The following is a 108,116-nucleotide window of genomic DNA, read 5'->3' on the forward strand; positions in this document are numbered from 1 at the left end:
GGAAATTAATGATATAGGATTGCAGCCTGTCTTAAATTCTCTGAACTCAAACAGCATAGCATCACAAGAGAGCCTTTGTGCACGCCCTTACTGTTTTGTGTGGCAAGCGTTGTTGGCAGCTCGCGGGGAGACTTGAAGAGGCATGTGACCGATGGTTGCTGGATCTGGTGCAGGGCGTCGCACACCGGGGCTCTTCCGTTGATGCAGCTTTGAAGTAGAGATGGGATTTATGGCTCTTTGAAGGGAGCCGGATCTTGAGGATCCGTTCCTTTCAAAGAGTCGTTCAAAAGACTGGCTCATTTTTATATTTATTTATTTTTAAGAAGCCAGCCTTGGGATGACCCATTTTATCTGGGAAATAATCACTGGGACGAATGATAGGGTAATATTTGGATCAGAATCATTCAAACTTAGACCTACAATATATATTCTATTGGTGGGATATTCTGAAATAATAATTAGGCTATAATTTCATTTGGTAATGGCTTGTGTGCATTCCACAGGGTGGCGCCACATGCCTCTGCTTTGACAGCAAGATCACTTTTTTGGATTTAACCTTTGTATAAAATGTGTTTGTGTGTAAATAAACCGGATTTATGTTATTCACGCAACACCTAAAAAAAATAAGCAGGCTACAATGAATTACTGTGCTCTCCTCCTGCCTGTTCGCCAGTGAAGTAGCCTAGTAGGGAGGAACTTGAGTGCAAAAATAACGGCTCCCACAACTGCGAATCGGTTCCCATCGTTCGTTTTAAAGAGCCGTTCAAAAGTATCGGATCGTTCGCGAACGTCACATCAATACTTTGAAGGTAGGCCGTTTGGCGAACGTTGGGAGTCGCAGAGGCTCAGAGTTCAGACTTGTTGCTCAGAATAAAGAGTAGCCTACAAGGTTCAATTTCAGCGCTGTTTGGTGTACAGCCAACTGAAATGGTTCGGGATTAAGTTGCAAAAGTCTCACTGTTCACCTCTCGCTCTTCGATCTCATTTACAACACATTGGAAAGACATAATGGATGGCATATTCATATTCAGTACGTTAGCCGGAGTAGATCAAGTCCGAACATCAACATGACATCTTTAATCACACCCGCATGTTGGATTCACACTTTTAATACTGCTCTGAGCCCGTTCCATCCCCGGATCCTGTTTATTCACACTGGTATGCTTCACATTATTGAATAAACAGTTGCACTTGGGGGATAACTCAGTTTCATGATTGAATTAGCAGTTTACCATTCATTTTGACCTCAGTACATTGGTGCTCTGGAATGTTTGCAGAGAGAGTGAGGAAGAACAGTGCTATCAAAAATGGTCACTCCAGTTCTTTCACCTAAGGGTGCGTGTACACCGGGGAGCTGTATTTTAGAGCTGTGAATTTGAATAGTTTAGAAATGATTGACTGCTTTGACTTTCAATGCAATATTTGATTAAATGAAAGGGACATTCACAGTCCCTTTGCAGTTGTTTTGTACTTCAAAGACAGTTACCAATAGTATTACTTTAAATATTGTAATGACAGACAAACCAAAATGTTTTAAGAAAATTACACAATTATGGTGAAAGATACAGTAGAATATCATTGGTTACAATCAAATACAGAACAAAAATTTGATGTGACATTAGCTGCATTTATTAAAGGCTTCACACACAAATAATGGTTACTACTGTGTTAGTCATATCAATGCAAATAAGATGCGGGATAATAAGTTTATCACATGAATCAGATTTATTTTAGACAGGTAGGTTTTCACACATACAAGGAATTTGTTCTGGACTGTTGGTGCACGGCACACAGTAAATAAACAAGGTGCAGAAACAAGAGAGGACAGTGCAAATGACAGGACAGTGCTGTGTTATGTGTACCAGGTGATACGCTTCACATACAGTTAGGTCCATAAAAATTTTGACCTTACAGTTTATCATTTCAGCTCTGTACATCACCACAATGGATTTGAAATGAAGCAAGATGTGCTTTAAGTCCAGACTTTAGTCATCTTTAATTTTAGGGTATTTACATGCAAATCAGGTGAACGGTGTAGGAATTACAAAAAAATTGTGACCCCCCACACACACTTTTTATGGGGCCAAAAGTAATTGGACAAATGGCTGCTTGACTATTCCATGGCCAAATGTGTGTTATTCCCTTGTTATGTCATTTACAAGGAGCAGATAAAAGGTCTTGAGTTCATTTCACGTGTGGTACTTGCATTTGGAATCTGTTGCTGTCAACTCTCAATATAAAATCCAAAGAGCTATCAATATCAGTGAAGCAGGCCATCATTAGGCTGAAAAATCTAAACAACCCCATCAGAGAGACAGAAAAAACATTAAGTGTGGCCAAATCAACTGTTTGGTACATTCTCAAAAAGAAGGAACGCATTGGTGGGCTCAGCAACACCAAACGACCCGGAAGACCACGGAAAACAACTGTGGTGGATGACAGAAGAATTATTTCTCTGGTGAAGAAAGACCCCTTCATAATAGTTGGCCAGATCAAGAACACTCCCCAGGAGGTAGGCGTATCTGTGTCAACAATCAGATGAAGACACCAGAGTAAATACAGAGGGTTCACCACAAGATGTAAACCCCTGGTGAGTCTCAAAAACAGGAAGACCAGACTAGAGTTTGCAAAACACATATAAAATGCGTGTACAGTTCTGGAAACCCTGTGTCTGGTGAGTCCATGGGTTCCAGGCTCCAGGCTGTCATTGACTGCAAAGGAGTTGCAACCAGATAGTAAAAATTATAATTTGATTTATGATTATGTTAGTTTGTCCATTTACTTTAGGTCCCTTAAAAAGTGGGGTACCACATATAAAATTTGTTGTAATTCCTACAGTATTCACCTGATTTGGATGATAAGTCTGCACTTAAAGCACATAAAATGCACACAAAGAATGTTTCATTTCAAATCCATTGTGGTGGCGTACAGAGCCAAAATTCTGACAATTGTCTCAATGTCCAAATATTTATGGACCGAACTGTAAGATTCATGAATATTAATAAGTTATAACACAAAAAAACATTAGCTTCACACATCTTATATGTAAACTGGGGTAGAATTTGAACTTGCTCTGTGATCGATATCATTTGTACCAACATGGCAGCAGACAAGATGCTGCAGGATGGTTGGGAAGTCGATTACTATCAATGACCATAGCAGACGCAGAGTTGTACTGTCTGATGATCACTACTTTTTGGGGGTAGATTTTTAACGTCCAAACTTGTAAAACTTCCTCCTCTACAGAGGTTGATTGAAACTTGTACATGCATCTGAGAATTAGGTTAGCTTGTTTCTTGTGAATAGTTTTTTTCCATGACAAAACACCTTAGTGTTAATGATCAGAAACAATGCAGTATCCTATGCTTTCATTCATAGTACTATTCTTTAATTAAGCTTTATTGATGTGGTTGACAATGTGCATCGTACCAGTCCTGTTTTTCCATGTGTTCATGTAAATACACATGTAATATTTTTATGAGAACTTATTTCCAGAAGAACTCTGACAACCATAATTTGGTAATAAGAAGACAATTGCTAACCAAAACATCCTTATTTACAACTAGAAATGGTGCTCAGAGAGCACAGATCTCCGCCCATTTTGCGTAATCCTGTTTACAAACGAAAAAACAAACGCACACACTCCACGTTCTCACCCTACGACACTGTCGCTGGGGCGGAGGGAATTAGTGGCTTTCAACACTTTGCATGTATCTGAAATTTAGATAGGACATCTTTAAAAATGATGAAATTAATATAGGAACATCGGTGAGCTTCTATGCCGTAATGCAAAAAGTTCCAGGTCAGTAGCAAACATTACAAACTAGTAGTACTGTACTCATAAATTCATTATTATAATTATTACCAAGGATATCATTGGTCCTTAAACAAGCAAATCAGCAATTGTAGTGGTAGTAGAACCAGCTCCCTTCAACTAGAGGGTTGGCCTGACAAACACATCTCTGTTCAGCTCACACAACCTAGGGGTACGAGAGCTTCGCAGCCACGAACGGGGATAAGCCGTGTCAATCATTTATTACTGCCCAATCAGTGGCGCAGATTCATGTGATCGATGGGAGATTCTCCCAGACTACGTGAAACAGCAACAACCTAGCAACCGCTCCGCTGAAGAGGATTGTGATTGGTTTAAAGAAATACAGTTTCTTTCCCCACTATCCCCGAATGGTAATGAGTCCAGCCAGAGCCTTTCCCCAGCAGGGCACAGACTAACACAACGCAAGATTTAATACAACCTGACCGTTTTCCTTGACCATCCATCTGTCAACGGTCAACGCTGAGACAAACTACTAAGGCAATTAATAATCTGTCACCACATCCCAACAGTAACAACAATACCGTAATTTGTGAAAAGCTCGCCACTTTAGGTTAAAAAGTCCCGAAATTCAGCGAATGTGAATTTCCACCACAAGTCCCACCTCTTGAGGAAGTGTGTGGGGGGTACATAGCACCGCTAGCTACTCCACAATCCTGCCGTGACGCACGGAGAAGGCGATGAGTCTGTGGTAGAGGCCCACCAGGAGCAGCAGGGCCCCCAGCACCATGGCGCAGATGATGCTGAAGGCCCAACGGGGCCCCAGGACCGTGTAGACCTGGGAGACGAATACAGGCCCCAGGGTCCGGGCCCCACTGCCAGACGCCGTCAGCCACCCCATGTACACACCCTGCAGACAGACACACACTGTCAGGCACATTCTCGTGTGACATTTAAGGGGAGAGTGGACCCGAGTGCCTGTCCTTACCTGTGGCTTGGGGCCGAGGATCTTGGAGTACAGGGTGTAGGACATGACGTTGCAGGCAGGGTAGCCCACCCCGATGAGAACATCCGAGGTGATGTACTGCGCCAGGTGGATGGCCGGGGTGTACTGGCACCAGGTCTGCTCGGCCGGGCAGCCTGTTGGCTCCAGGGAGCTGCTGTTGGAGGCCGTGTTGTTCCCCAGGTCTGTGTTTTCAGGAGATAAGTACCCACACGCAAGAGGCTGATGATAATGAACAGCTGTATAAGGCTGTGAGGTTGTCGAAGGTGGACATCGAGGAGTCCTTACCTGCCCACTGGATCTTGGGGTAGTGGTCCCCCCACGGGAGCAGGATGAAGAAGCCACAGAGTATGAAGGCCAAGCCTCCCAGCAGCACCAGCCTGTCTCCAACCCTGGAACCCCACAACAGATCATCTCATCATCAACCCTGGAACCCCACAACAGACCGTCTCATCATCAACCCTGGAACCCCACAACAGACCGTCTCATCATCAACCCTGGACCACCACAACAGGCCGTCTCATCATCAACCCTGGACCACCACAACAGGCCGTCTCATCATCAACCCTGGAACCCCACAACAGGCCGTCTCATCATCAACCCTGGACCACCACAACAGGCCGTCTCATCATCAACCCTGGACCACCACAACAGGCCGTCTCATCATCAACCCTGGACCACCACAACAGGCCGTCTCATCATCAACCCTGGACCACCACAACAGGCCGTCTCATCATCAACCCTGAACAAGATGACACCTCCAACCCTGGGCCACCACAACAGACCATCTCATCATCAACCCTGAACAAGATGACACCTCTAACCCTGGAACCCCACAACAGACCGTCTCATCATCAACCCTGAACAAGGTGACACTTCAGGTCATGTAAAAATGGCAAGGTGGTTTCAGAGCCATCATGGTCAACAGGAATTTGTTCCCAACTGACCAGCTTACCTCAGGGAGATCACCTTCACAGCCAGAAACACAAAGACGGACTCCAGCCCGATGCAGGAGAGAATGATCCCATTGTACAGAACCGCCTCCTTCCTGGTCCAGGCAAACATGTCCATAGACACAGGTGTGGAAATACTGTCAAACACAGAACATCAATACTGTCAGCAGAGACTACACAGATCAGTAATAAACAAGTAAACCAATTAAAGAAACCAAAGAGTGACTCAAAACATTCTTGAATAGTTGTGACATGTTTGTTCAAAGATACAAAGATTATTCTATAGGGTTTACAGTATGATAGGTAACACAAATACAAAGATAAAAAATGATTTGCACGTACGTCTCAAAGACTGCGAAGATGAACATGATGATAAAAAACAGGATGTTGGAGGTCACAATGGCTGTTTGGTCAATATCCCCCAATATGTCCTGGCTCACATCCAGTCTCTCTAAAGGAAAGGGGAGAGGGACATGAGGCAGAGTTAATAATAATAATAATAATAATTATTATTATTATTATTATAATTATTATTATTATTATTATAACAAAACTGTATTTGTATATACGAAATGCAGCCCAAAGTGCTTTACAACAGGAAAATTACATGCACAGAGTGCTTCACATAAAAATAAACATAAAATGAACATCAAAACAGGCAAAATAAGATGGAAGATAAATAAACCTGCAGTATCACAAAGCTTCAGCTTCTTATCAGTACAATAAAAAGTTTAAAAAGCAGACCACATACAGTACAGTACCTTCTGACACATAGTTGATGGCTCGGATTTGTCTCCCGTGATCGTCAACATGGTGTTCCCTAGGAAACAGAACAGTGAGTCAGCATGGTGTTCCCTAGGAAACAGAACAGTGATAGTCAGCATGGTGTTCCCTAGGAAACAGAACAGTGATAGTCAGCATGGTGTTCCCTAGGAAACAGAACAGTGATCGTCAGCATGGTGTTCCCTAGGAAACAGAACAGTGATAGTTAGCATGGTGTTCCCTAGGAAACAGAACAGTGATCGTCAGCATGGTGTTCCCTAGGAAACAGAACAGTGATCGTCAACATTGTGTTCCCTAGGAAACAGAACAGTGATCTTCAGCATGTTGTTCCATAGGAAACAGAACTGTGATCGTCAACATGGTGTTCCCTAGGAAACAGAACAGTGATCGTCACATGTTGTTCCCTAGGAAACAGAACAGTGAGGGTGCAGCTCTCAACAGGGCACACATATGAATTACATCGAATGACCCTGAATGATCACATACAACGACGTACAGTATCCATTCACAGACATACAGTGTTCATTCACATGCAGCGTCTCACCTCAACACCAATAGGACGAGTAGGATGTTGATGACACCGAAGCCTGCAGCCAGCAGAGCCGGGGCGGTGTACATGTTGAGCTGGAGGTCGAGGAACGTCAGCATGATTCCGTTCTCACCAATGAAAGACAAAACCGCCTGCAAAGCTGAAACACAGGAGAAAAACTGAGAGACATCCTTTTGGGAAAAAACAATATCAACAGTCTGTGTCGGTTTAAATTAGTACCTAATATTGACATCAAAAATCTCCAACCAACGTAACGGGCCGCTTTAAAAGTGCAGCATGCAGTTTCTGATTTCCTGTTAGACTTCTGAAAATTTGAAAATCTTTGAAAGATGTAAAAAAAAAAAAAAAAAAATGCAACCTACAAAATCCCCGCCCCTCCCTTCAGGACTCCCTCCAAAGCCACTCCTCCAACTGGGGGAGAACAAATGACACTTGGCAACTCAAAATGATTGGGCGCACTTATTACAGTCCTGCGACTTCCACAGATTACAGATTTATATATTTTTTTGTGTCAGAGCACTTTATTTACTGATTGCTGTTGGGATGTAAAGATAATTTAAAAATGTATAACAAAAAGTGCTGCTTAGCCAAACTGCATACTACTACTAGGTCGTCCTTGGAGTAGTCGTCCTTTCCTGCGACTTCCACAGATTACAGATTTATATATTTTTTTGTGTCAGAGCACTTTATTTACTGATTGCTGTTGGGATGTAAAGATAATTTAAAAATGTATAACAAAAAGTGCGGCTTAGCCAAACTGCATACTACTACTAGGTCGTCCTTGGACAAGCTCTCCATCGGTGCTTCCAGTCATCCCAATCCTCCATATGTCTGGCTAGCTCGCCGGAACTTTCCGCTCCTGCATCTTTCTTGAGTACGTCCACATATGTAAGTGTGGGACGCCCTCGTGATCGATGCCCATGTGTTGGCTCCTACAGCACAAGTTTGCTGGCTGGCAGCTGACCCCCCCATACAAATGCTGTTGGTAACATGCTCGCTCTTGTTGATGTTAAAGGGCCAAACCGGTCTAAATATTTGATCTCCTTAAACTAGTCACCCAACGTATATCACATTACCGCAATCAATTTTCCGAGGCAAAGCTCATGTTAAGAGATAATTGCATTTTCACGTTTTACTTACATTTCAAAAGTTGAACGTGATGGCTTTAAAACATATTTTTAAATTGTTCCATCGTTGCGCTGACAAACTCACCCCAGTTAGTTTCTAATAATTTTCAGTAGTTTTTATTTATTTTTGTTTGAATCCATTGAACTCCTGCGCTATATTCTCTAGTCCACCTACGATAGATTCTCTATCCAGCGTTCCTAGCAACGGCTGCCATGTAAAGAGGAAGAAGACAGACTGTTGGCGTAGGCTGTAGGAGAACAGACTTTACTGTTGCATAAAAGAAGCTGAGTTTGATTTGCCGGGGAAGGTTGGAGTTCCACACACTGGCCATGCTGTTCAAGGCCCTCCATGCAAGCGCCTTCCTCACTTTAAGGTCTTGCTTGGATGAGCTGACCCATGAGCCCAAGTATTTGAAGTCAGACTTCCCTTAGAGCAATGCATACTGCACATTTAACTGATTGATTGTACTGGGCGAGAAACAGACCAACTGTACCTGGGCCCAGGATGAAGCCCAGAGCCTGACAGGCACTCATATTAGCCATAGCACTGGTCCTCTCCTTCAGCGACGTGGCCCCAGCAACGTAGGACCTCACCACGGCCACGTTACCTATCAGGGAAAAGACAGATTAACTACACATGAACATTAACTACATCCACAAGGAGAGACCAACATGTAAAAGAGCAGTATATGTACATGAAAAATGTGACAAACCAATACTTTTTTTCATCTGTGTATATTTGTTTAGCTAATGACATCAAAAGGACAGATAAAGTTTCTTCAAATATACTACTTTTCTCAACTAAATGTCTACAATTTTGACTATTATACAGTAATGTACTGCTGATATGAGCACATCTGCTCGGAAGCCTACAAAGACTCGGGCCATGAGCATACCTGCTCCGAAACCTACGAAGGCTCGGGCCATGAGCATGTGGAACTTGTTGTCGGAGGAGGGCAGGTAGACGTAGCAGTAGTAGATGTTTGCGGAGACGTTGATGAATAAGGAGCAGGCCAGCGGTTCCTTCCTGGGCCTGTGATTGGACCAGAACCCGAAGAGGGGCGAGGCAAGCATCTGGCCAAGGCTGTAGGCCGCCACCACCCAGCCCAGGAACGTGGCGCTGGCACTGTCGTCGATCTGGACCAGGGAGCAGACACAATGTTATTTGGTAGTTCTAAAAACCTCACTGCCCACCTGTGATCCAACCTCTTTGTGTTGTACAGTGCAGGGTGGGTGGGGGCCAAGTTACAAGTAAAACCAGTCAGTAAAAGTCAGTTAAGTTAGGTAAAACCAACTCCTGGACTTAACTTACAGGTCCTGTCCTGATATTCCTAGACCTGTCAGCAGCATTTGATACAGTAGACCACCTGATCCTCCTCTCCACCCTTGAGGAGAAAGGCGTCACTGGCTATGCACGTTCCCTGTTTGCATCCTACCTGATGGGCCGCTCGTACCAGGTGACATGGAGAGGGTCGATGTCGGAACTACGTAGTCTGACTACGGGGGTTCCACAAGGGTCTGTTCTGAGTCCTCTCCTTTTTTTCCCTCTACACTACATCTCTGGGTTCTGTCATTCGCTTGCATGGCTTCTTCTATCACTGCCATACCGATGACACCCAACTGGTCCTGTCATTTCCCCCTTCTGACACAAGTGGAGGCACGCATAGCTGGGTGCTTAGCTGACATCTCGGAGTGGAAGGCGACACACCACCTCAAGCTACCTCGGGCGACTGGTAGCCCCATCATTCCAAGGGAGTGCCTTTGAAGACTTTGCCTTCAGTACTAGATTATGCTCTTAGTCACTTGTTTAGAAAAGAGATACACTTGTGAGTTCTGGCAAGTAGTAGTACATTGGCTTTTCCTACGTTAAATGCAACTATTGTAAGTCGCTTTGGATAAAAGCATCAGTTAAAATGACTGTAATGTAATGTAAAGCCAATTCCTGGACTTAACTTTTACAGGTAAAACCAACTCCTGGACTTTTAACTACAGGTAAAATCAACTCTTGATTTTTTAACTCTAGGCTAGAGAAACTGGTGGTGCATACTAAATGTTTGTGGTCTTAGAATTGAAACCATAAACAAAGCATTTAGTGGATGTGATCAGAAGTCCCTCTTTGCAAAGCATTTCACTTCTTCTTTCCTATTGAAATATTTCTACTGAAGACTCAAAATAAACCTGGCCTCAATATGCATGGTGACAGTCTACTCAAAATAGCTAGGTTTAATATAGCTTGGTAGAAGTGGACACTTACCTTTTGCAGGTAGGGCCATAATGATGTGATGACAATTGTGAAACCTACAGACAGACATGGACATAGTCAACACAAAAGATATGAAACAACTGAAGTACAAGAGCATCTGGCTTGCAGCCTACGTAACCGAGTGAAACGTGGAGTAGCTGGTGAAACTCACTCCTCAAAGGAGTACTGACAGTCCCTCCAAGTCCCTATTGGCGCAGCTGTCAGTATGTCCGTCTCCCAACTTGGAGACCCAGGCTCTAATCCTGCCCTGGACATACCGAAATGGATGGGTTACACCTACAAGAGTATCTGACAGGTGTCACTTATTTATTTCACATTCTACTGTTCTTCTAATTGAAATCTCTATGTCCAATATATTACAGTTTACTTCCATAGCGCCTAATATCCAACTCTCTGCTATAGGCGTTCAATCAACCTGTAGCTAGGCCTATGACGTCAATAATATAAAGAACTGCTTACCAACACTGCTGAGGAACATGGTGAAATACATGACTCTAATGGACCGCCAACGACTCCTGTAGTCAGCGTCCTGGGAGACATCGCTGTAGGAAGAGAGAAGAACAGTAGCCTACTGCTGAGAACCTGCGATGCTGCAGTAGATAGATAATAATCTCTGATAGTGGGTATGTTTAGAGGGAAAACAATGTTGACGCACCTGCTTGAATCACCTTTCAGCAATGGACTGTTTTCCTCTGAGTCCACAAGTTGAGACATAATATCGCTCAGATGAAGGCAACTAGGATCCCAATGAAGGACACCGATCCAATGAATGCTGTCGAATTAGCTACCGATATACGGATCTTTAAGTCTCCATACAGGATATTTAGTAGGCCTAAAATCTTCAAGTCAGTGTTGGCTGCATGTCTTCTTGCTAGCTAACAGTTAGATGCCTGACATAAGCAGCACCTTCCCAACTAACAGTTGGCTATATTCACATAGGTCTCTTTGTAGTCATATAATTAAAAAAGAGCCATGTTTAGTCTTCCAAAAACGTATTCTGGGGTCCAGTTAATCGATTTTCAACCCAGGCTTGACAGATAATTGACAGTGTAAACTCCATCTGCTCACGTGAAACTACATTAACTGCATATTTGTAAACACTTCCTACTTCTCTTCCTCGCTTCTCGACCAGATCCTCTGAACCGCCCTAGACCGCCCCCTAGAGGACAAAGGTATTTACTACGTTTTTCATTATAGGCTACTATCACTCCCTTCCGTTCCAAGTACAGAAATGCACTATATAACTTGTGATTATACTGGTCAAAATATACTACAACCCCGTAATACACCTATTTGAAACAGGTTGGACCCGTTTTGATGTGATTTTGCGCACTAGACTCTCTTCTTCGTCCCTGTATCGCGCCAGGACAAAGGCTCCGATTCTCTGGACCTAAACTAAAGTAAGCTCACCTTCAGCTATAATTCAAAGTTACTACTGTGAATTTGAGTGCATCCAAAATGGAAAAGAAATGGATAGCATCGCTTCCTCTCATTTCTAGACTTTCTAGAGTTTTTCTCTTGTTCACACTATGTCTAGCCTGTCGCCTTTAAAAACGAAAGTAAAAGCCTCTGTTCCATTTCGATTTTTCGGACAAAAATGTAGGCTAAATGCAGTCAAGTTTTAACTAGGCATGTTGGTCGTCCTTATGTTGCTCAGTAAATATTGCTTTACAATCCATTTGCAGTCTTCTGGAATGCTGTGCGCATTGACTGCTTTCTATGTGGCACTGTGGATTCCAGCTGCTGGTGAGTCATTAGCCTACAATAGATCGTTGAAATTAGTTAAATTACAATAGCATTATTATTATCTGCATAATTCATAGCTCACCCACTACTTGAGTAGTGTAGTAGTACTAGAGTTCTGCTGATCAATTGTGTATGCGCAATTATTTGTTCAGAGCGCAAATTTTTGCAATCACTTAGGCCTAGGCCTAGAAAACATTTGCGAGTAGGCCTACAGTATGCTGAACTGCAAATCAAATAAGAGCAATAACTAATGAAATTGAGAACCGATGTGCCCTTTGTTCACTGTTAGAAATGTTGTTGGTTTCGGTCCCCGGGGCTGCGGTCACGGTGAGGGTGGGACACGACGCCACCCTGCCATGCTGGATCACCCCCACCATGAGCGCAGAGGGCATGGAGGTACGCTGGCACCGGCCCCAACGCTTTGACACCCCGGTCCTGCTGTACCGGGGGGGGCAGATGCAGCAGGGGGGCCTGCAGGCTGAGTATGTGGGCCGCACCTCCCTGGGGCTCCGGGAGGGGAGGTCGGAGGGGCTGAAGGCAGGGGACGTCTCCCTGAAGCTGGCTAACGTCACGCTGGATGATGGAGGAGAATACGTTTGCTACGTCAGCAGCAACATGAGCTATGACAGCGCCAGCATCCAGCTCAATGTAACCAGTGAGTTCATAGTCCTGTAGGTAAAGTCTACTGCTGCCAGTTCTCTTTGACTCCAGCTGTGACCAGTCCCTTCGCCGTCTCTCTGTCAGTGATGGGGACCCCTCCTCTCCTCTCCGTGGTGCGGACCGTGCCTGACTCTGTCAACGTGAGCTGTGAGTCCCATGGTTGGCATCCCAGGCCCAGACTGCAGTGGTCGGATGGGAAGCAGGCTCTGGCCCCTGGGGGCCTGGCCTACAGCGGTGACGGCTTGGGTCTGGTGGCGGTGCGCAGCTGGCTGGTCTCCAGCTCCTCCTGGGTGTCCTGCTCTCTGTGTCTGTCTGCAGAGGATGAGCTGGAGGGGCGAGTGAACTTGGAGAAACTTGCAGCGTTACAAGGTGAATAGAATACAACAGGAATTGATTTTTGTTCATGTACAGTCTTAAGACTACTCACATGTTGCGTAATTGTGTGTGTGTGTGTGTGTGTGTGTGGTTTTGATCAAAACACTCTGCTTCTTCACTTTAGCTGACCTGTCTTGGTTGAAGCCAGCGTTCGGCATAGTGCTGCTACTCCTCATCATCGTTTCTGGAGCCGTGCTGTACATGTACTTCAAACAGAAAGGTGAGGTACTGGACATGGAGGGTTAGGGTTAGAGACATGTCTCTTTCTCATGGTAGGGTTAGGGATAGGGACATGTCTCTTTCTGAAGATAGGGTTAGGGGTAGGGACATGTCTCTTTGTGATGGTAGGGTTAGGGTTAGGGACATGTCTCTTTTTGGTGGTATTAAGATGGGAGGATACACAGACAGACTGTCAGACATTTTCACTCGTATTTCATCAAAGCGTCTTTTGTGTGTTTTATGTTTCAGGGTTAAAAGAAGGTAAGTAAAAACAATAAAATCGCTATCTCCGACACTCAAATAAATTCAATATAGTCTAACATAATCTAACCACGTTTTGCAGGTAATAATTTTAAAATATTGACATCTACATTTGTCTGATGGTTTATCATGTTTATATCTTGATAAGTAAAAACAATTAATGAAAAAATCTCTATCTCCAACACTTACTCTCAAATAAATGCAATATAATCTAATGTAATCTAATCATGTTTTGTCTTTTAGATCTGAATCAGATTCTGATTACTGATTCAAAAAGCTGTGTAGTTCTAGATGATATGAAAAAACATGCAGGTAATAATTTTTTCAATATTGACATCTACATTTGTCCGATGGTTTATCATGTTCAGATCTTGTTAACCTATTTTTTTGTGTTTTTACTCGACAGTGGATGTCACACTTGACAGCAGCAAAAATAATGGTTTTCTGAAAGTCGCAAATGGTAAAGTGGTAAGAGACTCATCCCAAAATGAACCAATGACTGAGGAGGAGTGGTTCGCTAAGCCCACATTCATACTGGGAACAACAGGCTTCACTTCTGGATTTGCGTACTGGGAGGTAGGGTTAGGTGACGAGAACTTAGGTGTCAAAGAATCTTGGTGGGTCGGACTGGCAAGTGAATCTGTGAAACAGCAAGGTGATGAACGACACACTCCTGCCAATGGCTTTTGGTACCTGTCCTCAGAGAAAGAGAAAGGATTCAGAATCAACACAACCCCCCCCATTTTATTTTCTGTCACACCTAGACCTCAGACACTGGGCGTGTATTTAGACTATAGCAAAGGACAGGTCTCATTTTACAATGTCAAAGATCAGATACATATTGTCACTTTGACTACTGAGTTCACAGGGGAAGTGTTTCCTCTTTTCAACCCAGGTTTGGGGGACAAAGCCCCTATGAAGATATTAGACATCAACCGCAAACTGACTGAGAATTATACAAACATTCAAACTGAGGAGGCGAATTGCTCCCTTTTAGACACTGTGGCTGTAGTGTCTAAAAGTGAGAGTGTCAGCAGTGCAATGCAAGTACTATAGCCTATCAATTATCCTCTAATATGTAGTATTACCAAGGGGAAACAATGAAGAAATTATACTGTACTGAATAGTCCAAAATTCAACATCTGTTCTTGCACAGGAGCTGGTGAAGGGCTCTGGATAAAATGGCAGGTTCTGCCGATCATGCCACATTTCTGAAAATGACGTGTTCATAATCTACCTCTGCATTTTTGTGCAGCGTCAAATTGATCAAATGATAGATAGACAAACAGACAGACAGACAGACAGACAGACAGACAGACAGACAGATGGATACATACAGTACTTTATTGATCCCCCAGGGGGAATTTGGCGTTTCAGCAGTTGAAATTACAGAAAGGTTGGAAAGGAATGAAACACTAGATACAGAGTAACGAAAGAGACACTAGATAAGGAGGTAGTAGTACAAAAAGAGGGATTGCAGGGACTATATACATCCATATGTACAATAACTGCAGTGTAGAATGGACTAGAATAAGATATATATGTACCTACATCCATTCAATCAGTATAAATATAATTATACAAGTATATTAGTCTAGGAGTATACATATATACATAAATACAAACATCCAGGCTGTCTGAGTATATCTAGTAATACGCATGTATACATACATACGTGTACACCTGGAACACATGAAACGCTCAGGCACTATTGTATAGTCTGATGGCTGCTGGCACAAAGGAATGTCTGAACCGCTCCATATTGCACCTGGGTGGGATGAGCTTGTGTCTGAAAGTGCTCCCTATCAGCCTCAGCTCGCCATAGAGGGGATGGGAGGGCTTGTCTAGGATAGACTTCAGTTTGTCCCTCATCCTCCTCTCTGCCACAGACTCCAGGCTGTCCAGTTGTTGCCCCATGACAGAGCCAGCCCTCCTCACCAGCTTGTTCAGCTTGTTTGACTCCACGTAATTGATGCTGCCTCCCCAGAAGGCAACGCAACGAACAGCATGCTGGCTACAACAGACTGGTAGAACATCCTCAGTAGCCTGCTACACACCTGAGCCTCCTGAGGAAGAACAGTCTACTCTGTATTTTCCTGTAGAGGGCCTCAGTATTGTCAGTCCAGTCCAGTTTGTTGTTCAGGTGCACTCCCAGGAAAAACAAACTGAGTCCACCATCTCAACTTCCTCCCCCTGGATGGTAATGGGGGTTGGAGGCCTCCTTCTCCTTCTGAAGGGAAACCCGGCCCTTATTATTCCATGGTTTGTTGTTAGGGAAGCAGCATACCGTTTTAGTGGGTATGATGCATTCCTTGCAGAACCAGATGTAGTGTGTCGTGCAGTAGCAGAGACCATCCACGTCCTCCTTGTATTCCTCTGCGATTCATATAAATGTCCAGAATCAGTTTCAAATAGCCCAAAGTCTAAAAATGTGTACAATTTAAGTATTTGTTTCCAGTTTACTGTAATATCCCTCAAAATATGTTTCAAAAAGTATTTTTCTATAAAATGCTTGAATCTATTAAGTTGCATCCTGAGCTCCCGGCAGTGTGCTGAAGGGTCCTTGAGCAAGACAATGAACCCCAAAATCACTCAGATGCAGCACGGTGGTGAAGGTCTCCCGGGCTTTTCTGTCCTTAGTGTGCATGTTCTCCCCGTGTTTGCAAGGGTTTCCTCCCAAAGAACCCAACACGAAAAACATGCAGAACAACAGATGCTCTTCAGTCAGGTCCCTGACCAGGATCTGGACTGAGTACTTGGACTTGGTCCCCGGGCACCACTGACGAGGCTGGCCACTGCTCTTGCTGCCTCTGGAAGAGGACAGTTTGGCTAGAATAAAAGCAGAGGACAAATTCCACTAGCAACCTGAAGTTGCATGTGTGTGTGTTGTGTCGCTGGTAACGTGTGTGTGTGTGTGTGTACACTTGTGTGCATGGGTGCAGATCTGATGACAAGTTTGGGGGACACACAATCAGTTGTGTTTTTTTTTTATTGCACACGTGCAAATCATGCCCACAGAGCGCTTCAGATTTCCAGCATATTTCACGATTTCATAGAGGCTCATCACCATCACCAAGTCATTCAAAAAGCAGAGAATCATATGCTTACCTTTACCGTTTATTTCTCTTAAACAGCCAATAGTACATGGAGCGAGCCATCACCTTCCTTTTCGCTGCTTCACTGTTAGATAATGCTACTTCTAGTTTCAGGGTCTCAGGCATGCTATGTCCACTCACGTTCTCATCTCTCGCCTCTCACAGATTCCCAATTCTCCTCATCATCTTCCCTTTCTCACAGTATATGGGACTACTGTATACATCAGTGGATATGGATGATTATCAGAATATGAGCCCCTAACTGAGCTTGGTTAAACTAACTGATCATGTTTCCTCTTGTCAGGTATTTAAGCTGCTCTCCACAGATTGTTCTGCTGTTGCTTAATGGCACAATCTTGAAATTGGAATGTTGCATTAACCCTTCTTTCTTTTATTCATTTTCCACGAGGACTCTATCAACCAACTTATTACTTGTAATATTACAGGGGTCACGGTCTTCTTACTTACACAATGGCGTTTTGCCCCAAGAAAAAAAATCCTGATGTCCTGTGGCTGTTTCCTTTTCTTTGCCATGCTTTCTCCATGCTCTGTCATACTCTTACCTGGCTCACACACAAACAGGACACCAGTAAATGAAACAATATACTTTAGCTAACCTAACTTCACAGTAATAAAGCTAATATAAACGAACACCTGATCAATTTAAGTTACATTATGTAACATTAACTAGCAGGCAACCTAGAGAAAGCTAAGCTAACATTAGCTAGCTACTCTAAATATGGATCTGGCTAGGGATAAGTTACTTCACTTGAGGCGGCAAACAGAATCTGATTACATTTTTAAATCTTTTATGGGCACACTTTCCTTTTCTTGAGGAATTTTTCAATCAAAATTACTCATAGAAAGGCACTACTGTGAGAGAACCAGCCGATGGCCACGTTCCAGTGGCTGAGAGAAAGTGGAGAGATCAGGTTTTTTGTTGTTTTTTTAAATAAAGTTACCCGCCCACAGTTGCATTGCAGCAGAGCAGGGAGGGAGGTCTAGTAGGCTAGAGATGGAATGTGGAGTTGGAAAAAATATTTATAAAAATATTTGTTCCACAATTTTCATTTTTTTTAGAATTGGGAATGTGGAGTCAGAAAATACATTTGTTCAATTTCAATCATTTAGGCTATTTAGAATTGGGAGGGATAATTTGTGTTTTTTAGAAATTGGGGGGGACATGTCCCCCCCGGGATCTGCACCCATGCTTGTGTGTCACTGCCGTGTGGTGGATTAAAGGCCCCTAGAGGTCCTGTAATTACATGTATACAGGGAAAGAGAACTATTAATTTGCTGTCACAATGAGCACACTCCATTACTCTTTTGCTGCTTAACAAAACTATTTGCGAATCATGGGGGTGGGCCCACAAGCCGCCCAAACATGGCCAGCCATTCACCTCCATTCATTTTTTGGACTTCATTAATTGTTAACGGGGGAATTGAAATGGCCATATCTCGAGATGTGAAGGTCAGAGACACAGGGTTTGGACTGGCATAAAGCTTTCAACCTAACAAATGCTGCAATACCAAACGTCCTGCTCGCACGCCTGCTCGTGCCCAGAGCCACGAAATTCATTCATGGGCGGAGGTCTGTGCTCTATGAGCATCATTTTATATAATTGTCAACCACCCAATAAAATTGGAGGGTAGACTATAGACCTCTGAAGTAGCCTATAATATCACACTGTAGTCCAAACTGGGGTCTGTAGACCTCAAGTCTGACCTCCAAACTGTGCCCAAATAAGGCTGTTTGTAATCCAAACCAAACACATTACGTATACTACTAGTTTAGCTGAGCTTCAATCATTTAAAAAAAAAAAACGGATCATAATGACTTATTCTTTCTGAAACATTTGAAATGTTTATACAACTTTTTACTTTTATTTAAAAAATAATTATTTTTAGTACTGTGTAAAATGTAGGCTGCACTTGGCATTCTTCTTCCTAATTATTGGCAAACGATACATGGGTCACAATGCCATTTTATCACGATACATTGCGATATCATACATATTTCATATCTCACGGGCGAGGTCGCTTACCTTAATTACACTGTGATCTAGCGCAACCATATCGAATGACAGTTACGGGTTAAAGCCAATAGATGCAGTCTTGAGGTACGTCAACTGTTCATGGGCTCGACGTGAGGTCTCACGGACGAGGTCGCTGACTTTACACCCTGCAACCGTATTTCTGTATCTTCCTAAGATACTCAACTATCAGGGCAGGTGTGTTATTTTTTTTTACTGTATTTCACTTGATTTCTTATCTATCATTGTTTATCTTCCATTTTTTGTCTATTTTTATGTTAAGTCCTCCATGCATGTACATTCTCTGTTGTATGGTATTTTGAGCTGCATTTTGTATCTGCATGTTTGTATGAAAGGTGCTATACAAATATTATTATATTGCGATAAAACTTTTACTATATATATATTACTATATATACTAAATTTTTAAAATACAGCTGAAAATACAACTCAATGTAAGGACAAGTAAATACATTTTAAACATGAATTATGTATCTATGACTGAATTCTCTCCTTCATTTTATATATCTATTCCACATCTTGTTCTGTATATATCTATTAAACAGAAGGGATTTTTTTTTCTTTTTTTTTTTTCCAACACATTGCATTGTGTTGCTGTATGGATTTTACTGGACAGCCCTACTCATTACTAGTTGATTTATTGACCTTTTTTTTTTTTTTTTCCATTACTGTATTACGGAATATATTACCACTAATGTGTAAAATCTCACTTTGCTGTTTAAGGAAACACTGTGCCGTCATGTTGCTTTTTTGTGGCAACGATTTTATATAATTTCACTTTTATTTGAAAGAAAAAGGAATCTAACAATGTTCCATAAAGTCCTGCTGGCTAGATCTGGTGTTTTGTTTCTTCTCATTACTTGAGTTGATTTTTTCTATAGATCATTAGCGTCACATTTGACTTTCCTGTTTTAAGAAAACACAAAAATTGTGTACACTTTAATAAGTAGTATTTACAATATGTACACCATAGCACAATAAGACCAACTTTATAACCACTACTATGTCTAAATGTCATCGATTAGTAAGTATGTACAATGTAACCAACCAATACGACCATGTTGTTTGTATAATAAAGGAATTAGAAAACAAACGGATATGATAAACAAGTTCAAGTATGCGTGCCTTATTTCCTACTCGTTAGACTACGACCGTGGTACAGAGGTAAGTGTGTGAACCAGCTCACAGGTGCATCATGGTCCAAATACTGATCAATACACTTGAATACAGTCAGCCATGATAGCCATGGTTGGGGTAACACGCCAGTCAGTTATCAATATCAAACACAGAAACTGTACAGCTCCCAGAGACACCCTGGCTAACACTACAGGGATGTTTTGGGGTCAGAACCTTTTGGTCTTCTTCCGTCTTTGTACACACAGCCATACAACATTCACGTTTGGTCTTCAGCCTTCACTGGAGGCGGGCGCTTAAAAACCGCCCGTCCTCCCAACTCTCACACGCTCCTCCATCACTCCTCTGTGCGTCACGTCCAGTCACTTTAAGATAAAAGTCTAAAATGAAGGATAGGGTGCTTTCACAAGGAGCACCAGTGTTTCACAATTCTCTACACAACTCCACTTTCCAAATCCATTCTGTTTTATTCCATTGCTCTCATGTAACCGAGCCAAGAGGGTGAGGTCTTATGCCAAGTGCTCAGGCCCAGATACTGCATTGTCTGATAAATTAAGTCAGTAGGTCCTTTCAGAGGAAACCCAGCAGGGAGGCGACGCCAGCGTTGGGTCTTCCCAGATGGTTTGTTCTCAAGGGCTCCAGTCCTCCGTGTCTCTAGCAGAGAGCAGCTCCCTGCCCGGCGTTCTCCCGCCTGCCCTGCTTCTTCAGCAGCTGGATGCGGTTGTGGCAGTAGAACTTGATGGCGCGCCAGTCGCGCTGGTTGCTGACCAGCAGGGGGCAGAGCTGCAGGCAGCGCTCGCAGTCCGCCTTGGCCGGCACGCGCAGCTCCACGATGTTCCTCTTCAGGTGCGTCTCCACGGCGACTCGCTCTGCCTCCGACCACGGGCGCTTCAGCACACCGCGCTTCCCTGAAGAAGCAGCGGTGATGGATGTATGAAATCAAAATGGGGTATATCGTACATTGACATATATTGTACATTAACATGTATTCGATACAGCATTGTATATTCTAATAATTATATGGACAGAGAATAACACAGTTTGGGTTAAATTGTTTTGAATATACAATCATACTAGTTCCTCTGGATAATACATACCTTAAATCAAAGCTTTAGTATCTAACAACTGATCGTCAAACGATGTGTTCAGATGAATAAATATTGGTTTAGGCTAAGAGCCTGCATGCCCCTTGCCGCCTGGGGTACCTGATTTGGGCTGGACGCCTCTCCTCTTGTGGGCCCCGGGGAGTGAGGGGTTGATGGAAGTGGGGGGGGGCCCTCGCCTCTTCCGGGGGGGGCGGCCCGGACCCTTCTTCTTCACCACCTCCACCTTCTCCTTCACCTCCTTCTCCGCCTCCCCGTCAGAGTCGTCCGAGAACGAGTCTGCGGAGTTGCCCGACATCACTGAGGAGGAGGGGTAAAAGAACACAAAAACATCACACTTATAATATGCTTTCATGTTCATTCATTTACTTTACAATGGAACTAGGAATTAAAGCGAGTTCCGGTATGTGTACAAACAAGTCATTTCCACTGGCGTTTTATAAAAGCGATACATTTTAAGCTTCCTTAAAGGAGTAGTTTGGTTTGGCATTTAGCGTCATAAGGTGTTATAAGGTTATTTACAATCATATACAACAGATTTTGTACTCTTGAAATATTAGTGCTCATTGCTCATGTCACAGCTAAGTATAGAATGGATCATTACATGCTCATTAGAGAACCATCGGCTAACCATATAATGGTTCTCTATGAGCATATATATGCCCATAGAGATCCACTGTGTGCTCTCACATGAGCAATGAGCAGTAATATCTCAAAGAGTGCACGGTCTGTCGAAATGTTGATATGGAGCATTGTATACGGGGGTGAAAATTAACTTTTTGGCAAAAGAGTCACCTGCCAAGGGGACTGTAGATAGACTGTAGAAAAAATCTACCGGCCAAGTATATATATTTTTCAGATAGCCTTCCGAAATCTAGTCGCCAATTGGAAATTTTACCTGCATTTGGCCAGTGGCAGGTGTTAATTTTCAGCCCTGATTGTATATGATCGTGAGTAGCCTTCGAACAGGGCTTATGAGGCTAATACCAAACTCGATACGATAGCGAGGAGACCGGCAGGATCCTAGCCGCCAGCGGTTGTACGCGTCCCCCTCACCGTCCAGCTCCAGGCAGATGTGCTGCAGACTCATGCCCCTGAAGAGCACGCCCTCCCTCTCGCCGTACAGCACCACGCGGCCCACGCGGCCCATCAGCGCCGGGTCGCGGCCAATCGTGGCGCAGCTCTGCGTCACGTGGTACTCCCCCTGCAGGAAGTCCTCCAGGCGCTTGGCGGCGGCGCCCCCCGGCGGGCCCTGCCCCTCCCCCTCCTCCAGGAGCAGCAGCTGGGTGAGGATGGCCACCTGGCGCCGGGCACGCGTCTGCGTCAGCGCCGCCGGGTTCTTGGCGCCGCTGGCCCGCGCCATGTTGCGCAGCATGTCGGTGCCGCGCAGCGGCGTGGCGGGCGAGTGGTAGGGGCGGGAGAAGACGTAGGGGCTGTGGGGGTCCACGCCCACGTCGGCGCTGGTCTGGAGGAGGAGCTCCAGGCAGGGCTCGCAGTGCGGGGGCAGGATGAGGGGCTGGACGCGCCCCCGCTTGCCCAGGACGCCGGCGCGCGGGAGGTGGCAGAGCACCTGGCGCTCAAAGGGCGAGAGGTGAGCCTCCAGGCCCGAGGGGGCGGCGGTGGAGGAGGCGGAGGAGTTGGCCTGGGCGGCGGCTGCGGCCGGGGGGGTGGTGCGCTTGCGGTAGTCCTGGATGGTGAGCTTGGCCACCTCGCACTCGCGATGGCGGTTGTAGAGGATGAGCAGCGCCAGGCTGGAGTGGCAGAGCAGGCGCCACGCCTCGGCCGAGCTGGGGGCGCGGGTCAGCGACAGGAAGGACGAGTGCTGCTGGCGGCGGAGGTAGAGCACCAGGCAGGACAGCGAGGAGAGCAGCGGGGGCATGTGGTGTCTGTGAGGGCTGAGAAGAGGACATGACGGTAGATGATCATTTACATTATAGTACAGTCGTTTAGCAGACGCGTTTATCCTAGTTGCATTTAACGTAGGTAGTCAGTGCACTACTACTCGCCAGAACTTAAAATTACACGTGCGTCTCCTTTCTAAACAAGTGACCAAGAGCATAATCTAGTGCTGAAGCCAAAGTGCAAGAGTAGATAAATATAATATAAATATCACTCACTGACCATTTATATGTAAACAAAAGAAAAGAGTTGATCTGAACATAATTCAACATTTAATATTTCATTAATGTAGTGATATTCCATACTTGGCGATCTCTCCGTTCTTGTCCTGCGGTCTCTCCTCCTCCTCCTCTTCCTCCTCCTCCACCTCCTCCTCTTCCTCTCCTCCGCTCAGCACCAGCTCCTGTTCCTCCTCCGCTTCTATTTCCGGGTCAGGGGTGGGCGGCGGCGCCATCTCCTCCTTCTCCTCCACCTTCTGCTGCTGTTCCTCCTTCTCCCTCTTCATCCTCCGGCCCCGTCGGGGCGGCGGCGGGGGTGCAGGCGGCGGGGAGGGGCTTTTCACCCGCGCCGCAGCCGCAGCCGCCGCCACCGCCACGGGTGCGGAGCTGCGCGGCTTGGGCGTCGGCGCCGAGAGGCTGGGGCCTCCCTTCTTGGGAGCGGCGGGCGCCTGAGCGGCAGGTGCCTGGGCGGCGGCGGCGGCGGGCGGGGAGAGCGAGAGCGAGAAGGAGACGGCGCCGGCGCGGGTCGCCGGCGAGTCCCTCTCCCGGGAGAAGAGGGGAGGGGGGGGCGGGGCGGGCGTGGCGGGCGCGGCGGGCACGGCAGACGAGGAGGAGGGCTGGGGCGTGGTGAAGGAGTGGGCGTGGTTGGTGGAGGCGGAGGAGGCAGAGGCGGGGTGCGCGTGGGCAGCGGAGGAGGAGGAGGAGGAGTGCGTGTGGAGGTGCGCCAGCTCCATGGCGGCCCGGACCTCGGGCTGGCCGGCGTGGTGCTTCTCCAGGTGGCGGGCCAGCGAGCGGTAGTGGCGGCCGCAGTACGGGCAGTGCTGCCGCCGGCTCGCCACGGTGGCGCTGGTGCTGCCGATGTTTATGTTGATGTTGTTGTTGATGTTGGTGGTGGGCGGGGCCAGGGTGGTGGCCGGGGGCTGGGATGGGGGGCGCGGGGCGGGGGCGGCGCCGCCACTGGCAGCGGGACGGGAGAACGAGGAGCACGGGCGTCCCCTGGGCGCGGCCGGGGTTTTCTTCTTAGCGGCGGTGACGGTGGCGGTCAGCTTGCGCTTCTTGCGGCGCCGGAGGTGCATGCGTCCCCTCATCTCCTCGATCTCCTCCTCTTCGTCGTCGTCATCGTCGTCGTCGTCTTCCTCCTCCTCGTCCTCCTCGCGGTCCGAGTCGCTGGGCTCGGAGTGGGTGAGCGGGGAGGAGGAGGGGGAGAGGGACCAGGAGGGGGTGAGGTAGTCGGAGACGGAGAGGGACAGGGGGTGGGGGCCGGCCTCGTCCTCCTGGTAGGTTCAAAAACGACACAAACAACGTAGCGGCCATGTAATTACTGCCCTCACCACTTTCTTCGACATAGAAAACAGACATGCTCCACGTCCAAACATGACAGTTAAAGAAGGACAAACAGGTGATATGATGGTGCTCTGAGTTGATAGTCACCATGGCGTTCTCCCCCCAGTCAGTCAGGCTGTAGTCCACCGTGATCTCCTCCCCCTTGGCGATGTCGCGGATCGCTATGACGACCAGCCGCACCTGGCTCCCACAGTGCACCTCCCGGATCCGGCAGTTGGGCGGCGGGTGGAACAGCACGGGGCCCCGTACCCCGCTGGCGCCCTCCTCTCCCAGCTCCGAAACACTGGGGGCCACACAGGCACGCGCCACAACGCTCAGTACTGGAACGGCTTAACAAGGCTACGTTGAGGTTCATGAGTAGTAGTTGAGGTTTATGAGTACTAGTTAAGGTTCATGAGTATTAGTTAAGGTTCATGAATATTAGTTAAGGTTCATGAGTACAAGTTCAAGTTCAGAATCAACGTGAGGAAACAGTTACATCATGTCAGACCATCCAAGGAATATAGTGTGGATATGTGTGTGCATGCATGCATGTATGCATGTATATTTGAATATTATTGTACATAATCTACAGTATATAGACTGTATGCATGTATGTATGCATGCATGCATGCATGTATGTATGTATGTATGTATGTATATATGCATGTATGTATATATCCTATACTTGGATACTGTATTCTTTTTTTCCTTTAAATTTTCTTGTAAATGTTCCATCTATAAATGTATATTATCTATATATATTCTCTATTACACTGTACTTTTTTTCCCCACTGCTGCTGTACTTTTTCCACTGCTGAAACCCCACATTTCTTAAAGTATCTTATCGTATAGGCCATGCTGTAGTTAATCATGAATTATAGTGTACAGACCATGGAATATAGCGTATAGACCATGCTGTAGTTGTAGTTGATCATGGGTTATAGTGTACAGACCATGGATTTAAGTGTACAGACCATGCTGTAGTTGTAGTTAATCATGGATTATAGTGTATAGACCATGCTGTAGTTGTAGTTAATCATGGATTATTGTGTAAAGACCATGGATTAGTGTATAGACCATGCTGTAGTTGTAGTTGATCATGGGTTATAGTGTATAGACCATGGATTATAGTGTATAGACCATTCTGTAGTTGATTATGGATTATAGTGTATATCCATGGGAATGTTCGCTAGCTATGTTAGCTGAACACATTGTCTCAACACCAACAGATGTGATTGGCGTGGTGATATTCAAGCGTAACTGGTCATTGAAATTATACATTTTAACTTGACATTTTTTTATTTTATTTATTTATATGTGAATTCTTGAGTACCTTTAGATATTAAAATAACTAGCTTCGTAAATTACAAAACTTTTTTTTCTTTTTTCTAACCATTTGGTAGTAGGCTACCACTGCCTCCGCAGCCCACTTGATGGCGCTCTGCGGACCACCAGTGGTGCGGGGCCCACTGATTGAGAATGGCTGGTATAAACCATGCTGTAGTTCTATATAGTTCATCCATGGACTATAGTGTATAGAGACCATGCTGTAGTTGATCAGTCTCACCAGAGTTGGGAGGGGTCAGCCAGGTAGTAGGGGCTCCCAGGAGGAGGCAGCCTGTCTTCTGCTCCCTCTGCGTACTGGCCGTCACCTAGAGAGGATCAGCACACATCCCAGCACAGGATGAGAGGGACAGAAGAGAGAATGGTGACCGTGAGGGGTCATTGTGAGAGTATAGATGTTTATGTGTGTGTGTGTCGTTACCAGGACTGTAGCTGTGTTCAGACAGGCTCTCCTCCTCTTCATCCTCAGTCACGTATGCCCGGTCACACACCTTCACAGGTGTTCCCTTCCTCTTCCTCCCACACACACGCCTACAAAGACACACACACAGCAGAGGGTTTAATCAGTACCCTTCCTCTTTCTCCCACACACGCCTACAAACACACACCAGGGGTGTAATCAGTATCACACACGCCTACAAACACACACACACACACAAACAAACAAGGGGTTTAATCAGTACCACATACATTCCTACAATCACACACACACAAACACACACAGGGTTTAATCAGTACCACACACATGCCTACAAACACACACACGGGGTATAGTCAGTACCACACGCCTACAAACACACAGGATTTAATCAGTACCACACACACGCCTACAAACACACACAAGGGGTTTAATCAGTACCACACACGCCTACACACATACACACACACAGGGTTTAATCAGTACCACACAAGCAACACCAGGAGGTTTGATCAGCACCACCACACGGTCAAAAGATAAAAAACACTAACGAGAAAACACAGAATTCATCAGCATGACTAAAGGCAGGTCTATAAAACATCAAATTCAGTCCAAGAGAAGAAGACATGTCTATCACCATCAGAGCAGCTCAGCCTAAACAGCCATTATTTCCCCCTGGATTAACTACTTTTATCAAAAGGTAATTTAACTGTACGTGGCTTCTGCAATCAGGATGTATTCTCCAAGGAGGGGGTCAACAAGCCAGTCTGATTCCTGATCCAGGACTAAATGAAATGCCAAAGACACAATAGTACAATTAAAGTATCAATTTTGATTTTATTTCCTTTTTAATCCAAGATCCCAACATAGTGTTAGAGATTGTATGACAGGAGGACAACCACTTATTTAATTTTCTGGACAGAGTATGAGACTACATCCATCCACAGGCCATGCATTTGAAAATCTGGACCAGCGTCAATAGTCTAATTATTATAATTGACCCCACCTCCCTCTTTCGTTTAAATGCCATCCTATCGTTCAGGAACCCTTAAACACACACGTCTGAAACACCTATGTTACCCCATTCACTTTCAGCTACAGTAACGGCAGCCAAACTTGGTGCTTTGTGTATTTTGCCCCGATGCTCATTGTTTGCCATTTACAGTAATAAACACCAACATCAGGATAATGGACATAATGAGCATGGAGGTGGCTAAATATGTTCGATTTATCGATATAGCTAAGCTACAAGTTAGCTAACCCTACCCCTACGACAATACCGTGCACTGATAGCCAACTATGATAACCGGCTAACCTGGTCAATGACTTTCTTAGACTAGCCTACCTAGCTATAGCCTACCTAGCTAACGTTAGCTTGGCTAGTTAGCTATGCTGGTGCTAGCTCAGATGGCAGATATCAGAAAAGATGGCTAGCTGGTTAATTAAATAAGAGACATCGCAGCCCGAGCTGGCTTCACTCCAAACCAAAGATCACACAAGCCCACCGCTAACCGGTGGTTACGGATTAGTGACATTAGCTGCTAACGTTAGCTTGAAAACAGTGAAACTGTCTCCTGACAACAACCGACTTTCTCTGATTCCGTTTATCTCCCGTTAAACCCGCACGCGGATAGAAGCCTCTAAACAAACGTGCCGCGCGCTCATCAGCGCGTGCAGTGTTGCTGCTATTTAGAATCAACCACCGCCAGATAATACGCGGCTATCGCCGTCGGATGCTGCTTGTCCTCACCCCCGGGGCGGCGGCGGTTTGCCTCCATCCCCGTCGCTGTCGAGGGTCGGTGGCTCCCGGTAGTCAAAAGGCGACCGTACGTTCTCCGCCATTAGGACTGCTTCCCTACCTCTCGCGCTCCGGTAGATTGCCTAACGCGCATGTGCATGTATGCTGGATCTTAGTTTATGGTAAAATGGGGTATCTTGCTATTTATAACGATTAATAGGGACACATGTATAGGAACATTTTGAATTCAACAACTGGAAATGTATGCTGAAGCATTAGCTAAAACATCTGCATTTCGGTAAATTGGTGCCAAGAATGCAGCTTTCTTGTTGGCATCCACAATGCATAATTTACAACGCAAGGCAAGCACATTGCTGTGAATGCACCTCTTTTTAATCTTCAATGCAATCCAAATAATTTATAGATAATGATGAAGATAGAAAAACTCACATGACAATACAATCAACACAACTTGAGCTAGGACATAAGATTGCATCCATACATTATGAGAACATTCAGTGTGTGGGTGCAGTATTAAACATGTTAGGAGCTGTGAAGGTTTTGGATGCAGCTGTGACAGCCAAGCCTACAGACACATTGTTTGCTACTGCAATATTAGCCACAACAAAACATGTCAACATGTTTAAACCATTCAGCAGCATTTTCAAGTATCTTGAATATGTGAGTGTACATGGATGGACAGACATATGGACCAAAACGAACAGAAACAACATGCAGCAATAAGTGAACCTTATCACAGTTTTTTGAATTTGCCTCGAGCAGAGAGAGTGACAGCAATCAATCACTATCAATACGTTTTGTTGGAATAATGTTGCTTATTTGGTAAATGTTAATACAGCGCAATAGTTAAATTCTTTAGTCCACATGGCTACAGGTTTAGCTGCATGTTTAATAGTCACAGTTTATCAGTCATGTCACATTTGGCTACATTCTAGCAGTTAGTGTTAATACCAGCAGCGTTGAACAATAAGTCAATGTTTAAACTAAGCCCCTTCAACTGTACCCGGAACAAAAATTATGGTTTAAACTTTCATAAATAGATAAACTATACAAAAATTCACAAAACAAAACAAAGCACCACTGCCCCTCGACTCGTCAACTGTTCTGACCAAATGTTTGCACAACCTGTTTTTTTGTTAAAGGAATGTCGCTGCACGAACTGACATAAAAGTAACTTTAACACACTCTGTGGAAATACCAGAGTCTGACGAGAGGTGGTGGATTTGGTGAAAGGGACTTAGTTGTGGTTATTAGTGAAGCAGTAGGTTGCCAGTAGGCCTTCTGTATCAAGGCCTATACCTTAAAATACCTATGATTTCATTTGAAATATATCTGCTATTGAAAGCCAGCTGTGTTGGAGTGTGAGTCCGTAGCTGTTGGAGAAAGTCGTGGGGCTCTAGATGTCTTCCGTCCCTTCCCTTCCTGTGTGCAGGACGTGCAGGGTCTGGGAGGCAGAGTCGGCCCAGTGGATCAGTTCCAGCAGCACTCGATAGGTCCACAATTTGGCCGCAAACGTCCCCACAACACCGTCAACCTCCTGGAAGAGGAAAAGAATAAACAAAACGTGTCTGTACTAGTCATTAATGCTAAGACTTCCTCGTAAACCCTGGTTATCAAAAGGAGGAATACGATATGCATAGATACCAAATGTGCAGGAGAAGATATGTGCAAGAAAAAGAGAAAACACACACAATTCTTTATCAGTAGACAAAATCCTTATCAACAGGTATGTGAAGCTCCTTAAACAAGATATTTCTGACACGGTGGCTTTGTCTGTGGTGAGAGATCACTCTCTACCTCATTGCACTGGTGGTCGGGGGTGACGTATCACTCTCTACCTCATTGCACTGGTGGTTGGGGGTGATGTATCACTCTACCTCACTGGTGGTCGGAAGTGATGTATCACTTTCTACCTCACTGCACTGGTGGTCGGAAGTGATGTATCACTTTCTACCTCATTGCACTGGTGGTTGAGGGTGATGTATCACTTTCTACCTCATTGCACTGGTGGTTAGGGGTGATGTATCACTTTCTACCTCATTGCACTGGTGGTTGGGGGTGATGTATCACTTTCTACCTCATTGCACTGGTGGTTGTGGGTGATGTATCACTTTCTACCTCATTGCACTGATGGTCGGGGGTGACGTCCACGGTGCCCTCCTCGGCCTCCAGCAGGACCCGCGTGCTGTGGAGGAGGTGCCTCAGCCGGGCCCTCACGGTCTGCCTCACCGTCTCGTACTCTCCCTCCAGCTCGCCCATCTCCTCCTCCTCCCTCAGGATCAGGCACTCCAGCAGGCCCAGGCACTGGCGCAGGGCGGCGTGCACCAGCTGCACCCGCTGCTCTACACTGAGGTCCGAGGACCCCAGGGAGAGGGACACGATGCGGTCACCCTCCGGGGTGTGGTCCGACGAGAAGCTCTCCCTCTCTCTCTGGATAGAGGGGAGGAAGGGGGGGGGGATATATTGTAAACACAAGAAAAAGAGTGAAAAAGGGACATTTAATTACATACTCTTGCATGAAAATTTGTGACTGAAACGGACAGGAATTTAAAGATAACCCCGTCATGAGTTTTTCCTAAATTAAATGAATGAAAAATTGACAAATACCATGCACTCCTTGGCTCAACTTCATTTCTATACTGACATCTAAGACCAATCAATAAATATTGATGTAGAGAGGGCGTTTTAAAAGGAGTTTTTAAGGCCAGCTGCGAAAAAAATAAAAATTCAATACACTCGATCCATTAGTGAGGGTCCCGGGGGCTTGATATATGCGTGGCTCTAAAGACTGATTCGATTTTCCACTGCAGTATCTTTCCATTTTCTGAGACCTTGGACGGTCGCAATGCAAACTGTTCAGAGCCATTTACGATCAAGCCGATTAGCGCACCAAATCTCCAGATCGGAAATCAAGACTGGCACATTTCTCATACAGGTGCAAATTAACCATAGAGTAAAAAGAATAGACCTGGAATCTAATAGCATTAAGCATACTGAATAGTAGTTCAAGTAGCCTAGTGTATGACTGGGACAGTCGATACTAGCGGGTCCGTTTTCTTTTACATGTTTATCTACAAAGTAGAGAATAAACATTATCTTCATCCAAGGCTACTCACATATAGCTCCAGTAATTGTGTGCAGTCCTGGTGCAACAGCCTGGCCAGGGCCACCGCTCGGCCCGTCTTCCCCGGTGCGGGCATGTTCAGCACCTCGCGCGTGTCTACCGTTATCTGCTCCTGCCCGGCCATTTGCGCTCGAGCCTAGCTGGTGGTTTGCGGTCAGTGGGACGGGACCGGCAGGCGGAATGGTTTCCTCAGCCAAACGTAAAGGAAGTTGCAGGTAGTTAACGTTTGACCAAACGATTAATTTAAAATATGTCCGTAGTTGCAATTGGCACTAGTGGTCCATTTCGCCGTCATTGATAAAATGTTTATGCCTTTGTTGACATGCCGGGACGCCGGGGTTGGGATTTAATTAGTTCCGCAAGGAGAGGGGCGTTTTTCATAGACGCACAGGGCTGTTTCCAAAACGTCACCGTCAAACTCCTCAGATCCACCCAACCAAAACATTATACTAATTCTGCTTATTGTGGCGTTTTGCGATAGTTGATAAAACATTCACATTCAAATAACAGATTCACGGATATTTTATTGTAATTATTTAATTAATCCCTACTCTTTAGTTCTGTGATATTCTATGAAAGACGGAGACATGAGTGTTCAGTGGTAGTGGCAGTGTACAAAGATATATGTCCTCCAACATTATGTATACAGCACAGAAACTATTAACACACAATCACACTTTTTCACAAAAGGGTTGTAAGTCTAAAGCTACATTTGCATTAACATATATTCCAGGTGATAAAGTTGCTGGATTTCAACTTGTAATTTGCTAAATGACTGTAATGACTAACAGCCTTCCCCTCTAAAATAAACCAATCCAATGCTATTAATGTGAATGCATACATACTTTGGTAGGAAAAAGAGATCATTTCAACTCAGCAATTTTCTCACCATTTCTTTCCAAATGTCAGTTCTGAAATCAGAACCCTCGCAGTTGAAATTGGGATTCAGAAAACATAAATAGATTTTGGACCAGACCTCAAGGAGGACATTAAGCATGAGCTATCACAAGATGGCATCATAGAAACATCAAACACGCATGCGCGCACGCACGCACACACAGTAAAAACAATGTCCTTAAAATAGGAGAAAATAAAACCTCACGGAAAGTTTTTTTCTAACAAAGTAGCTTCATGGCTTCTTCCAACAGCCCATAAGTAATAGCATTTCTTGTACTGTATGCAAAAGCGTTGTACACTAGATGAAAGTCAAGTGACCTTGTGTTTAGCACTGTTACATTTTCATTTACCTTGCAAGTGTGATGGAAGAACTGACAGAGACAAGAAAAAAGGTTGCAGGACTTTTTGCATGGAAATGATCAAGTGTGCCTACAGTAGGTGGAGACTTCTAACAAACTTCCATACTCGTACAGGAAGCACACACGCACACAGTCACACACTTATACATACGCATACAGTATATACACTCCCACTTCTGCACACCATATGTTGACACAGAACAAGGTAGTAGTAGGAAGGAGAAAAACAAATGTGTTAAAATTTTCAGTGTACAAAACAAATCACTTCAGAATCATAATTCCCTGATATAGTAGTACTGGATAGATGTCTAGGTAAGTACTGCACTTCCCTCCACTGAGGTGACGCGCAACATTTAATTCATATAAATTTGAATTCTTCATATAAGCTTGTTGGTACATTTGACACTGTTTTCCTCTTCATCTGATCCTCACGTTTATCCAGCCTTTCCTCCACTTATGTCCTCTCTCCTCCTCTCATCCCTCTCTCATCCCTCTCTCATCCCTCTCTCGTCTATATCAACACATGACTGTCTCCCTGGGACACCTGCACCTCTGCGCTCTCCAGCAGAATGTGTCCCTCGCCCTCCCCCTCCCAAACCATCCCTCCATCCGCTCTCTCCTTCTCCCCCTCCGCCTCCCCCTCCCACACCATCTCCACCGCGTCCTGCTCCCTCTCTTCCGACACCCGCTCCCAGAGCACCCCGTCCCCTCCATCGCCCCCGTCGGCCTCCCCCACCACCCCCCGGACCCACTCCACCGTCTGCTGGGGGGCGAGGTGGCCGGCGGGGGCCAGGGCAGTCACGGAGCTCAGGGTGAGCAGGGTGGTCTGAGGGCCGGGGGCGGCCGCGGAGCCGGCGGCGGCCGGGTGTGCCGTCAGCTGGAGGAGCTGGAGGCTGGGCTGGGCGGAGCTGAACTGCAGCAGCATGGGGTTGTCCTGCTGCTGATGCCCCACCTGCACCACGTGGTGGGAGGCCAGCTGGAGCAGCTGGGGCTGGGGGGGGTCTACGTGGCTCTGGGGGGGGAGAGAGAGTACCATCTGATGCAGCGGAGTGAGATCCCCCTGGTTGTCCTGGCTGGCGGCGGAGGGCAGGGCTGGAGGGGCAACCCCAGGGATGGTCTCCAGGACCGGGGTAGGGGTGGTGATGAGGGTCCCTGCGTTGGCCGCCAAGGCCTCGGCTATCAGCACCTCCGGGTGGCTCTTGGCCTTGTGGGCCACCACGCAGTCCTTCTTCTCAAACTTCTTGCCGCAGATGGAGCAAGAGAATTTGTAGAAGGCGTCGGCATCATGCTTCTTCATGTGCCAGTTCAGGGAGGCCTTCTGCCGGCAGGTGAAGCCGCAGATCTCACACCTGCCACAAGGGGGAGAGAGAGGGAAGCTTTAAAATGGGCTGATTGAACCAATTCTAGTATTGAATGGAGAGCACCTGCTAGGCTCTGGTCAACACACCACGCCTAGTCTGATGAAGAGCATATCGATTTCTCGTTTTCAAAATAAAGATGAGAGGCATGCATCCGTGGTTCACTCACTGTATTGGCTTCTCTCCTGTGTGAATCATTCGATGCACGGCCAGGTTGTGCGAGCTCTTGAAGGCACGGGCGCAGTATTCACATATGTAGTCCCTCTGGTCTGGGAGACACAGCACAAAACGACAAGGATTATAAGAAATAATGAATGCAAACAAATTTATGTGCCTCTAATACGTGGCTGGAAAATGACCAAAAATTGCGACTGACAGTGTAAAAAAAAAAAGCGCATGCCTGTGTGTATCTGTGTTTGTGTGTGTGTGTGTGTTCGTGCATGCGTGCATCACCTGTGTGGTGCTTGGCATGGCGCAAAAGCTGCTTTTGCAGACGAAACAGTCGGCCACACGTGGGATGAGGACAAACATACTTCTTCTTCAACAAATGCTGGTACTTTATATGATGCTGAGAGAGGGGGGGGAGAAGTGCGAGAGAGAGGGGGAGAGAGAGAGAAGGAAGAGAGAGAAGAGAGAGAGAAGAGAGAGGGGGTGAGAGCAAATGAGAGCGAGAGGGAAGGAGAAAGAGCAAGAGGGAGAGAGAGACAGAGAGAGAGAGAAAGTGAGAGCGAGAGGGAGAGAGGAAGGGAGTGAGAGGGGGGGGGGAGTGAGGGAGAGGGAGAGAGAGAGGGTGGAAGGGAGAGGGAGAGAGACAGAGAGAGAGAGAGGGTGGAAGTCATGTGATTAAAGACTGTGGGTACAGAGACAAGGTGCCGGAGTTGTCTTGGTTCTGAGTAGCTGGTGACGGAGCAGACCTGCAGGTAGCGTGGATGAGCCAAGACCGTCCCACATCCCTCCATCTCACAACGGACGTACTGCACCGGAGGCTTCTTCCTGTAGAAGGGACTCCTGTTATCCTTTATCCTAAACCATGATGCTTTTATACTCCTGGCAAAAAGCATGATGGGAACTCCGGTTAGATGGAACAAGGCACTTACCTTCTTTTTGGTAACCGGGGAGTTTTGTCATCCTTCCGTCGCCTACCTCTCCTGATGAGATTGGACAGAATGAGAAATTGCTTAGAAATCACAATACTAACCCACCATCACATTTCTAAAACCAACATCACACGTTTAACACCAGAATCTGTCCTTCCCGTTCAGCTCAGTTCCAGTCCAACTGTCAAACTCTCCATCCATCCATGCACCCTCCCATCCATCCCTCCGTCTGTCCAACCAACCTTCCCTCCCTCCCTCCAATCATCCCTCCATCCCTCCCTCCTTCCACCACTTACTTTCTAGGAGGCTCTGTCTCTTCCCCAAACTCGTTTTCAGTCTTCACAGCCGTCTCTGTCTCTCCCTCCGTCTTTACCTCTTTCTCATCCTTCTGCTCTTTTTCAGGCTCCCTCTCTTTCCTCTCTTCTTTCTGCTTGGCAGGACGCCGCCTGGGTTTCTGAGGCTCCCTGTAACGACATTAAAACCAACTCTGTTACTCGTTGTGCACATGGGTTTCTACAGTAGCAATCAGGGGTAATGCTAATCAATCGTAGATTCACCCCTCATCTACCACTAGCCTGGGGCCTATTTGCTTTGCAGTGAAAACCAAGCGAATAGAAGCCAGGCTCTCCCCCGAGGAGAGCCTGGTGATGCGAGGCCATCTACCTCTTAGCCGCAGGTTTGTAGTTGAGGTCACTGGGATCGTCTCTGAAAGGAGGGTCCTCTTCATCCAGAAGCCCCTCCCCCTCCTCGTTGCTGAAATGCACATTGCCATAGTTACCATAAAGTTTTACTCTGACTCTCGTTAGTGCAGAGTGCTGCGTTTAGCTGTGAATTAATGAAAAGCTACATCCAGGAAGTAGCCTACTCACATCCCATCAATCCCCTCCAGCACCTCTTCCTCGACATCTGTAAAGAACAAGGAAGGGTTCAAGCAGGCCAGTTTCCAATATGCCCTTAATGTAGGCAAATAACTACAAACCATCTGTGTGCATAACGGTGCTCGACTTGGACAGGAGCTCACTGGAGCCAAGCACCTCAAACTGTCTACCAAAATCTACTGTACCTTGAGCCCCTGCACTCCTTATAAAGAATATCAGCTCAAAAGTATCGTGGAATTCCTGCACCTCAATATAAACAGTACCAGTCAGCAGTTCAAATCGAGCCCTGGTATAAAGTGTTAGAAGTGGTGTGTGTGTGTGTGTGCGCGCATGTATGTATGTGTGAGTGTTGTCCTCCTACCACATAGAGCTGCTGTGTCTGGTTCTGTCTTACACACGGGAGCAGCAGAGCAGCGGGGGGCATGGCGGCCGCTCTTCAGGAGGCGTGTTCTGGAGCGCGGCGGCGCTGAGGTGGACCAGGGAGACGGGGTGTTAGAAGAACACTTATCAGCCTGAATAGCACAGTGTGCAGCGATAGGTGAGGGGCATCTCATTATGGAATGGGTAAAATGTTTGATACCTTTACTGGTCGAGGGCGTTTTGTCTTCAGTGCTGAAGGCGACAGAGTAAATATTGTATGAATTATACATACATATATTATACGTTTGAATGTTAATTTGTGAATAAATTCCAAATACAGGCTACTCACTACATACGTCTCTGCTAAATCCTCCCTGTCACACAGTAACGTTGCACAGGTCCTAAAACAACTGATGCTGAAGTTAGTTTTGGCTTCCCTGCCTATAATTAAATGCTTAGAGATAGGGTCAGCCTGAGGACTTCTGCAGTCAGTCATCTACAAGGAAGGAAACAGTTACCATATACAGTAGGCTACCGTGCCTTGCTGTCATTATACTGAGCCTCTTCAAGTCTCGCTTAAAGTGAACTGGCATTGTACATTTGCCTGTCAGCCAGTTACAACCTTGCCAACTATGGACGTCAATGAACATCTACCTGCTAACAATTAACGTTATAGAATTAACAGACAGGACAGATGCATGGACAAACAAACAAAATCTAGTTATTTAGCTAAATAGCCACACATGCTAGTTCTTCCACTTACTCCAGCGTTGCGTCGTTGTCTTCGGGTTCTTTGGTGGTTTTCCCACGGCGGGGGGTTTCTGATTTTCTACCCCGGTTCTGGTGATTCACCCCACCGCTGCTCTCTGCTCGCTTTTTGGCCGCAGCTCCTCGGGTGGCTCGGTCCCGTAGGACCCGCCCGGAGCTCGCTGCGCCGGACACAGTGTCATTCGAGTCTGCTGCGTATATCCCGACTTTCACGCGGCCCCTCAGCACTCTCTCCGTGGCGGGGGACGAACTCGAGGTCGGGGACGGCGCTGCGGCCTTCTCACTAGGGAGCTTACTGTCTCCAGTAGTCCCGGGACCAACGTCCGAAACGCAGTTTATATCCGGGTCCATTCTCCTTTTTGCACGCACAGACTCCGTTAATATTGATTTAAGATCTATTCTATAAATAAAGGAAAATATAATGAGCAAAGTAGAAGGCCCTATGCCGCTAAATTTACAGCCACCCTGGCTTCCCGTGCGAGCCCGTCATAAATTGGAAATATCTATAGCTATATCACATTTTAAATGTAATGTTTATGTTTTAAAGATACTAAAGCCATTTACTACCTTCCTTAAAGCTATAGCAAACCTCAATTTTCCCTGGGCCTAGACGAGGCCCGTAAAAGTAGCGTCTCCTTTAAGGCCAAATCGTGCCCAAAAACATACACACAAGCACCCCCGCCTGGAACCAGGCGAGACGCGAAATAGCCAAAGGCGCTCATGGGATATGTAGTTGTTAAAACACCAATAACATTATCTAATTCATTGCTTGATTGATATTTAGATATTGAAACCCACAATTTATGCTTTGCTGGAGATTGGCATTGGCCTATAATAGGCCTATATTGTTAAGTCTGCCAACATTGTGAGAAGTTACCCTATTTGTTTGTTTCACCTTTTATTCGTTCACGGTGCAGTATAGGGCTAGGGAAAATGTAGTCCCAGACAAGACCATCTTGTTTCTACACAGGTGTATCTATTCGTCTGATTGCATAGGATTCTATGCAGTAGAGCCAATCAGACAAATAGATACACCTGTGTAGAAACTACATTTTCCCAAGCCCTATATCTACGTTAGGCCTATACTTGCCCTGGTCCAGGTCAGTATATCTATGTTGGGCCTATACTAGCCCTGGTCAGTATACTATTCGGGGCTTTATATCTATTGCCCTGCCAATCAATCAATCATCAATCAAAGCTTTATTTGTATAGCGCATTTCATACCCAGAGGCAACACAATGTGCTTTACAGAGAACAAGGGAGGTGGGCATACGACCCACTCTCTACATATTCCAGAGGGAAGCAAAAAAAACAGTAATCACCCAGGGGTCAGATAAGTGAGCTGTAAAAATTCTTCCCTGCCAGGGACCATTCATTGCGCCACAGACCTTTTTCACTTGGTCTACATTACCGCATCTACAGCAAAGCTCCAGCTCCCACAATCTCCTACACCCCCCACAACCTCACCTTCTACACTCCCAACATCACCTCCTCCACCACACACAACATTGCCTCCTACACCCCCCACATCACCAACTCCACCCCCCACAACATCACCAACTCCACCCCCCGAAAAATTGCCTCCTACACCCCTCACATCACAAACTCCACCCCCAGCAACATCACCTTCTACACCCCCCACAACATTGCCTACTACACCCCCCACAACATCACCAACTGCACCCCCCACAACATCACCTCCTACAGCCCCCACAACATCACCAACTCCACCCCCCAAAACATCACCTCCTACACTCCCCACAACATCTAGGGAAACCACACCATCAGAGAGGGGATCAAGCATACCATTAGTGAAACAATTATTAGTCCCAAGCACCACACTGCACTCAAAAGGTTCCTCTACCCCACAACATCCAGCATTCTCCACAACCTCAGAGCCAATGCCCACCGCAACATCTAAGAGGACATCAACTACATCACCACACGTGACCTCAGTAGTCTTCCACACCATCCACTCCACAGCACCAGACTCCACCCACAGTTCCAAAGACAACACCACAACCAGCAAACAATTCCTCTAGTCCACAGTCACCTATATCAGCCTCAACATCAGCAGCATTGTCTTCTCTTACTACATCCAACCACACGAGAAGTCCTGCGACCTCATCCCATAGCATGACCGCGATATCACAAGGGGTCACAGATGCACAAGTAACCTCAGTGCCTGCCTCAGCAGAAACTTCAGCCCCACCATTTAAAGTCAGTGATTCAGCAGACTTGAAGTCGACCATTTCAACGTCTCTCAAAAGTTTCCACAAGTGGCCCTTCAATCCGCACTTCGTCAACAGATGTGCATTTCTCACCAGTGTCAAGGCCTACACATACAACATTAGTTTCCAGTGCCTTATCCACATCTGAGGTCATTGCGTCCTCATCTCCAACTACGACAACCAGGGAGAGTCGGAAGTCATCAATGTTAGTTTCCAAGACAGTGTTAGACGAAATTGAAACTTCAACTACATACACACATTCATTGGTGCCCATAATTGCATCGGCGCTGTCTGATTCCCCCTCAAATGTATCCATTCTCAAACCTGTTTCAGATACACTAGCCTTTACAACAAAGCCTGCCTCAGCTCCGTTGACCAAGGGAACCATTGTCTTCTGCAAGCACATACCCAAATTTGGCAGATTCAAATATTGATATTAATAGCAAAATATAGAAAATAAAAGTGAAATTATGTGTTATGGAATCCAAAGTACAATTTGGGATTAAATGTCATTGGCATCAGCATTTTAAGATTTTCCATTTTGCAAAGTTTATAGAATATTAACAGGTTTTACAATCATAATGTTATACTATAATAATAATAATAATAATAATAATAATAAGGGTTGTTTTTGCATTGCCACTATATGCAGCTGTGAGATTTTCTTGGCTGTAGCCTACAGTATCTGCAGAAAATAATGTTTGTTAGAAAAATCACACCCAGGTGGTGAATTAAGCGCTGCAGGTTTATGAACAATCTGTACTGCCTTCTGCTGGTGTTCAATGGTGTTGTATGGTCTAAATCTCATGCGACTGCCTACAAACGGACACACAGACGGACGGACGGACATGGCACTAAAAGGTATTACGACTTTACGGGACACATCGGTATTATATGTTAACCTATAGTAATTTCAGAAGATTGTGCTCTAAACAGTTGATCAAAGTAATGTCACAGTTAATGCATTTTATTATGCGGATCAAGACATTAAAACTAACCAAACTCTAACGAACTCGATTTCATTAGGAGGGGATCTGGGGGACAACTAACGAACAGACTAACGTAGCCGACACGGAGGTGGACCAAGTCCCTTGGGGGGCAGCACAAGTTGTTCTGCAGGATGACGTAGCCTAATGAATTAGAGGGGATCAGAGACTTGTTGGAAAACTATAATACCCAGCATCCCTGTCCGCCCATTAAGCCGGAAAAGGAAAACACATGGATTTATGTGTTTACAATAGTCCTACCCTCAACTAACAAGTTCGTGCTTGAGCACCGTCGGAATATTGTCATCAATATTATTTCCCACTGCAACTATCATATTTCAAATGAACGACAGGCTTTTTAATTGAGCAGTGCGTTTCGGTTATAGAGCATTGAATGCAGCCAAACCATCTTTGTCGCAGCGTCGTCGGGGCATCCAGCACCATCTGCGGCAGAGATTGACCAGAGAAGTGGGACAAGCGAACAGATGGCTGACCCAAGCTGTCAGACGGGGATATTGACACCGCTGAAAGTGTCGGAGATGAACAAGGCAGTCAGTATAATTCATTGAATAGGAGCGTGATGCATATCATTGCGGACTAGAAGATGCGTCAGTGGGTGGGATAACATGTATCGCATCTCCTGGATTCTATTATAAACAGTTTTGCGCGTCTCGCTCGCTTGAACAGCCGGCCACCTGCTCAAAGCCTTATCTCGTTTTGACGCACCTCTCAGTCGGTAAACAATGGTTGACAACCGGTACGCCACGGCTCTGGTCATCAGCTGCGTCCTGAGTATACTAGCCACGGTGTATCTGTCCGTAGCGGTCGGGACGCGGCACTGGTACCAGTACAGCAGCCCCGCGGTGCGTGGTGAGGCCAACGTGTCCGAGTTGCGCTCCCTGCATGACGAGTTCATGGGCGGCGAGTTCGACGAGAAGACATACAGCGACACCCTGTTCCGTCTCAACGGAACCTTGGGCCTTTGGTGGCGGTGCGTCCTGGTGCCAGGCAACGCCCACTGGTACAAGGAGCCAGGTAGGACAAACTCACAGACAACACAATAATAGACCCATTATGGCTATGATTTAACCGTTCCAGTGTGCCTCTCTCTTTTTTTATTCTCTGGGTCTCAGATGCCAAGATGGTGATGGACTGTATGAGCTTCACTTTGCCACAGCAGTTCACCCCCAAGTACAAAGAACCAGGAAACCACAACAGTGGGGAGGATGTGTTGCGTACCTGTACGCCTATAAATATTTTTACTTACAACGCATGACCTCTTACACACTTTATTGATAGCCTACACTCACATTCTGTGATAATATGCATTTATAACCTATCCTAAGCATATGTGATAACGAATAATAGAGAATACCCTTGTGTAATGCCACAAAGGAACATGAATTTCTGCCATGGGCCCCTGTGTGTGTGTGTGTGTGTGTGTGCATGTGTGTGTGTGTGCATGTGTGTGCGCGCGCATGTGTGTGTGTGTAGACCTGTGGAGGTGCCAGTTCCTGCTGCCGCTGGTGTCCCTGGGGCTGGTGGTTCTGGCAGGTCTGGTGGGGTTCTGCGCCTGTCTCTGCCGAAGCCTCAGACCCACGCTGGGCATCGGAGTCCTGCACCTGCTGGCCGGTGAGTCCCACTGATCCACTCACATGCTTACAGACAGACTACGCCAGAACACCTGGTCTAACCCCCTGTCTCCCCTTGCAGGGCTGTGCACTCTAGCCACTGTGTGCTGCTGCCTGGCAGGCATGGACCTCCTCCACAGAGTGTCGGTGCTGCCCGACAAGGTGGACGGCTCTCTGGGCTGGTCGCTCTACCTGGCGCTCATCTCTTCGCCGCTGCACATGATGGCCGCCGCTCTGCTGGTGTGGGCGGCACGCAGCCACAGCCGGAACTACTACCGCATGACGGCCTACAGGGTGGCCTAGCAGGGGGTGGGGCCAGATGACAGGGGGGCGGGGCCAGCCTAAAGGATGGCCTAGCAGGGGGAGGGGTCAGACGACAGGGGGGCAGGGCCAGCTTACAGGGTGGCCTAGCAGGGGGAGGGGCCAGATGACAGGGGGGCGGGGCCAGCCTACAGGGTGGCCTAGAAGGGGGTGGAGCCAGATGACAGGGGGGCAGGCCAGCCTACAGGGTGGCCTAGCAGGGGGAGGGGCCAGAGGACAGGGGGCGGGGCCAGCCTACAGGGTGGCCTAGCAGGGGGTGGGGACAGCCTACAGGGGGCGGGGACAGACTACAGGGAGGCCTAGCAGGGGATGGGGATAGCCTACAGGGGGCGGGGACAGACTACAGGGGGCGGGGCTAGACTACAGGGTGGCCTAGCAGGGGGGGGGACAGACTACAGGGGGCGGGGCTAGACTACAGGGTGGCCTAGCAGGGGTTGGGGACAGACTACGGGGGGGGGGGGGCAGCCTACAGGGTCGCCTAGCAGGGGGCGGGGCCAGACTACAGAATGGCGTAGTAGGCGGGCGTGGCCAACCTACAGGGTGGCGGGGCCAGCCTACAGGGGGGTGTAGCCAACCACAGGCATGCCCCAGAGAGCTGTTATTGTTTTGACTGTTTATTTATGATGTATCGTGCGTGTCTAATTCCAGACTAAAACTCTAGTCCCTAATACTGTACCCAAGATCTTTAGATGGAGGTTGACCATAATGGTGGTGGATATAGTTTTTTCTCTGATGTGCTAGCTGGCGTTCAATCCATAGCATAGTAGCCCAGAACAGTACACATATCCAGTTCATTTATATGTAACTCAGCAAATTATGCTTTGTAGTGGGTTGAGATTGGTTTGGAATTGGGCAGTAAAGTGACCGAGATAGAAATGTAGCCTGTTAATATATTTTAAGTTTACATACACACTAATACGAAGCATTAACTGCAGTCCCATTAGGATCTGTCTGCTACACTCCAGCAGGAGCTCCTTGTACAGATATCTGCTGATACAGTATTTACAGTATTTGAAGTGTAGCACTTCTCTTATTTAGTTTGCTTCAAAATGTAGCTGGGAATAAATAGTGAGTCATACTTTCTTGTACTTTACCTGGTTGCACTAAAAAAAGAGCACAGAAATGGCTAGCTTGATATCTACTGAGAAGTGAGCGGTGTACAAATCATGAGCTATATTATTATGCATATTATGTAACTGACAATCTTTAAAGAGAGAGTTTGGCGTTGTTTATTGTGCTAGAGGTTACACATGGCATGTGCTTTGTTGGCTGGTTCTGTGTGATGTTTTATTTTCTACCTCCAGGAATATGCTTATTATAATGTGATCAATCAGTAGGCTTATTGTAGGAACTGGGTCGTGTTTGGCTGCAGTCCATAGAGGAGAATGTGACATTGTGAAATGTTGTTAAATGACTTCATATTCACTTATAAAAGGACTAATCTCTTGTGATACTAGTTGTAGTGATTGATTTATTGTTTTTCTGACCATCATACTTTTATTTATCATATACCCTTGATTTACTATGTTTATTTTCATTCAGTTGAGACTTAAATATCACCCCAATGGCATGGTCATACCACACAATTTAGAAATGCAAATTCATCCATTCTATTTATAACAGTTGAATCGTAGCTTGAGCTTTGCAGTCAATGCTATACTTAATTCTGTACTGTAATTGTGTAAGTCGAGGCGCAAAGGATCTCAGATAACACCTTTAAAGGTTGAACCTCACATTAGCGTCTCAGAATGCTAGATCTCAAGGCAACTCGGAATATCAAGTCTCAATCACGTTTTCAGAAATATGATGGTTTACGAAAGGAGAACTTAAATGCTGTAGTTATTTTTATTTATTTAATAATTGAAACAGATTGTATATTGTATGTATCCTGCTTAACAAATGCAGATCTTGACAAATGGTACAGTACCACTCCTGTCTCAAATGTGACTGTTACTCTCTGTGGCATTATTATATGGATGTAATTAAATGAATGGATTAGATTAGTCTTCTCCAGATTAACTGGAGTAGCGTGCAAATGTGTGGGGAAAAATTAGCTTAAAAGTTTGTAGTGTGTTTGTGTGTGTGTGAAGCGTTTCTCAGCAATGTTGTCATCATTTCAATAAATTATTTTTTATTATTACTGAAAGTTAATTCAGTTGATTGGCAACCGTTGCTTCTCCATTTCAAGTTTTCAAATACATTTGCCAATACATTTGCATATATATTATCCTGAGGTACCAAGAGTGTGGAATCCACAGTCCGTCTGTTGAAATTCAAACACCGGCAGCTTTTGATTTGGTCACTCTTGTCTTCATTTAGTTCCATAACCGCGTTAATCCATTTACCTCCTTTTCTGTTTCTCTCATTCCTTCTCTTCCTCCATTCTCTCCAGCTGAATGGGGGGAATGCTGACGCACCTCCTCCGTGCCAGGGAGAGAGCGATACCCTTCTCGTAATAAGCACACTCGTTTATGAAGAACGGATAGAGAGGCTCGGTCCCTTTATACCTCAGGGTTTCTCCAGAGAACGTCTGGAACAGGGGCTCGTTGGGGAGGAGAAGGCAGAAGTCTCGGTCCTGTGAGAGAATCGAGGTTAGCTGTGAGGGAGACCTCAGATCTGAAGTCAACAAGGATTTCTCTCGTATGATTACTTGAAGATACAAAACTGATTTTGACCTTCGACCTAGGAAGTGATTCTATAGAAGTGTTCAAGAGACCGTTACAGTGCGTGGTTTACCTGCAGCTGAGGGTGGATGGCTGCTGAGATGTTGTGGGTCTCGCGGTCTCGGGGGTAGTCAACGTTCTTCACCAGGGTGTACAATTCCACCGTCCCGCCCTTGAACTGGGAACCTGAGGCAGAGGGCTTGTGACTGAGCTTGGAACAGGTATGTTCACATGGCTCACAATGTAATTTATTGCTCTATAAATGTTCTTAGCCGTTAGACAAACATACCCCTGGAGCTTGCTCCAGGTAGCCCTGCAACTGGCACGTTCTGTTTAATATCTGTGTTGCTTTTATGGCTCAGCGTGCTACTAACCCTTTTCCGCCTCCCCTCTCCCTAGTACCTCTCTCTCTCCCTCCTGTCTTCTAACCAGGTCCAGTGAATGCCCCACTGTCACCAACAGACCACCCTGAGTCCGATAGATACCCCCGTGTCTGCTGTGGATGTCGTAGCATTTAGTTAACACACACACAAACGTACACACAGACATACACCAGTCCACCTCCGGCTTTAGGCCTGGATCTGGGCCCAGTCCCCCTTCCCCTCACCCTAACCTGGGTCCGTATCCTTTTCCTACCCCAACCCAACCCCCGACCCCTGCCTCTACCTGGTCCCAGGCACACTCACGCACACACAGACATAAGCCAGTCCTGGGCTCAGATTGGGCTGTTATTTTGCTTCCCTCTGGAATTTGCACTTTGTCTTCAGCACTAGATTATGCTCAGTCACTTGTTTTAGAAAGAAGATGCACTTGTGAGTTCTGGCAAGTAGTAGTACATTGGCTTTTCCTACGTTAAATGCAATTATTGTTAGTCGCTTTGGATAAAAGCGTCTGCTAAATGACTGTAATGTAATGTAATGTAATATGTAGGGGTGGGTCGTATGCCCACCTCCCTTGTTCTCTGTAAAGCACATTGTGTTGCCTCTGTGTGTGAAATGTCCTATACAAATAAAGCTTTGATTGATTGATTGATTGATTGATTGGCATGGCACATCTGATTGGGATGAAAGGTTCTGGGAGTTGTAGTCTCCCTACCTGAGTTGAAGAGGTGGACCCAGTCTAGCGTGTGCTGGACGCACTCTTGCATTGATGAGAAGATATCAGACCTGACGACGCCATGGGGCTGAGGGCCGATCTCAATGGCTGCTCAATGAAACACACAAGTCTGAAAAGCACTTTCACTCTGATAGCCTACTTTACTGTGACTGAGATATACTGTTTATATTGATTCGTAGAATTATGTATCATTTTAGTAAGAACATCTGAGCAGTAAATTGAGCATCAATCAAAGTGTAGCCAGCCTAAAAACAAACTCACCAAAGCCATGTTTGCCGACTGACTCAAGGGAATATGCCTCTTGGATTGGCAGGTCAAAGTGAATGTACCTCACAGGCATGTTGGCCATCTTCCGCTGAGAACAGACAGGAGAGAGAGGAGGCAAGGAGGCCTCTTAAGAGACATGCCCAGAATCACTAGACCTTCAGGCCCCATTTCAATTGTAACATGCATCCTTCCTTCCTCCCCTCCTGATCTCTGAGGGAACATTACTGGAGAAGCGACAACAAGCGCTTCTCTCTACAGCTGACACCAATCCAGTTATATCAACAGTTTTTCAAGGACGGGATAAAGGAAGGTTGCATTCCTGAAGGTTGCATTCCTGAAGGATCCAGACGCTCCCCTGTTTCCGGAGGCGTGGGGGGTGGCTCTGCGCTTGCCTGCAGGTATCTGAAGATGTGGAGGCAGAGCCAGTCGCAGTCGGAGTGGGCGATGAGGCAGAGGCCCATGTTGGCGGTGGTGTTGTGGAGGTCGACCAACAGGTCCACCGCCTCGGCACACCCCTTGGGTCCCAGCAGGGAGTTCAGCTCCTGGGAGCGCACAATCTCATACGGGGTCCCGTCTGATATAGAGGTGCTTGGAGAGAGAGAGAGTGACATCTACCTCATCATCATCATCGCCACTGCCATTGTCCTCACTACCATCATCACCTCCGCCATCATCTTCATCATAATCCCCACTGTAGCCTTCATCATCATCATCATGGTGGTGGTCCGTACCTGAGGGTGGCGTGCGTGAAGCAGCGGTTCAGGTCCGTCTCCGTGTACCTGCGACACTGCTGGACGGCGCGCGGGTTCGACATCACCGTCACCACGGAGACGAGCTCCTCCTCCTCCTCCCTCCTCCTCCTCAGCCTCTCTCTCACCAGGTACACCCCCGACAGCTCGTTGCCGTGGGTACCGCCGCACACGGCCACGCGGGACAGTTTGGGGAAGTACGCCAACTCTTCCTCCATCTGGCCGGTGACATTTGGTGAACAGATAGGAAACCAAGCATCAACATGTCCAATGTAAATATCAAGAGGGCTGCCAGTTCTGTTACTCAACACGGGAATACCCTGTGCTGTACATACCGCCGGGCACGCTGGGTAATGTAACTTCACACTGGCTGAAACGGTCTCTCTCATCCGCTCTCCAGAGGATGTATCGGTTGACTGCAGCCTCACAGCAAGGGTAAACAGTGCCAGGGAATGTCAACGCAACAGAGACGGAGATGAAAGTGTCATATTCTTACCTTGGCTTCCTTCTCTGGCTTGCAGCAGCTGTGTGGAGGTCTTGTCAACCTTTACCCCTAGAACAAGATCGCCAAATCTGTGTATATTGAAATTATATCTGGAAAATACAGACTTGAAAGGAGGTGTGGGGGGGGGGGGGGGTTGCAAATGTTAAAACCTTAGGTAAATACTTTGTTGGACCCAGCTTGGTCAGATATGAATGAAACTCCTGCTGATGTGAGGATTAAACAAAACCATATTTCTTACCCTTTCTCTCCTGCCTCCCCTGTGGTTCAGCCTCTTCCTCCCTCTCCTCTCCCTGGCTGTCAGGCAGTTTCACTGATTCAGCATTTCAGCTCCTCTCAATAGTAATGACCAGGCTGCCCCTGCCTATATGCTGTTACGCTACAGAAACTCCTCGTCTCTATGTCACTCCTCCCAGCTGAGCTCTAACGACAGGTAGGCAGTCAGAATGCTGCTGCTCTTCTACACCAGTCCCCCTGGTCACCCTGTCCAGTCAGTCTGCGCCGAAGCCACACCCTCCCCCTGCTGCTGCCTCTCTCCCGCCGCGCGTCTATAGGATGGTAGCTTCCAGCCCGCCAACCCAGAACCTGCTGCCATGACACAGCAAAGGCCTGAGCTACATACTAAGAGCATGCACAGGGGCTGTCAGAGGCCGGCCTCCAGCTGTATCTCATGCACGACAAACACCCTTGAAACCATGGTGTAGAATGTCCCATTTAGTTGTGAATTAAATGAATAATCAAATAAATGTCCATCTTTGTACAGGCTACATGACATTACTGGGGGTGAGGCCATCTAGCTACCTGTACACAATCAAACGGACTGAACCACCAATCAGCAGCTCTCACTAATCACCCTGGTTGAAACGTTATGTTGGAAGACAGCGAGACAGGCTGACTTAAGTACTCGGACCATTAGTGGAATGTATAAGAGAACAAACAGCGGCTAAGTTAACCATTGAGACATTTACCAACAAGTGTTTACTTCACTTTTATTTCATTGTCGACATCTTAAAGTAATCTCCATCGACGTTGCACAGCTTCTACTGAAGAGGACAGACAGACTATTTTCTATAGAATTGTTTGGCAACCAACTTTCATTTTTGTTATCCAATTAATAACAGTGAAAACATTGGGGGGGGGGTAAAAATAAAGGAAAAGAGTATGAAAAACACTTGTTACAACCACCGGTCTGTCCGTTTTTACACAGTTTTTTGTTTTGTTTTTAAGACAATACAGAACAATACTCTGTCATGTGCCTGGCAACACAATGGTTAGTCTGGATAAGGGCTCTCCCTTTGTATGTGAATGAAGACATTCCTCTTCAATTAACATGAGGGGAAAAAACTAACTTACAACTATCACCATTTATAATACCTTTTCTATACATTTATAAAATCATAGTTATTTCCAACAATCTTAAATTCTTTTATTCTTCATTTAAGTACACTTACAAACAAACTTGTTATTCAACTCAGGCACACAGTAAACCCCATGTTTTTGGTGTCGACACACTTGCATATGTAATAACTTCACCCAACGTCTGGATCATGGCTGAGTGACCGTTCTCCCACCAGACTCTCTCAACTACACAGTCTCTGAGCGTCTACCCACAAAACAGCCCTCTCTAAATGACTCTTAAAATACAGTGTTTTTGTACAGTAGAAGGTAGGATGATATCATTCTCAGTCAAACACACACTACAGCCAATGGACATTATTCCTGGGCTGGGGAGACACTTTCAAGTAAAGTTTTAAAGAAAAATCTGAATTTGATTCAGATATCTTCTCAGCATAGGAATGATGGACTGGGCTTCGTGACAGTTTGAATTCTACCTTGTTGTTTTCTCAATGGATTGTCTGGCCGAGAAGACGTCCATTTTGTGAGCATGATATGTTGGGATGAGAGCAGGACACTGGACCTGGAGGCCAGGAACCAGCGAGAGAAGATGCCAACTTCTAACGACGTCAACCGAAAAAGCAAGCCAAATGAAAAGTATAAAGTTAATTGCACCGTTTCAGAATTTCCATGAGCATAGTAGACTACCTATGTGGAAAAAAAGCCAAGGCCCTGGTTTGCAAACCAATAACTACTACATGGACAACTGTGAGGAAAGGGAATAGTTTTTAGTACTAGCTATAGGAACCCAGTGGATAAGTATAATAGCACTGTGTGTAATACTGTAGTTTAAGGTGTGGAAGAGCAGATATACAATCATACACGCAAACACACAGGATCCTTCAGTTCATTAGTTGAAGACAAAAAAAATTTGAGAAAAAGAAAAATCCTCTCCAACTTCTTGAAGGCCACCGATCAGTGTTATAATGACATACTATGCTAACTATATATTGGCCACCCCCTTTTTAAAAATTGGTATGAGCCAACAGCAAGGATGTGAATGAGGAGAGGAACACTACAGTATCTGACAGAGAGGGGGAGCTATCGGCACAACATGGTGGGGAGAGGTCTGGCAGACCTGCTCTGCTCAGGGCCGCTCCAGGGATGACGGGCCCCGTTACATTTCCATCTCTGGCCCCTTCGGCCTGTGTTCCGATGGGGAGAGGATGGCCCCGGGGGAGGAGGAGGGGGAGGGGGACGGCGTCGCCAGCGTCATTCAGTCCTTTATAACAGGCGGAAGCATCAGCCGTCTTTGCTTTGGGTCTCGCCCGGTCCCTTCAGGTGGGGGCTGAGGGAGAGAAGGGCTAGGGACCGAAATAGAACCAGGCCGACAGGGAAGGGGGGGCGGGGGAGACCCTGATCTCCCGACTGGACCAGAGCGCAGTCTCCCTCCTCCAGGTCTCTTAGAACAGAGCGCTGGTGGAGGGCAGGGTGGAGGTGCTCGCTAGGGGAGTCCAGCGGAGCCCGTTTTGACCCAGGGGACTTTCCCCCAGTCCAGGACCGTGACGAGGAGGTCAAAATATGTCGGGGCAGTCCTCCCAGCTGCCGCTGTCTTTGGCCTCCCAGTAGCCCCCCTTGTAGATGTGGGTTGGCTCGCCCGTGGTGGGGTCCTCGTACTGCTCGAACCACAGGGCCTTGTAGTTGTCCTGGTGAGCGCCTGATCAGAAAAGGAAAACGCACGCATTATGCAATCTTTTGCTTTTGAGGAACCACAGTAAAAGGAGAAGAGTGAAAAGTGAACTCAGCTAAAAGCTGCTTTCGAGTAAAAAAACAGTACTGGAAGCAGAAGTGAAAAGGGGAGAGAGGGAGGGAGGGATGGTGGGAGGGAGGGAGGGAGGGAGAGAGAGAGACAGAGAGAGGAGAAAGAGGAATACTTGCTTTTCAGAGAAGGGTCAGTAAAAGAGTCCTCATCGACAGCTTGTGGGAGAGAAAAGGGGTCAAAACACGGGCATGGTTTTGGGTTCGACCTTCATTTCTAACAGAAAAGACTGTTAGACTGTCCCTTACCCTCGTCCGATTGGCTGGCGGTGCGCTGGCTGGCTGCCTCCCTCTCCCGCTCGCGGCGGACGCTGCGCTGCTTCTCCTCCAGACGCTGCTTCTCCGCGTTCGCCTCCTCCCACCGCCCCGCCTCCATCAGACGCTGGTCGGGCCGCCACCGGCTGTCGCTGGGAGCCACGCCCTCCTCCGTCTCGTTCAGCGTCAGCGCCAGGTCGGTGAAGAAGTACATGGTCTCCGCCCCCTCGCTGGAAAACAGCCGCAGTGCGTCAGAGACCTCTGATGGTAACATGTATGATATAGGCCGCTTCATGACATAGACCGCTTCACGATATAGACCGCTTCATGATATAGACCGCTTCACGATATAGACCGCTTCACGATATAGGCTGCTTCATGATATAGGCCGCTTCATGATATAGGCCGCTTCACGATATAGACGGCTTCACGATATAGACGGCTTCATGATATAGACGGCTTCACGATATAGAGGGCTTCACGATATAGACCTCTTCATGATATATACCGCTTCGTGATATAGGCCGCTTCATGATTTAGACTGCTTCACGATATAGACTGCATCATGGTATGGACTGATTCATGATATAGACCGCTTCATGATATAGACCGCTTCATGGAGCGTTCATATTTAACAGTAACACCACTTTGGTCCATCTCAACATCCGTTTTGCGTCAAGTTAGCTAATATTAGCGACGGTAGCTCGCTAATGTTAAAAATCACAAGCAGCTATTTCTTGAGCCTCCCAAAGGCAAAACAGTCGAGATATGTAAATAATAATCCCACCGCCACCCGTTAATTTGGATATTTTGTATAAGCTTTCAACTTTCTAGCGTTAAGACAAAATACAGAACAATACTCCTGCAACACAATGGTTAGTTTGGATAAGGGCTCTCCCTTTGTACAGTATGTGAATGAAGACATTCCTCTTCATTCCTCTGAAGGGAAAAACCTAACTTACAACTATCACTATTTATAATAAAATTTCTATACATTTATAAAATCATAGTTATTTGCAATGATCTTAAATCCTTTGTTTCTATATTCTTCATTTAAACACACTTACAAACAAACTTGTATACTTGCATATGTAAGAACTTCACTCAACGTCTGGATCGTGACCGTTCTCCCATCAGTCTCTCTCAACTACACAGTCTCTGAGCGTCTACCCACAAAACAGCCCTCTCTAAATGACTCTTACCATAGTGGGTTTTTTTATTTTGTAAAAGCTTGCTATGTTTCGCGGATTGACGCACTGGATGTTTACTCGGACTGAAGTCGTTGCACTAGTGACCGAAAATTCCATTGAAAGGGTCTAGAGGGCCTTCGTGTGCAAGAGCTCAGTTCCAACTTGTATAATAAACCTACATGATCACATGTAGAGTTTTCAGCCAGCTCCAAAGAGAGGAGGGATATGATGAAAGAAAGGGTGGGATCATGCACTAAACCCAGACACAGACACAGACACACACCTCACACACCCCACACACCCCACACACCCCACACACACCCCACACACCCCACACACCCCACACACCACACACACCCCACACACCCCACACACCACACACACCCCACACACCACACACACACACACACACAGCAGTACTCACGGCAGAGGGATCTTCTTCCACAGCTCCCTGGCTTTGAGGGTCTGGTAGACGGTCTTCTGCCGGCCCTCGGCGCCGCTGTCCCCCCCCTTGGTGCTCTGCATGACCCGGGAGAACTCCAGCTTCTCGTCCCACGTCCCCGACAGCACGTAGTGGGCCTTGCCATCCTTGTCCATCACCACCCCGGTCACCTGGAGGGGTGGAGAGTGGACAGACAGGAAAAAGAGGAGGCTTTCTTTACCCGCTGTTAACATGAAATCGTGTCTGATAAGTCTGCCGTCTCTAAGATGGCGTCCGGGTTCCCGCAAGTCTGGGTTCTGGACAGTGTTTCTAAGATAGTGTCCTAGTAAGTATGGGTTGTGGAGAAAATGTTTCTAAGATGGCGTCCTGGTAAGTCTGGGTTGTGGAGAAAATGTTTCTAAGATGGCGTCCTGGTAAGTCTGGGTTGTGGAGAAAATGTTTCTAAGATGGCGTCCTGGTAAGTCTAGGTTGTGGAGAGGGTGTCTCTAAGATGGCGTCCTGGTTCCTACCTTCCTGGCCACGTCTCTGGAGAAGTAGCTGTACGGGGCGAACTTCAGGTGACAGCGGTCCCCGGTCGTGTGGTTCACTACATCGATCTCTCCTGACTGATGAGGCAAAAATACACAGAAGAGAGAAACTATTCCAACAGGAATCCATATCCTGTAATAAAACAACTCCTGAAATGTCTCACTCATGCATATCTTATGCATATTACCTTTCATCAGACAAAAATCCAATGCGGTGGCACCATTGTCAAATCTTAGAGAAACATAACATGCTCAACTTTGAAAGCTTCGTAAGCTATTCCAACCTAAAGCTTATTTGTAAATGCTTATATGGTCTTGCTCCTGTCCCGTTTAGTGATTCCATTACCAGACTCCAGCACACCAGCAGAACCAACACACGGGCCACAGCAAACGATGACGGTCGTGTGCCATTACGAAAAAGCCCATTTGGTCAGTCAGCGTTCTCCGTTAAAGGAATAAAATTGTGGAACAGGCTACCTACCGAATTAAAGATGCAATATAATTTTAATGACTTCAACGGCGGTATCAAATCATGGCTTAAAGAGAAACAACATTGCTCAAACACCTAACAACTTACAGATAGCTCACACTTGTGCTCTAGATGTATAGGGATGTATTTTAGTATAGGCATTTATTTATATTTTAGTATAGGCTTAGTAAAGGTAGTAAAGGTTTTTGCACATGCACCTGTACTAATTTTAGGGATTATATCTATGGGTGTGTGATGTTTTTAATGTATGTATCTGTGTGCTGATGTGTTCAAAAGCCTCCTGTTGACAGGTGTTGGAAATTAGCCTAAGGATACAATCACCAAAAACCAGGGCATCTGGTTCTTGTGCATATGTACAAGTCTAATGCTGTGTTCACACCGGGCGCAAATTTTTCCTGCGGTGTGGCGAGTTTACATAGAAAGTCAATACAATTTGCGTGAACTGGGCGGCGCAGGAGGCGCGAATCGCCGAACTCGGCGGCGCAGCGGCCAGGATTCGCCGCGCGCCGACATTCGCAGACGTTTTTGTAAAGTAAATTTTTTTAACTTTCTGCAGCGGATTCGCGCGGCGACCCATTGGGCGAACTGGGTGGCGCGAATTTTCTCGCCGCGCCCGGTGTGAACCCAGCATAAGGATACAATCACCAAAAACCAGTGCATCTGGTTCTTGTGCATATGTACAAGTCTAATGCATGTCATGTCCATATCAAATAACGTCAACTCATACTCTGGGTGTATTTTTTGCTGTGAAGTGATGTCACGGGGTGCTTGTTAAGGATATGACGGGCCTACCTGGTCGATCCACAGCTTGCCCACTATGATGTTGTGGACGGTGGTGGTGACCTTCTTCCAGGTGTAGTGATTGTTGCCCTTCTCAAAGATGGCGTGGATCGTCCCTGAGGAAGAGGCCACAGTTCTTCATTCTCAAGCCTCATCTCCATTCCATTGGAACGGAAGTGGACCATGACTACTCTTCCCTGTGAATGCACTCGTGAACTCTCTCTCTCGGTGTTGTCTCTTTTAACTCTTTGTTAAGACAGGCTGCTAACGTGTGATGTCACGTGCTGGGACTATCCTCTTATTGTTTTGGCTGTTTCTCTGGTTTTGACAACTACTCTTGTCCCCTAAACCCCAACCCCTCAACGCCATGATTGACTGGTACAAACCCCACCCCCTTACCTAGAGGCATGATTGACAGGTATAAACCCTGCCCCCTCACCTAGAAGCATGATTGACAGGTATAAACCCCGTCCCCTCACATAGAGGCATGATTGACAGGTATAAACCCCGCCCCCTCACCCAGAGGCATGATTGACAGGTATAAACCCAGCTCCTTCACCCAGAGGCATGATTGACAGGTATAAACACCGCCCCCTCACCCAGAGGCATGATTGACAGGTATAAACACCGCCCCCTCACCCAGAGGCATGATTGACAGGTATAAACCCCGCCCCCTCAACCAGAGGCATGACTGCCAGGTATAAACCCCTCACCTAGCAGCATGATTGACAGATATAAACTCCTTATCTAGAGGCATGATTGACAGATATAAACTCCTTGCCTAGAGGCATGATTGACAGATATAAACTCCTTGCCTAGAGGCATGATTGACAGATATAAACTCCTTACCTAGAGGCATGATTGACAGGTATTTGCCCCTGAACTTGCTGGCGACGGTGATCTCCTGCCGGAGGTTCCAGCCACGGTCCGAGATCACGTGATGAGCAGCCGCAGGCGGGTGGTGGCTCACCTGAGAGAGAAACGCCGAAACCTCTTCATTCCAATCCCACAGATTACCAACGCTAATCCCACAGATTACCAACGCTAATCTCATTTGAACCATTGAGAGTGAATGAAACATCTATCCTGGGGTCGCGGGGTGATTATGGTTCGGACCACAGCTGTGCACGCGGTGGATCTGAAGCTCAAAAACCTTGTGAGGGATTATAATGGATTAGCACATCTCAGAGAGAATCCCCTCTAGAATATGTAGAGATTGTGGCCTAATCCATCTTCCTTTTTTATACATAGTTTCCAAATGCATGTTCTGCTGTTCCTCTCCCCTTCACTCCCAGTTTCACCCCTCTGTGATTCGATCCCTCCCTCAGTCTCATCCGTTCACACAGAGCTGTGGCTGCCTGACTGAACCTTTCAGTTTAATAAACTACATTCATCTGCGAGTGCCGTCCATTAACTTATTTACTCAAAAAGTAACTTGTATAATAATGTCTGCTCTCTCTCTCACCTGTTCACACACAGTGAGCTGTAGTCTCCCTCTCTCTCACCTGTTCACAGTGAGCAGTAGTCTCTCTCTCTCACCTGTTCACAGTGAGCTGTAGTCTCCCTCTCTCTCACCTGTTCACAGTGAGCTGTAGTCTCCCTCTCTCTCACCTGTTCACAGTGAGCAGTAGTCTCTCTCTCTCTCACCTGTTCACAGTGAGCAGTAGTCTCTCTCTCTCACCTGTTCAGTGAGCAGTAGTCTCTCTCTCTCTCACCTGTTCACACACAGTGAGCTGTAGTCTCCCTCTCTCTCACCTGTTCACAGTGAGCAGTAGTCTCTCTCTCTCTCACCTGTTCAGTGAGCAGTAGTCTCTCTCTCTCTCACCTGTTCACAGTGAGCAGTAGTCTCTCTCTCTCTCTCTCTCACCTGTTCACAGTGAGCAGTAGTCTCCCTCTCTCTCACCTGTTCACAGTGAGCAGTAGTCTCTCTCTCTCTCACCTGTTCACAGTGAGCAGTAGTCTCTCTCTCTCTCTCACCCGTTCACAGTGAGCAGTAGTCTCTCTCCCTCACCTGTTCACAGTGAGCAGTAGTCTCTCTCTCTCTCTCTCCTGTTCACACAGTGAGTGGTAGCCGCTCTCTCTCTCACCTGTTCACACAGTGAGCGGTAGTCTCTCTCTCTCTCTCTCTCACCTGTTCACACAGCGAGCGGTAGCCGCTCTCTCTCCGGCGGTCGAGCTCGTAGGTCTCTCCCAGCAGGGGGTTGAAGGGTTTGCCGGTGCGGTGCACGGTGGTGGAGTAGGAGGAGACGGAGAAGGCCGCCACGTAGCACAGCTGCTCCAGGGAGCTCTGGCACTTGGAGCCCTTGTCCAGCAGCTCGTAATACTCCAGGTCCTCCGACAGGCGCTGCAGCATGGAGATGGGCTCGTTGAAGTTCACCTAGGGAGGGAGGGGGGAGGTTTTACAATTTGACATACATTATATTATATATCATAACATATAATTTTATCATAAGTTGCCAAACAAAAAAAGAGAGAAAGAAATCTAAATAAAACATCTGGAGAATACGTGTGGGGCTGAGATTGGAGGACCAGCAGAGCTCATCCCTCAGTCATCTAGGATCATCCCTCGGTCATCTAGGATCATCCCTCGGTCATCTAGGATCATCCCTCAGTCATCTAGGATCATCCCTCAGTCATCTAGGATCATCCCTCGGTCATCTAGGATCATCCCTCGGTCATCTAGGATCATCCCTCAGTCATCTAGGATCATGGACATCGTCCCTACAGTTCTCATCCTATAGATCTGAATGGAACACGCCGATAACAAATGAGTGGTTCTAATCCGGGTTAGGGTTAGCAGTAGTACTCACAGGCATGGGGATCTTGGACAGCTCTTTGCCGATGCAGTTCTTCATGATGCTCCAGAGGTTCAGCGAGTAGTTGGGCTTGTCTGGGATGTGGTTCCTCCTCTTCCTCATGGGCTCCATCTCCTGAGACGGAGACTCCTGGTTCATGGCCAGCGGCTGCTCGTCAAGCTGGGAACACCCAATCAACAGAGACCATGATGATTACTGGGAAGACAACACATGTGGCTGGCAAAGGCAGATATAGTGATACAAAAACTCTGATATGTCCATCCTCTCAATTCAGATGTGGACCATTAGATGACAAAACCAGAGACAAGAAGATACAGAGAGAAAGACAGAAAGAGACTTACAGATTGATAGACTTATAGATGTATATAATTAGAGCATAAAAAGAACAACAAAAATATACAAATAGAAAGACAGGCGAAAAGAGCGAGAGAAGATGAGAAACTTACAGATTGATCATCAGAGCACATTTCACTGTTGAAGCCACTGACGTTGCTGCTGGATCTTCTGATGGAAGAGAAAACAAAGACATTCAGACAGACAACCATCACCAACATCACAAGAACCATCACCAACATCACATGAACCATCACACCAACATCACATGAACCATCACCAACATCACATGAACCATCACCAACATCACATTAACATGAAAGGAAATGGGACAAGGCAAAAATCTAAGCAAATGATACAGATCTGTTTTGAAATTATGACACCATTTCAGGCATATAACGGGAATGTAATGTATATTATGACTGACAAGACAATGAGTGACTATTATATTCTGAATAAAGAACAACAGGATATTAGGAATTGATTGATCAATTCAGGTGGAATTTTCCCTTTAAATGCTTCGAAGCTCTGTTTCATTATGTGTGTCTAGGTCTGTAGTAAAGCATGTGTGTTTGTAGTAAAGCAAGTTTGACTAGGTCTGCAGTTAAGCAGGTGTGACTACGTCTGTAGTAAAGCAGGTGTGTCTAGGTCTGTAGTAAAGAAGGTGTGTCTGTGGTAAAGCAGGTGTGACTACGTCTGTAGTAAAGAAGGTGCGTCTGTGGTAAAGCAGGTGTGACTACGTCTGTAGTAAAGCTGGTGTGTCTGTGGTAAAGCAGGTGTGACTACGTCTGTAGTAAAGCTGGTGTGTCTGTGGTAAAGCAGGTGTGTCTAGGTCTGTAGTAAAGAAGGTGTGTCTGTGGTAAAGCAGGTGTGACTAGGTCTGTGGTGAAGCAGGTCAGACTAGGCGCTGGGGCTAAACGGAGTTCACTGACTTATGGAACTGGGGGTCGGCGGGCACAGTGATGAACTCCGGAGCCTCCTCCATGGCATCAAAGAACTCGTTGTCGTCGTCCTCGTCGCTCGCCTCTCCCTTGCCCGAGCCAGAACCTGAGGAGAGAGCAGACGACCACCACTCAATAGATAAAGCATGTAGACGCGGTGGGGAGGTTCAGTTGTTGTTCAAGCAAACATTAAAATGGAGAAGACCCGTGACGTAAGTGACTTTGACCGCGGTGTGACTGTTGTCGACGTGGTGGTTCTAATGTCCCTCGGTCTCTAGAGTTTACACAGAATGGTGCGATAAACAAAACAAAAAAAACAAGCGCCCAGTGATCGACGGTTCTGTGGAAGAGGTCAGAGGAGAAAGGCCAGACTCCTTCAAGCAAACAGAAAGGCCCCAAATACTCAATAACACCCATTTACAACAGTGGTGTGCAGAAGGGCTCCCTGTTGGATCTATGCCAGGAAGAACGGCGGTTCTCTAGGCAGAAGGGGGTCCTACCTGGTACTAGATAGGTGTACCTCATGAAGTGGCCACTGAGTGTAATTCTACCACAAAGGATAACATTCCTTTTTTTAAAGCTTTTTATCATTAGTGTCATGCACCTTTTAGGGTGCTCCGCCCACATGGGCTTATAAGACACTCAAAACAAAGCATGAACAAACACACACACACACACCCTTTAGCTGTGTAGAATAGATATACTACATCAAGTTATGTTGATTGAAAGTTATTATTGCAGCTTATCTGCTCAGTAGCAGATGAGGTTTTTTGTTTTCAAAACGAAAGCTATACAAAATCCCTCCAGTATTAAAAATAAACTGTTTGCACCACCAAATCATGTGCTGGTGCCTTCAGCTTAAAGAGTGAGTCTGGAGGGCTGGTTATAGAGTGAATCTGGAGTCTGGTTATAGAGTGAATCTGGAGTCTGGTTAATGAGTGAGTCTAGAGCCTGGTTATAGAGTGAATCTGGAGCCCTGGTTATAGAGTGAATCTGGAGTCTGGTTATAGAGTGAATCTGGAGTGTGGTTATAGAGTGAGTCTAGAGTCTGGTTATAGAGTGAGTCTGGAGCCCTGGTTATAGCGTGAATCTGGAGTCTGGATATTGAGTGAATCTGGAGTCTGGTTATAGAGTGAGTCTGGTTATAGAGTGACCCTGGAGCCTGGTTATAGAGTGAGTCTGGTTATAGAGTGAGCCTGGAGCCTGGTTATAGAGTGAGTCTGGAGCCTGGTTATAGAGTGAGTCTGGTTATAGAGTGAGCATGGAGCCTGGTTATAGAGTGAGCCTGGTTATAGAGTGAGTCTGGAGCCTGGTTATAGAGTGAGTCTGGAGCCTGGTTATAGAGTGAGTCTGGAGCCCTGGTTATAGAGTGAATCTGGAGTCTGGTTATAGAGTGTATCTGGAGTGTGGTTATAGAGTGAGTCTAGAGTCTGGTTATAGAGTGAATCTGGAGTCTGGTTATAGAGTGAATCTGGAGTGTGGTTATAGAGTGAGTCTAGAGTCTGGTTATAGAGTGGGTCTGGAGCCCTGGTTATAGCGTGAATCTGGAGTCTGGATATTGAGTGAATCTGGAGTCTGGTTATAGAGTGAGTCTGGTTATAGAGTGACCCTGGAGCCTGGTTATAGAGTGAGTCTGGTTATAGAGTGAGCCTGGAGCCTGGTTATAGAGTGAGTCTGGAGCCTGGTTATAGAGTGAGTCTGGTTATAGAGTGAGCCTGGAGCCTGGTTATAGAGTGAGTCTGGAGCCTGGTTATAGAGTGAGTCTGGTTATAGAGTGAGTCTGGAGCCTGGTTATAGAGTGAGTCTGGTTATAGAGTGAGCCTGGAGCCTGGTTATAGAGTGAGTCTGGTTATAGAGTGAGTCTGGAGCCTGGTTATAGAGTGAGTCTGGTTATAGAGTGAGCCTGGAGCCTGGTTATAGAGTGAGCCTGGAGCCTGGTTATAGAGTGAGCCTGGAGCCTGGTTGTAGAGTGAGTCTGGAGCCTGGTTATAGAGTGAGTCTGGAGCCTGGTTATAGAGTGAGCCTGGTTATAGAGTGAGCCTGGTTATAGAGTGAGCCTGGAGCCTGGTTATAGAGTGAGTCTGGAGCCTGGTTATAGAGTGAGCCTGGAGCCTGGTTATAGAGTGAGCCTGGAGCCTGGTTATAGAGTGAGTCTGGAGCCCTGGTTATAGAGTGAATCTGGAGTCTGGTTATAGAGTGAATCTGGAGTGTGGTTATAGAGTGAGTCTAGAGTCTGGTTATAGAGTGAATCTGGAGTCTGGTTATAGAGTGAATCTGGAGTGTGGTTATAGAGTGAGTCTAGAGTCTGGTTATAGAGTGGGTCTGGAGCCCTGGTTATAGCGTGAATCTGGAGTCTGGATATTGAGTGAATCTGGAGTCTGGTTATAGAGTGAGTCTGGTTATAGAGTGACCCTGGAGCCTGGTTATAGAGTGAGTCTGGTTATAGAGTGAGCCTGGAGCCTGGTTATAGAGTGAGTCTGGAGCCTGGTTATAGAGTAAGTCTGGAGCCTGGTTATAGAGTGAGTCTGGTTATAGAGTGAGCCTGGAGCCTGGTTATAGAGTGAGTCTGGAGCCTGGTTATAGAGTGAGTCTGGTTATAGAGTGAGTCTGGAGCCTGGTTATAGAGTGAGTCTGGAGCCTGGTTATAGAGTGAGTCTGGAGGCTGGTTATAGAGTGAGTCTGGAGCCTGGTTATAGAGTGAGCCTGGTTATAGAGTGAGCCTGGTTATAGAGTGAGCCTAGTTATAGAGTGAGCCTGGAGCCTGGTTATAGAGTGAGTCTGGTTATAGAGTGAGTCTGGAGCCTGGTTATAGAGTGTGCCTGGTTATAGAGTGAGTCTGGAGTCTGGTTATAGAGTGAGCCTGGAGCCTGGTTATAGAGTGAGCCTGGAGCCTGGTTATAGAGTGAGCCTGGAGCCTGGTTATAGAGTGAGTCTGGAGCCTGGTTATAGAGTGAGTCTGGAGCCTGGTTATAGAGTGAGTCTGGAGCCCTGGTTATAGAGTGAATCTGGAGTCTGGTTATAGAGTGAATCTGGAGTGTGGTTATAGAGTGAGTCTAGAGTCTGGTTATAGAGTGAATCTGGAGTCTGGTTATAGAGTGAATCTGGAGTGTGGTTATAGAGTGAGTCTAGAGTCTGGTTATAGAGTGGGTCTGGAGCCCTGGTTATAGCGTGAATCTGGAGTCTGGTTATAGCGTGAGTCTGGTTATAGAGTGACCCTGGAGCCTGGTTATAGAGTGAGTCTGGTTATAGAGTGAGCCTGGAGCCTGGTTATAGAGTGAGTCTGGAGCCTGGTTATAGAGTGAGTCTGGAGCCTGGTTATAGAGTGAGTCTGGTTATAGAGTGAGCCTGGAGCCTGGTTATAGAGTGAGTCTGGAGCCTGGTTATAGAGTGAGTCTGGAGCCTGGTTATAGAGTGAGCCTGGTTATAGAGTGAGCCTGGTTATAGAGTGAGCCTGGAGCCTGGTTATAGAGTGAGTCTGGAGCCTGGTTATAGAGTGAGCCTGGTTATAGAGTGAGCCTGGTTATAGAGTGAGCCTGGAGCCTGGTTATAGAGTGAGTCTGGAGCCTGGTTATAGAGTGAGTCTGGAGCCTGGTTATAGAGTGAGCCTGGTTATAGAGTGAGCCTGGTTATAGTGAGAGCCTGGAGCCTGGTTATAGAGTGAGTCTGGAGCCTGGTTATAGAGTGAGCCTGGTTATAGAGTGAGCCTGGTTATAGAGTGAGCCTGGAGCCTGGTTATAGAGTGAGTCTGGAGCCTGGTTATAGAGTGAGTCTGGAGCCTGGTTATAGAGTGAGCCTGGAGCCTGGTTATAGAGTGAGTCTGGTTATAGAGTGAGTCTGGAGCCTGGTTATAGAGTGAGTCTGGAGCCTGGTTATAGAGTGAGTCTGGAGGCTGGTTATAGAGTGAGTCTGGAGCCTGGTTATAGAGTGAGTCTGGTTATAGAGTGAGCCTGGAGCCTGGTTATAGAGTGAGTCTGGAGGCTGTTATAGAGTGAGTCTGGAGCCTGGTTATAGAGTGAGTCTGGAGCCTGGTTATAGAGTGAGTCTGGTTATAGAGTGAGCCTGGAGCCTGGTTATAGAGTGAGTCTGGAGCCTGGTTATAGAGTGAGTCTGGTTATAGAGTGAGCCTGGAGCCTGGTTATAGAGTGAGTCTGGTTATAGAGTGAGTCTGGAGCCTGGTTATAGAGTGAGTCTGGTTATAGAGTGAGTCTGGAGCCTGGTTATAGAGTGAGTCTGGTTATAGAGTGAGTCTGGAGCCTGGTTATAGAGTGAGTCTGGTTATAGAGTGAGTCTGGAGCCTGGTTATAGAGTGAGTCTGGAGCCTGGTTATAGAGTGAGTCTGGTTATAGAGTGAGTCTGGAGGTTATAGGTGTTGGTGTCCTACCCTTGCTGTCAGTGGGAGGGTTGGTTTGGGAGGCTCCTCTGAAGGCTCTCTCCAGGTTGTTGTGCTGCTTGGCCAGCTGCTCCAGGGTCTCCTCCAGCCTGACCCTCTGGTCCCTCTCGGCCTGCAGGGCCTTCTGCCAGCGCTTGCTGTGGGCCTGGGCCAGGGCCAGGAAGTCCCTGCACGCCTACGGAGGGAAACAGCTTTCACAAACCTTTCACAAACGCTAAGGCAACATTTCCAACAGTGAATACCCTGAAACTCACTTCTCTGGGGGAAGGAGAATTCCCAGTAAAACTTGACAAAACACCGGCTCAATTACTTGATAGCCGTAGTACAACAATGCTGAAATGTATTTTGGCTGGCCACTAGTTTCTTGATCTAAGGTCATACTGCGCTCCACTAGACAAGTTTATGTAGTCCAAGATGGCGGCGCGGGTGGAGGCGTCTAAAATGGTGGCGTGGGCGGAGACTCACGTTGATCATGGCGTTGGAGGTGATGCGGAACAGCGTGGCTCTCTCGGTCACCTGCCGGATCTTGTCCCCCGCCTCCCCTGTCAGGCGCAGACTGTCCAGCTCAGACAGAGACCTGGCAGATGAGGGAACATGAACGTGAGCAACTTTGAAACCACAAAGCAGTCTGTAACATCACTAAAGCAGTCTGTAATATCACTATAGCAGTCTGGAAGATCACTAAAGCAGTCTGGAAGATCACTAAAGCAGTCTGTTACATCACTTAAGCGGTCTAAGATCACTATAGCAGTCTGTAAGATCACTACAGCTGTCTGGAGGATCACTAAAGCAGTCTGTAACACACTAAAGCAGTCTGTAACACCACTAAAGCAGTTTGTAACATCACTAAGGTTGTCTGGAAGATCACTAAAGCAGTCTGTATCATCACTAAAGCAGTCTGTATCATCACTAAAGCAGTCTGGAGGATCACTAAAGTAGTCTGGAAGATTGTACAGCAGCTGCCAGTTTGGTGTGTGTATTTGCTCGTTGGCTGAGTTCAGAGGTGTTTCAGCTCGTTGGCTGAGATCAGAGGTTTCAGCTCTCTCCATTGAAAATCAGTCAGAGAAGAGACATGAGAAACTCATCACTTCTCTAACAAGACAACCTTCCGACCAATCAGCGAGAGAGAGAGAGACAGAGAGAGTGAGAAGAAAGAGAGAGAGCTAAAGGACTGACCTCTGGAGGGCGGAGCCGTGTTTTGAGATGAGGTCGTTGCACGTGCTCAGATCCTCCACCTTGCTGCCCAGCGTCCTGAGCGTGGACTGGACCTCAGAGCTCTGCGCCCCCCCGCCCTGTCCCGGCGGCGCCTGGGCCGACGGCGAGAAGTCGTCTCCCGAGTCGTCTGAGGAGTAGGCAGGAAGGAGAGCTTAGCTTGGACAACACCGAGACACTCTGCTTCAGATGGAATCATTTTCAATTGCTGATCTTAGTGGCCAACTCAAATTCAGGCTACATTTGAAAGGTTTAGGGTCAAAGCCAAGGCAAAACTGCGACCCTTGTTATTCCTGCGACTGTGCGTTCTGCGCCATTGCTTTTGACATGAATGATTTTACAGAAAACTGAAATGAGACTTGTTTGTTATTTGTTTTACTATTATTAATTTACTATTATACTTATTTTTTATTAGAACAAAATCGCCTGTACAATGTGTGCCGTGGTGGCTGCAGTCAAATGATTTTCTAATTCCAATTTTCCCTGTAAATATATATTGTAAAAACAATAGATGTCTATGTCCAAGCATTAGATTTCCAGTGTTTGTTGTGTCAGCAAATATCAGCATATAGCCTACTCAGAATGACGCACAGCAATAGCCTAACATAAAATGCAAAAATTTGACTATTTCAAAGGAATGAACACATATGTACAGTAGTATTTAGAGGACAATATGACCGATTATAAGCTATCCAATGTATCCAACGTGCCAAGCAATCAAATTGAATTGTGACAATAGCCTGGCGTGGCTCTGGAATGGCGCGGCTTTGTGGGGAGACCCATTTTAAATGTGTTTACATGTGTGGTACATGTTTTCTATGATCATATTCAGCTATTGCTTGTGGTACGACACTACTGGCGTCTGACTTGAAGTACCATTCCCACCACAGAGCCATACAAAGTACTTCTATGAGTCTCTGTCCCTCTAGCTCATAACCCCCCAGGTCCTACCAGACTCGGCCTGCATGCGAGCGGCCTTGGCCTTGGCCAGCTCCAGGGCGGTGATCCAGCGCTGGCGCTCCACCTCACAGCTCGCCTTAAGGTGGTATGTCTGCGCCCCGCCGTTGGAGATCACAAAGTTGCAGGCGTCGTCTACGGCGATGGTTGCCGTGGCCAGGTTGATGGTGCCCCGACACGTGTGGCCCATCTCCGCCTGGGTCCTGGTGGCCACGGACACACGTGGGGACTTTCGGTGAGGACCGAGGTGTTGATGACACCCCCACCACAACTGAGTCTGATACTGATTTGTTTTTTTAGTTAAGAAAAGAATACTGTATGCAGCATAGAGCTAGCGCACATGAAGCACCCACCCCCCTCCAGGGGATTATTAAAGTTCATCTTATCATCTTATGACAACTGTCCAATGGTAAATGGTAAATGGACTGCACTTATATAGTACTTTTATCCAAAGCACTTTACAATGGCCTCTCATTCACCCACTCACACACACATTCACACACCAATGGGCATTTATTATTATTATCACCTTTATTTAAACTCGAGGATCAACTGAGGTATGAACCTCATTTACAGTGATGTTGAGTAAATACAAAGTATGCCCTGCACCAAATAAATGATGACAAGCATAATCCTACAGTACATTTGTAAAAAAAAAACAAGAAATTACAGAAATTAAGTGATCATAAAGTAGTGATTTAAAATGACTGAAGGGAACTAAAGAATCAAGTTGAAAAGTAGATTGAAGTGAGTTCCAGGCCTCAGGAGCATAAAATGAAAATGCAGTTTTACCCAGTTCGGTTCGAACTCTGTTGTCTTATGCATGCATGGTGCTGCAGTTTTGTAAAATATTTTCATGTCTTAAATTGGACAGGACTACTAATTTAACACAACAGCTTATAAATGTTTGTGGCATTTTGAAAAAGAGGAGATCATACCTGTAGTAGGACAACAAGCCGTTGCTGAGGACAAACCATCGGCGCTGGTACCCCTTGATGTAGTTGGTCCATTTGAACACCCACCCCTTGTACGTGTCACCAGCCGGGGTTGGAGTGGGGGTCTTGGGCTCTGACATCACTGCCCCCCTAATGACCGACTGTTCTGGGTCTGAGTGGTGGAAGAGAAACAACATTGGATTCATAATATAGACATAGTTTCATGTGTAGTAATTTCTTGGAACTACATCTCAAAACGGTTGGTTGCATTATAGATTATTGTCAGTGATAGAAGAAGCAATTGTTTACCAGTCAAAGGGCAAGGGTCAATGTTGCATCACACATAGCCTACCCTTTGTAAAAACAGTCATTAATGTGCCTATAGCCAATTACTTTAACGTTTTAAATTTGAACAATCGTCCACTTTTCAATCAAGTTTGCTAATCAATTGTTCCAGCTTTCCAGCTAGTTTATACTGGCTTGATCCGCCGTGGGAATTCTCAGTATTTGCGATCAAAGACATTTCCTCATATCTCTGACGTTAGATAGCTAGTTAGCTAGAAGCCTTAGCTAACACAAAATACTGAGTAAAATAACGTTCGCCGAGCTAGATTTGTCTGCTAACGTTGGCTAGTATTTATGTAGCTAGGTACATAAAAACATAGCTTACGTTACTCAGATGTTTGATAGCTTAGTACAAGTACATAGCTAATGCCAGCTAAATCTAAAATTAAGGGGGAGTGAGATGACAGCTTTACTGTAGCCAGCTAGCACCAGCTAATACGTGACTAGGTAAATAAGGGCAATGACCTTTACTTTGGTTTGCTAGCTAACGTTAGCTCAGATTAGTTCATGATGTACAACTAGCTACCTAACGTTACTTCTAGTTACAATAAAGTCAAAGCAGAAATGGACAGATTAACTATCTACCCTCACGAACCAGTGGGAGTTATCGTTAGCTAGTGCTAATATCCAGCTAGCCTAGCTACCGTAGCTCTAGATGTGTTTACCTTGACGTGTCCGAAATGTGAGATCAGGCAAGCAGACACCCGGTGAAGTCACGGCTAACTTTGACACTCATATGCTGCTAACTGAGCGAGCTGGTGAAACGCTCAAGTTACTGTGCTGATACATCAAGCATACGAATCCAAATCGCTATGTATACATAAATATTCACCGAATGTGCTAAATCGAAATACTCATTATATCGCCGTAATTTAGACAAACATCTAAAGGCTAGCTAGCTACATCTAACTAGGCTAGCTAAGGTTAGCTTGCTGGTTACACCCGGTGCCACACTCTTCTACTTCCTCCTTTCACGGTCATCTCATTTAGCATTGGTTCCGCCCCTCAGGGGTTGTGGACAGAGTGAATCATTAGTTAGTCTGAGGTGGAGGTGCAAGAAATACTGTGTTTAGCTGCAGCATTTGTATTCCCTGCTTGTTCTGTATAAAGTGCACTTAAATGTCTTAAAATACATCTTCCTTGTTTTTTGTGTGTAAAAACAAGAAATCCCTAACCCTGCATGAGTGTGGGATGCAAGTAGAGACTGAATCAGATTAAATGCTAATCTGGTTTCAGGAGGAGCAAACTTGATTCTATGAAATATTTTTTGGGGTACACAACAGTGCCTGAGTGTTCATGTGTGTTCCTACTGTAAGTGTTGTGGATGTGTGCATGTATGTGTGTATATTTGAGTATTATTGTTCATATATCTATACAGACTGTATGTATGTATATATCCTATACGTATGCATACTGTATATATAAATATATATATATATATCTCTTGTAATTTAATTCCATCTACTATGTATATTATCTATGTATTATTCTCTATTACACTGTACCTTTTTACCCACTGCTGAAACTCCACATTTTCCCCACAGGGATTATTAAAGTATTTTATCTTACATCTGTAAGAAAAACATGAGGACCCAAACTCTGAAATACCATATGAAAACAGTTCCCTCTTTTTTACACCTTTTTACTTTAAAGTTTTAATGTAGAGCATCAAATTAATACAGGTTCAACATTAGTGTGCTATAAAATGTTAAACTTTCAAAGCAATCAGGTTGTTTCTCATACTTTGTGCAATGATGTTAGCCTTCCCATGTGTGGATTCTCACATTATTTTACAGTTTTTTTTTTGCCCCGTTTCAAAGTCAAGTCAAACTTTATTTGTATAGTACATTTCAAACAACCATGGTTGACCAAAGTGAATACCAAACTAGAAATGTACAATTTAGGGAAATTGCAAGTGTGGTTGCCCATTCTGTCATTATTATTACTTAGTGTTGGGTGTGTGCATGGTGTGTGTGTGTGTGTGTCTTGAGTGTGTGCATTGTGTGTTGGATGTTGTGTGCATGCACTTGTAGTTCTTCCTCTGGGTTACATTCAACCCTACAATGGCTTTGATTTTAACAAGGAATCCTGCGAAAAAGAAAATTAGAAGAAATTTTGATTTTACAACCTATGGTTCAAGAGTTACAGACCAAAAGGTAAAGTGGGCTATTATAGCGCCACCGTGAGGCCCATCAGTGTAATTATTTTTTCCTGAGTAGGACTCTTGACTGTTAACCTCTCTACCAAGTTTGGTAACTGTAGGCCGAACTGAAGGTTTCCGAGATATTTGAACTGGAGATTTTCCCTATTCCCATTCAAGTCAATGGGGAATTTTAATGCACTAATAAATTAATCAAAATTAAACTATCAAAGATATTGCTTAGCAATGAGGAAGCACACGATTCTCGATGAAGCCGGTCGATTTGACATATGACTCGTGTGTGCCGTTAGAACTGTGGGAGGAGTAGAGTGGCAAACTTTTGGGGTTGCTCTAGATCCAAACCAACCAAACAAACAAATAAGGTCGACCAAGTACTAGAGTGTGTTGCCCTTTAGGGCAACCACACTAACAAGAATACCAAAACAGATATAAAGAAAGAAATAACAATCAACGTAGTAATAATAATACAGCACAGTTGTATGGTTCCTCTATGGCACGCTTTCTCTATGGTTCTAATGAGTCTTCATATGGTCTTTCAGAGTGTTACTGTAACCAAACTCTTTGCCACAATCATGACATTTGTAGGGCTTCTCCTTTGTGTGGGTCCTCATGTGTTTTTTCAGATTTCCACTATGAACACATTTGTGACCACACAGATGACACTGAAACGGCCTGTCCCCAGTGTGGATCCGCATGTGTATGTTCAGGTTCCCCATTTGAGTGAAGCCTTTCCCACAGAGATAACAGTCATACGGCTTCTCGCCCGTGTGGGTCCTCATGTGGGTCTGAAGGTTTGCCTTGTGTTTGAATACTTTACTACAGGCATGGCAAGGATAAGTTTCCGCATGGAGGTTTGTGGCTGGTCTGTTTAGAGATTCTGTTTCTGGGTTTTCTCCGGATTGTGTCTGGTTCCCGTACGCTGCTCCACTGTGGGTGTTCATATGAGCTTTCAGAGTCTCGCTGCAACCAAATTCCTCGCCACACTCGTGACATTTGCATCGATTCTCACTAGCGTTGTGGGTTCTCTGGTTCAGATGGCAGCGATACAGTTTCTCGCCCGTGTGGGTCCTCATGTGAATCTGAAGTTTCGACTTGTTGAGGAATACTTTCCTACAGGTGTAGCAGGTGAAGGATTTCACATCGAGGTGAGTAAACGTTAGCCGCCTTACATTCCGCACGCTCTTTGGCTTTGAATCTGATGGAAATTCTCCAATCTCCCTCCTAATGTTTGGACTCTGTCCAAGTCTAGGACAGTCTAGATTTACTGCGGAAAATTCCCCAGAGGCACTGGCTAGCTGTAATGCTCTATGGTCGACCTCTAATGCTTTGTTTTCTTGTGCTGGGTTGAGATGCTGCTGCTCTGAGAAGAGCCGTAGGACCTCGTCATCATGGTCACTTTTCACATGCGGAGGAGAGAGCATGGAATCTAAGGAGGCCTCCAGTCCCCGAAGCAGCTCCCCCCCGCAACCCGGCTCGCATTCCTCTGGTTCTACTTTGACCCATTCGGGAGGCTCCAGGACATCTTGGCTCCTACTGGGACTCCACTCCTGCACACTCTGCTGCTCAGAGCCAGCCTCCTCTCCAAACACAGTGAGCTGACGGTCTGATGGGAAAGATGAACATTACACCGTTATCTGGTTATTTTAATATGAAGTTGAACGTCAACAGTAAAACAAAACAGCTAATAACTAACGTTATAGTAGCCGGGTGTATTTTTTGTGTTCTTATTCTAGTCTTCCTGTGGTCCAAAAACAACATAACGCCTTACTATACATACAAACCAAACACATAATATACAACACAATAAAAACACAATTCACAAACCTTCTTTGTGTAACGTTGCGTCCTGTTTCAGGGCATGTTCCAGCAGCCTTTGCAGACGGTCAACCTCGTTCTTTGAACGGGACACTTCCTCCTGGTACTCGGTTATCGTTTTCTCAACCGCTCCAAATATCTCCTCAGCAGCCGCTGACAGTCGCTCGGTGAAAAAGACCCTCAACGCATGTGTTGTCAACATGTTAAGGTTTCCTGGATAATCTCTGATTAGAGTTTGTACTGGATAATATCTGGTTTAAGGGTAACTATCGGACCTTTGCTTCTCTGCGGATGTCATTCATTGTAGACAAACGGTGAGCAGATCACGCACTATCGCCATCTAGAGGTGGGCGGAGATGACGAGGCTAATCAGGCTCCGTCCTGTTACACTAGACTGCTCTCTAGTGGTGCCAACTGTATACAACCCAACATAGAGCAATTACCTTTAACTGTTGGTAAACAATTAAGTGTGCGCGCGCATTTTGGCAACAAAAGAATGAATTACGGATGCGCAACATTGGGGATTTGAGACTGGACAGTACAGCACAGGACTGTAGGCTACAGCAGTTGTTTGACGGAATTGAGGGGGTGGGGGTTTTCTTAGATGATGTGCTAATGTGGGGACGGACCCTGGAGGAGCATGATGAGAGACTGCGCCGCGTGTTGGAGACGGCGCGTGCGTCCGGGCTGAGGCTGAATCGGCAGACGAAGCTGTCAGCAGCCGGGGTTCAGTCGGACCCAGAAAATATCCGGGCCGTTGAGGAGATGCCTAGCCGTACTGAGCTGCAGCGAGCGCTGGGGCTGGTTAATTACATGGGCCGGTTTATTCCCAACCTGTCCGGCAGCACGAGGGCGCTCAGGAGCCTGATTGAGATGGCGTCAGAGTGGCAGTGGAGACATGAGCATGCACAGGAGTGGGCGAACCTGAAAAGCTGCTTGACGAAGGAACCGGTGTTGAAGTTCTACGACCCGGCCAAGCGCTCAAAGGTGTCAACCGACGCGTCGAAGGATGGGATCGGGGCGGTGCTATGTCAGCAGCATGAGAACGAGTGGTATCCTGTGGCCTACGCCTCACGCACGATGACCTCCGCAGAGAAGAATTACGCACATATTGAAAAAGAGACTCTGGCGGTGGTGTTCGACTGTGAGAAATTTCATGAGTATATTTACGGTAGGCCAGTGATTGTAGAAACTGACCATAAGCCATTAATAGCAATCTCTAACAAGGGCTTGGGTGACGCGCCCACCACGCATCCAGAGGCTGCTATTGCGCCTACAAAAGTATGACACATCTTTCGAGTTCCTCCCAGGTAGGCACCTGGTTGTGGCTGATGCACTGTCCAGGGCTAGTTTGCACAGTACAGGCCCTAGCAGTAGTGAGCATGAGGTTCAGGTCCATGTCGATGCTGTTATGGCTCAGGTACCTGTGTCTGATGTAAAGTGGAAGGAGATTGCCAGGGAGACGGAGAGGGATGAGGTTCTGCGGGACATGATGGAGAAGATCCATTTGCCAGGGCAAGTTACTCTAGTCAAGCCTTATCAGTCCTTTGTTGAGGAGCTGTCACCAGTGGGTGGGGTGCTACTGAAAGGTTTGAGAGTAGTCATTCCTGTTTCCATGCGCACACAGATGGCTGAGCTGGTGCACGAGGGGCATTTAGGTGTAGAAAAATGCAAGCGGCATGCGAGGGAGGCATTATATTGGCCATACATGGACAGGGACATAGAGACTGTGGTACGGAGGTGCAGCATATGTCAGCGCCATAGGTATCAGCAAGCCAAGGAACCGCTCATGCCTCATAGTCAGCCTGGTAGGCCCTGGGATAAAGTGGGGACTGACTTGTTTCAGCTGGGGGGCAAGGACTATTTAGTTATCATTGATTACCACTCTAACTACCCGGAATTCGCCCTGCTCACCAACACTACAGCAGCTCAGGTCATTAGGCACACTAAATCTGTTTTCTCCAGGCACGGAATACCGTCAGTAGTGGTGTCTGACAACGCCAGACAGTATGACTGTGAGCAGTATCGTGCGTTCGCTGAGGAGTACGGCTTTACGCATGTCACGTAGAGCCTGTACTACCCTCAGTCAAACGGCCGTGCAGAGAAGGGCGTCCAGATTGTGAAGAGGCTGCTGAAGAAGGCGTTTGAGGGTGGGGAGGATCCCTACCTGGCGGTTCTGAACTACAGGGCGGCCCCACTGGAGTGTGGACGGTCCCCTGCCGAGCTGTTGATGAACCGGAAGCTGCGCACACGTCTCCCTACTGCCACGGCCACACTGGGAGAGGGGCACGTAGCCCGGCAGAGGGGGCGGAGCTCCAATGCCTACAACAGGTCTGCCCGACCGCCAGGGCCGGACTGGCCATGTGGCGTACCGGGCAAATGCCCGGTGGGCCGGACCTACTTGTGGGCCGATCTAAAAAAAAAAAGGGCTAACGAACGGCCCATAGAGCAGGGACAGCGGCCCATTGGTCCATTTTCTATACTGACACTGGGCTGGCCCAATCATATGTAGGCCCCACCCCTCCCTCTGTTAGTTTCAGGTGTCATTTGCGTGGGCCGTTAGAGAGCAGCAGCAGCACCCCCCCCCCGTCAACAAAACGAAACTGAAGGTGTTCCATCTCACCGCGTCGGCTGGGCTAGTGGCCTGACTGGGGCTACATTTCCCGGCAGGAAATATTCACCCAGTCCAGCCCTGTGTCCGACCGATTGTGGTGGGCCGGTCTGGGCCAAAAATGCCAGGGCCGATTTTTTGTCCCAGTCCAGCCCTGCCGACCGCTGTGCCTGCTGGTGAAGGACGAGACTGTGAGGGTCCGGTGTGGGCATGAGTGGGACCCGGTCGCAAGAGTGGTTGGGCAGACGGTGCCAAGGTCGTACGAGGTGCAGACCGACGCTGGGCAGGTGCTGAGAAGGAACAGGCGGCACCTCCTGCAGGTCCCACGGGGGCTGGCACTGGTCAGGGGGGCCAGGCCGGCCCGGGGCCAGGCGGACAGTCAGGCTCCGACCGGGGGCGGCGATGGCCCCATGGCCGACGGTGTGCCAAGCGGGCCGGTGGGCTCACCACCACGGGTCCTACGCTCATCGGGCAGGTCTGTTCGTAGGCCCGTCAGACTCATTGAGCAGATGGAGTAGTAGCAGAGCCGTCCTGGGTTACAGCACGGCAAGAAGCTGTTACATTCATGGTTTACGGGCTACGGGACAGACACATTGCTTGTGGGGGGGTGTTCTGACACAGGGTGTTTTGTAGGCTTTAGGTCATGTGTACTGTGAACTGCTGTGGAAAAATAAGGAAGATGTATTGATGATTCTCAGTTGGCTCCCTGCCACTGGGGGTCAGTGTGTCTGCAGGTATGAACAGTATAAATTGTTTGTGCATGGTGCTGGTGCTCATGGAATAAATGGCTGAGGCCGAGTAAAGTTGCAACCTGTGTGCATCATCTTCGTTACACAATACAATACAGCCACTGTATCTATTCAACATGTATATATAAATAGCCTAATAACAATAGCCTACATTTTATTAAGCATTAATGTATTTCACCATAGCTTGTTTTATGTAGGCCTACGTATACATGTATGTATGTAGGCTATGTATGTATTTTCGTGCAGTTGTTTGCATTAGCGATTTACTGTTGATAGTGTTCTTCTTATTGGTAGAACAAAAATGCGACTCCGGTGGGACTCGAACCCACAACCTTTGAATCACTTCGTCAGTGCCTAGAAGTCCAATGCGCTATCCATTGCGCCACGGAGCCACCTGTTGCACAGAGCTGGAATTACTCCTTTTAAATGTGAATCATATGGAGTAGATTCATGTTATTGATTAGAGGTGTATTGTTGCCAGGGATGCCAAGTCTCACGCATTGAGCGTGAGACACGCATTTCAGCCTATTCTCACGCTCACACGCCAGACTTTTTTCACAATTGGCAGGCGGAGAAATGACCAACCCCCAAATACTAGCAGTTCGGTGCCTATGCTATGGGACCTTTATTTTGAAATCTACCTAGCGGGGGAGGAGGAGAGAGCCGTCTCGGGGATGGGGTTGCTTCATGGAGGGTTGCTTGTGACTAATGCCGCGTTCCAGATAGGATTTTGAGACCGTAAGTTACGACCTCAAGTCACGACTCACGACTTCATAGCGTTCCAGGCAAACTGTCTGAATTCGTGGCATTCTGGATAAATGTAAACAAGCCGATATGGTAAAAGCTTGAGATTTGGCACATTGTCAGAGCTGGCAAGCTAAACATTCTATGCCTAATTTCGCTATGCTAAGAAATCGTACGTTACATTTTATTTATTGACATCATCGACTTTTCGCCGTTTGCATGGTCACGTTCAGGTTTACCTTAATGTTAGCTAGCTAGCACTAGCTATCTCTTGTCAACATATTTGGGCATCATTACATACACATAGCAGATTGTAGTGCATCATCGTGTGTATTATTTTGATTACAACGTACAAATTTATTTTACGTTGCCCTAAAGTTATCTTTGTCGCCATACCCATGGGGGCTGCCATCTTGCTTAGAGGGCTGTGTGACGTCAGAGAGCGCAACTGGGAGTTCATCGATCTGGTACGAGTTCACGGGTGGGAAGTTACGGGTTTGACTGCCATTCTTCTGTCATTCATGCTTTGAACGCTTTGTGTTCTGCACAGGTGAATCACAGGTGCTTCGCATAATCATGTGGGAACTCTCCTTTGGGAACTGTTTGGAAAAGAGCAGGCACTTTCAAAAATACTTGGCAGGTGATTGGATGAGCCGTCTGTCTATCTCTGTGTATCACATGCTAACTTCGACTGCTCCTCACTGTCATCACACCTAATCCCGCCCAGCGTAGCTGTTTGTATTTCAAATTCCTCAGAACCAACGCTGATTGGCAAGATCGTTTTCTGATCTGGCACAAATGGATCTCTATGGAGAGACTGATTTACGAGAGAAAGAGAATGTGAGCTTGCGAAATCAGGATGGTCTCATGAGGTTAGTGAACCACAACATGGGTGGACGGGAATCGAGGTCTGAGTGGAGTGTTCATATATTATGGTCTGAAAGCGACCTAGTGTCAAAACATCAAAAAACAACAGTGTTTGATATGTGTTTGTATGTGTGTGTGTGTGTGTGTGAGAGAGAGAGAGAGAGAGAGAGAGATGAAGAGATCATTCTACAATGTGGAATAAATGACAAAAATGACAACTATTTCCTTTTGGAATGCAATTTAATGAAAGAACCCTCAAGAACCCAATAGTTCAGAACTCCCCATCAGGTTATCATACAGTTAAGCACAGAATACCATATACTGTACGACAGCTTGGATGTAATCATCAAGTTACAAAACATGTTCTTAACATTTCTGTGACACTTCTGTTTTTGATGGCTTTGTGACAAGGCCTAACCTTGCAACAACATGGCATACAGAATACGATATAGAGTACATTAATATTTGAGTACTGCATACATTTGGATAACAAGTTGGCCTACATGTGGATGTGTTGGTTAAGCGAGTACGATTTTTGGCATCAAGACCTGAAATGGGAGGAAGAAGACATGAAAGAGAAGTAGATCCCCCAGAATAGATAGACGATCACAAGGAGTAGATCTAAGACTTCCCTCTGGTCAGGACAGTCTTCAGACATAATCCTGCAACACAAAACGACTAGACATGAACAATACTTTAGCTCAGCTGTGTGCGTGTGTTTGAGACGGTTTATGAGAGTGGGTGTGCTACTGTGTACTCTGCTTACCAGTGATGGTGTGAGTGTCCACTGCTTAATAATCTAATTAATCACATCTGTAATGCACCCACAGGTACTTCCCTGTACCCGGGCAGGGATCACCAAAGTGACGATTGAGTGCTGGAACAACACACTGTTGCTTTCCGTTACACCTGTGTATGTAGATAAAAGTGAAAATAGTAGTTAAGCCTTTTCCTCTTGTCAAGCTGCTGTTGTAAATAAGAATAACTAGCTTGTCTGGTGAAAAATGTTATAAGATAAATAAAAGATCATATTAATAATTATTTTGAACTTGTTACCCGCGACGCATTACTGCCAAGGAACGTTTCTCGTTGTAGCAGTGGAGGTTCTTCTGGGACTTGTGTTTATCACAAAAGTGATTAAATCGCCCAAAGTTTGCCTTGATCACATGAATGCGACCATCTGCTGAAGCAGGGAAAGGTCAGAGAGGCGGGATTAGAGGGGCAGGTGAAAGCTCACTCTTGTCTTTGAAGAGGATCAAGCAGCAGACAAGGCTGAATAGTACAGTAAATGTTGAATCTGAGTGAGCAGGCTTCTGTATATGTTTAGGGTAGTGCATTGACACAGACGGGTTAGAGGGATGCCATTAAAGGGAGAATGAGAGAGGGTACAGTACAGTATGAACTACGGGGGTCAGAGAAGGTCAATCTGGCAATCGTGCATCCTCGTCTTTAAGTCTTTGCATTTTAAACCAACTTACGACAATAGATGGGGAGAAGGCCACCTTCACAAACGTAGGAGACACCATCTTAAAAGGAAATAGATGATGTTAGACTACACAAGGGAGCAGGACGCACTAATACACAAAGACATTGTATAAGCACGCAAATACATTTTACATGAACTACAGTATTATGATCAGTTGGCATACAGACAGACAGGGACTAGCTGGCTGGTGGATAGACAGAAATATTAACATAAACAAAAAAAAACATGCAGAATCTGAAATATATTTACAAACACACAAGGGTAGTGGTGTCTGAAGAAGAAGGTACGTTATGCACTCACCTAATTCAACTGATGACACACACCAAACTGCAGCGACCAATGGAATTCACACATTTACACTATTATCTCATCCAATGATATATAACTTATCTTATATTGCAAATGTACTTTTTAGCGATACATTTTTAACATTTCTCTAAACTAAATTCTGTGCTCTAAAACAGACTTTACTTTTGTAAAACATGTAATTCCGCTCTTTAGATGGTCGAAATAAAATATGCATCCAAACTACAGTGTACATGTAATCTGATTCAACCATATATTCAGAGTATTTTTTATCAGCTGTCCCTTTTTCATAGAGTTCTGTACAGTAACATGCATATCAGAGTTATACTGTATAACACAACATTGTACATCTCTGTAATTTTGTTGTTGTTGTTGCTGTTGTATGTACTCACAGAAAATAACAGCAAGTCTCAGAGGAAGCATGTTGTCAGCTGTTGAAGGACCAGGTAGGCTGCAGTTGAAGCTGGAGTACTGAAAGGACCTGACATGCTCGGTATTTATGGGGTATGGTGGAGTAAACATGTACGTATGTGGTCATCAACTAATCAAACCACACCCAACATTTAGAAGGTCACATGTTCTGCATCTTGTTGGAGCCACCTCAGGGTCTGCCCTAGGTCTCATCAATTAACAGTGTTGAGCATTTGCATTCACGCAGAAGGGAAGGGAACAGCATGTCTGATAGGTCACCATTGAATCAGCTAATCCAGCAATGAAACAAGGACACAACATTACAACTGGGAAAAGGCCTATAGACTTAATGCCACTAAATAGTCACACATGACAGGTAGAAAGAGAGCACAGGCCTCCACACATGAATGCATTTTGTTGGTGTAACTCATTTGAAATGGTTAAACTCACACCTCGGTTTATATGTAATGGCTTACCACAGGATCCAGGCTAAGAAAATGTAATTTTCCCTAATAGTGAATGAGAATCAGATATTACTATTTTTTATATGCAGAGAAAGATAATATTGTTTGTTTAAACAGCAAAAAGTTGATATTTATTGATCTAAAGCTGATGTGACTCAAAAATGTAATTTCCCCTAATAGTGAATAAGAATCAGATATTATTTTGTTTAACATGCAGAGAAAGATAATGGCCGGGTTTCCCGAAGAGTTAAGATGGACTTAACTCCAAAGTAATTCTTAACTCCCATACAAAAGGTTGCTTAAGAAGGGTTCCTTAAGAAGGTTCTTTATTGGGAAACGCGGACAATATTGTTTGTTTAAACAGCAAATAAAGTTGATATCTAGCGATCTAAAGATGATTTGACTGCTCAACGAAGAGCCAATGTTCTTTAAAAATAAATAAATCTCAGTCAGAATTCAAACCCAGGTCCACAGATTACTACTGCAACATCCTTAATCACTCGTCCACCAAGCACCACTAACAAACTTGGCAGAAGACGAAGTGAAGGGAAATGGTCCAAGAAATGGTGAAAAAATTGTTTTAATTTGTGTGTCCACTCAGTGATTCAGGTAACATATAATTTATATTTTTACATGCCACCAAAAACATAACCTCTTGCCCTGCACTGTTGCTGGAGCGGAGGTAATGAATTATTTTATTAAATTCCTACAAAAAGATCAAAAAGGAATGTTTGCTTGCTGACAGCTAAATAGTTATTGTAATATTGCATAGTTAAATACAGCACCGCAAATATTTGCACATTTTAATTAATGTATTTTACCTAAGGCTACATTGTAATATGATGTGGCGCTCCTAAGGCAAATGTCCTTACTTAACCTTTCCTATCTCATATGGAAAAGAAATAGGAAAAACATATCAATTTTATTACATACATATCAATTAAAATTCCGATAATAAATGCTTGTTTTATTTGTACTCCGTCTTCTCATACTATGGTGAGGATGGATTTGATGATGGAGATGTAGAAGAGTACCATAATTTACTTTGGCAGGTTGAATTTCTTCAGCTGCCTCAGGAAGTGCATCCTCAGCTGTGCTTTCTTGGTGAGGGAACTGATGTTTACTGTAGCTCCCATTTGAGGTCCGGTGCCCAGGAAGCAGAAGGAGTCCATGGGGAGTCACGGTGATGGGGGGGCTAAGTTCTTTGAGAAGTCTACAACCATCTCCACAGTCTTAAGAGCGTTGTGCTCCAGGTTGTTTTGGCCGTGCTAGGACAGAAGCTGGTCAATCTCCCACCTGTAGGTGAACTCGTCACCCTTAGAGATTAGTCTGATGAGGGTTGTGGCATCTGCAAACTTCAGGAGCTTGAGGCTGGAGGTGCAGCTGTTTGTGTACAGGTAGAAGAGTAGAGGAGAAAGGACAAAGCCTTGGGGGAACCAGTGCTGGTGGTTCTGGAGTTAGAGATAAGACAGTATTTACTCAGCTTCACGTGTTTCTTCCTGTCAGACTGTGGAGTCAGGCACATGCAGCTGGGAGAGCATGTCCTCCAGTGTGGGCGGGAGGATGGTGTTGAAAGCAGAGCTGAAGTCCACAAACAGTGCCGCGGAGTCCAGGTGCTGGAGAATGAAATGTAGGGTAGAGCTCTTCACAGGTCCAAATTAGTTGGATCCGTTCTGAAATGGACCAGTGCCTTTCTTACCTGAACCCAATCCACGTTAATTAATTTTCAAAAAACAGAGACCCAGCCCCAAACAGACACAAGCATAATTACCCCTTAAACCTCCTGAGACCCAAGCATTTTTTGGCATGCATTTGTTTCCCAGTTATTTGGGATAAGTAGGACCTGCTAAATATAAAAATTAAGCATCATCTTTGAACAATACAGTAAGTATTCTATTCTATAGTTTCTTCTGTCAGACAGAAGACAAAAGCTTAAAGCACCGCCTGCTATCCTGTGCAGGAATTCTCTTTACAAACTTATCCATATCCAGATGTTTGGACTCAATGCTGAGAACAGCTAACTTTACTTGTTAATCTGTTCTCTGACATGGCTAACGACGTTATTGCTAGGATAACATTAGCTGCTTGTTAGCTAGTGCTAGCAAGCAAATTGCCAAACGTCTAAGTTCTTCGCTTCATGTTAAAGTAGGGGTGGCACAGCAGCAAGTGTCTTCAAAAATGATATTAGCAGATTTTACACAGAATTTTTGAAAGAACTGTTATAAACATCCAATAATAATAAGAAAACAAATGATATTATCAGTTGGTCTGTGTAGCTGGGGAGGCAAGACCTTTTTCAGGGGTGGCATCTGCCACCCTATGCAAATAGACCTGGTAGATTCGCCAGTGGATGGGATGATGGGGCCTCAGTCTTGCTTGTAGGATTTATCTCAAAAGGGGCCCTCCACAGAAAATTTTGCTTATGGCCTCCAAAAGTCTAGAGCCGGCCCTGGGTATAACTTTAACTTCTGTGTGTTTGTGTGGCGTGCCAAGATGTGCACAGCAGTTTCAATTGGCTACCAGTTGAGGCCAAAGTAGTTCAGTTTAGTCTCAACATGGTGCGCACTGCAAAAGATCAGTCACGGGACCCTTGCATACCTTAGCAGCCATTTTTCTAGTGTTAGAGAATCACATAGCCATGGGACAAGGCCTAGCATAGCCAGCCTGCGTCCTCTAAGATGTAGAACAAAGATGGGGCAATGTGCATTTGCTTACACAGGAGCTCAGGAGTGGAATGACTTGCCTTTGACCAGCAGGTACCCTCCTGTGCGATTCTAATCGACTGACTTATGTTGATTTTTCTCAAATAAATCAGCTGATTCCTGCTGTATTGGGTGCCTCAGCAGTCCAGGGTCCAGAAGATCAGCAATAGTAGACGTTTTTGGGTCTATCTTCAATAGGGCATCACTCACTGACGACTCACACCTAGCCAATGATCTGAACGAGTCGTAGAGAAGGATGTGAATGTCTGTTCAGGAGACAGAACCCCCAGAAAGCGGACGGACCAGACTTTGTCTCCCCCTCCATGCTGAAATACTGTGCTGATCAGCTGTCCCTGGTGTTCACTGACATCTTCAACATCTCACTAGAGACATGCCACGTACCAGCCTACTTCAAGACCTCCACCATCATCCCCGTCCCCAAGAAAGCAAGGATCACTGCCCTCGATGACTACAGACCCACTGGCCTCAATGACAGACCTGTCACCCTGACTTCTGTAGCAATGAAGGTTTTTGAGTGCCTTGTTCTGCGGCATCTCAAATCCATCACAGACCCACTCCTGGACCCCCTGCAGTTCCGCTACAGAATCAACAGGTCTGTGGACGACACAGTTAACATGGCCCTTCACTACATTCTTCAGCAGTCCACAGGCACCTATGCCAAGATCCTGTTTGTGGACTTCAGCTCTGCTTTCAACACCATCCTCCCGCCCACTCTGGAGGACGTGCTCTTCCAGCTGTGCGTGCCCAACAGGTAGATCGCAAACTTCCTGTCTGACAGGAGGCAGCACATGAAACTGGGCAAGCACGTCTTTGACTCTAGGACCATTAGCACAGGCTCCCCCTAGGGCTGCCCTATGCATCTTGCTGTGTGAACAAAGCTCAGAGTACCTTTGACCAAAATGTCCAGTAATTCCACGGTTGGGATGAGAAAATCAGGAATTAAATCATCAGGGGTTGATTCTCTTATATTCACAAGTTCCTCTCTGGTGAGGGAACTCACGGATTTGTCGCAAAACATTAAATTAAATGAAAAAACAACACAGAACAGGGTGCACCAAAACACAGAGGCAGCTTTTCACGACACCATCATGGCTGTGTAAGAACAACATTTATAAAATCAGCAAAACATTTATAAAAGCCTTGTGATTTGGTAACTTGAAATGAATTTTCCTTTCATGTTCAGGCATGGAAATGAACAGTTTTGAACAGATTTATACTTGAACAGTGACTATGAACAGTTATATACTTTTATGTTAAACACATGCTTGCAAACTGAACGCAACTGTTTTGCAGTAATTCACACAGGCCAATAGGTGTGACAGACTTTTCCTATAGACAAACATTAAAGTCAATCAATCAATCAATCAATCCGGTGACTGAGGAGGGGAGTGCCTTAGTCAGGACTAAGGAGAGGAGAGCTTCAGTCAGGCTTCTGGAGTGAGAGTCTGGGAAGAAGCCATGTAGCAGAACTGCACCAGCCCAGCTACAGACCAGCACTGGCAGCATGATACTGAGACAGCTACAGCCCAGCTACAGGAGATCCTACTAATCCCCAATAGATAGGAGAAATCATAAATGCATACCAAACAAAAGCTCGGGTCTCAGGAGGATACAGAAATTAACGTAAGGTAGGGCTCGAGGCTTCTGTAAACATAAATTATGGATGATAACGTAATCATACAGTATTTGATAAAATATTTGTTCATCTGTTCAAATTTACGGTTAGGCTGTTGGCTTCTGTAAGCAGACTTTGAAGTCTAACCAACAAATTAACATTTGCTTTCAGGGTTTGTGTGCTTTTGATTTTGCATTGTTTCGGTATTTGCAGCGTGTTTGCTGTTAATTAATTTGTTCTGGTGGGACGCTCTGAATTTCCTAAGTTGTCTGAGGTGGTAGAGTCTCTGACGTGCTTTCCTCAACACTATATGTGTCTATATGTGTTGACCATGTCAGGTTCTTGGTGATCTGGAAGCCAAGGTAATTGAAGCTGTCCACTCCCTCTAGAGGGGTCCCATTGATGATTAGAGGAGTGTAGTTGCTGTCCTGCTTCCTCCCAAAGTCCACCACCGTCTCCTTTGTCTTGCTGACATTCAGATGGCAGTTGTTTTACTGACATCATTGGGTCAGGAGCCTCTCCTTCTCCAGGTAGGCCCTCTCATCATTATTGGTGATCAGGCCTATCTCTGCTGTGTCGTCGGCTGTACAGTCATGCGTGTACAGGGAGTACAGTAGTGGGGATAGCACACAGCCCTGGGGGGCTCCCGTGTTGAGGATAAGGGAGGATGAGGTGTGGTTACCTACCTTCACCACCTGGGCTCTGTCTAACAGGAAGTCCAGGATCTACTTGCAGAGGAGGTCGTTTTGCCCCAGGACCCTGAGCTTGGTGTTGAGTCTGGGTAGGGCAATAGTGTTGAAAGCTGAACTGTAGTCAATGAACACCAATCTCATATAACCCAACAAGTTCCCCTTGCTCTTGTCTAGGTGGGATAGGGTGGTGTGGAGAATGTGAGCTATTGTATCCTCTGTGGATCTGTTGGGTTTGTATGCGAACTGTAGGGGGTCTAGTGTGCTGGTCAGTGAGGCACAGATGTGTTCCTTGACCTGCTTCTCAAAGAACTTCATCACCACAGAGGTGAGAGCTACCGGGCGCTAGTCATTGAGGCAGGCTGGTCTTGGCTTCTTCGGTACGGGGATGATGGAGGAGTTCTTGAAGCATGAGGGGACAGTGGACTGGGCCACAGACAGGTTGAATATCATTGTGAACACAGGAGCCAGTTGGTCAGCGCATGCCTTGAGGACCCGCCCTGTGATACCGTCTGGTCCTGCGGCTTTCCTGGCGTTTACCCGTTTAAACACCCTTCTGATGTCATGTTCAGAGAATGAGTGCTCTTCCTCCCCCTCCGCTCTCCTCCACCTCAGGTGCGACGGCCGTCTGGCCGTTGTTGGTCTCAAAGCGTGCATAGAAAGTGTTGAGTATTTGTTTCAATACTTGTCAATATACACCACGTTTCACAAATGTTTTTTTGTGATTCACAAATAAATTGGTGTGGTTTACAAATAAATTCTTGTTTCACGAATGTATTTTGTGGTTCACAAATATATTTCAAACTCACAAACATGTGCACCGCTTATATTTACTTGCACCCGAGACACGAACCAGAAATCTATTATGAAACGTTTAGAAAAAATCTACCCTGCCTAAACTCCAGCCAATCAGATTACAAGGCAGCTCCGACCAATGAATGTGCATGTTTTTTTTTGGTTCCGTCACTCAGCTTCGGTTTCATATTTTGTTAGGGGATTAATTGAAGTCCAGAGCTTAGAGAAGGGACTTTACATTTTCAGTCACACTTTCGATTCCTGGGCTTGTCTTTTTTGTTGCCCTTTTTTATGAAGTAGGCTACAGGAGATTTTGATCACACCATATAGGTTCCCACCAGTTTGTGTTAGGTCATCATTCATTTTAAAAGTGTATTTATTACTTAAACTAGGCTACCTTTAAAAAATATTCCGTAGTCGTCGACCTCAACTATTTCCGGTTTGATCTGTTACCGCAAAAAAATGAGATCTGACTGTAGCCTACTGCTCAGTGCTCAACAAGCTACAACTTGCCAACCTGCTCAATGGCGAAAAGAGCTATAAAAACAATTGACCACTTCTTCATAAAAAAATTAAACTGGCAATGCTAATGAAGAAGCTACCACTCGAAATGACACCGCAGCAGGTGCAATCGAATGCAGAAGTGCTCCAGAGGCTATCGAAGCTAGCACTAGCACTAGCAAAATCACCATCGGCGAGGAAGCTAGCACCAGCAGGCAGTTGCAGTTTTATGTTGTGGCCTCGTGCTCTGTCATAAAGTCATATTGACATGCTCGTGGTGTCTAGATGAAGTTTGATGCGTTTTGCATATTGAATTGTCATACGGATTTCTTATTAGCATACTGTTCACAACTGGCATTCTTTGCCTTTTTTCTCAGGTCAAAATGTTGGCCCCCCTTACTCTCAGAGGGTAAAATCTCCTATGCTGTAGTCAAGTGTCACCCCACGTCAGTGAGCACCGGTATATTACATGGGGCAGGAGCGACAATAGTGAATAATGAAGCATAAGGAATGGGATAAGGTTTTGAAGCCTACTCCAATTGAAGATTATTTGATAAACCGGAAATGAAGCTAAGAAAGCTATAGGTAACTTTTACCAAATATTCCTTGGAATGAATTTGGATGATACATTACACGTAAAAGGGAGATGGGAGGCTGAACTGAACACAGATATACAGCTGGACTGGAAGAAATATGTACTGATGCACATTTAGTAACTAATTCTCATACTTGGAGAGAGTTTAAATGGAAGGTGATTATAAGATATTTTCGAACTCCAGTAATAGTAGCTAAAATGGGCCCAACATACTCAAACAAATGTTGGAGGAATTGCAGTACACAAATTGGCAACCATACCCACATATTTTGGTCGTGTCCCAAATTAAGAACCTTTTGGGATGAGGTGTTTGAGGTAATTAAGTAGTGTTCCACTAAACTTTAATGAAGGATCCAAAAGGGGCATTATTGGGAGCAGTACCAGTGAGGATTGAGGGAAAAGCAATTTTATTTTATTTTTTTACAAATATTACTGTCGGCAGCACTCAAATGCATCACAATTAAGTCGTTGAAACCTGATCCCCCAACATACAATATGTAGATTGGGAAAGTATGGGAAATTTATCAAATGGAACAAATTACGTACTCTCTGAGACTACAAAAAGATGTACAATAGGACCCCACTTATCCGAACCCAACGGGACCGAAGGTCGTTCGTATCTCTGAAATGTCCGGATGACTGAAACATATGTTAAAATGCACCAAATTCAATAAGTGGTACTTTCATATAGACTCATAATACACCGATAAATAGGTTACCCTTAATTACTTGTGAAAATGCATCAAAATTGCAATCAAATAGCCAACTAAACTCATACAGCCTAGCCTATAATAGGCCTACAGTAGCCTAGAACAAAGTAAACGAATTTCCACTTGAGTGCATGCTTTGATCAAATACAGTATTTTATTCTCAAATGAGGCCTACGCTGCATCGATAGTCTACTGTATTCGCAGAACAAAATGGTATAGCCTAAAAACAACCCAACATTAGAACAATTAGAGCAAATTATAATCAATAAATAAATAAATGAAATTACAGACAGGTTGTCGCAAGGGCGTAGGTTTGCGTATGGACGGTCGGGACATGTCCCTACCAACATTTTGGGAGGCCCAAATTGTCCCTACCAACTTTTAAGCAACCTTGTTCGCATTATCTTTGGAGTGCAGTTATATTAGATCATTTAGATGGCCTTCCCATAGTTTGGAAGGACATAATTGACCGTACCATTTTGAGTGAGTTAGTTTGCATTATGTTCGGAGTTACATTAGACCGTTAGCCTACCCTTTTCCTCCACGTGAATGTGCCATCCCAGTATTTAAAAAAAATATTTTTTAAACTCACATTTGATTGGCTCATTTGGCTGAAATACATTGTTGCATTTTTACTGGATCTGAAGACCAACAGCCCTACAGACAGACGCTGACAGCAAGCCATACAGTTGTGATTCTGACAGCCATTTAGGTACATCCACCACAATGTCGCCTCCCCCTGAGGGATGAGGGATATCTGGAGCTTTTTCTCCACAACTGTAAGTAACTTTAGCGTTAGCTAGGTTAGCTAGCTACTGGTAAACTACTGTAAGTAGCTAACGTTGGGCATTAGCCACATGAAAACCAGCTAGGTTGGTGCTAGCTAACGTTACATAAACTAACATCACTTGTCTTTCCAGTGTGGCAAATTATCAACTGGTGATAGCCTATAAGCTGGCTCGCTAGCGAACTGTTAAGACGGCTTCTATCATCCTGTAACATTAGGATAGCAGCAGCCATTACATTATTATACATTAGCTGCCGACCAGAGATTTAATTGAATGGGACTGAATCACAGCGTCCTCACAACTAACGATCGTTAGTGTCAGCATACTAGCCGATGGGCTTTTAGCTATAGCTTTGTCAAACCCAGTCTGTGCTAGACGTGATGCTAATTTTGGCCATATTAAATTCCCATTAACTTATGCTAAAAAACGTCAGTGATATTAAAGTCATAAGTTTTGATTTAAAAATAAATACATTGTTTTAGCCTGACAGCCTATAGCGGAAACTGAATACTCATAAGGTAACGTTATCTAGAGGTTAGCCAGCCCGTGAGAACCGTTAACGTTACTTTTATGAGGACTCAGGTCTGTTTTTCTTTATACAAGCCCGTCCCTGTGTAGCCTGTTTTCTTACAGTTATTAGCTAACGTATACTTGCTAACTGGAATCTCATAATTTTCCTCTCACTTTATTGGCCGGAGGGTGTTTTAAATAAAGTAGTGTATGTTGAAGTACATGGGATTTATTTTTTCCAACTGTGGTAACGAATTGAGTATCCAGGATTGTGGAATTTCTAAATTAGTATTGCCTACTAAATGTTTGGTATTTTGTGACTCCCTTAAAGGACTAGTAAAGGGAAAATGCATGTTTATCCCTGTTTTAAGGTTACTTATGATCATATACAATGGTTCAGATCAAAACGTTGACAAAGCTAGCATTTTCGAGAAAGTTGATAATTGCTCTACCACCGTTTTGGTCATACAATGGATGTGGATGGGCATCTTGAAAAATCATTCAAAAACATGTTAAACTCTCGATTTCAAAGACAAGAAACTCACCTACAGTGTAGGTGTTAGTTGGTGTTCTGACATATAATTCGCCATAAAGTAAGATTCTAGTTCATCTGGAAAGGCTTTTTTAAATATTTAGCATAGAAGTATTTAGTCGCAGCACATACGTGTGTAAACTTCCGCAAACTAGGTAGCCTAGCAACATAAACAATAACAATAGCTACCGTAAGTAGTTCCGCTTCCTGAATCCCCTCTGCGGATTGATCTACACATCTACAACGGTCGCTTCAATACAAGTCAATGGATTTCATAAAATGATCAATAAAACCCTACAGGATTCATACTTTGCGGCAAATTTGATGTCAGAACACCAACGGACACCAATTACACCCTCGGTGAGCTTCTTGTCTTAGAAATCGAGTTTAACATGTTTTTGAATGATTTTTCAAGATGCCCATACACATCTATTGTATGACCAAAACGGTGGTAGAGTAATTGTCAACTTTCTCGAAAATGCTAGCTTTGTCAACGTTTTGATCTGAACCATTGTATATGATCATAAGTAACCTTATCACAGGGCTAAACATGCATTTTCCCTTTACTACTCCTTTAATGGACATATATATAAATTTATGAGTTGAATGAGAGTCTAAAAATCCAATGAAAATCTCAATTTTTATCAAATCATTTTTATATATGAAACACAGCAGCATGCGAGAGAGAGAGAGAGAGAGAGAGAGAGAGAGAGAGAGAGAGAGAGAGAGAGAGAGAGAGAGAGAGAGAGAGAGAGAGAGAGAGAGAGAGAGAGTGGAGGGACGCAGCAGCAACCGAGAGAGAGAGAAAGTGGAGGGACGCAGCAGCAACCGAGAGAGAGAGAGAGAAAGTGGAGGGACGCAGCAGCAGCAGGCAGGATGCATATTTAAGAGGTTTAACCTCTCGTCCCCAGCAAAAATGTTGTGTATGCAGGCTACACTGTTATATGGTCCCTACCAATGTTGAAACCAAACCTACGCCCTTGGGTTGTCGTGTCTAAGGCTATTGCAGCCTAAAGGAAAGTCTCTAAAACAACCGATGTAGGCTAACGGCTATAGGCTGTAGGCTATTATTTAACAAATAGGCTTAGTAGGCTAATCTACATGCTTACAACACGTCTGTGTTCCTGCAGTCCATTAACTGGGAACGAAAAATCACTCGATGCTCCTCTGCTTCAGGTTGCTGATGCGCTTTCTGGCTACCAAGGAATGCACCTCGCGCAGCAGACTCGTTTGCGTTTTGCGCTCGACATTAGAGTAACAAAGAAATGAAACGTGACAGTAGGCTACAGCCTACAGGCAACATGTAGGTCTACATACAGTTCTGTTTTTATTCACAGTAGGGTACAGTAGCCTACATGTTTATTATGACCGATTTAAATGCAAGCAGGCCTACAGTACTGTAATGAAAATCCCACCAGTAACCAGATAGCAGGCTAAAAAAAAAAAAAAAAAGTTTTTTAAGCCTGTTCGGTAGACCGGGAGGTTCGGATCTCTGAAGTTCGGATGAGTGGGGTCCTACTGTATTTACTAAAAGATGGGGTCCCCTCATGGCTATTTTAATACAGTGATTTATTCATTCATGTAACTGTTTCACTAACCTATCTCATCTCTGTATCTGTGTATGTAGACAAGCACCCATGCCGTTACACTCGTTTTCATATCCCCTCACAAACCCTTTCTGCCCCTCCCCCATTTCTTTTCCTTTTTATAATTCCTTGTGTGTATGTATATATATGTGTAATATATTATGCATATTATGAATTATTCATATTAAATATTTAAAACACATATCTAAAACAACTACTGAATAGGCCATGTATACACACAAGTATAGTATCACCAACCACCAGTAAAGGTCAGCGGAGGCGGGCCACTGGGTTTTGGTTGATGGCAGTTACATCAACATGCTTTATCTAGCTTTCAATTTTGTGAAAGTCAAAACAGAACAAATGACCAAATGTCAAGAGGTGGATATCATTGGATTATCATTGGATTCGTCTCAGCCTACATAATCTAGCTCACATTATTTTAACCTCATTAGCTCATCTGTATTCCAGTGCAAGGTCTGGATGACGAGATTCTAGATGCTTTATTAAGTTTGATGTGTTGCCTTCTTTTGCCTATATGGCATTGCCGCATCGCCTGCACAACGGACGGCCATCATCTATAGCGTTTCCTTGTTTATCTGGTTTAAAACCCAAATAGTTCTGTAGCAGCATAGAAATATGGATTTCTACGTGCTTGCGCTGGTAGCTAATCACTGAGGCGAGCTGGGGTATAAGAGGCCCTCCTCCCTCTTGCGCTTTCTCTGCGCTCTCACCTGATCCTTCCACTTCCGGGTTAGCGGTGTGGGGCCATGGAGGTATAATATAACTGGAGACGGCATTGAAAATGGCTGCCTATTCATTTCAATGAAAGTTGCTCACCGGCGCATGAAGCCATTTGACGTAGTGGCCAAAGCCCGGTATTGCAAGTCACGTGACGGCATGCGGCCCAAGACCCTTATTTCCCATGGTTTGTGGATTATGATAGATAGGGCTAGAAAAGGAAAACAAAATTTTTCTCGGTATCATTCAGCATCAGAGACCAATCTAATCAATATAAACTTTTAATTCAATGGGGTTTTGTTTGTTTTTGAAGCCACCAATACCTGTATTGAGCCATTTGAAACATGTGCTGTGCACGAGCCTCGGGGACGCTGGTCGCGCGTTCGTGAGTCCTGCGAGCTCGGCGGAAAACCCGTCACCATAGGAAGACCCGCCCTACTCTGCCTCTGATTGGATAGAAAGTCATATGTAATGACGTCGGCTAACATTCGCTATGCTTTTAGCAATGAAGCTGCTATGATCATGCTAATCATAGATATGAACGTATGTCTATGATGCAAATGATCATGACGTGGTTACTTTAGGACATCGTTGGAAAAGATCTAGAGGGTAAGTGGGTCAATGTTGAATAACTTAGCTAACATTATCTAATGTTACATTTCTTTATATTAACATCAACTATATTGATAGGCTAGGGAGCTATGCTAACGGTAGCTAATGCTAACGGCTTAGGGTTAACGTTAGTTAATGCTAACGTTACGTTCGGAGGTCTCAGATGTATTTCAATTTTAACATAATGTTGAGCATGATCAATGTGACATTGTTCATACATTGATTACAGTCTGTAATCTTGTCTGGCATTATTTAGCTATAGTGGGCTGATGCTACTATAGCATTTGCCACATTATACATCAAATTAATCAAGCATAGTTAGTGTTATTACCTGAAGGCATTATTACCATTGCAAGTAAGCATGCCATGTATATGCCATGCCTGGAAATCAAATTAATAGTGTAATTCTTCCCCATCATAGCTCATTGTACACTGATATAATCATTCTCCTTGCCTTTGCTAATACTCATCTCTTTTATCAAACTTTGTGCTAGGAAAGAAATCTGTCTGTGATTCGTCGCTAGTGCTCATCCAGGCTGTTGTCATCTCCCGCCTGGACTCCTGCAACTCCCTACTTGCTGCCATCCTGCAGCGTTGGCCATCAGACTCCTGGAGAAAGCTGCTGCTGACCTGGTGTTCAACAGCCCCATGCTCTTCCACAAAACTTCCCTACTCCGTTCTCTGCACTGGCTCCCTGCGCTGTCCCATCCAGTTTAGGACTGTGGTGCAAGCCTACAGGGCAAATGAACAGCTCCCTCCGACCTCCAGGCTGTGGTCAAGCTCTGCTGCCTTGAGGTGATTGGTTCCCCAGTTGCTCCAAGCCCCCCTACGGCAGATTGGCGTGGCCATGGCTTTTTTCTGTCCTGGCCTCACAGTGGTGGGAACTGTCCACTGATGTCAGTACAGCAGAGTCGCTGCCCATCTTTCGCCGCATGCTGAAAATTCACCTGTTCAAGATGTGCCCTGGACCCTTCCTTTTAACATCTATTTTATTTGTTCTTGTACTTTGTCTTTAGCAACAGGTTAAGCTCTTAGACGCTTGTTTAGAAAGGAGATGCACTTATGAGTTCTAGCGAGCAGTGGTACTGTAGTGAAGCTGCAGTGTCACTAATGAAAGACTAATGGGGTGCACCTGAACTGGGCCGCTGACAGAGGGTCTGATCACCCTCGGCTGGACTTGATTGCTGAGGGGTGGACTAAGAAAGCAGAGCCAGTCGGGCAGTCTGGGGAGCGGAGCTTCATTTCCGTCAGGGCAACTAGTCTGACGAAGCAATTGTTAACTTGCACTCACGGGAGAGGATAACATGCCTGTCTAGCCCAGCTTAAACTATGCGCCCATGTACCAGTGTGCCGACTCAGGGTGATATCTAGTGTGTTTGCAATTGAGTGTGCCTGCCTATACAGGGTGATCCAGTGTGGACTTGATTGATGTTGCACATGGGCGATTGGAACTAAACTAACCTTGCGTTGCATTTGTCTTTCTCTCTCTGGCTCTATCGTGTCCACTCTGCTGGCGCTGATGGATGGGTTGGACAGTCAAGGGGAGCCAGTGGTCCAGTTCCTGTTCATGCTTGGTTGTTGCCTACTCACCTTCCCATCTCCTGCATCACCTGCCACCTGTCTCCACTCTGCCCAGCTGCACCTCATCCCTCATTACTCTTAGCATTAATACCAGTCAATTTCCCTTGGTTCTCTGTAAGATCATCCAGTCATCTACCAAGTCTGCTCAGCTCTTCTGTCTGCCATATTTTAAGTTGTTTATTGAAATTGAGTTAAAGTAGTTTGTATGGGTCAAGCATCCTCCAGTTTGTATGACTCAAGATCTGTTTACTGCCATGTATATGGTTCACACATACTAGAAATTTGACTAGGGTTAAGGCATACACTGGTGACATGTTTTTAATTGTTTTGTGATCACTGTCTTTGTGATATTTTCTGATGACCAAGCCTTTGATCTAAGCTGAGCCTTAGCACATTATGGAGGAACCATGTCCCTTTCTTTTACCGATCCCTGAGAGCAAGACCTGTGAATGTCCTGAACAGTGTGGTGGCCACATTTGTTGGGAATTTGGGTGGAAATAGTGTTGAACATCATTGCATAGTTTGACTGCCATTTCATACCAACATTAAGAGAAAGTGGATAAGTAGGCTATACCTAGAAAATACTATAGGTGTGCAATTCGTTTGTACAGTCTGGTAGTTAAATGGTTAAAAATGGGCAAGCAATAACATTGGAGGGAAATGTATACTGACACTGATGATTGTTTCAGAAATGGTCTGAGACAAAATAATGAAATGTTATACATCAGTATTGTGAAACACTGAACATATTTTAATGACTGACAAGGAGAGAGGAAACAGTACAAGTTAATCAATAATAACTAGGCTCACGATGAACAGTGTGTATTATTGGCTCTGTTCTGACATCAGTGCACAGTTCATTCCACCACTGTGAGGCCAGGACAGAAAAGAGCCATGGCCGTTACAATCTGCCATAGGGGGGCTTGGAGCAACTGGGGAACCAATCACCTCAAGGGAGCAGAGCTTGACCACAGCCTGGAGGTCGGAGGGAGCTGTTCATTTGCCCTGTAGGCTTGCACCACAGTCCTAAACTGGATGGGACAGCGCAGGGAGCCAGTGCAGAGAACGGAGTAGGGAAGTTGTGTGGAAGAGCATGGGGCTGTTGAACACCAGGTCAGCAGCAGCTTTCTCCAGGAGTCTGATGGCCAACGCTGCAGGATGGCAGCAAGTAGGGAGTTGCAGGAGTCCAGGCGGGAGATGACAACAGCTTGGATGAGCACTAGCGACGAATCACAGCCAGATTTCTTTCCTAGCACAAAGTTTGATAAAAGAGATGAGTATTAGCAAAGGCAAGGAGAATGATTATATCAGTGTACAATGAGCTATGATGGGGAAGAATTACACTATTAATTTGATTTCCAGGCATGGCATATACATGGCATGCTTACTTGCAATGGTAATAATGCCTTCAGGTAATAACACTAACTATGCTTGATTAATTTGATGTATAATGTGGCAAATGCTATAGTAGCATCAGCCCACTATAGCTAAATAATGCCAGACAAGATTACAGACTGTAATCAATGTATGAACGATGTCACATTGATCATGCTCAACATTATGTTAAAATTGAAATACATCTGAGACCTCCGAACGTAACGTTAGCATTAACTAACGTTAACTCTAAGCCGTTAGCATTAGCTACCGTTAGCATAGCTCCCTAGCCTATCAATATAGTTGATGTTAATATAAAGAAATGTAACATTAGATAATGTTAGCTAAGTGATTCAACATTGACCCACTTACCCTCTAGATCTTTTCCAACAATGTCCTAAAGTAACCACATGTCATGATCATTTGCATCATAGACATACGTTCATATCTATGATTAGCATCATAGCAGCTTCATTGCTAAAAGCATAGCGAATGTTAGCCGACGTCATTACATATGACTTTCTATCCAATCAGAGGCAGAGTAGGGTGGGTCTTCCTATGGTGACGGGTTTTCCGCCGAGCTCGCAGGACTCACGAACGCGCGACCAGCGTCCCAGAGGCTCGTGCACAGCACATGTTTCAAATGGCTCGATACAGGTATTGGTGGCTTCAAAAACAAACAAAACCCCGTTGAATTAAAAATTTATATTGATTAGATTGGTCTCTGATGCTGAATGATACCGAGAAAAATTTTGTTTTCCTTTTCTAGCCCTATCTATCATAATCCACAAACCATGGGAAATAAGGGTCTTGGGCCGCATGCCGTCACGTGACTTGCAATACCGAGCTTGGCCTGAAAGCCCATGGTGGCTTCAATGCGCCAAGCTGATCCTGGGGGCTTGGGCTCACACGCTTGCGTTTGATGCGTCAACTTTGACGGATGCCATTCACCTGCAGCCGAATGGCATTCTGGTTCCGTTGTTGTCCCGGTGCGTTGCGTTGCCTTCGTTGCTAGTGTCGAAAGTTAAAACATTTTCAACTTTCAGATGCGTTGCCAGAGCTTCCGACCAATCAGATGTCTTGACGGAGAAAGACGTCATCGCAAGGCGGGATTTTCACATTTTTCGATACCAAGATGGAGGACAAACTAATAATCGCCGTGTGCAATCACCCGGCCATATATGACCAATCTCTGTTCATTTACCGGGACAAAAATCTGAAGGAGAAGGCCTGGAGAGAGGTCGCAGAGGCTGTTGGTGAATCTGGTATGTATTTGTCTCGTCGGGAGTTTATTTAGTAGGCTACTAACATTGCAGTGATAGTAGCTAACAGCTCGCTAGCCATGCTAGCTATGTCCCATCTTGCTCGCTAGCATTCAATAACTTGCATTAATACGAAAAGTAGCCTGGCTCACCATATATATCAAGAACATAGCCATAAATGTTATGTAGTTACAGTTTTATTACCATCTTCTTTTGTACTGTTATTCTTAGGCACTGCTTATTTGTATGGTTACTGTATGCTGGAGCAACCTTGTGAAATAATTTCCTTTGGGAATAAAGTACTTATCTATTTATCTATCTATCTCGCTCACACACATTTTGCATTTCAATAGAGGAAGTGTGCAAGGCAAGGTGGAGGAGCCTGAGGGACAGATTCAAGAAAGAGCTAAATGCAGAGAAGGAAGGAAAAAGGAGTGGGGCAGGAGCAGTGCAGACCCCGCAGTGGAGCTACATGGCAGTCTTGCGGTTTCCTTTTGTTGCTGACCGCAAGACTACCAGCAACATCCCCAGGCGCACTGCTCCCTGCCCCACTCCTAGGCCCACCACCCCAGCCCCCCCTGCTCTTCAGCCCCCCACCCCAGCCCCCCCTGCTCTTCACCCCCCAACCCCAGCCCCCCCTCATCTTCACCCCCCCACCCCAGCCCCCCCTCATCTTCAGACCCCCACCCCAGCCCCCCCTCATCTTCACCCCCCCACCCCAGCCCCCCCTCATCTTCAGACCCCCACCCCAGCCCCCCCTCATCTTCACCCCCCAACCCCAGCCCCCCCTCATCTTCAGCCCCCCACCCCAGGCCCCCCTCATCTTCAGCCCCCCACCCCAGGCCCCCCTCATCTTCAGCCCCCCACCCCAGGCCCTAGTAACATGCAGGTGGAGGAAGAGCCAGAGAGGGATATTTCACAGCGGCCAGAGGAGGTAGAGAGCCAGATCAGCCACATGACAGACTAGTAATGAAACCAGTCTTTTCAAGGAGGAGCTAGTACCTTATGTTACAATATGCTTTTGAGAATGTTTACTAATATTGCATGTCCCGCCAATAAAGCTGGTTGAATTGAATTGAGTAATTATTAGACTATCCATTATAGTAAAAGACTAAAGATAAACGTTTGGACAGGATAGTGCAGGCTTTGGACAACTGTCTTGACCCATAAAGTTTAAGGGACACATTTAGACTCAATACACAGCTCCTTAATAGTTATTATTATTTCAGCATGCAGGTCGACCAAGCCAGATGGAGGAGGGGGGAAGCGAGGCCCATGACTCCAGGTAGATGTTCTCATTAAGTTATTACTTGGATGTCTTGCTACATGTCTGTACCCGTTTGTATTATGCATTGCTTGTCTGTTTATGTACTATAAATGTATACATTATATCCTCTATGCTCAAGACAAATTTAGTAACAATCTTCATTCTTGACAGAGGTCGGAAGAGGGCAAAGGACAGCCTCTCTCCTTTTGAAAAAATACTCATGGAGACCCTCCAGCAGGCCAAACGGATGCCAGCAGCACCTCCACCACCACCTCCACCACCACAACCGGATGTGGATGAGGATGACCTTTTCTTGAGGAGCCTTTTGCCAGCCATTAAAAGAATCCCAGCTGCGAAGAGGGCGAGGCTGAGATTCAAAATCCACCAGCTAGTGTTTGAGGCTGAAGAGGCTGAAAATTAAATCACAAAAACACTAGCTGGTGGATTTAGAATCTCAGACATGTGTGTAGGTGTGTGTGCGAGTTATTTTTGCTTTTTTTTAATCATTTGAGTTGGGTTGCTTTTTATTGAATTATTTCTATATTATTTTTATTTTATTAAATAATTGTATATTTCAATATAATTTATCATTTAAATGTAAATAAAGGTTTCTAAAATTAACTCATGGTCTAACTGTGCCTTAATTGTATGTAGTATTAAAAGGTTTGTCCAACAATTCAAGATACCAAACACTTGTCTATTAATAGGTAACTGGAATGTACAGTCATTGTTATTAGTGCTTCTGTGAAAACCTGCAGAAAACAGCTAAAAGGGAAAAGTGTAAGATTAAAACACATTAAACAGGAATGTTATGTTAGTGATGGTGCTTTTTTTAAATGACATTTGGAAGATGCATGCTTTTTCTAAGAGAAACACCTTGTATATACAGAATCTGCTTTGTTACTGTAGGGATTTCAATGACAATGTTTACACAACCATAAAACGACAACCACAATATTACGTTGTATTAACTTTATTCGTCAAGTTGCACCAGAGCCCCGTCTGCCAGAACATTATGTCCTGTTGCCACCTCCTACGGTGTGGACGTGGGGTTGGATTTTAGGAGGCAAGGTAGCTCTTAAAAGAGCTTTTGTGTGGCTCTGACAAGAGCCTTTGGTGTGTGCACGCTACACGACGTTCCACTGCCACGGTACCGCACCCTCCTGGTTCATGTAGGAGCAGTAGGTCTCCCTCACCTGGATGGCCCTACGTGAGGCGTTGTTGGAGCCCATCCTCGGCGCATCATGCAGACAACCCTCGGTGGTGCTGGACTCAGCTGCAGGTCCATGTGTGGCTGGCATCGTCTCTAGTGCCTTCATCCGGAGGAAGTTGTGGAGCACACATGTAGCCTTCACACACTCCCCAGCTACCTCTGGACTGGTGCCGATGACACGGTGGTACATCCTCCACCGAGAGGAGAGCTGACCAAAGGCACACTCAACTACCAACCTGGCCCGGCTCAGTCGGTAGTTGAACACCCTCCTCTCAGGTGTCAGATGGTGTCCAGGGAATGGATGCAGCAGGTGAGGTCCGAGGGGGAAGGCCTCATCCCCTACAAACACGTAGGGGAGTGGGCCTCGCTGCTCTGCTCCTGGGATGGAGGTGTCAGGTGGTATGGCCAGGGTTCCATCTCTGAGGGCCTCTCCGAACGCCGAGTTCCGCAGGCTCCCGCTGTCACTGGTCCTGCCGTAGCACCCAACATCCACGACCCTGAACAGGTAGTTGGCATCTACCACAGCCAGGAGTACAAGGGAGAAGGTGGACTTATAATTGTGGTACAGTGACCCGGAGTTGCCTGGAGCTTGCAGGACCACATGCTTCCCGTCGATGGCCCCGATGCAGTTGGTAAAGTTCCAACGCTCCTGGAACTGCACAGCGATGGCCCTCCAGTCGTCCATCTTGAGAACTGGCATGGTCTCCTCCACCAGGGCAGTCCAGATGGCACTCGCAACCTCCCTGACGATGCCACACACAGTGGAATGACCAAGCCGGTAGCTGAAGGCAATGGTCTTGAAGGAGTCACCGGTGGCCAGATACCTAAAGAAAATATACAAATATACAGTTAAAAAAAGTGCAAAGTGATTAACTGTATAACCTGTACTATTTGTAGTGGCAGTGGCCTATCATAAGATTAGGTTACTGCATTTTACTGAAACTCTTAAGCAAACATACAAGCTGTAGATAAATTATCCATTTGCAACATTAGATGAGACTGGTATTTTATTAGGCCTACACACACACACACACCTCTAGGCTAATCACAGTAAACAAAATCAAATCTTACCGTAGGCAGATAGCGAGTCGCTCGGCAGGTCCGATGGACAACCTCATCCCCGTGTCTGCCTTTGTGATGAGGGGACCGACTTTACCGAGCAACTCGCCAAAGGTGTCCCGCTTCATCCTGAAGTACTTCTCAAACCGGTCACCATCCAAACGGAGTTCCTGGACAAGTCCATGGAACTCTCCCCGTTGCCGGCGGGTTTGGAGGATAGGATGTACCCAATACCTGCGGACACCACGTTCACGTCGCCTCAACCACAATGCATAGACGATCGCCACACGTTCGACCAGATTAGCATCCATGACAGCACTAAACGAAAAGCCGGGTGGGTTTTCAAAATAGTGCGCGCTAGCAGGTTCGGAGAATCTACTGGCTGTTGTTTCGAGCGCAGTTTTGGACAATGTGATTGGTTGTTGTTGCGTGCGGCAGACACGCCTTCCGCCATCCGTCAATGTTGACGCATCAAACGCAAGCGTGTGAGCACATTTTCAACTTTCAGATGCGTTGCCGGAGCTGCCGACCAATCAGATGTCTTGACGGAGAAAGACGTCATCGCAAGGCGGGATTTTCACATTTTTCGATTCCAAGATGGAGGACAATCGCTGTTTGAATTGTTTGTTTTCAGGATAGGATGTACCCAATACCTGCGGGCACCACGTTCACGTTGCCTCAACCACAATGCATAAACGATCGCCACACGTTCGACCAGATTAGCATCCATGACAGCACTAAACGAAAAGCCGGGTGGGTTTTCAAAATAGTGCGCGCTAGCAGGTTCGGAGAATATACTGGTTGTTGCGAGCGCAGTTTTGGACAATGTGATTGGTTGTTGTTGCGTGCGGCAGCGAAAGTGAATGGCATCCGTCAATGTTGACGCATCAAACGCAAGCGTGTGAGTGCACTAGTGAAAACAAACAATTCAAACAGCGATTGTCCTCCATCTTGGTATCGAAAAATGTGAAAATCCCGCCTTGCGATGACGTCTTTCTCCGTCAAGACATCTGATTGGTCGGCAGCTCCGGCAACGCATCTGAAAGTTGAAAATGTTTTAACTTTCGACGCTAGCAACTCAGGCAACGCAACGCACCGGGACAACAACGGAACCAGAATGCCATTCGGCTGCAGCCATTGAAAGTGAATGGCATCCGTCAAAGTTGACGCATCAAACGCAAGCGTGTGAGCCCCCGTAGCTATGCTAGCTAACGTTAGGTGGTGATCACACCTGGGAAAGACGCTAGAAACGAGACGCTAGTAAAACCATTGATTTCCTATGATACGTTCTGGCATCTTTTTCGACGGGCGTCTTTCAAGCGTCTTTTCTTGCAGGCGCGTCAGTTTTGACGGACTAGCGCATGTAGCGTCCGTTGGCTCCGCTGCGTTGGGACGACGGATACATAGGATTTTTCCTATTTCTGCGTTGAGAACGGACCGTCACAGTAGGCGGAAATAGAAAGTAGAAGTGCTTTTTTTACAATAAAACTTTAATGTTGATTCTGATGGTGTTGTTAATAATTATCATACAAATGTAAATGTTTTTATTGTTCGAACACTTTCCCTCCCAAAATGCAGTGTTTTCCTGCTTATAATAGCATATATAGGCCTATCCATTGCTTGAATAGGCTATTTAATTCATTCATTCATCATGAGAGGCAAGCTTCGTAAAGCCCTGGACTGGGTTGCACCAGTTTGTCTTATCTTGTGACTAAACCCGCGCATTTAGTCACCCCTAAACCCTGACTAAACTCTTAGTTCCTACTAGTTAGTCGCATACTTTGGTGTCTAATTTCAGTTGCACCACGGGAATTCAGGTGTTGTCTTAACTAGAAAGTACTAACTAGTTACTAAAAAATAGCCGTATGACTGTGATCCAAGTCCACTGACCAGTTGCTGGTTAGCTTTGAGAGGCAGGATCCCAGCCGACCGTTGCATCCCCCCTACCTGCGACGGAGGTTTAGGATTGGGTTGGGACTCCCCCTCTCATCACTAACCAGCAACTGAGCCAATTGAGCTAAAGGTGGTTAGCTAGCTCGATCGTGAAATTACTCAAACTGAATAAATATGACACCAATAAGCACACCGGTGCCCTGGACAACAGTCGCTTCAATACAAGTCAATGGATTTCATAAAATGATCAATAAAACCCTACAGGATTCATACCTTGCGGCGAATTTGATGTCAGAACACCAACGGACACCAATTACCCCCTCGGTGTGTTTCTTGTCTTTGAAATTGAGAGTTTAACATGTTTTTTGAATGATTTTTCAAGGTGCCCACCCACATCCATTGTATGACCAAAACGGTGGTAGAGCAATTATCAGACTTTCTCAAAAGTGCTAGTTTTGTCAACGTTTTGATCTGAACCATGATCATAAGTAACCTTAAAACAGGGCTAAACATGCATTTTCCCTTTACTACTCCTTTAAACAACACCGTAGTAGCTAACTATTCCGGCGTCTATGGATATCATGCATGGATGTATTAATAGAACATGCAATGATATAATGGCGGAGGTGAGAAAACGATGGTTACGACTTGTAACCCCAGTTCTATGAGTGGAGCGAAGCCCCACAGGCTTGACCTCCTAGTGAGGCTCCTAGTGGCTTGACCAATCGTAGCTAGCTACGCGCACTGAACAATTTTTACTATGCACGCACCTCGACCAATGGGAGTAAACCGGTGCCTTGCCAGAAAACCCGCGAACCCAGGGTATAAATAGCCTGTCATACCATCAGTTCGGCTCCTAAAGAAATCTTCAGCGAGCCAAAGGGGGTTCAGCAAAGTAATCTTGCCTGTGGGGCTTCGCTCCACTCATAGAACTGGGGTTACAAGTGGTAACCATCGTTCTATATCGTGGAGCTCCGCCCCACAGGCTTCGCTCCTAGTGGCATAGGCGGAGCGGAGCGAACCGCACAATGTACTCTTGCTGGACCCATTCCTGCAACATAGGTCAGCCTGGCCGAGGGCCACGCCCCAAGTACAAAGACACACACACAAGTGTTTGTACCCGAAGTCCCGCCCACTCGCCCCTTGACAAGAGGCGGTAAGGTGCATGCGGGGAGTCCTACCCGAGGCGAATACGCATGGAAACGGCCCGAACAGGACTCAACCCATAATAAGATAAGCCCCCCAAGGTGGAACACAGAAACCTACCGTGCGCCCAGAGCCACCGTGCCCAGAACAGAGGCGGCGAAAGAGGAGGGGGGCATATCCAAGAGATAGTACCGGATAAAAGGCGAAGGCGAAGCCCAAGAGGCTGCCGCACAAATATCCGCAACCGCTACTCCTCCAAAGAGGGCCGCCGAAGCGCCCACCCCTCTTGTGGAGTGCGCCCTCACAGTCTCAGGCAGAGAGCGACCCGCCGCCTCATAGGCGTGGGTAATGCCCTCGCACAACCAGTGGGAGAGACGCTGCTTAGAGAGCGGCGAGCCCACTTTCCCAGGTCCATAACAGACTAGTAACTGGGATGTGGTCCTGACCCCGGCCGTGCGCCGGACATACTGTGCCAAAGCACGTACTGGGCACAACCGATGAAAACGAGCCTCTTCCTGGTTTGCCTGTGGCGGAGGGAAGAAGGCCGATAACTCAACCGGGAGCGCGCTGAATGCACTCTGAACCACTTTCGGAACAAACGAAGGGTTCGGTCGCAGAACAGCCTTACTCGCGTCACCAGTGATGACATCCTGGCTGTATGGACAGCGCCCGTAATTCACTGACCCGCTTGCCTGAGACAAGAGCTAAGAGCAAAGCGGTCTTAATTGAGAGCCACTTAAGCGACACCTCCTCTATGGGTTCGAACGGCGGTTCACAAAGCGCGTTCAGCACCAGAGGAAGATCCCACTGCGGCGCCGTTGCCCTCCTCGGGCGTAGGCGCCGAACCCCCGTCAAAAAACTTCTGACCAAGGGGTGTGCGAAGACCGTAGTCCTCGCGAAGCCCTCGTGACAGGCGGAGATAGCAGAGGCATACACTCGGATAGTAGACGCCGCTAGCCCGCTTTCATTATCCAGAAGGTGCTGAAGGAACTCGAGAATAGCCTCCACAGAGCAGCACTCGGGGAGCAAATCTCTCTCTTCGCACCAGCGTGCAAAGGCCGCCCACTTGCTAGAATAAAGCTTAGCAGTGGGGCTAGCACGGGAGCTCTGGATAGTACTGATTACGGCTGGAGACAGCCCTCTGCGGGACAGTCTCTGCCGCTCAGCCGCCAGGCCACCAACGGCTTGCCCAGTACTGGGGGAACGCGAATCGCGCCCCTGGCCTGGGACAACGCGTTCGGCCACAGCGGAAGGGGCCATGGCTGTTCCGATGCCATCGCCGCCACTTCCGCGTACCATCTGGCTGTGGGGAGAGCCGGGGCTATCAGAATCACTGAGGCCCCCTCTGCCCGCACCCTGGCCAACAGCGGCAGAATGAGGGCTGTTGGAGGGAATGCGTATAAGAGAACCCCCGGCCACGGAGCATGAGCGAAAGCGTCCGTTCCTAGCGGGGGGTTGTCCTGAGGAGCTAGGGAGTACCAGAGGGGACACTTCGCGTTCTCTCTCGACGCGAACAGGTCCACCTCCGCCCTCCCGAAGCGGGCCCACAGAAGTTTCACAATCTGGGGGTGCAAGCTCCAATCGTCCCGTCGAGGGCCGCCTCGAGACATCAGGTCGGCCCCGACATTCAGACTCCCAGCTATGTGAAGGGCTTTCAAGGACTTGAGGTTGGCTGCCGCCCACACCCACAGGTCCACGGCCAGGAGGTGAAGTGACTGAGAGCGAACACCGCCCTGGCGATTGATATAGGACACCGTCGTCTGGTTGTCCGACCTCACTAGCACATGGCGGCTGCGCACCAGCTGTGCGAAGTGGCGCAGAACCAGCAACACTGTCTCTAACTCCAGGAGGTTGATGTGGCGCCGCTCTCCCGCGGCCCACACTCCCCCGACGGCCTGGGACTCGCAAGTCCCTCCCCAACCATCGAGGGAAGCGTCTGTGAACACCACAACGTAATTTGACACTCGGCCCAGTGGAACCCCGCGAGCGACGACGCGCCGGTCCATCCAATAAGCCAGACCCGTCGACAGTGACAGGGGTAACCGCACACGGCGACGTCTGTGACGCACAGGATGCAGACGAAGCTAGGCGAACCATCTCTGAAACGGTCTCATGTAAAGCAGGCCGAGGGAGACCACGACATGAGCTGCTGCCATGAGACCGAGCAGACGCATGACCGAATGCGCTGAGACCACCGCTAATGGGCGAGCCCTCCGGAGAGACATCTCCAGGGCTCCCCTCCTTGGCACGGAAAGAGACGCTGACATGGCTATCGTGTCCAGATTGAGACCTAAATAGGTCCCAATCTGGACCAATTGATGGCAAATCCAAGGCGAGTGAGATGGCTCACTAGACATGCGGTATGTACCATCTCCAGCCATGCAGATGGCGCTAACACCAGCAGGTCGTCGAGGTAGGCTAGTACTCTGACGCCCTGTCTGCGCAGCGGCGCAAGAGCTGTGTCCAGACATTTCGTGAATGTCCGCGGTGCTAGAGCATAACCGAACGGGAGTCTGGTATACTCGTAAGCCACGCCCTGAAAAGCGAACCTCAGGAACCGTCTGTGCCGAGGCACAATAGGAACGTGAAAGTAAGCATCCTTCAGGTCTATGCTGGTGCAGAAGTCGCCAGGGAGAAACATCTCCAGTAACTGACGCACCGTCAGCATGCGGAATTTCAGTTTGGAGACTGACTTGTTGAAGAGGCTCAGGTCCAAAACTGGCCGCACACCGCCCGTCTTTTTGGGCACGAGGAAGTAGCGGGAATAATAACCCGTATTCCTCTGCTCCGGAGGGACCACTGTAATTGCCCCTTTGCTCAATAGCTCCGTGATCTCTCCCGTGAGAGCCATGGCCTGGGCAGGGATGAGACCGCAGTCTCCACCACGCCCTGGAAAGGAGGTGGGGGACAGCGGAACTGGATGGAGTATCCCTCCCTCAGAACTCGACTGAGCCAGCTGGATGGGGAGCATAACGCCATCCAGGTGGGGAAGTGGTCTGAGAGAGGCTGGGCTGAAAACCTTGGTATGTGGGAGAGGAATTGGGTATATTCCTCCTCGACCCTGACCGCCCCCGTAAAACTGAAATTTATCAGAATCACGGGCCATGGGGGGTCGCCCCCGAAAGGGCTCCGGATAAACCACATGAGGCCCAGAAGTCCCCACCTGGTTATCAGCCTGCTGAAAACGCGCCGCATCAGACATCACGGCGGAAGAGCTCCGCGCGTTATGCCGAACGAGAGGCCGTTTCCCCCTCCCTCTCTCCCGCGAAACCCGCAGGTTGACTGGAGGGGGGGCCGGCGCGCGCAGCGAATGTGAGCTGGGCACCGAGGGGTTAAAAGCTAACGAGCAAGACCCACCCGGTGAAAACCCGGCTGTACCCCTGAGATCGGTAGCCGGTTGCGAGGAAATCAAGCCCTCTACACTGGGCGAAAACCTCCGCGAAACCGGTACTGACACGTCTCTAGAAAAGGCTGGCTGAATCGCGCTGGGGTTTTTAGCCTTACTAGGCGAACAGCCAACACTGCGAGAGATACCGTTTGAGGCAGACTGCGAGCGCCCCTTGTATTTAGCAGATAAGCAAACAGAGGGGACAAAGCTCTTTGCATTGACCAGCGAGTGCCGTCGATGACAGGCCACACTGTCATTATTAGTGGGTGTGTTATTTGACGTGCACCCAGATGCAGACATGCTGGCCGAGCGGTGACGTGCTGAACTGTCATTAACAGGCATGTCACACTGCGAGGTCTCATTGACAGAAACACACGAGCCCGTAGGCTCTGTGTGACCCTTAGTACAAGCGGAGCTAGACGCATTCACAAAGCTAGCCGCCGACTTGTTCCCCTGAACGGGGAAGGGCATTCTCGCAGGGCCCGCTACCGAAAAGGAAGTGTTGAAACTCACACCAGGTAGCGTCGCTCGGGGCAGTGCAAATGTGAACCCCGAGCTAGCGAGTGCAGGCTCTCTCATGGGGCCCACCGATGGCGTGGTGTATGTCGCCGGCTTGTGGTCATACGAGGAACTGCGCGACCATGAAACAAGCGCAGTTTTCGTAACGCCCCCCGGAAAAAACTGAGGCAACATTCTCAGAGAATTGACTGAGTTACCATCAGCTGTCTCACCTGTTCCGAGCGCTCTCACGGGGCTCGGAACCGAGGCGTGGGGCGTGACTGGGCTGCTCGCATGGGGCCCAGAAACGCTGGCGGATAAAGTACCGTCTCTCTCTACGGTTCCGAGCGCTCGCGCGGGGCTCAGAACCGGAGTGAAAACAGTAGAGTGACTAGCAGGGGATGCAGACTGTGAAAACCCATAAACCGAGCCGTGACAACTTGAATAAAGTGCAGCTGCGTGTTTATTGAACTCGGTCCTAGTTACATGGGCACTCTCCGATGCTAACTCGCTCGGAGGGCCCGAACACAGAGCATAACTGGGACTCAACACTGTCTGACATCCCCGCAACCCGTCAGTAGCTACGCGGCAACTTGGGCACCGGAGGTCTGATGGGAGTAGTCGTGGGCTGCCTCTTGTGTGCCCGTGAACCCCAAGCCGGGGCGACACGGGGCTGCATCGAGGGAGGCTGGGAGGGCGGTGGCTGCAAAGCCGGAGCCTCACCGTGCCGTTCGGGACGAGAGACAGCCGTCTTACCTCGAGCCCTGCGTCTGGCGGCGCCTGAGGAGGCGGGACGGCCGTCGGGAGGGCGAGATGGTGGTGCCCGAGAGCCCCTCTGGGTGTGAAGATGGCGCGAGAGGACTGCCACATCCTGGTCACGAGCCTTGCACTGTTCCAGGAGGTTGGAAACGGCCAAGCCGAATAGACCCTCCGTAGAAATGGGGCTGTTGATGAGAGCAGCCTTGCTCTCCTCTTTGAGACCGGTGAGTGACAACCATAGATGGCGCTGTTGCACCACGCTGGAAGCCATAACACCCCCGAGGCAGGAAGCGTTGGTGGTGACCAGCCTGCTGATGGCTCCCGCCGCATCCGCGACTTCGGATTTGAGGGACTCAGTTGGAGCGTTGTTGTCGTCTAGCACCAGGTTGGATATGTAGCAGGCCAGAAGAGCGATGGATGAACAGGCTGCCACTGCCTGGGCAGCTAGTTCGAAGCTCTTCTCCGCTAAGGCCATGGTGGTCTTATCCCTGGCCGCAGGCATGGAAGGTCTCTTGGAGGACCCCCAGGCAGAAGAACCAGAGACGAGGACCGCAGCAAGCTCCGCTTCTAGCGGCGGGGAGACGGCCTGGGAGCAGGCACTCCAGCCGTGGACTCGAGTAGCTGCAGCGTGAGCCCTGAGGGGAGCCCTGATGTTGATAGGGCTCTCCCATTCCGCCCTGACCCAGACCTCCAGGCCAGGCATGGCGGGTAGGAGCTGGCGTTTACGCCGACCGGGTCGGCCGTAGCGTACCAGACTCCAGAGCGGAAGCCCCTCTTCCGCCTCATCCTCCGGACTCTGGACACCGAGGAGGGATGCCGCCCTGCCGATGAGAAGCGGTAGGTCGCGGCGAAACTCACGGTCGTCTCCCAGAGCAGCAGAGGGGGCGGCGGACGCCCCAGCGTCGGAAGCCGCGGCAGAATCTTCGGGGCCAGACAGCTCTGAATCCGGCACCGAGCAAACTTCCTCCCCTTCCTCATCACTGACGGCGTCGGGATGAAGGGGGACGGAAACGGCGTCTGCCGGCGGTGACAGCTGGCACGCCGGGAGTGTAGTATCCACGGCAGGTGTGGGTTGGAAGGAGTCGAGCCAGTCCAGCGTATCTTCTGGCTGTTGCTTGAAGAAAAACGCCGCCCGCTCCATCCTAGCCGCCGCAGGAAGCAGACGGCATTCCCCACATGTAGGAGAGGGATCCAGTCCCTCGGTGGCATGACGCTGCCCCAGGCAGATGAAGCACAGGGAGTGCCGGTCTTCTGCCCGCCGTGGGTTGGGGAAGCGGCAGCGGAAAGAAGAAGAAGGTAGCGGCGGAGGCGCTGATGCTGCCAGAGCCGCCGAAGGCATCTTCTTAATCGGAGGAATCTTCTCTCTCATTGTTCTTTCGCGAGCTGAAGATTTTAAGGATTGCGGCGATGGCATCGGAACAGCCATGGCCCCTTCCGCTGTGGCCGAACGCGTTGTCCCAGGCCAGGGGCGCGATTCGCGTTCCCCCGGTACTGGGCAAGCCGTTGGTGGCCTGGCGGCTGAGCGGCAGAGACTGTCCCGCAGAGGGCTGTCTCCAGCCGTAATCAGTACTATCCAGAGCGCCCGTGCTAGCTCCACTTCTAAGCTTTATTCTAGCAAGTGGGCGGCCTTTGCACGCTGGTGCGAAGAGAGAGATTTGCTCCCCGAGTGCTGCTCTGTGGAGGCTATTCTCGAGTTCCTTCAGCACCTTCTGGATCATGAAAGCGGGCTAGCGGCGTGTACTATCCGAGTGTATGCCTCTGCTATCTCCGCCTGTCACGAGGGCTTCGCGAGGACTACGGTCTTCGCACACCCCTTTGTCAGAAGTTTTTTGACGGGGGTTTGGCGCCTACGCCCTGTGAGGAGGGCAACGGCGCCGCAGTGGGATCTTCCTCTGGTGCTGAACGCGCTTTGTGAACCGCCGTTCGAACCCATAGAGGAGGTGTCGCTTAAGTGGCTCTCAATTAAGACCGCTTTGCTCTTAGCTCTTGTCTCAGGCAAGCGGGTCAGTGAATTACGGGCGCTGTCCATACAGCCAGGATGTCTTGTCATCACTGGTGACGCGAGTAAGGCTGTTCTGCGACCGAACCCTTCGTTTGTTCCGAAAGTGGTTCAGAGTGCCTTCAGCGCGCTCCCGGTTGAGTTATCGGCCTTCTTCCCTCCGCCACAGGCAAACCAGGAAGAGGCTCGTTTTCATCGGTTGTGCCCAGTACGTGCTTTGGCACAGTATGTCCGGCGCACGGCCGGGGTCAGGACCACATCCCAGTTACTAGTCTGTTATGGACCTGGGAAAGTGGGCTCGCCGCTCTCTAAGCAGCGTCTCTCCCACTGGTTGTGCGAGGGCATTACCCACGCCTATGAGGCGGCGGGTCGCCCTCTGCCTGAGACTGTGAGGGCGCACTCTACAAGAGGGGTGGCCGCTTCGGCGGCCCTCTTTGGAGGAGTAGCGGTTGCGGATATTTGTGCGGCAGCCTCTTGGGCTTCGCCTTCGCCTTTTATCCGGTACTATCTCTTGGATATGCCCCCCTCCTC

General features: G+C 46.7%; 9 protein-coding genes across 9 annotated transcripts; 2 read left to right on the forward strand and 7 right to left on the reverse strand.

The window, feature by feature from the left end:
- Positions 1-1,645: 1,645 nt before the first annotated feature.
- mfsd8 (major facilitator superfamily domain containing 8) lies at positions 1,646-11,874 on the reverse strand. The gene is made up of 12 exons (XM_084451940.1): positions 11,107-11,874; positions 10,911-10,993; positions 10,443-10,486; positions 9,085-9,325; positions 8,683-8,796; positions 7,056-7,200; positions 6,490-6,548; positions 6,071-6,179; positions 5,731-5,865; positions 5,064-5,167; positions 4,761-4,960; positions 1,646-4,682 (listed from the first exon to the last, which is right to left on the reverse strand). The coding sequence occupies exons 1-12, from the start codon at positions 11,163-11,165 to the stop codon at positions 4,476-4,478; spliced, it is 1,500 nt and encodes a 499-aa protein (XP_084308066.1). The 5' UTR covers positions 11,166-11,874; the 3' UTR covers positions 1,646-4,475.
- Positions 11,875-12,488: 614 nt separating this feature from the next.
- On the forward strand, positions 12,489-14,768 carry LOC311319991 (butyrophilin subfamily 1 member A1-like; the record flags this gene model as incomplete). Its single annotated transcript, XM_084451625.1, has 6 exons — positions 12,489-12,852; positions 12,942-13,226; positions 13,357-13,452; positions 13,701-13,712; positions 13,956-14,024; positions 14,119-14,768. The coding sequence occupies 6 exons, from the start codon at positions 12,489-12,491 to the stop codon at positions 14,766-14,768; spliced, it is 1,476 nt and encodes a 491-aa protein (XP_084307751.1).
- A 4,908-nt stretch (positions 14,769-19,676) lies between these two features.
- On the reverse strand, positions 19,677-28,168 carry LOC311319992 (uncharacterized protein). The gene is made up of 8 exons (XM_084451626.1): positions 28,054-28,168; positions 26,307-26,416; positions 26,109-26,193; positions 24,647-24,842; positions 23,303-24,489; positions 22,155-22,993; positions 21,201-21,398; positions 19,677-20,903 (listed from the first exon to the last, which is right to left on the reverse strand). Exons 1-8 carry the CDS (start codon positions 28,143-28,145, stop codon positions 20,650-20,652), a joined length of 2,961 nt encoding a protein of 986 aa, XP_084307752.1. The 5' UTR covers positions 28,146-28,168; the 3' UTR covers positions 19,677-20,649.
- A 1,290-nt stretch (positions 28,169-29,458) lies between these two features.
- On the reverse strand, positions 29,459-31,263 carry LOC311320230 (uncharacterized protein; the record flags this gene model as incomplete). Its single annotated transcript, XM_084451943.1, has 3 exons — positions 31,179-31,263; positions 30,181-30,492; positions 29,459-29,599 (listed from the first exon to the last, which is right to left on the reverse strand). The coding sequence occupies exons 1-3, from the start codon at positions 31,260-31,262 to the stop codon at positions 29,459-29,461; spliced, it is 537 nt and encodes a 178-aa protein (XP_084308069.1). The 5' UTR covers position 31,263.
- Positions 31,264-32,953: 1,690 nt separating this feature from the next.
- On the reverse strand, positions 32,954-37,254 carry LOC311319993 (uncharacterized protein; the record flags this gene model as incomplete). The annotated part of the gene is made up of 11 exons (XM_084451627.1): positions 32,954-33,791; positions 33,970-34,069; positions 34,254-34,368; positions 34,715-34,793; positions 34,898-34,948; positions 35,194-35,361; positions 35,561-35,650; positions 35,767-35,803; positions 36,137-36,241; positions 36,356-36,387; positions 36,899-37,254. The coding sequence occupies 11 exons, from the start codon at positions 37,252-37,254 to the stop codon at positions 32,954-32,956; spliced, it is 1,971 nt and encodes a 656-aa protein (XP_084307753.1).
- Positions 37,255-40,863: 3,609 nt separating this feature from the next.
- On the forward strand, positions 40,864-42,054 carry LOC311320229 (claudin domain-containing protein 1-like; the record flags this gene model as incomplete). Its single annotated transcript, XM_084451942.1, has 4 exons — positions 40,864-41,155; positions 41,254-41,361; positions 41,615-41,752; positions 41,834-42,054. 4 exons carry the CDS (start codon positions 40,864-40,866, stop codon positions 42,052-42,054), a joined length of 759 nt encoding a protein of 252 aa, XP_084308068.1.
- Positions 42,055-43,971: 1,917 nt separating this feature from the next.
- LOC311320228 (N-acyl-aromatic-L-amino acid amidohydrolase (carboxylate-forming) B-like) lies at positions 43,972-47,085 on the reverse strand (the record flags this gene model as incomplete). The annotated part of the gene is made up of 6 exons (XM_084451941.1): positions 43,972-44,647; positions 44,809-44,921; positions 45,831-45,938; positions 46,113-46,206; positions 46,511-46,706; positions 46,850-47,085. The coding sequence occupies 6 exons, from the start codon at positions 47,083-47,085 to the stop codon at positions 44,435-44,437; spliced, it is 960 nt and encodes a 319-aa protein (XP_084308067.1). The 3' UTR covers positions 43,972-44,434.
- A 1,262-nt stretch (positions 47,086-48,347) lies between these two features.
- LOC311320221 (oxysterol-binding protein 1-like) lies at positions 48,348-67,076 on the reverse strand. The gene is made up of 17 exons (XM_084451927.1): positions 66,801-67,076; positions 65,794-65,962; positions 64,850-65,058; positions 63,863-64,028; positions 63,152-63,263; positions 62,678-62,861; positions 58,288-58,402; positions 57,469-57,526; positions 57,017-57,181; positions 56,338-56,583; positions 55,056-55,176; positions 54,219-54,322; positions 52,919-53,014; positions 52,392-52,579; positions 50,772-51,007; positions 50,643-50,681; positions 48,348-50,421 (listed from the first exon to the last, which is right to left on the reverse strand). Exons 2-17 carry the CDS (start codon positions 65,928-65,930, stop codon positions 50,279-50,281), a joined length of 2,319 nt encoding a protein of 772 aa, XP_084308053.1. The 5' UTR covers positions 65,931-65,962; positions 66,801-67,076; the 3' UTR covers positions 48,348-50,278.
- Positions 67,077-67,825: 749 nt separating this feature from the next.
- LOC311319994 (uncharacterized protein) lies at positions 67,826-70,313 on the reverse strand (the record flags this gene model as incomplete). The annotated part of the gene is made up of 2 exons (XM_084451628.1): positions 67,826-69,899; positions 70,121-70,313. 2 exons carry the CDS (start codon positions 70,311-70,313, stop codon positions 68,809-68,811), a joined length of 1,284 nt encoding a protein of 427 aa, XP_084307754.1. The 3' UTR covers positions 67,826-68,808.
- Between the last annotated feature and the right edge of the window lie 37,803 nt (positions 70,314-108,116).

The sequence above is a fragment of the Borostomias antarcticus genome (genome assembly GCF_949987555.1).
Source record: "Borostomias antarcticus genome assembly, chromosome: 17".
In the NCBI taxonomy this organism is placed as follows: Eukaryota; Metazoa; Chordata; class Actinopteri; order Stomiiformes; family Stomiidae; genus Borostomias; species Borostomias antarcticus.

Bases quoted from the DNA above. Each gene is read 5' to 3' on its own strand.
- LOC311320221 (XM_084451927.1), bottom strand. From the start codon at position 65,930: ATGTCAGAGCCCAAGACCCCCACTCCAACCCCGGCTGGTGACACGTAC. The intron at 63,264-63,862 runs GTCAGTCCTTTA...CTCATCTGCCAG, and splicing joins CACGGCTCCGCCCTCCAGAG to GTCTCTGTCTGAGCTGGACA. The intron at 62,862-63,151 runs GTGAGTCTCCGC...TTCCCTCCGTAG, and splicing joins CCTCCAACGCCATGATCAAC to GCGTGCAGGGACTTCCTGGC.
- mfsd8 (XM_084451940.1), bottom strand. From the start codon at position 11,165: ATGTCTCAACTTGTGGACTCAGAGGAAAACAGTCCATTGCTGAAAGGT. The intron at 6,549-7,055 runs GTGAGACGCTGC...TCTGTTTCCTAG, and splicing joins CTCGTCCTATTGGTGTTGAG to GGAACACCATGTTGACGATC. The intron at 5,168-5,730 runs GTAAGCTGGTCA...GTGGGGTTCCAG, and splicing joins GTGAAGGTGATCTCCCTGAG to GGTTGGAGACAGGCTGGTGC.
- LOC311319992 (XM_084451626.1), bottom strand. From the start codon at position 28,145: ATGGCGGAGAACGTACGGTCGCCTTTTGACTACCGGGAGCCACCGACC. The intron at 26,417-28,053 runs GTGAGGACAAGC...GTGTCTTTGTAG, and splicing joins AAACCGCCGCCGCCCCGGGG to GCGTGTGTGTGGGAGGAAGA. The intron at 21,399-22,154 runs GTGAGGGGGACG...CCTCCTCCTCAG, and splicing joins CATCTGCCTGGAGCTGGACG to TGATGTCGGGCAACTCCGCA.